This window comes from Ciconia boyciana, chromosome 5, assembly GCF_034638445.1.
Source record: "Ciconia boyciana chromosome 5, ASM3463844v1, whole genome shotgun sequence".
Taxonomy (NCBI): Eukaryota; Metazoa; Chordata; class Aves; order Ciconiiformes; family Ciconiidae; genus Ciconia; species Ciconia boyciana.
Window position 1 is genome coordinate 56,009,443 of NC_132938.1, and position 104,722 is coordinate 56,114,164.

Genomic DNA, 104,722 nt, shown 5'->3' on the forward strand with positions numbered 1-104,722 from the left:
TGTACAGCTTGCTTTTTCAAATTGTTTTCCAGAAAGGGAGAAAGAACACCTTTTGCTCTCAACGCTGAGAAACAGAGGTCCAGCACAAGCAGACACACTATTCCTAGGAAGAACTGCAAGTGAGAAAGTGCTATGGAAACAAGAGACTGTCCTGCCTTCACACTCTATCGGAAGTCTCACCTGTGCCACAGCCACCCCCAAACAACAGATATCCCCTTTCCAGTGGAGGCTGCCCTATTCAGAGCCACTGAAGTGTCTCCCACTCACCTTCACATACAGAAATATGTAATCTTAGCACTTATATTATAAAGATACCTGTTCAGACTCCCTGTTAAAATAGTTTTAAGCTCAATATATTTAGTCCTCAAGCAATTCAACCAAACCATGCTGCACAGGTACATGAGAAGTGAGCTAAATGAAAAAAAGGATGGAGGCAACACTTTTTGGCATCAGATTCATCTTTTTGCATGACTCAGCCAGGCCTGCACAAAGAAAGAGCTCTTGTGTGCAGACTTGACTCTACAGTTACAGACATACTGGGGTAAGAAGAGGGGCACACACACATTATCTGCAAAGATGCATGTCAAGCCCAAGGCACTGGGGAAAAAAAAGACCCTGGATTTTCAAAATCTGGCCTGCAGAGTGACTGCAGATGTCTGCCTCACAGCAAGCTAGAATTTGCTTCCATGTGTCTTAGGTGTAAACACTACAAAGTCAGCTGGAAACCAAACTGGAAACCAAGTGAACTGGCAACCAGACAGCAGGGTTGAGTGACCACACACTGACTGAGCTGTGGTAATGACTCATTGAATGGGCCGGATACTTAACCAAATGCTTTTGGGCCATACCGAGATTGCCTTAATTCCATATAAATCTCTGTCCTGAGTGTTTTTTATCAGCTGTCTCTCAGCATCATGCTGCATTAGCTGAGCCTGAAAAACTTAATTATGTCTCAGAGGCCTCAGAGGCTCACTACTGAACAGAATCAAAATGAAAGCAACCACATTAACAGTCTTTCAACAGCATGGTTACATTTCCTCCATGAAGCTGACAGGTATTGAGCAAACATGTTAGAGCCAGAAGGGCAATAGTTTGCAAGGATAGTTACAATCAATTGCATCTTCTCAGTCATTTCCCTTCTCAAAGCATCTGTTACTGTATTTGCTAGATGTCTGAAAACAAAGCTCCCTCAAGGGCACTTCACCCATCCTAGCAGTAAAGGACAAAAAGGTTATGTTCAATGTGTGAATCTCAAGATCAGAATTAAAGTCATTTATGTTGCGAAGTGTCTCAGGTAGTAACCTGTCGATCCAGCCTGAACTTTGCCATTCCCCAATACAAATGTTGCCCAGTCAAGTTTTCATCCTAAGCTTCAGTTGTGCTGTGTCCTCCAACGCCTTCCTTGATCCCACCTGCTGGCTTTATCAGTGACCTGGATTCTCTAGCAGGAGAAGCTGAAGCAGATTCTCAGAATCACATCAGGGTGCAGCAGGGATGGAGAAACTCTTAAGACTACTCTGGTGAGGCAGCTGCATTTCTATGTCCTCTAATAAAATCAGATGCCCCATCTTCTGAACTATCACTTGTTGCTACCCCCAACAGCTGGGAGTCTGTAGTCTTTAGGATCTGTCTGCTGTTACTGAGAAGGTTCAGATAGTACACCAATTTAAATGGTCATGCATCCATGTCAAGTATTTCTAAATGCTTCGTGAAGTGCTCAGGTTGCAAACCAATATCCCTCTGCAAGTATTTATTTCTATCCTTCTTCAGAGAGGTTATCCTGTCACTGCAGATCTGCCCATTCAATAAATATGTAAAATCTTTGCATTGTGCAGTGAATACAGAAATATGAGTTATACGCTTTATCATGATAACTAAATATGGGCAAGTTTTCAGAGCTTTCAGAAAAAAACAAAGAGCTGAGCTCAAGTAGCTGTGCTGCTATTTAGAACAATTTCATTAAGCAGTTAAGAAAAAGAATAAAATGTATTAGAATAACATTGACTATTATCAACTTTGTAACTTATTCACTGTAGGTAAGTAAAGTAACACTTTAGTTCTATCTGACAATGGCAGGAAGCCAGGATAAACACACTAATAGCATCCTCCAAAGAAAATAAATCATGTCACACACCCAGACTGCACAATTTAATCAGGGTGAACTGTCTTCCCCAACCCACCCCCCACCAGTTTTATATTAAACAACAGGAAAAAAAAATACATAACAGATACTCCCTGCATCGAGATACAAGATTAAAAATACTGAAAAGCCGAATGCCAGATGCAGGATGCCTAGAGGCCCCTCACTACAATTAAATGAACTTGAAAGCCACACTCAGACTCCCATGATTTCTCACAAATCCCACAGTACAGGTTTCTGGTCACTTGACTGTTTTCAAACAGTTGCCCATTGCTGCAGAGGTAGGAGGTACTACTTGGGAATTCCATGCCCTTCTTCACACAGACAGCCAGGGGCTAAAAAAAAAAAAAGGACACAGCATGTGAAATACATCAGAGTATGTATTTCAGGATCAGAGTGAAATACAGCAGACCACCAAGACTGCTCGGGATGCTTTTCCCAGGGACGTCAGCAAATGGCCATCCTACCAGCCTCCATTTCCACACTGCAAAAAGACACTGGAAAGACAGGAGGACTACCTTCCTGGTCTGTCATGAGGAGTTGTGGCATCATGGCAGGGACTGGAGGTGTCACAAATAGCACAAGCCGCCTTGCTTTTACAAGCTACTCTCCCAGACTCTCTCACAAACAGGTTTCAGTTTCTCGCACTTGATCTGACGCTGGGGTGATTTTCATGTGCTCCACCCAATTCAGCTGTTTTCATCAATAACTTTACATTGAAATCATTGCAAGAATGGCCCTTTGGGGCTTCTTGAACCATCACTTCTCCCTGAGGACTTCTGCATAGCTGCAGCCTGAAAGCGAATCACGACTTTACTCTAGTATGTTCGTGCCTAGTGCTGGTGATTCCACCAATGAACAGCCAAGCATCTAAAGCATTTAGAAATGGGTTAGAAATCTCATCGGTGCGAGTCCAGGTTTGCCAAGAACAGCCTTTTCTAGACGGCTGCAGAACCATCTAGAAAGGCTGAGGATGGCAGCAGTAGTCAGAGGGCTGTTCCCATCGAAATCCCAGTCGACTCTTGCTTACTGCTCCATCTCACCAGTTAACACATCCCAAGGTCAGCATCCTGTAGAGACAGCTCATGACAACAGGCATGAACTTCAGCCTAGTATGACCCAATTAGGTTAGCACAAACAGAGAAAAGGTAAACAACAGCAATGGCAATTACTGGCTAAGGCACCAGTGAGGACAGGAAGACCAGGTGATCGAGACAAGCAATGCACATGAACAGGCAACAGCTAATCACCAAGCTGCTGTGACGTTGCGGAGTTAGCACTAGGAGCCTTCCAAGAGCAGCATGCCAGACCATCTTTTTCTTCTGTCTATTTCTCCATAGACAGGTAAGCTTCAGATTTGCAACCGCTTGATTTAAAAACACGTGCATGTACATGGGAGTGTGTGTTTATCTAATTTCACTGGTGAAGATGTAAGACAGGCTGTGTTTTAAGCCACACACTTCCTTCACACCCAAAAAATGCTTTGTCAGTAAAGTAATTCCATAAGACGCTTTTGGACCCTTTCAAACTGTCTCCAAAGTCCCCGGTTTGTCTATGCAACCTGCTCTTGCACTCTCAAGCCTGAGTGAATAAGGCATGTGTATGAAATGGTCTTAAGAAAACCTTAGAGAGACTGAAGAGTCTTAGATCAGGTTTAATAGGTGCTATGTGCATTAACATGCAGAACCTCAGGTGTAAAGATGTAACTCCTTGTAATTTTACTGCTTTACACACATTTGTATCAGAGAATCAGTGTAATACACAGTGGGTATACTTATGCTGCACTTCTTGTTACAGAAATAAAAAGAGCAATGCTTTTATGAAAAAGCTGATTTCGTTTCTGGAACAAAAGCAACCCCATCTTTGTAAAGCCTAACAAAAAACCCCGCATTACTTGAGCAACAAACCACAATCCATACTTTTAACAGAAGAAACTTTTCTATGGTTATTTAAAAAGTATAGAGAAGTGCACTGAGTGTATAAAGTCATAACTAGTTGGTTGTCAACCGTTTACAGACCATAGGGACTAGTCACCATTTGAAAGCAGTAATAACAGAGGGAGGAATACAAATGGATACAAGCTAAGTCATACTTGGATCAGGCCTCTGATTCCAGCTCAGCAAAGATGAACAGTTATGATGACGTGTTCTCACACTCTTCAGCCGACCTATGTGAAAGCTGCACTGTTCAGAAGCTGCAGCTACCAGTCCCTATAGAAGAAAGGGATGGGGCAGGCTCACAGGTGAAGTGAAGCCACATTTCCAAGGTGTCCATTTCAGTACTCTGCAAAAGCACTTAAGTCAGTTAGAAATAAGCTGAATCAGAACTTCCAGTCAAGACTGAGACTACAACTTTTTTTTTTTTTTTAAGGAAAAATATTTGACAAACAATACGATGCATACAGGATCATGTGATAAAACAGGTATACTGAAACTGAGTGTCTTGTAAGAAAGAGTTCCTGTCTCCTGGTATTGTTCTGAGACCATGTGATAAATTTTGCTAAGAGGATCAAGAAGTAATCAAAAGTGATTGTGTCACCTCAACTCAATGTGCACCACGTACCAACCAAGGCACACAATTTGCACTTGTGCAGACATCCATCCAACTCAAACTGAAGTATAAAGCACTGGCTTAACCCAACACTCTTACTTCATCTACTCACCCCAGCTAACTAAACACGGTATATAAATCAGTGTGGCTCAGCTGATAAAGGTAGTTCAGTTGCTTGTGATTGTCTGTTGAGATGCTCAGGAAAATTAGAATTTTTGTTTGTTTGTTTTGAGTGTTCATGCACACTTTGCAACAGGCACTACTGGTACAGGTTTTGAGGTCACAGGAACGCTTGTCATTCACTGCTTTTAAGAACACAGAGCACAAATGGAGAAAAATGCATACATTAAAATAGTAACTACTAATGGTCTTGGGTAATACACCCAACTTGGTATGTATAAAAAAATAATATTTAAAAAAAAAAATTAAATAGCTTCCTTGGGAAACAAAAAATACTGCATTTGCCATTAATTTATTTTTTTCTAAAAAGCTATTAATATGGAAGTTTCAGGGTAAAAAACGGCATTTATCTTTACCCTTCATGTCCAGAAACAGCTCTGGGCCAACTGTGGAGCTACCAAGCATTGAGACAATTCAGTATCACAAGGGCAGCAGATGGTCTTTGCAGTGTAACTACTTCGCGTCCCAGTTTTATCCCATGAACTGCATGTCTCATCTTTCCCACCATCTCATTCTGAAGCCTAGTTGCCATCCGAGTCACTGTCTTCATCTTCTTTTCCAGATGGAGCATGTTTGGATGAATCATTGGCTTCTCCCAAAGGAACGGCCCCTTTCCGCTGTGGCAAGACACTGAAAAAGGCCTCCTTCCAGTCTCTCTTCTCCAGGTATGCAAGGATGATCTCAAACACTGCAATGTGAAGAAAGACCATCAGCTCTTTTACAGGGAGATAAGTGAACTGCTGATGGGAACACATTCCCAAATCCCTTTTTACAGAGGTTTACATGCATTCGGTTGTGGCGTCTTCAGAGTAAAGCTGATGAAGTACAGGCAGAAGCAGACAAGGCAATTCTGCTACTGCTGCAGTCTAAAGCCAAGCACACTTTGAGTTTCCAGTTGTAAGACAGTTACTACAGCAGTGCTTTTCTGCAGCGGCTCCAGTTTGAATTAATTTCTCTCGGGGACAGAGAGAAATGTCCCCTCAGTACTCCAGGTCTCACCTGTGCCTTCTATACAGGCACTAATGCTTTCTCATGTTTGACAGGAGTACTGCTGTGGATGCACTTGAACAATGACTTTGTCCCCTCCCTAGCATATGGACAGCCCAAAGTCTTCCTAAAACCTGCTATAATTAGCTTTCTCTTTCATTTACATCTGAGCTTATGGCAAAATTCCTTATTAGTCTCCAGTTCTGTGACCCTTTATTGCTGTTTCTATTATGCTAACCATACAGTCACCCTACTCCTCCTGTTTCACCTCCCAAAACTTTCCCTGATTGACAATAGCTCCAAATTGCATTATATGCAAAATTCTTTGGCAAATTCTTATTTAGAAAAACTCCAGGCTATCCAAAAAACCTCTCAACACAGATTGTGGCTTGGCAGCAGCAGGTCCTATGGCTGGTGAGTAAGCCAGACTTGGATGACAAATCTGGGACAGAGAGGTGGCTCCTCAAGCTTGGGGCTACAGGAATAGTGCTAACACAGCCGGAGAATGCTGACTTCAAAGAATGCACCCCAGCACAAGCGTTCTCGATGCCAAGCGACAGCATATGAGAAGGGATCAAAGGAGCTGTGGAGGGAAAAAAAAACTTACAGAGAGTTAGGCAGGCGTTCAAAAAGGGAGGAGCAGCATGGATCTCATACTCATTGAGAGTCAAGTTACAGAGTAGTGTCACATTTACTAGAGGTTTCCTGGATCCAGGTTTACTGGACAGCCAGCTGCTCCCTGTGACACCGATACTGAAGAGCTGGCCATTTTACTAAGCAGGTTATTCACCTGAAATGTACTGTGAAAGTATGAGCTCTCAAAGGACTATATTAATATCACTATAAGTTACTGCAGAAAGCACCTGTGCAAAAATGCTGGCTTAAGAGACAAGAAGAGTATAAGGAGCACGTTTCTTCTCCTTTGTTTTGGAACTTCCTTTATCTGCACAGTAAAACAGCACTGATGGAAAAAAGAGTGGCTTTCACAGGAGAACAGAGGCTTCTATGATGGGCTGCAATAGCAACAAAAATATTATGCAAGGACAGAAAAAGGCAGTGGGAACAGTTGGTAGACATCATTGTAGAGTGGAATAGAGCAATATGGTCCCTGTAATATACATTACAAAGTATTAGCCTTGTGATACAAACCTGTGATACAAACAGAAGAAAGCAAACTCTCTCAGCTACACTTGCAATTGTGTTTTGCAATACAGTGTCTTACACAGATCTCAAATCCTTCAAGTTTTAAAATTCCAGATCGAGTTAAAAAAAATAAGTCACATCTTACACCTTGTCTGTTTTCTAGCATCAAATATTTCACACATACGTGTGTTCCTCATGCCATTTTAACATGGCGATGCAGGCACTGAACTGCCTGTGGAAATATATGGAGACTCATTCCCAAGAGAGAAAGATTATAAATAAATAAATAAGCAAAAAGCAACAAGCGAACTCTGCTGTTAACGACGCCTTCAATCTCCCACCACCAGAGGGCCCATTTAATTAATGTGCTTCAAAGACTGACAAGGCAGTTCAGAAAGAGTTTCTTCTTCTACAGGACTTTCCAAATTCACACCTATCAAAAGTAGTTCCACAAGGACCAGGCAGGTCCCACAGTCTCATCTGGCAAGCCCTGTACTGTACTCTGCTAGCTTCAGCTTCTGCACCGAGGGTGGGGACCCAGAGGCCCGAATAGCCAAATCAAAACAGAAAGGGTGAGCAATTACACAGTTACACAAAGCAGTGAGGTGGATGTATTCACAGCAAAATACAAAAACCTCAGTGCAAATATCCTTCTCACCTACACAAAATTTATAATATGAGATTTGAGAGGCAGCTTGATTCTGTCTACCTTACTCATGCCAAGTAGCATCTCCCATGAAAGCCGTCTTTTTGGATTTAGGTTGTAAGCTATTAGGGTTAGAATATACACCAGAGCCTTAATTATAGCTGTTAAAGGTACCTCTACTTTTGGTGGTGGTGGAGTTGTGTTTATTTTCCTTCCCAAAAACCTTAAGCAAAATACTGCTATAGTATAATCTTTACCTTAAAAAGGGTCTGTGTGTTAAGAGCCTTTCAGCTGCAATTTGAAAACGTTTTAGAAGGGCAAGGGAAGACAAGCTCACGCAAAATGAAATCTCGGCAACTAAATTGCAGTGAAATCAGTGCCTGAAAGCCTGGCACAAGAAACATGCACAAGACCATAAAGCAGATAAATGAAAGCCTCAATGTAAGTGATCCAATTTATACACAGTGCTCAAACATGTAGAAGACAGCCTCCAGAAATGTTGGCACTAGAGGTCAGTATAAGATTATTGCAGAAAAACTCCAGCAGAAAGTTACAGCTATCATAACTTTTGATGAATAACACATAAAGTCCTATTCTTGTCTATATAAAGCAACATTTAAAGATCAAGTTTTAGAAGCATGTAAAAATCTTACAAATACATGTGGTTTGATAATTTTTAATTCCAGTGATATACTATATTCTCCTCCACATTTAAATAATCTTTATTATCATGCAAACACACACCTCATAAATCAATGGCATTTTAAGAAAATAACTTTCTCATCGAGTAATGTGTTACAGAATAAAATAAACTTGAAATAAAGCAAGGTAAGATAAAATAAAAGAACCTGAAGCGGGGCAAAATAAAAACTTGGACACCAACTCAAAAATTTCCATAAAGGTCTGACTAGGCTCCATTTTGCATGTATTTTTGTTTAATGACACTGAAAGATAATCTAATAATAAAACTGAAAGTTTAAAAGGAGTGAGATTTAAGACTTTGTTAAGCAATTGTATACTTCAATCAGAACCAGGAAACGAGGTAAAAATACAGTTATGAAAGCTCAGCAGATGGAGTACTGCTGATACCAAATGAGGTAAGTCTACAGGTACCTAAGCAGTTACTGCTGAACAAAGCTGTCCAAAGAGGTGAAAACATCATACATTTATCCTCCCCTGGGATAAAATACATCGGATAGTTTCCAACATTTTACTCACTTATGCATTAAGCCTGGAAATAAGACCAGGATGGTAAGAATGCCAAAATTACCCATGGGACAAGTCATTAGAATAGGAGGTGCACTTCTAAGTGGCTAAGACACCATCCTTTACATTTAACCATAAAATATTTAAAGGTCAGGGCAATTACTGTATCCCAAAGGCAACTAGATTCAATAAATATCAACATAATAAAATAAGAATTGGGTATCTGCACTACAATGCACATTTTGAGGGTTCAAATTCTGAATATTGCAGGTGTATTCTATAATAATGTCATTATTTTGTGATTTTAAACTTACCATGATTGACGGCTAACACTTTCCGACTGTTCATCTTGACAAAGTTTCCAAGCGGGAGCTGTGCATGACCAATTCCCTGCTCTACAGCTTTTTTGTAAGTAACTCCCTGTGGGAAAGACACCAAAGCAACGGGACTGAGAATCACCATTTCAGATCAGCCCATACAGATTACTACAAGTACAATTTTCTGGCAAGAGTTTTGCCAGTGCTGCCATGATCTTGCTTTAGAAGATAGTTACAAAAAGAAACTTACCCTGGTTAGACAGTACCTGCTTTAAGGGCTACCTTTGGAAAACTTACTACTTTGAATATATGTCACACTGTGATATATGGTCAAAAGGACTGTAAATAAAACTTGCTCATGCAGCTGCAGCTCTAGAATGTGTCAGTCATAGCCTGTTTTAAAGGCGAGTTTATGCTTGAGTACAAAGTTACTCAGATTGCAGTAACTGGGTATTTTTTGAGAGGAAGAGTAAAGAAAGATAAAGAAATTTTGTTTGCTTTTTTAAACCTGGCAACTCCTGTGCCCAAGATGGGCAAAAAAACCCTTTAAAATTGTGTAAACGCTTTATACCATAATGACTATATAAAGGATCTGCTTTAGCTCCCTCCTAGCCTTTAACTGTGGACTAACTGCTGAAGTATCATTTGGTAAGGCTTAAGACCCATCCCTTTTTTTAGCATCACATTGAAATATTAAGCATGTCACCAGAAATTACATAGGAGTGTCTTTGAAGAAAAGCAGTAACAGTGCTTTAATTTCCCAGCTGAATTCTCTATGACATTCCAGGTCCACACAGCACGATCCCACATACAGGTATGGAACCAGATCCCTGAGGCATATATGTTACTTAGCCAAGTTTTCCTGACAAGCAAACTTTTTAAAAAAGGACATCCAAGATTCAAGTGCTGTTCTTCATCTATATTTGGGCACGTGCACATACAAGCGCGCGCACACACACACAAGTGCATGAACAGAAACCAAACCCTTCTGTCTGAAAATACAGCCCACAGTAAACTGAGCAGTGTTATTAATTCCATTCCTATATTTAAAATGAAAAGATAAAATCCTAAAAAGCTTAGCATGTCTGCACTCTGGAACACAAGCCACTGCTACTGCCACAAGTTTTTTTTCCCCTTTTCTTCAAAATTTTTTTGAAGTAAGTCTTTTTTGAAGTTTTCTTGTTATTTGTTAGTTTACATATGAACAGCATTAATGTCAAATAAAGTGCCCCACCCCACCCCCACCCCGGAAAAAAAAAAAAAAAAAAAGAGCTGTAAAGAAATGGACCCACAGTTTACCTTGTGGTGATTGTGATCCACCAGTCCTCCAATCACATAGGCTTTCTTCTCATCAAGCTCACTGAGAACGTCTGGAGAATCTGAGGTAAGATATACTAGGTCTTCTTTCTTTATTAGCTCACTATAGTGCTCTGTTCTAATTTGGATATCCTCAAAAAAAGGTAGTTAAAAGAAGTTACATTCAACTGATGAATTGCTGGGCAAACTTTACAGACCCAAGGTGGAACCAGCAAAAATAAACCCAATAGTATGCAGTCATTCCACATCCCTCATTCATGTTTAAGTACGTAGCAGAGTACAGACTGACTTCTGCATAAATAATCCACAGTCCCTACAGCACTGACTCATAAAAATCATCAGGAAATTTTCTGAAACCCTAGAAGAACTTTACAAATCCTTAAGTTCTTATGATTCCCTTCAAATGTCACCATATTTCTCCTAGGGATCCAAATAATTTTCAAGTCCACCTTTCTAAACAAAGCAAAACCAGAAGTAAATGCTTCGTTAACGTTACTTGTTTGATGAGAGGTTTATGCTATGGTTTTGCAAAGCAGCTGTTGCACAAGACATGCTGAAAGTAGAACTGTTTTTATTTACGCAAAGTGGTCTTCATTTGAAGTTGTTGGAATATTGGTTTAACAGAGAGTTGCAAGGAAAATCACGAGTTTGACCACAAGACAAGCTACTTCTCTAGAGAACACTTCAGTGTTGAGAGGAAGCATAATGGAAGTGAAGATTCACACAAGAGAATCACATCATGACTTTAAAGTCTTGTTTTTTGCCAAGGAAAAAAAAGCACTGTCAAGACAGACGACTGTCAGAACTGTCTAAATCAAGTAGTCTTGCTTAGTGTATCAGAGAATGGAATCTGTTCAATAAAAACAGGTGAAAACAGATATGTGTGGAGTTTTTCAAGCAAAAATCAAATCTAGATTCAAGACAAGCAGTCTTTCGTTTATTTAAGTTAAATTCATTAAAAGCACAAAAAGCTACACTATTTCTAATATGCTATTGCTCTGATGTCTTAGAAATATCCATGTGGAAAAAGCACAGGTCCTTCACAACTAACAACCTAGTTAGCAATTATAATCAAGCTTTCTTTTTACAGAAATAGTCAATTATTCACCTTCCAGTTCACCCATCCTTTGTCATTTTCATTCATGTTGCTCTTCAACTGTCCCCCATGGCTGGTCAAGTAAAACTTCAAAAAGAACAAACAAGAGGTACAAAATACTGAAATGTTAATATGCCTATCTGTTTCCTCTCTGTACAAGACTTCTTCTATCCTTAACTATTAGCTAAAACTCTTAATTAGTTTTTAGCTGAAAGTGGCACTAAGACCATATTCATACAGTTGGTGAGACATTTAAAAGATAAATAGGCACTTACAGTCACTTTTTTTTTTTCCCAGTCTGTCACAGATAAAACTGACTACCAACAGTATTTTAGTGGCACGCCAGTATCTGGCACTCTTCATCTGCATGCACATATTTTTTCATATATATGGGCATTTTTATAACATGTGGGTTGAAAATTAATCTATTACAATAGAAGTAATTTTCTTATTAAAAAGAGGCAGCGTAAATATTTTTTTTCTACTACAGTTCTCACCACTTGGGTCACAGCTGCCTTTCTCATATGCTTTTGTAATGGCAATAGTCAGCACTCAGTTTGTTTAAACATACCTGCACAGGATGAAATGCTTTGCGGTTTTCTGCATAACATCTCTGAATTTGCTTGTGAAGCTTCTTAACATCCTGTATACAACACAATTTGTTTTTACATAGTCCTTCAGACAGACCATCACAAAATGCTTTACCATGAGCCAGTGAGAAGCTAAAGAGAGAAAAAGGAAGCTTTTAACTGGCAAAAGTGACTACTGAGAGTGTGGACACCAGACCCTGAGAGAAAAAACAGCCACCGTGAAGGGATTATGCGAACAAGGAAACGCGCATCTTCCACAAAAGTGTATTTAGATACATCTATGCATGTGCTTGCTTTGCATTATTCTAGGAAACAAACAAAACAAACAAAAATCACTGAGATTTAATTATATGTAATAACATATGCAAAATTAATCTGAGGAATCAAGCAGATTTATCACTGTGACAATACTCAGTCTTTCACCCATGGGAAAATCCTGAGAATATACAGTTTATATTTTAAAAAATTAAATATGCATAATTAACCTGAAGAACCCCAGAACAATGCAAATAATTTAGGGGTTGGCTCCAGCATTTTGACCTGACAATTTGGACAACAGTTAACTCGTAGTACTTAAAATGCAGCTGACTTGATGTTTAGCCAATTATGTTTTTTCTAAGGTACATTACATAGCTTTATTCTCAGTGCCCCAAAAGCAGTGTTTTGTAAATATAACTGTTCCCATTTTAAAATGAACATCATTATATTGCTTTGATTCATGTGGTGCTTTGACAATGTTTTGATATCTCCAAAGGATTTCAAGTAAACTAGACTTTATCACTACAATATTGCAATGCAAGTTTTTACAGACACTAGAGAAAGTGTCTAATTAACCCCATTGCTAAAGGCCACAACCATCTTCACTTACAACGCTTCACCCTTCCTAAACACCTGCAGAAGTGCCAGGTTTTATACCAGGCCTAACAGGGGCTCTGCCTGACCAAGGAAGGAAACGTGTTTTACAAAGGATGAAGCTCAGCAGGAAACGCCCAGCCAGCATCTCTGAAACTATCAAGGAGGTCCTCTGGTCTCTTCTAGGGTACTGCTGAAGGGCTCCTCAGGGAACCAAGTTCCAAAATGCCAACTGGAGCTTCCCCAAAATTTTGTGGTGAGCGGCACCAGCTTCTATTAGTGCTATACATGCTTTGCATTACACTCAACAAGCAGCCAGATGGGCTTTGCGAAAGCTTGAATTCAAGGAGTCTGGCAGAGGCAGAACAGCTCAGGGTAACAGGGAGGGGAGAGGTCTGCCTCAGAAACCAAAGGCTGCACTCTTACAGGAGGCTGCAGACTAACTTACTTTCCTCGTAGAATTAAAGCTGTTTTGCTCTCAAAACACCACACAAAGCATCTTGACCAGTGGTTGGGTATCATGCTGATCTTTCTCATATCACCCGTTCTTTCATCCATTCTAAAATTTTAGAGACGGACTGAACAGTGTCCTCCTGTCCCAACTGCCTCTCGTGTGACTGAGAGAAAAAGCTCAGTATCCTTATAATGCTCAAAATTCTCATTTCCACAAATACTTACTAGCATGGTTGGGAGCCTCAGGTCCACTTTGAAAGAGAAAGTAACTGGATGTGGCATTTGCAGCCCCTCTAGCAAAACCATTTTGAGGCAGAACTGCATCTAACTTCATGGTGAACACGAGGCACAAACTCTTTCTATATTCCTGGTTTTGGAATCAAACCAACTTACCACATCTCCATGAAGGCAAACAAAATCTTTGGCAAGCCTATATAAAGGTACATTCCAAACCCCCAAAAATTCAGCAACTGACATAAGCAGGTCTGGGAGTCATCACAATCTTAAACACGCTAACTCTCCTCTGAAAGCTGCTCTCCAGTTTTTGTGCTCTGACATTGCATCAATGCTGTCACTGGGGAACCTTTTGACATTTGTATGTGATGCGTAAGTTTCTTTTACCTTTAGCACCATCAAGTCATCAAAGCTGCAGTCCACAATGAGGCGAAGCGTACTAGGAACAACTTCCCTTCGCATACGCTTTCTGTCATTCCCTTCATTATTGGAGTCCAATTTTGACTGACGTTCTAGTTTTCTTTTCTGGCGCTTTTCTTTTCGTTTCTGCCTAAATAAACAAACAAACAAATAAATCTTCAAAAAGCGCTGCCAAATCTGCTGAGGTACACATTATGCACATAAATGCATACTTCTATGATCAAGGTGGTTGTCCCATGACTGTGGTAGTTTAAACTTAGCCTGTTGCTTGCATTTGTGCTAGGCTGACACCAGCATGAAACACATACCCCGTCTTTGTGAAGTTCTGTATATACCTACAAAGACAGACATCTGACACAAATGCAATGAAGTCAGTAGTGGGAGTCTCATGGATTTAAGGGTGCTCCGAGTCAGGTCTCATAACAGAAACAACCAAAAAGATTGCCAAAATTGCAGTATCAGAATGTGGAAGGCAATTTACCTTCTGTTTCACTGAACAGTTTTTCAAAAGGCTTCTGAAGCAATTGTTTCTTCCCCCTGTTCCCCCGATGGGAGCAGGCAGTTGGGAGATCAAATTTCAGAGGCAGCAACTTTAACAGCCACTGTCTCAGGCAGGAACACTTCGCATTCAGCACAACAAAGATAAACCATGATCAACCCATTTGCAGATATGCTTTCTCTCAACAACAGAATAATACAGAAGCCCATCATCTTCCAAAACTATTTTAACAGATCATAAGTCAACATAACTTATAGCACAGCACTTCAAGTGTCAAAAAATTTTTTTTCATTCACTGTCTTTGTAAGATTCACCAAGTCTGACAGCACCAGGGAAAGAGGGCACAGCCCATTCAGAAAGGAACAAGGCCACGCATTATTTCTCTCTTCTGACAAACCAAAAACATGCAAGTTTGAATCCCTCCAGATATCCTCTTCACGTTGAGGAACACTTCTAGTATGGAGAGAGGATGCTTACCTTTATAGCTTCTTCATATGCAAACGGAGTAGCCTGTGACTACTGCTTTAAACCTGTCATAGGAGAAAACTGGTTCAACTGCCTTGATTTGCTAAAGCAATCTACACACAAATTCTGATGACACATTATTATTATTAGCACTAAATAGTACACATGATCCCAGGAAAGCTATTTTGCAAACCATACCTCCGTAGATCTTTCTGTTCTTCCCACTGTTTCTGCTTCAGTAGCTTCTTCCTTTGCCTCTTGGACATAAGCTCAAGGCATTCTTCCTTGTCTGAGCCTGCCTCCTGTCTCTCTACTTGATTGCCACTTGACTTCACCTTTCCTTCCACATCAGGAACTTCAGGGGACATGGTATTTTCCGTTGGCACCTCTGGACTTTCTGTTGGCGTTTCTGACGACATTAGCTTTTGGCCGGGTTTACTGACTTGTTTCTCAACACGTGATAAGTATTTCATTAAAAGCAAGCTTTTCCCTCACCAATTCTGTAAGAAACAGAACAATAGTATGAGTGTTATTAACAAGAAGTTCAATTAGAACAAATATCACTTTACACCTACCATAAACCTGAATAAAATAAATAAGAGATGGCATTTTTTTGTTTAAAGCTAGGTTAGTGCCTCTGCAAACAGTAACATAAAATACTAGAGAGATTATAACCTCTATTCAGATCATGTCTAACACTCTGCCTGCTACATCTGCAGCTATTCAACAGTTTCCAATTAAAAACTTCATGAAAACACAACTGCTTCAAAGTAGGGAATCATACTGGATTAAATGTAAAAGAAAAAAACATTAGCAGTACTATTATGTGTACACAAACTATTCTCAAATACACAAACAGAAATAATTAAAGAGGTATCTTGCGACAGAACTATGGCAGCATGTTAGAGAAATGTAACTTTAAAGAGACTAAAGCCATTTTGGGGGGAAAAAAAGGCGTGAACAAGATGTACCCTTTCAAAATTAATTTTTATTTCTTCTGAGAACCAAAGACACTGGCCAACCACTGACACTGGCCACTGTCAGTGGACAAAACACAGAAAGGGGGTGAAAAGACTAAATTGTTACTCAGCAAAACGTTCTGCGTTCAAATAAATTACAACTATACACTCTCCTTTTCAATGGCAAGTATTATTTTTTCATACTAGTAGCTCCCCTGTGCTCAACTGCCGCATAGTTTTCCAAAGATAACTAATTCACAGGAGAACACTGCATTTACAGAGCCAACATGCAGAAAAAATAACCTCCTGGCTTATTCAGGAACAGAAGAGCGAGAAAACACACAAAACACCAGAAAACCAGAAGTGTTTTAGCTAACACCGATTTCCCTGTCTGGGGGCATTAAGACACAAGACCCAGGGAGTCAAGATGCTCGTGGGTGCCAAACGACACGGCCTTGCGCGGCACAGGTGCGTCTGCAAGCACCACAGCGCGCACGCCCCGCAGATACCGAGTTCTATACATACATCTCTGTATGTATATATAGACACATATACATATACACACATACATCTATAGATATGCACGTATCTATGTATACACACGTTATATATATAGAAACACAGGCGTTATTTCTGCTCACGCGCCGAAGTACCTCATAACTCAATAGGACCGGCCACTCCCGCCCACAAGGGCCCGGGGCGGCTGTGAACCCCCCCAGGCGGCAGCGACAGCCGGGCGTTTTGGGCTGCGGCGTGGACAGGGGGGTCACGCTCCCCAGGCTGTTGGGAGGCGGCCATTTTCCCTTCCTTCCCCCTGAGGAAACCCGAGCCTGAACCCCAGCTCTCCCCCCACACACACCCCAAGGGATAACGGACACGGCGGGGGAGGGGGTGGGGGGGGCTGCAACGTACCCGCGAGCCGCCCCACGCGCAAGGCCAGGGGTGGGGAGGGGGCGGGTGCTGGGAGGAGGAGGAACAACTGCCCCCCCCGCGCGCACGCGCGCGCACCTCCCCGCCCGCCACGACTACAAATCCCGGCGAGCAACGGGCGGCGGTCACGTGCCGCTAACGGACACCGCGCCGGCGCTGAGGCAAGGCGCTAGGACGCGTAAATGTTGAGTGGCCGTGTTACGGCGCGGTACTTCTCCCCTGCCCAAAGACCAGCCGGTAGCCAGGGCGGGACCCGTCCCTGCCGGTTGTGCAGGCCGGCGGGGAGCCGCTCTCGCCCCGGTCCCGGTAGGCACTGGGGGTTTACACTGATTGCTGTGTTCTGAGTCAGGTCTCGTCACACCTGGAACAGCTTCCAGTCAAATAACAAAAGAAAAAGCTGCAACTATAGCACATGCACTTGAAGATGGGTAATGGTTTGGGTGGGTTTCTCATTTTTGCATCGTTGCTTATAACAGACGCTGGCAAGCCGAGGTTGGCTGTGAATGGCTGCTGCTGAGCGTGGCGGCAGAGCGAGTGCGGGTGGACATGGGTGCGTGGCCAGGCTTTAGGGGCCTTTAGGGCCCGACCTTGCAGGCAGGTACACGGATGAGCCGATCGCTTTGAAATTAGACGAGTACCACCGGCAGGCAAATGCCCGTGCTGCGAATCATGAGGAAAGCTGTGCTTCTTGCTTATGACTGCGGTGGCTCCATGGGATTAAGAGGAGCGAAAAGTAAGAAAACTTTATTTTTATCTGATGGTTTTGATGACACTACTGAGTTCACACAGGGGCCAGTGAAGTATTTTTAAGTGGTGACATTCCTCAGAGCAGATTTCTAGCTCCAAAGGTCCCCCAGCAATGCTGTGCTCCCTCTGCCCCCTAAAAAGGGGTACACGCCTTCACGCTTCAGATTTTTAAAAGCCACCGCCAATTAGCTTTTTAAACTCTAGTGTCAATACTCAACAAAGGGTGACGTTCTTTCACCTTCAGATAACTTCATGAAAGAATGCTGCCCTGGTATAGGAGTCAGTTCTGGAGATCGGGATTATAATATAAGAAAAATATATTTTGGGCAGCCTAAGTATGTAGCTATCTGTTCGCCCCTGGCTAATGAGGCACACGAAGTTAGCAAACATATGAGTGTGTGCTACCATAATACCCTTTTCATGTGCATCGGTGTTTATCTCAAGTTTCAGTGGTTCCAGATATACACACTCTTTCAGTTTTAGCGCTGGTTTCAGGTTTACTACGGCTATGTTAAAGTCAAAAAACTGTATGGTGTCACTATAGTAGGACACTGACCTTTAACTGCTGTTCGTATTTAATATTTGCCATAATATTTGATTTCATTTGTGATTCCTATTCCCTGCGTTACTTTAAAAATAGCTAGATTTGCATTTGCTTTTGCTGGTGTCTATTTAAAACCTCACTCATGTTATTATTAATATCTAGCTTTACACACCAGCATCACACAAGTCCAAATGTGCCACTGTCCTGTGAAGAATCCTTCATTTTCCTTTGGTCATTAGAAGGCTGCAGATCAGTTACTGATAGAAACCCATTTGCTTGCTTGCTTTTTTAAAAAAAGCAAAAAGGCATCTAACACATTCATATGATATTGAGATGTGCTTTTTCTTAGAATGAAGAAACTGCTTATGCATTTTGATTTATAAATCTGTTTTCTCATATTGCACTTTCCAAAGCGGCAGTATTGCTAATCCAGACCCCTACATCCTCAGACACTGATACAGGCTAATGCAATGTTTTCTGAAGTCTGCCAAGTGCCAAGTGGTGACAAAGCAAAATGAAGACCTGAGCAGTTGCAAATATTGAGAAAGAGCTGTCTAACTGAATTTCATTATTTTGATAGAGCCATAACATGACTTTTCAAGATGCTCATTCAAATGGTGAGTTCTCCCCAGCAACAGAATAAACTAAACACCCCATAGTTCAAAACTGCGTATCGAAGCCTTTTATAGAAACAGCACTGCGGATGAAGAGGCAGAGTATGAGAGAGCAACAAAGATACTCTGTGGAGGCTCAGGTGTGGACACAGACATCACTCTCTGTGGGCCAGGTCCGATTGCAGCACTCTTGAGGCGAAGGTTAGGATGCGAGTGATGCGCACAACTCTTTAGCCAGTGGCTTGGCTACCTCTCCCTGCCCCCCATGGCAGAAGTGCGGAGTGTCTTATTCACCGAAACAGCAGGAGCTGGGGCACACAGGCACCAGCTGAAGGGCAAAGATGGACCTGGGTATTTTGATGCACATAGCTGAAAGTTTGAGTTGAACACCAAGATCTTCAGACTGTCGCTTGTGAAGAGAAGACAAAAACGTTTCGTTGACCTCAGAAGAAGTGAGGAAATCTCATTAGTTTTATTAGGTCATATAAAGATATGAGACTTATAGTTTGGACTCTGGAAAAGGCACAGCAACAGTAATACTTTGACCCCAGCCATATGCCAGCATGGCGTGAAGCGTACATGAGGGGCTGATGCTGCAACCTCTGCGTGTAATGGACTTTGGTGGGTGCAACACTTCTTTCATTGGTGTAATTTGATTTCAAGGAAATCACTGCTGATTTACTCCGGGCATAACTGAGGTGACGCTCAGGCCTTCTGTTTTTAAGACATTTGAAGAATATACCAAGTATGCGTTACAGGAATATATATGTATATGCACGTGGAAATATATGTAAACTATTTCTCTACATCATGGCTACATCCTTAGTCCTATAATTGGCACGACTACACTGGTGTCCAAAGAGATACACCGATTTAACTCAGCAGAGGATCTGGCCTCTGATATTCTGGTGTCTACGAGAGGCCTTTTTTTAAATAACTTTATTTCAAGGAAGAAATACATTTCCTGTGTCCCAAGAGCATAAGAAGAGGACAATTGCTCTTCTCCAGGTTTCAGACCAACATCAACTCCTCCCCGTGAGTGAAGTGTGAATGTTGCATTTCCAAAGCAGGATCCATACTTCTGGTCTCTCTCTAGCCAAAGTTGGTTTTGCACACAGATCCTTATTTTTTACAAAAAAGCACAGAAAGCCTGGCAAGGTCCTTGTTTACCAAACACAGCGAAAGGATCAGCTGGAGTCCTCTGCCTCAGTCCCTTGAATTCAGAAGCATGTCACAACCTGCGCTGGGGAAGCAGCATAAATAACAACAAACTGGGGAGAAGCAGTAGCAGTCCTCAGGATTTCTTACTAATCTCCTCCCTCCCACGTGCGTGCACACGCACACACAACACATGAAGAGCTCTGGGGGGACTTCCACAAGGTGCAGAGAGATGAGGGTGAGAGAGGGGTGTTGGCATGGACCTGTTGTTTCCCACCACGGGGCGACGTTTGACATCCACGGTGCTTGGCTTCTCTTTTACCACAAGGCAACGAAGGAGGCATTTATACCGCCCAAGGCGAAGGCTGTTCTCAACTTACGATCCCTTATTAATACAGAGGAGCTGGTGGCAGAAATGGCCTGTTGGGAGCAGCTAAACACAGGCTGGGGCGGCATTGGTTCAGTCGGGGTGCTTGTAGCTCGCAGTCTTGTTAAAGCAACCTCTGGAAGTGGAGTGAAAGAGCGTGCTGATGGCTCATGGGTGTGCCTCCTCTACATGCAGGACCAGATCCTCCCTCCCCGCAGAGCCAGGGAGGCTTCATATGCTGGGGGAGAGGGTGCCCCCTCGCAGGCTGTGACACCCAGGGGGTGCCGAGGAACGTAGGGGATGACCTACTGCCCCACTGTCACCTGAGGGACAAGCAGGTCCTTTAGCGAGCCCTGTGGCCTAGAGGCTTAGTGCGAGATGGCCTGGGATTTACTCTCAGAGGAAACAGGGAAGCACGTGGGTTACTCAGCCGGGGGCTTATCAGGGGAGGTGGTGAAGTGAGCACCAGAAAAGGGGAAAATAGGGGTGAAAAGGAGGGCTTGGTTTGCCCTGCTCCCAGACCTAGCCAAGCAGGTACTCTTCACCGAGGTGGGACAGAATGGCTGGTTTATCTCATCTTTTCAGTCTCTAACCTCTGCCACTGCAATGATGTGATATGTGGGCTGGGGCTGCTGAAAGAAAGATAATTTATTTGGTACGATACAATATAGCAGGAACTGAGATTGCATCTGAGTCTCTGTAACAAAGTAGCATCACTTTTTGGGATGGCACTGACAAATCCCACATACTTCTGCTTCCAGGAAGATGGTTAAAAAGGATCTGCCTCTGGGGTTGCTCACAGAGTTGATACAAGACAGTGGACGTAGTGGTTAGGGTCTGGCCCCTGGCAGCAACAGACCCGAATGCCCTTTTGTTCAGACAGAGGAGGAGTGGCTCCTGTTTCTGCCGGGGCTGGAGGTGGGTTCCCCAGCTCAGAAATGTGTCTGTGTGGGCTCAGTATTAAAAAATGAAAGCTGAGGTGATCGATAAAATGGGGTAGAAACCACCAGTTACCTTAGTTCTTAATAATTAACTCTAAGTCCTTTGATGAACTTAGTACCTGAGTGCGGAATTTGGAATCTGACCTTTACTATATCTAGATAAACAGTGTGGCCGACCCGGCAGGTCTCTCTGCAAGCACCCCTCCACTCTCAGCAGCTCACTTCTTGGAGGCTCTCACACTTCATGCTGCAGTCGGGAACTCAGGGCAGTCCAGCATGATTCTTCTTACCGTGCTGTTCCTTTGCATCATTTCCACCTACTCAGCCTCTGTTAAAGGTAGGTCTGTACCGGGCTTGGTTCAGCTTTTGTCTCAGCAAAGGCATAACCAGTGTGTATATGCAGATCTGTTTTGCATCAAAACCGATCATCTTTACTCGTCTGTCCTTGAGTAATGCAAAATGCATTTAGTAATTACAAAGGCTTAAGTGCTTGTAGCATTCCTGTCAGCAGAGAGGATGGAGGAGGCAATGTTTTCAGGTGCACAGGGCCAGTGGTGTAAGCCAGGAGACTGGGGATCTTGACCTTGCTTAGTCAGGACATGCTGTGGGGGCACCTACTTGAAAGGGACTATTCACACTCTCAAAAGTTAAACACACAGAAGTGCTCTGGTGGAGCAGAGTCAGGAAGTGCTCAGGGCTCTCCAGGTTTCAGCTTCTGAGCAGTTGACTCAGCTACCACTAAAGTCGGTAACAAGCATCCCATTAATTTCATGGGGAGCTTGCTCTGCAATAAGTCATGAAAACCTGGATGTCTGCACAAGCCCTGGGAGCAGGGCTTTACTCAGGTGTCCTGACAAAGGTCAAGGGTATGAAATCTGGAGACTGCCCGCTTCAGCAGTGCCAGTGTATGATGCAAGGAAAGGTGTCTTTAGTAGTGGCCCTTCACGTACAACCTGACATTAAATTTAGAGGAGCAGCAACCTTAACACATGAGCCAACACCTAGTTTTTAATGAGGATGCCCTCATCATGATCAGGAGCAGGGGGGCATGCCATCCTAGGTTAAACTGTTAAAAAGGTTGTAGAGGTGCTCTCATGGGTGCTCTCCTGCTCCCTGCAGGGGATCCGGGACACCGTATGTGTGTAAGCACAGAGCAGCAACCTTCCTCCCTACCTCCATACCCCCTTACGACCGGAGTTATAAAGCAGAGAAGTTTGCAGGCAGTTCCTCTATCTGTGAGTGTATTTCACGAGACTACCAAGTAACGTTTATGGCTAGATACTGACGTGCCACATTTCTGGTGTCTGCTCTTCCCAGCTTCTTCTTAATATCAATTAAGCAAAGCTCCTTCTTGATGTGAAGTAATATTTGCTTGTCACTTTACATCCCCAGGGTACTGGGCAAGCATTTTCTCATTAGTTAGTCCTCCCTTCAGCTCTGCCAGGTCTCATCTCTCTCTTGTGCAGAGAGATTGAGAGCTAAATTACTGGCCCAAAGGCCACTTAGTGCCTCAGTGACAGAGCTGGGATTAGGGTGAATGTTTTACCTTTCCACCAGGCCATGCTGCCTTTTGGAAACGTTGAAGGAATATCCTTTTCATAAGTCAGCTAGATCAGCACATGTGAAAGTTTCCTACTGCAGTTCCACTTGAAAAATGTTTTCAAAGAAGCGGATGGGTTTTGCTTTTTAAAGCTATCCAGTATCAGAAACAGTGGCAAATATAATTTATGAAGGTAGAGCCAGCAAGTAGTTAGAGACGCACATGCTGTGCATGCCATATGTATTAATAAAAGGCACAGGACTTGACAGCTGTCTCTACTCATGCAGTGTAACCTTCTGTATTATACAGTATCATGATTTAATTATAGACTTGGCATGTTACCATTTATGTGTTATGCACTCCACCTTGAAAGCAGGCACTTCTGACCCCAAGAGAGCATGGCCGATTGCAGTCTTTATGTCCATCTCTTCTCCCTTCTCAGTCAGTGGGACAGTTGCCGTCAGCTGAAATGGCAATGGCTATACGGGCAGCAAGGATCCCAGTGCTGTGCTGAATACAAAGGAAAGAGCTTCTAAAGGCAGGGGTTTTTTTTAAGAAAAGTTTCTAACAGAAAGGTGTAGGAATATTCCTTTTTAAATAGTACTGGTGTTTTCTTCATGAAAGATGGCATGAACATTTAGTTATGCTGTTTTGAATACTGGTTCTGGGCAGTGACACTGTGTCTCTGTCCTTCGGCCACCAATATCCCCCTTGCCTCTCAAACTGACCATGTTATCCAATTCTCTCTCTTGGCTTCCCCATTTCCAGCGGGGTAAGTGCTAACTCCTTGGGACTACCTTCAGTACTCCCTCCTCCTTCTCTTATTGTGATCCACTGCTGGCTCACCCTTTCCCATTAGTGACACCAGTCTTGCAACTAAAGGCGTCTTCTGCCCTGGCTACTGCACTGTTTTCCACGTATGAAATAGTGAAAGCTTTCAGAACCTAATATTATTCTAGCTCCCAGAAATACTTTGGAATTATTCATCTCTTCCATGACACTTGCAAGAAGCTGCTGCGTCATTTGCTCATCTGTTTCCTTCAGGAGGGAAGAGCTCTTTCCTATGTGGGGTCAAGCAAATGGTAAAAGGGAGGAAGAGGGAAGGAACTCTTGCAAAAAAAGTTCTGTGGGTTGAGCTGTGGGAAAAGGAAGAGGACAGATGAAAGGTGCTTTTAACTCAAAAGAGAGAGAGAGCAAAACCACAAACATCCACCTTAACTACTAAGACACACATCTGTCAGCACCCAGATAATTTTTCTTGGTCATGCTTTTCCCGCACCTTTTATCTTTAGATGGGACTGTGTCACCTTCTGTGTTTAGAAAGCACCTAGTGGGTGGCATTCGTAAAATCTTAGCCAATACTAAATCATTAGCACTGCTGTTTCTGCTGCAAATGAAGGACATTTCGAACCAGGAAGCAATGAGCTCTGAGGTACTGCAAGGAACGAGGAGTGTCCCTGAAAGGTGCAGCCATCTCTGGGCAGGCACTGAGCACGCTCTGCTCTCAAGGGCAATGTAGTTTCAAAGCTGATAGGAGCAAGGGAAATTGGGGAACTGGCTAGGAAATTCACAGTAAACCTGAAAGAAGGGTTCTGCACCTCTTGGTGACTTTGTTTTGAAGCAGACACACAAGACATACAAAACCAGAAGAGCCCTGTCTTGCCAACATTAATGCTTCAGTCTCCCTGCAAAAAGATCCATAGTCACAGCTTTGAGCTCTCATATACAAACAGGCTGCTCCCCCTGGGATTACCAAACCTGCTGTGCCACATCTCCAGCTGGCATAAAGCATAAGTCAGTTTAGTTCTGTGTAGGTGTGCCAATTTACGCAACTTGCAGACCGAACTTGTTGGGGTCGCTGTTTCCTCAGGGAAACGTTCTTTGAAGCTGACCTTAACCTACTGCTATGACACCTGAGTGAATAGAGGAAGGAAGTGAGCAAAACTTTAAAAAAAGGAGATTTTGGACTCTTTGAGCACTGCAGAATATATCCATACAGCTATGTTGGAACTACACTGTGCACCTACCTAACTGGGATTTAAAATATGAGAGTGAAGTAAGAAAAGACTTTGGTTTTCCTTTTTATCAATGCAGTGATTTGAAATTTATTTAGCAGAGTCAAACAAAACACTGAGGGACATGACATAAATCAAGATAGCCTGTTGATTGTCTGCAAGAGACTTTGAACACACTGATTACATTACAGCATGCTTAAGAATTTGCCTGAGATGTTTTGATAGATTTTTCTTCTCCCCCCCCCCCCCCCTGCACTTTTCATAAGACTGAGATGCATCTCCCTGAGGACAGCACTTTGCTTTTCTTAGATTAACTCTGTTGTGAAGTTTTTGTTTCTGCTCTGTGCCTCCTGAACTCCATGAAGAAATTCCCAATGGATTCAGTGGTGCAGCATTTAGGTCTGAGAGGCTAGTGCTGCGCTGCTCACAGATAGCACCTAAGGTCACTGTATGTGTATTTACTTTGCAGATGTAACAGCACTTTGTGCACAGCCAGCTTCCCTTCCCTTCCCCTTCCCCTTCCCCTTCCCCTTCCCCTTCCCTTTCCCCTTCCCCTTCCCCTTCCCCTTCCCCTTCCCCTTCCCTTCCCCTTCCCCTTCCCTTCCCCTTCCCCTTCCCCTTCCCCTTCCCCTTCCCTTTCCCCTTCCCCTTCCCCTTCCCCTTCCCCTTCCCCTTCTCCTTCCCCTTCCTTTCCCCTTCCCCTTCCCCTTCCCCTTCCCCTTCCTCTTCCCTCTACAAACTGACTTCATCAATTTTTCTTGTGTGGAAGAGATCTTTGTAGCCATCTGCACCAGAGGAGGGAAGCCCTTGAAAGCAGTGAAAAGGGGTATTATGTATACCCTTAATGACAAAATATTTAAAGGATATTCAAGAAGAAATTGATTTTCCTTAGCCACAGATTTTAGGGGCACGGTCTTAATTCCTGTGCCTGAGGCTGGGTAGAGAGTTGTGACACTGGTGCCACACATTGCCCACATGGCTGTGCATGAGAGCAGAGAAAGAGAAGATGAGAAAGGATGAGGTAGTAAGTAGTTTTATAAAGGAAAAATGAAAGTCATTTGTATACTACAGATTTAATTTACACTAACAAGAGTGCAACTGAATCCCTAGGGAACAGTCTATCTGAGTTGTTAATGCAGATGGAAATGGCACCATAAATTGGGTATGCAAGTTGTATTTATGCTAGAATTTGGCTTTTATATCCCTTAAAATACATCAATTAACAGCAGAGGCACAGCTACGGGGACAATTATTTAGTTTAAAGAACAATGGCTTAATTATTTAATCTAAAAAATATTTTCCCAATGTCTTCATTACATTCATGTCACCCCTGGGCAAGGCTTTCAATGGAAAGATTCCCGATAAACGTGCAAGAGATGCAGAGAACAATTTCTGTTGGCTCCCACAAATTACATCAGTGCATTTCAAATTGCTAAGCACACAAATTGCATGATTAATTACAGTATTTTGAGTTGCAAATAATTTTGGATTAATTACTAATGCTAACATATCCAAAGTAAAGAATTTGACTGTCTTTTATTTATTTAAGTGTAGAGCTAGAACAAAAGATCTTGTGGGCATTCTTATCTTAAATATATGAGATTAGTGTCAACTTAATCACAAAAAAACCCCATCTGCTCCAGTGGGACAGACTCTGTAATCAAGGGTAGCAGGATCATTCCCATAAATCTTTTGTTGGCAATTAAATTTTTAATTTTTCTAAAGGTGTTTTTTAGAGAAAATGACAGATTATGTGAGTTAGTCAATTCTAAACCACTGTTTTTGCTTTCCAAACAGGGCACACTACTGGACCAAGCTTAAATAATGACAAGCTATATCAATTTGCTTACTCAGCTGAAGTGTATGTTGATCGGGTAAAAGCATCACTGCAGAAAAGTGCAGGCTACCGGCTTTCTTCTGGTGTGGATGTCAACCTCTTATGGAGAAATCCTGACAATGATGATGACCAGTTGATCAAAATTACGGTAATGAATGCCATCAGACAACTTAAAATGTGCCCAAACTTTTCTGCATTTATCTAACTGCTAATCTAATCTTGAAGAACTTGGTTTCAGAAGATGAGTTAAATTTTTATTCTTCTCTAGTCTTGTCAACTAAAACCAGCTGCTTCGATAAACTGATTCCTATAGAATAAGACTTCACAAGAATATATCTAACATCATAAGCCAGAACTTCAGAATATCTCCTATATTTTGAAAATGCTTCATACAGCTTCTAAGGCTTCAAACAACGGGGGTGCAAGCACCTACCTGAGGGGCAATAGGTTGTCTGAAGCCTCGGTTCTAGCTGCAAATCATGACATTTGCTAAATACAAACTGGGTTTGGTACTTAGCTTTACGGTGAGTTTTTCTTCCACTTATTTCCCCAGTGGTGAGTGCTGGGTTCTTTTGAAAACATAGACATAGTAATCAGAAGATTAATGATCATAACCGAAAATGAAGAAATAAAAAAGATGTATTAGGTGATTTAGTCTCTTCAGCCTACCACAGGCCAATGCTAGACATGAATATTCTCTGCTTTTACTTTGCTAGATAAGAGATGTTCAAGTTGAAAATGTGAATGAACGTCCAGCTGCTAAAAACATCTTCAAAGGAAAAAGCACAGAGAAGATCATCGGGAAAGAATATCTGGAAGCTTTACAGAGGCCCATAGTTCTTGAGCTAGTCCGTGGAAAAGTAAGACCCTATCTTTTAAAATTCAACCCCTGAGGAAACCCGAGACAAATATTTTCTTACAGGCTTGGAGAATTTACCAATTCACTATCCTCTCAGTGTTCTTAATATGCTATCATGCCCTATCTTTCTATACGAAGTACAATAATTTAGAATGGACTGTAATTTACCTATACAAGGGGCCCTTCCAGCCCAAGCCTCTTGTGCGTTGAGAACACCATACAGCATGGAACTAAACAGCAGATTGGCCACAAATATATGGGTACACATGTAGATATATGCATAACTGCTGTATAAGATTTGTGCTGTTGACTTCAGTGAGACCAGGATTTTATCCAAGGTCTGAAGGCAGAAAAGGAGATACAGTTTGTCATAAGAGAGGTTATACCGAGTCTGTGAGGAACAGTGTTAATCACTTTAAACCCTTAGCAAATACTTTAGTGTGACTGCTTTTCCCACCTCTCTGGCTTGCTTATTTACTTCAGTGTCACCTGCAGTTTCAGTGGTCCCAAGTTAATGAGCTTGATACTGAAACAGCCTTTCATGTTGTTCCTCTACTGGGAACTGTCTCCAAAAATCAGAAGAGAAGGGACAGTGAGCAGATGTGTCTCAGTGTTTACCTGGGTTTTATAGCTTGCCCTGAGAGAGCAACAAAGCACTGTCCCACCACAGGAGCACCCGTGTCCACTTGTACCTCTCAGGGTCCCAGTCTTGCTCAGGAAGGGAATCAAGTAAATCCATCTCCCTCTCTTTTTCCCTGCAGAGCTGCTCACTTGTCCCCTTGTGCTCAGCCTACTGCTCTGGCCAAGGAGCGACAAGGCTTGAGCTGTGGCTGCTCCTGCCTCCTCTCCACACTTCTTCATTCTCTCGTTGCTTGTGGCCGGGAGCATTAGGCCAAGAGCCTCGCTCTCCCCTCTGCAGCCCGAGCAAGTGGGCAGGTGGGACGTGGGCAGTGGGGCAGTGAAAAAGGAGGAAGGTTGAAGGTCACACTCCCTTTTCTCTTCTGCAGAGCGGAGTGAGGGCTGTGACACCCTATCCCGGCAGGATCTTTACCTCCTGCTGTAAATAGGCACTGAGCACATACCCTGGCCGCCAGCTCAGCCTACTGAATTGCAGCTGCTATCAGGCCTGCTCAGTAACTTTCAGACTCAGCCTTGTCATCAGTTTTACACAACATAAAAAGAAACAGGACAGCACTCCCTTCCAACTGTACAAATCCCTAAATGAGGACAGAGGTATCAGAAGAACACAGTCAAAATACATCTGCTCCCAGTACATTAAGCAGTTCACACACTAAGATTGAGATGTAGTATTAAAAACTTGAGCTTTTTCTCAGGTAATAGGGTCTGTACGCTCCTTTTATGATTTCTCTGTGGTGTGATACTTTCATCCCTGGCACAGTGATACCACTTTCCAGGGTTGCCCTGAGATAACACACTGATTGTACTTACAGTTCCTGAAAAAAGTGCGCTTTTAAAGCACCTTGAATACAAAGTGGAGGTGCAAAGTCTTGTTACCAGAGGAGAGGCTCAAGCATAACAGTTGACCCAGGAAGTACAAAGGTTGTGATGGGTTTGACACATAATTTAATCATTCTAACTGTGATTTACCTATGATTCATTCCGTGTTTTTGTAATCTGTGATTAAAGTGCAACAGATACTATGTGCGTGTGGGGAGGGATTATCTGAGGATTATGCACAAAAATGAGTGACTTGTGAAATTATGTAGTTTCCCGTTTCCCTTCTAAATTATTTCTAATTAATAGGCAGGAAAAATGCTCACTGCACTGAAGCAGTATTTAGATACAGCTAAAGCCTGAAACATGTTTGTAGTGTTATTGGCAGGCCCTGCAGACTCTGGAGTTTGCTTAAATAAGGACAACAGGTCCAAATTCAGTTTTCCAATCAGAAAAAAAAAAAGGGAGTTTTTCTAGAGGGGTTCTTCACTATTCCTTTCTCACTTAACCAGATTTGTTATATACTTGTTTTTTATTTCTACAGGTCCAAAACTTCTACTCGTATCAAAATGAACCTGGTTTTACTCAGAACATTAAAAGAGGTCTGGCTAGCCTTTTCCAGCTACAGCTGCACTCTGGTACTGCCCGTGAGGTATGGTGCTCTACTGGCAAGATAATCATCATCAGAGAAACAGGCAGAGCCTGGTCTGCCCTGAAAGGTAGACCTGTGGCTCCTGCTGACTTCAGAAGGAATGAAGTGTGACAGAAATCAGCCCTTTGATCACATTTGCGGTTGGGAACGTAAAGACAGCCTTCTGAATATTTGGTGACACAAGTTAAGTTGCTGCAATTAACATAAAGAATTGGTAAAATCCATTTGATTTAAAATGCTCTTACCAATTTAGCAGAATTTGGTAATATACCAACTTAAACCAGGTCACTATAAAAGAGATGATACTGATGTTTAAAGTCGGTTGATTCCTAAACTCAATTCAATGGATTAGGCCATTTAAAATCAAACAGAGTATCCACACAAAGTTAGCAATGGTTTAGCTGCATCCATTTAATCTGCGTTACACTGTTAAATTTTTACATCTGTCCACATGAGCAAAGCTGGAATTTAACTCAAATTCATAAGTATAGTGCCAACTGCCAGGTGTTTCCTAACCTTTTTGTGTAAACAAACATTGTTACTTTCCTTCATAGCCATCTAATGAAAAGTACCCCTGGCTATCCAGAGCAGGTTGTTAGAAACATTGATATCTTCAAAACCGGTAAATAAACCCAAACAGCGCAGCATCTCATGTAAAAGATTCCAACAGGGAAGAAAATGATTCATCTTTGGAAGGTGTTCCAGGGTCACAAAGATAAATTCAAGCGATTATCCTAATCTAACTCTTTTTTTCAAGGTGGACATATCTGGCAAATGCAACACGACTTACCATGTGCGGCAAGATCAAGTGACTAAAATAAAAGCGCTGGACTCCTGTGAAATAGAAAAACAAGGATTTACCAGCCACAACCGGGTATGATTTCTTCAACAAAATAAAATCTGTTCTGCCTATTTAAAAATATATCCTTAATAGCTATTACTCATTTTCTCAAAAGTCCTTTCTTGCATTACAGAAAGCAAATTCTACATGTACATTTTGTAGTATTACAAGTAGAAATTTCATATGTAGTACCCATGGGGAGAAGAGGGAATGGATTCTCCAACCACCTTGGCTCAGCTGACATTAAGTGCAGCACAGCAATTCTCATCATTTTTGAATCTCATCCATAATATATTTTAGTTTCTATGCAGATTTACAGCACTTTTGTCCTGACTGTACTGAATTTTTAATCAATGTGAGGCTTCTTTTTCTTTGGAGGAAAACACTATATACAGTCACAGTCATAGTGAAAATTGTAACCTTTTTCCCAGCTGCTGAGTCACAGCATTTAGCGTACACAATAAATGCTGGGCAAGATGCTAACTCCTGAGTGGAGCCCTGTCAGGCTTGCCTGGAAGGTCAAAGGCTTCCCTAATGCACAGGTGTAACTGAAGGTTAGAGGTAACTGAAGTCCTTAGTGGTCCCTCACTACTAGTAAATGCCTTTGTAAGTGGTTACTGCTGAGTGCAAGCTGGACATATGCTGAAGGCACGGGGATTGTCTGTGTCAGAAACTGACCTTTCTCAGCTCAGAGAAATAGAACGGTAGCACATGCTCTGTTAATAAACCGCCTCAACACTATGACTGAGTTCCTGATTTTCACACTTGCCACAAAGACTTCATCCTGTTTACAAACAGAACAAGGAAGGTGGCTGGCTTTGCTTCCCAGGTGTGAACATGACAATCTTATTTACAAAACATTTCCCTGGAAAAGCTTCTCATCTTATTTAAAGAGTATTTTTAACTAAATGTAGTACCGAGCGTTTTCTCGGTTACAGCCTGCTCATAACTTCGTCCCATCCTCCCCCCTCTTTTTTTTTCTGGTATGTATTGAATTTGAAACACATGGTGCAGAACTGAGTGACTTCTTGTTGCAGAAGGAATTCTTGAGAACCTGGAAGATCCTGGTTTGTAGGCTTAGCTTGAGATGTTGTCAACCCACAGGCACCTTCCTCATTGAGCTCTATTTCATTATGAGTTTTGCCCCGATGTGGAACTGTGAGCTCTTTTCCTATTCTGTTGTTTATTGATCAGCCCTTTTTCTGGTTTATTTTTTAATTATTTTCAGATTTTAGATGTCAGTACAAAAGCCACATCTGCCACAACTTATGTGCTGGAAGACAGTTTCATTAAATCCATTAAAGCGGAAGAAAATTATGTTTTGCTTCTGAATTACCGACAAAAAACAGGTGCCAAAATAGTTTCAAAGTAAGTTGGGCAATTTGACTGTCTTTGATAGTACGCAGAATTAGTGGTTCAAATCAGGTTATATGTGTATGTCTTATAGCATCAAGATCTAAGGCTCTAAACTCTCAAGGTCAGGATTTGGGTCTCTTTTGTATCCGTATGGTACCTAGTCCAACTTTGATTAAGGGCTCTACCATACTGCAAATAATAAATAATGACATTTATAAGAAATTAAATGGAAACAGCTAGAATTGGCCAAAACATTTTAAGCAACACGTTACTTCTGTAGGTGTTCCATTTCTGTGTCCTCTCATTTCTTAAGAAATACTTCAAATGGATCTCCATTTCTAGTATGTCAAAGTTCAGAAGTATAGAAAGCAAAATGTGCTGCATAGAAAGGAAACAACAGTGAAACCTAGATCTGTGTTAGACTCCAGACTCCAAAACACTGAAAGTTTGGAAATACTCATACAAGATAAATGATTTGGGTATCTACTTAGTATTATGATATTAAAAAAATGTACTTTCAAAATCTCACTTTCTAGATCTTCTTATGAACAAATATATGAAACATTTCAGAATGTATATGGTTACTGAAGGCTGTTTACCAGGTGCTATAAATCCATACTTTAGAAAGTCTATTATTTAGGTATTTTATGCCATATACCTGTAGCAGTAATTCTGCTGGTATCAGATACTTCTGTTACCTTAAAAAAGCCATAGACTTGCCACGTTCTGAACATTTTAAAATGAGACTTCAGTAAGTCTGTGTTCTGTATTTTTGGTCTGTGGAGGGTTTTTTTGTTTCCTCTTGCTGTGATTTCTGCATTTCTGCTCTAACGGTTGAGCTCTAACGGTGTCTTCACTGTATGGATGCACAGGCAGAGACTGGAACTGAAGTCAGTACAAGCTGGCCCTGGACTGATCGCTGGGAAGCAAGTCGCCAGTGTTATCAAGACCTTGGACTCCAGTTACGTTGCTGTGCCACTAGTAGCAGAGCCAGTCAAATCCGAATGCAAAAAGCGTCCTTCAGTAAGTAAACACAGGCTCGTTGGATGTCCGGTTGGTTAGCTGAGCGGAAGAAGTGTGAAAGAAGTTTCTGTCCAAGCAGCCCACTAGGAGCGGTCTAACGTAGCAATGAATAACGTAGCAATGAACGTTTTACGTGCCCCAGACTGGGGAGCACAGCAGTGATGCAATGGTGCTCCACCACACGAGGGTGTTTTAAGATCTACCTTTAAAAGTACCAACCTTTTTGCTCTCTTTCAAAGATTGAGTGCAGTATTTCTCAAGACCACTAGAAAATACAACACCCTTTTGGTTTCTCTCATCTTTGCCGACCTTGAGTTGGCAGGAGCTTATTTCCTCTGGGTAATGGAGTGGGAAATGACTTTTAAGATGGTTGGCCAGTGTTTATAAACAATTCTGTCATGGAGGAGCTGAACTGCTCCTAGAAATTAAAGGTGGTTAGCCATTCCTTAGGCAGGCTAAACATTTGTTGGTAATATATCTAGCCTCTTCTTACTGCCTGACCCTGAAGGAAGTCTACTATTTAAAAGACTTTGTATGTATTTTATAAGTATAAAATGGGGCTTTAGTATTCTTGGCAAGTCCAATACTGTTCTCATTTTGCCCCTGGAAAAGAAAAATCTTTTTTTAATATATTGAAGTAATCTAAAGACTACTAAGAGTGTGGTACTGTAAATACATCATCTTTTGTTTTACTGATGCTATTCATCATAAACTAATATCAATTGCTACAGTGATTGTTAGCAAACAGTTTTAATGCTGTTACTATTGTGGAATGAATTTAGCAGTGAATGGGAACATTAATTTAAGAATTATTATTCTCTGTCAGTTTTTGATAAGCAAGATAAGGCTTCTATTCAGCACACATAATTTTAATCCTCCAGAGATACTCCTTATGAGCACAAATACCTTACTATATTGGAACTTGTGCTAGTTATTTGGAAGTAGCATTGCACTGTAATAATTTATCTTGTCTAATGCTTGTTGAGCCGCAGAGAAGATAAAAAAACATGTTGGGGGAAATGAAATAATGATGTTGCATGTGTGCTGGAGCAGTTCTGAGCAGGGAACATCAAGGGATCTTAAACAGAGCAGGGACAGGTGCTTTTTCCCTGACTCTGCCCATCGGGGTTTGTGCTGACCAATTTGTCACTTGGAACCGAGTTTGTCATAATAGTTATAATTTCCAGACCAAGATAACAAACATAGGATATAATTCCAGAGCAGTGCCTGGGGACTGAGCTATGTCATTATAAACCTAATGGAACGATGAGAATGAAGTCCTGCTTTCTCACTGTGTTTTACAGTAACTGCTATGAAAAGATGGGGTCTATAAACAGAACACTGTATCCAAAGCAGCAACATAACATTTGGTACTTATATATCATAGTATACATTAATTCCATACTGACATGGTATGCCCCACAGTTTTACATTTTCAAAATCCTTTTTAAATCATAACAGGTCTTATCTGTATCTTTATGAATTTGGTAAAATAACCATTACTATCCCTACTTCACAGATGGCAGCACTAGCTTCTGTGAGGTTATGGCCAACATTTACATTTAAATTTAGGCCTAGATTTCAGTGTTTAGACATTATAAAGCATGCTTTTTTCAGAAGAGCTCATGGCTCTTACATTTTTTTTATGCTCATGGTTCCTACAGGAACGGATGCTTGTCCCTTCTGAAACTGAGATGGTTTTTCTCTGTCTTGTGCAGCCAATCTTTGTAGGTTGGTGAAGCAGCTGACATTCAAAACCAACTCCTGCTCAGTTTAGGACCTCTTGGTTTGGCTTGAATTTTCCTAGAGTGCCCACAAGATCTCTGGTCTGATCTCTCTGTCAGAAAGACAGACATTTGTGTCCAAGCTTGGCTGAGTTGCCATGTGGAAGTGCGTGCATCTGCACCTGAATCCTTGGGGTATTCAATCCAAACTGCCTGACATTCACATCAGGAGAACGAGGCTCCTCGCAAATGTCAACTGTCAATGCTGTTTTTTAAAGCCATGGTCACTGCAGGAGACAGCAGCTGCTCCTTGTAGCAGTTGAATTGTTAGAGCATCCCCGCAAAGAGGAAGACTTGGTCTCCACTCTCTTTTGCTTGAGATGGCTCCAGCTCGCATGTCCCACCTTGCTTGTCTCTAAGGTATGGGCTAAGCTGACTAAGAGCAGCCCACACAGCTGGGCTCTGCACAGAAGAAAATAGAGGATTAATGAGGTTAGAGATTTTTTGCCAGGTTATGGTGCAACTTCAACAGGGGGAATAGAAAGTGCCCCATATGTTTATCCAATTTCAGCTTATAATAGCCATACTGACCTTGGTGCTAAGCACTAATCACCAGTTGAGGTTAACAGACCCATCTGTGCCTCAGAACATGAGCTCCTCCCAGCTGGTCATTAATCCCCAGGAAATATCCTATGTCTCAATCATTGTTGCCTAATTATTGTTTATTACAGTTGATGGAAGTTGCACTCTGCACTGCTGGATGACACTTCTATTTGCTGGCAGGTTCAAGTGTTATTGCCTAATACAAAACCCATGAAGAGGGGAAGTATTTTAGTAAAGGTCAAATGGGTGCTGGTGTTATTTCCCACTCCGGAAAACTGCAGTAAACACTGCTGTGAAGAACAGATGAGTTTTCACCAAAGAATGTTCTCGATAATTTGAGATAACAGAGGCAAAGGCAAGTGAGAGACGAAAGGTCAAAATACCTGCACCAGTTTCTTGTGGGAGTGTATCTGGAAGGACAGATATAGGTGCTTTGGTACCATGTTGGCTCATTCAGGTCAAAAATGTGGTGTGTGGAATAAGTACAGCAACAACATATGAAGAAGCTGATACCTGTTCTAATACCATGTTACCTATCATTTTGTACAATAAACACAAATCCCTCCCCATCTTATGCAGGTTTATGAATAAGAAATGGGAATTACTTATGGGACATTTACTCCTGTTCCACACAAGCCACTTATAAAATTACCATCTTCTAAGAAAATATTGTTAACTTGTGAACTGGGGATTGCGCATCTTTTACTTAAAAAAAAATTACTTAGAAGAAAATGAGAACAGAAGGCAAACACTGCATTCACCAGAAAGTGCAGTAAATTTGCAAGAGAGAGAATTCACCTTATTCCAGTTACAGTCTAAATAATGATGTTTTGTTCCAAAATAGATTGCATTTAAGACAATGTACATTATTAGGAAAATACTAAAGTGCTGGAAGAGAGAGAGCTATAGAAAGGTTCCAAAGATATTTGTTCTGGGTTATCGTAAACTAAATAATACTTAGCTAAAGAATCAGCAATCCATTGGATTTCAGCTAATTTGAGCAATAACTGGCCCACATATCTGCATTTAGTAAGTCTGATTTTGAGAAATGAAACTATGATCTGAGAGATTTGACATAATGTGAATTACTTTACAGCTTTCTGAACACTGGCAGAGCATCAGAGAACATATGTATCCTGAAAAACTTTCCAAAGCTGAAGCAGCAAGAAGCTTTTTGTCCTTCATTCAGAACATCAGAAAAGCTACAAAAGAGGAGATACTGCAGATCATTAGAAGTGAAAATAAAGAACTTCTGTAAGTCATAATGAACAAGCTTTCAAAAGGTTTAAGTTACTTAAAACTGCAGGAGGGCAAATTGCATGCAAAGAGTTTCATTCAGTTCTACTGGTGATGTCCTAGCATTGCAAAACCAGTATTCAGTACTATCTACAGGAAAAGGATTTTTTTTTTGGTAAAGTTGTGTTTGTTTTTGTAGTATAATATATTTGTAGCACACTGTTCAGCCACCAAGATTGTATCTACAATGCAAGGCAAACATGCTTTGTAACTTACCCAAAGCTTCTCATCCTGATTGCTTCTTTTGAAACACTCTATAACTTGTTCTTGACTTGCCCGTTTTCCTTCAAATGGAAGCATTTCCTTCAAATGGAAGCTATTGCGCAAAGAAGGGGATGGTTCATCCCTGGATATTGTCCTAATATTAGAGTTTGGGTATGAACAGTGTGTGCACCTAGACTTGGGAGCTGGAAAGCATTTCTGAGTCCTACCATACAGTCAGGATCTTTCAAACAAATTATAGCAGTTGATAACAATAGAGATAAACCTGAGGGTAACTCAGGTAGAGTTGAAGCCTGTTCTGTAGTTGCTATTCTGTGTGTAGAAATAAAACACTTTTTTCCATTTACTACCTTGTCCTGTAAACTTTAAGACACTCTGGATAGTTTTGGTTTTTTAATACTTTTTTGATCCTATATTTGAATAAATTCAAATATTATTATCTATGGATATGAATAATTTCTGGAGTTCATCTACCATTTTGAGGTGGAAGAATTCAAGGACATGGTTTTTTCCAATGAGAGTAAAAAAATCTGTATCTTACCTGCAATGAAGAGATCTTTCGGCACATTAGCTTCTTTTTTCTGTATGCAGCAAAGTCTTTTCAGTATTTTCTAGTTCATTACAATGATACGTTAATTTCCACTTCTTTGTAGTCCGCAGGTAGTGGATGCCGTAACCTCTGCTCAAACCCCAGCATCACTGGAGGCCATACTGGAGTTTCTTGACTTTAAGGATGCAAGCACTTCCACCCTGCAGGAGCGATTCCTGTATGCCTGTGGATTTGCTTCTCACCCCAGTGAAATGCTCCTGAAATCTTTAACTGTAAGTCAAAGGACAATACAAATACAATGGAGTTAATATTCTTCAGCCTCATCCCTGTCAAAGGGGAAGGGAAGAAGAAACGGCTGTTGCTGTTTCCAGTTTTCCTTTCTTTATCCCTTCCAGGGTTTCCTTTAAGTGTGCCAGTAGCATATAGCCTGGAAACAACAAAAATTAGTAGGTCCAGACTGGAATTCTATTTATTTTGTAAAATGTTATCAATATCTACTACTTGGAAAACAAACATAAGTCTGAATGTTAGCAAAACGATTTGAGGGTTATTTGATTGTTGCCTTATCAAAGTCCTGTAATGATTTAATACGTCTTTTTTTTTTTTAAACATAGCTTCAAAATTAATCTACTATTTGAGACACTGAATGTAACTCAAGGGGTAAATGGCAGTCAGTTACTATATGTAATGATAGAGCAGTGCTCTGCTTAGCCTGAGCCCAGGCCGTTGTGGTCATCACTGCCTTTGCATTGCACTAATGTTCACAGGAAATGAGGGAGGGTATTCAGCCCACTACAGACTGTGGTTCATCATATTTATAGAGAGACTAACAGCATTGGTTTTGCATAACAGGCTAAGTTTAAGGGTGATATTGCAAATGAAGAAATCAGAGAAACTCTTGTCATTGTCATGGGAGCGCTCATCAGAAAGCTGTGCGACAGAGAAGGCTGCAAGCTTCCAGTGAGTATCTGCTGTTCACTGCTGGCCAAATTCTGGTCTGCAACACATGTGAATGATCCCTGCTGATGTTACTGGGAGAGCAAGAGAGACATGGGAAGCATATTCCCCCCGTTTTAAAATAAGCCCATAAACTCCTATGTTTGATAGAGAGAAGACTTTTCTTTTTTTAATAATGACATCTACTTTGTCAGCTTTAGGCTTTAATCTGTTCTCTTCCCGTTTCTGTGGATTTCTCCCAGTTTGCCCTTGTTTGACAGAACTTTTTCTCACTGCCTAGTCTGTCAGCAGAAGCAGTACTTTTGCTCACTTGTCCAAAAGCATGAGCCATGTCCTCAGAGAAACACTGGCAAACTCAGGATCTATTTACTCTCTGCAATCACCTCAGGTTATTTCAGCTCTTTGAAGACAATTCATTGGTTCAAGTACTCAGCTCTGCCCCAAACATGCACAGAACAACCCAGGAGGAAGGCTATCACCTTGGCCATGGACTGAGTAGGTGCTGGTGATGGAGGATGAGGATGATCAGACAAGGCACTGCAGCCTGCTGGATCTGTGCTGTTAGGGATTGCAGCACACTGCTGAAAAGACACAGAGCACCTGAATGGCCCTTAGGAATCCCTTTTTCCTTCCCTTGTAATTGCTGAGCACTCTTCCAACGTTATGTTATGAAGCACTAAAGAACATTTCCCTTGTCTTTTTTTGTGGGGACATGTTGACCACACAAGTAAGACCTGTGAGGTCCCTGGCTTGGGGACTAGCAAATGAATCAGCAGCTAGCAAATGATAAATCTATGGACCAGCTGTCACTGTAGCTATAGCCACATTGGTTATGCTTGAAGGAAGCCATCAACATACAGTTTACAAATGACACCTTTGCTAACCCGGCGCAATGATGCTTTGAAACAAAAACATGCTAGAACCCAGCCCTGCCCCTCCTGCTTCTGTGAGGGAAAAAGGTAGGTTTATGATCACCATTTAAACATGCTGTTGATTTTCTTTAGGCTGTTGTGGAAGCCAAAAGGCTGATTCTAAGTAGACTGGAGAAGGCTAAGAAAGATGACAATGTGAGGATGTACCTGCTGGCACTGAAGAATGCACTCCTTCCCGAAGCAATTCCACTGCTTCTGAAGTACGCCGAGTCAGAAGAAGGGCCCATCAGCAATGTTGCTGCCACTGCCTTACAGAGATATGATCCTTCTTTTCTCACCAAAGAGGTAAGAAAACATACTGCTCAAGAAAAGAAGTGCAAGAGATTGTATTAAACTATAAATTAACAGAGTTCATTTGTCAGTCCCACTCTTTTTAAAGATGCCCCACGTATGGTTTTTTTACCTCCAGGGAATTATTATACACATTTCAGTTCCACCCAGAAAACTCTGTACATTCCTGCTTGCCAAATCCCAGCTCCCAGCCTGCGTGCGCTAGTCAAACTTTGGCTCCAGAGTCACACACAGCCATGGAAGGTGGCAGGCAGTCTGCAGGGAAAACTGGGCTCCCTTCACGAGACCACTGCCTTCTCTGTGATGTACAGGAGACATTAGGAACACTTGGGCACCTACATAACCCCTGTCCTTTCTTGTGCTTTCATATAGCCAGGGAGAATGCGTGAAGTAAGAGAAGGGTAAAATAGCTGCATCTTACCTTGCAGCCTCCAAGAGTAAGAGAAGACATACAAAATGGTGGAACATGAGGTCCTGCCTCTGCTGCATTACCCTGCATCCCATTTCATACCTACTGCTGGCAGCTGTGACTGAGGTTGTCAGGGTGCTGCTCTGCAGTGAACATGCCAGAGGCCGTTCTGTCGGTGGGGCTACATGGCTCTCCATGGACTTATGTGTAAGAAAGATGTGTCACAACCTTCTCAGGGACATGAGGCCACCACAGGCACTATCTAGAAAATTAAAATTGCAAGATTCTGGATTTTTTTAAAAGTACCTATTCCCTTAACAGTCAAGGAAATCTCTCTCTTGATCTTACCGCTGCCACAGTATTTTGATCTTAGTGCTCCTACTTACTTACAGCTCCACTATGAAAATCAGTGTGGAAGGCTGTATTTGGACTGTGGCTGAGAGAACATAACAGATGCCCCACTTGCCCATGTGGTCACTGAGCTATACATGTCTCATACATTCCAAAAGGACCATGAAAAACAGGGTGCTGAAAATATATCCTTATGTATTAGCCCTAGGTATGGAGCTAGCTTAAGCTGATAATATAAACAAGATTCCAATCTGTACTTTGCTCAGTCATCTGTGTGAGCACTGACTGAATAACTGGTTTCCTGACCAGGTGAAGGAAACAATGAACAGGATATACCACCAGAATCGTAAAGTCCATGAAAAGACAGTGCGAACCACTGCAGCTGCTATCATCTTAAACAGTAATCCATCCTACATGGAAGTGAAAAACATCCTGCTCTCCATTGGTGAACTGCCTCTGGAAATGAACAAGTACATGCTCTCCATGATCCAAGATATACTCAACTTTGAAATGCCTTCAAGGTACTTTAAGTTCAGTATAAATAAATACAGCTCATCCTTACTTCTTTGCAGAAAGCCAAAGAACACACAGGTTGTCATGAATTACTACTGTAAAACTGAAGGAGAGTATAAAAGGATGCCTGATTTTTGTGTCACTTTTAAGTATTGATATTTCAGAATAAATCTCTGCTTTTCAATGACATTCATTTAATAGCTATTCACATTTTCAGAGGTACAAATAAGAATTAGGCATCTAACTTGCATTACTGTAAGAAATGTCATCTGTTGGTCTTAATTCTCTCAGTGGGGCCCTTGCTTTTATATTTTAAGAACCAGTGAACCAGAAAAATTTTAAAGATCACAGCACTAAATGAAAATAATAAAAATATCTCTTCTTCTCAACACCATTAATTTTCAAGCAAGACCTTTACTTGCCTTTCTATGGCTGCAGGGAGTAGCTGAAATTGGAAAAGGAACTCTGGGTTAGGGCAGATTTCTAGTGGGAAAACGTGAGGGTTTTGAAGACCCTCTTTCCTACTGGGAAATCCACCCTCTCTCAAATTTGATATTTCTACAGAACAGTAATACATTTGTTACCGTAACATTTTTGTGTCTCTGTGTTTTTGTTTGTTTGTTTGTTTTGAAATACCACAGCAAAACAGTTCGGCAAGTTCTGAAGGACATGCGTGCTCATAACTATGATCGCTTTTCCAAGATGGGCTCTTCCTCTGCCTACTCTGGCTATATTACACGTATGTAACCATGAAACTGACTTTTAACCCTGTTTGTATTCCCAAACATTTGATTAATCCACTAGTTTAGTCACAGGTGCCTTCTTTCTTTTTTAATTAAGGTGGTCCTGATGTATCATCCACATACAGCCTTGACATCCTTTATTCAGGCTCTGGCATTTTAAGGAGAAGTAACATGAACATCCGTATTTTCGATAGAAATGCTGAACTTCATGCCAGCCAGGTAACTGCCACACTGCACATAAAAACTAAGCCAGTATGTGGTTCTCCTCATATAGCTTCTAGTCAACTCAGCTAATGCTTAAGACCATGAGGTCTGCTGCACTGGGCAGAGAACAAGCCAGTAACAGAAACCCATGACAGCCAATGAGGCACATGTTTGCCCTAACCAAAAGACAGGTGTTTTGTTCTGTATCATATATCAAGTTCTGCCTCTGGTTAAAGCCTATACTGTTTATCTGATGTAATCAGTAAAAGCTTTATGAGTTTGTAAAATCAAGTCCTGTGTTTTGGGTATAACACAGGATGGAAATACAAGGAGTAGATCAAATGTACGAATCAAAGAGATTTAAATGAGATGCCTCTGTTTTGGCCTTTTCTTAATGTTGGCAACTACCTTCAATATTATAATCCTCCTAAATTTCTGCAGGACAAAATTGTGCAGTGGAACATCTTTGGGTTTTCTTCTCAAATGTCTGTGGAAAATAGTTATATGAATAAAGGAAAATTTGTTTGAAAGAAAAGTAGGCTTGGGATCGTGAGCTGCATGTGGGCAAATTCTGCCTGCATCTTAAGGGGAAAAAACATGCTGTGAGATTATTTTATTTTCCATTTTTCTAGCTGCTATACCTAGTTCCCTTAAGTCTTAGCCTCATACTTTTTCATCTACAACTGCATAAATTAGAGTTAGGCTCTTAGACATTAAGAATATGTGTAGGTTGTTAACAGCCTGAGTCAGGCAGAGTTTTTTAATTGATTCTGTATCACTGTTGCTTCTTAGGTGGTGATTGAAGCTCAAGGTCTAGAGTCCATAATAGCTGCAACTCCTGATGAAGGCGAGGAAAACCTGGACTCCTTTGCTGGCATGTCAGCCATTCTGTTCGATGTCCAACTCAGGCCAGTTACATTTTTCCAAGGGTACGGTGATTTAATGTCTAAAATGTTCTCAGCAACTGGAGATCCCATTAACGTGGTGAAAGGACTTATCCTCCTGACAGATTACTCACAGGTACTAATAGCACACTGCTTCTTTTTCTGTCTCTTAAGCACAGATGCTCCCTCCCCCACACCATTACTGTAGGACATCTTATTTTCTTTCATTTCAATGCTGATAAACCTGACCAATGTTACAGAGGCTTCTCTTACTATGGGAGCAATAGAAAAGTCACAGGTATTAAACAACAGAATGAAACTACATGAAAAGCAATTTAGAACAAAGGTGAGAACACATATCATTCTAGGAAACAAAGTAACACTGAATAAAAGCAAATCCAACTGTGTTTCCTGTAGAAAACTCATACTGCTATCAGCTATGGCCTCCTGTCCCACAGTTTCTTGTAATACAGTATTGTCCCATGTGACCACTTAAGTTTTCCTCTTCACAAGTTGTCCAGAGACCTTATGTCCAATTAGGCAATAACTGTCAGGTACCGAATGAATGAATCACTGGCATTCAAACTTTTCCAGGTAACTAACCTTCAATGCTAAGAGGTCCAAATTTCGAATGCTTATTGCTAGGCAAAACCAGGAATTAAAATGAGGATTACACAGTTTTTATGCAACTGTCACCCCAAATGGTCTGTTAATTTTATGCTTAAATATAGACTCATATACAAATATAATCAGCTACATAATGTATTATTGCAGGACTAAAAATCTAGGCATCTCTCTGAAAGTGCAGGGCCAGCATTTGGTTTGATATTTTTGTTCTTCCCAAGCAGGGATCTCCTTAGAACTTGTGGATTTAACAGCAGCACTCAGCTCATGAAACATCTGCAGGCCCAAACTTTACTTTTTACTTTTCCCCTTTAATTCTTGGCAAAAGAAAATGCCAAAAGCAGATGATGAGAAAATCCACTCTGATCAAAATTACACAGAAACACCCTCTGCACATGACAGCTGTCCCCATCCTGAACCCAGCTCAGCCCTTTTATAACAGTATTATAAGTCTAGAGGGCTTCCCAACGAAAGCTCATGCCAACAATGCTTTACAGTTCACACGCAGATTATGGGCAAAAACTTTACCATGACCTATTTAACAAACAGACTGCAGAGGTGAGAAAGATAATCATGTCCAGTGCTGAACATACAAGCATGGTGTTTACAGAACTAAATATTTCCAACTGCTGTGCATGCACCAAGCTCCATACATATCCTGTCTGAATCAGCTGGCCGGGCACCCCAAGAGCTCTGCCAGCCAGCAGATTCTCCACTCCTTGTCTTTGGAGAGCCTCACAAAAGTCTGGGGCACACCAGGGCTGGGATATTTTTAACAATATCAGGGTGTAACATTTTTGGTCAGCCACTGACTCTCTGGAAGCCTGGGCAGCAGTGTGATGAGATGGGATCCCACCCTGCTTTCTCTCTTAGGTTGCCACTAGCACAGTTGCTGCCTAAGCTCTTTGGGACTCAAGCAGTGGGCACAACCAAAAGTGCGTGTTCACAACCAGAAAGAATGGTTTTACAGCTATGTCCAGGTCAACAGCAATATCAACACAGTTTGGGCACTTCCACATAACCCAGTTAAGCTTCATTAGAAATGCTTTCGCCTATCAAGTTCTTGAACTGTGATTACAACCGTACCAGAAAACACTGTCAGAATGGAAGTGTGAATGACATAACACTGGAACTGAGGAAAAACAGTGCAAGAGAGCCATAATGAATCTAGCTGCCTGATAGTTGAGTACTGCCTCCACGTTCCCTGGCCAGCATGGACAGAGCTTGCCCAGAACATAAGCCCCTTTACAAAATCGTACTGTAGACAACCAAGACAAATGTGGATTTATTTTCTTTCAAAGAAGAAAACCAGGCATGGGAAACAGTGCTCATTCTATGATACCAAAACTCAGTGTGCCACAGCTGGCCGCAGTGTGATTTCAGGGCAGGTGAAAAACAAACATAAGATACAGACAGCACAGTTGAGATCAAACATCAAAAGGATGGCTTAGAAGCCAAGACTGAAACTTAAAAATGGGGCAACTGAATTGTCAGAAAAGAACTTATGTAATATTTGGATTGCAATTTTTGCCTTGCTGCAGCCTGATTTTGAGAAAAGTGATTTTTAAATATTAGAAAAGTTCTGCTTCCTATTACTGTTTATAAGGATCATTTTGCACAGAAAGACAAAAACTGAGTTGTACTCAAAGTGCTGTCAAATCTACCAAATAACCCCCTCCCCCTGGAAAATAGCTTCCTTTCAGTAACTTTACAACTGCAGTAATCACAATAGGCACATTTTGGAGACGTGATTTCCAAGTTAATAATATTGCTTCTAAAGCTTACACTCCTGCCCACCATTTGTAACATCTTTTCTCACATAACTCCTCAAACTGAAATCAGAGTATATTTTACAGCCATTGCAAATTCTCACAGTGTTGTTTGAGGGCTAAGAATAACTGACCAGAAGTTATAATTCCCCCTATAAAATAAACAGCTCTCATAAAACTGTTTTTGAGACTCCTAAGTCACCTGCATTAAAGTTCAGTAGTATTAATATTTCTCCTAGGCAACACACCTGCCAGAAGCACAGAGAAATTAAACACTATATTAATAGTTCAGAGAAACCATTTGAAAGCCAGACCCCAGTGGAAGATAGCCAGTTCCCAAAGAAGTGCCTCTTTCAGCCGTCTCTGTGTTGCATTACAGTAGCATGGTCAGCGCAGTACATAAAGAAACTTGTTTTTATTGAAACATAGCACGTTTCGGCATTTTAAACAGTAGCAAACTACCAATTCTGATCTTTCGGATCGCATTTTCCACTGCAAATGACATACAAAGCTTAAAATAGAAAGGGAAAGGAAAATACTGCTCCTGAGGAGGCTGGGTCCCTGTGATTTACACCTCCCATCAACCTGGATTGGGTTTGCACAAGAGGTGAAGGACAGGACTGAGCTCTAAATAAGGAAATAGATGAGCTAGTAAAACACAAGACAAGTGCTCCTTAGCTTCTCTGCTGGTTTCAGTGACAAACCTGACTTAATTCTAGGTAGCCTTTAAAGCCTTAAACTGTGCAGCCATTGCAAACCAAGCCTACCCTAGTATTATTAGGTGCAATTTGACAATGCATCTAAAAATATCTACTCCTCTGGTTGTGTGTACATGTCTCTGCCAGAATGTATACTGTTACCTCCTCGCTCATTAACAGCTACCCATGAATTCAGTCCCAATTAAAAGCAAAGTAAAATAAAGTAGAAAAAGCTTTATCTCCACACCTAAACAGACCGACAAGGAAAGTATTCTTTGCCCCATTGCAGTCAGTAGAAAAACTCCCTTTGATTTCAGAAAGACCACAATTCCAACCCATGATTTTTACTTGGGTGAAAATAAGAAATCAGAGCACAATGTGACCACACTTGCTGGGGGCGTGCTGGATTTATAAGCCACAGCCAGCCCACTGCATTCTTACATTAAATCTCAAGCCCACTTCAGCAGCAACCGACTGCCAAGTTGGTTCTGCCAAGAAGATTGTTTCAGAGATTGTTTATTTACCCTAGAAGGTAAAGTAACTATATATAGCAATCATAATTATCCAAGTCCTCGATTACGACAGGAAAACTTTAATGCTCTGAATAAAAACCTCCTAAATGTTGCTCCTTGCTATAGGGATTAGGAAGCCAGACTGTCCCTGTTTACTTCTTTCTTAAATCTTGGGACAGCATTAGCTGGAAGCACTGGGCTACTGAATAGCTAAGAAGAAAAGAGAGACTTTTAAGGTGCCTGGACATCAAAAAGGGGGAGGAAATTGGGTATTCACATATCCTACAAATGCCCGTAGCATTACAGGTGCTGAGAATACCACAGGCACAGAAACCTGGGAGGAGGGAGAAAACCATCTGGCAGAGAGGAGGAAGTGTCCTGTACGTGAGGGACATGATCAAAATAAACTTTTCTCAAATTAATGGTTCTTTTAAAACAGTGAATTAATCCACTAGTTCTTAGGGAAGTAGGACAACTATATAAAGTGAGTTAGATTGCCAAGCTGAGCGAACCTTAAAATCTTGGCTGCATGTCAAAACTTAAAAGTAATGAGCTGCCATGACCCTGAGCTATATTATCACTTCCGAAACGTACTCCACGTGATGCGTTTCCAGTCCAGCCGTAGAGGTTTCAAGAAGCCATGAGCACACTTGAGGGTTGATGGAAAATGCATGAAATGCAAATTCACAGTGACAATTAAGGTGTGTTAGCTTATGGGTTTGGCCACCCAGCCACTGAAGAGGTAATTCCTGCCATACGGTGGGTTAGGAGCCACTACACACTGCACGACTGCTTGCAGCACTTTGCATCCTACTGCCAGTACAGGGCTGCCTTCGGGTGTGCTGAAGAAGTCACAGCTCACTGCACCATTGCTGGGGCTCCTGCGAGGAGTTTAATCTGACTTAGCTGGACTGCCAGCAGAGCCTCCATGAGGCTTGCCTGGTAGCTCTTGGAAGCAGAGGCCATGATATTCCTGGCAGTGATACTCCTTGCAGAAATTATGCCAACTGGCACACAGGGGAGAGGGAAAGGATGCAAGGCACCTCGCCTTAGCTTCATCCCGTTTTCTAGGGAGCAAGGTATATCAGGGTTGTTTTGTCCACCCTTTCAGAAAAGCCCTCTATTCCTTTTTTTTCCTGCAAAATGACAATTGGTGTGATTGCAGTACAAAAGGGAGTAAGGAAACCACTGAAGTCTGCAGTCAGTAACAGGGGGGTTACCTGTGCTTTCTGATGGCTCTAGGAGATTCAGCTGCAGTCCGGGCCGACGGCCAGCATGGAGTTCCTGGGCGGCCTGGCCATCGACATCTCGGGAGGGATGGAGTTCAGCCTGTGGTACAGGGAATCCAAAACCAACGTCAAGAACCGGTGAGATACTCCCAGCATGCGCTACAGCTGTAGAGAGCTCAGGCTCCTGAGCACCGGTAGTCCCAATGAGAAGAATTTAAATGTAAAAGACCTTGCAGATGAGTTAAAATTAAATAACAGTTACATGCATGGGAGAACATTTGTTCTTCTCTTTTCCTTTCCACCTGGGTAATACCAGTTCCCACTGGTCTCGCCTGAATTTATATATCTTTACCTGAAGAACAGGCTCCTTTGAGGGCAGTTTTTATGTATGGGTGGTAGGACTGTTTGCAATTTAATTTCCTCTTTCTTAATGTGTTTTGAATTAATTGTAATGCCTGACTTTATTTGCAGGGTAGCCATGTTTATAGCTGGTAACACTGAGGTGGATTCCTTCTTTGTAAAAACTGGTATGGAAACCACTTTGGAAGTAGAAACGACATTGGACTTCATCTCCACGGTGCAGTTTTCACAGTACCCATTTTTAGTCTGTATGCAGATGGACAAAGTTGAGTCTCCGTTCAGGTAAGAACTAAGATCACACAATTTCTGAGGCGTCCTTCCAGCCAGCTGCTGAATCTGGAACTTCTGGTGTTCACAGCCATGAGAGATTAACAACAGAGGCCAAATTTCAGCCTAACACAATGAGGTACAGCGTAGGCCGTTACACACACCAACCTCTCTGCTAACCCATTCTTCCCTGTCCCTCACCCCGAGATTCAGAAAGGACCTTTTTGAAGATCACAACTTGCTCCAAACGTGCACTTTAGTCCAATTTTCTAATTTGGTTTTGCAATTAAACTAACTGCAGTGGCAGGACACTGGTCGCCTCGCATAGGATCAGTTCTAATGGTGACCTGAAACTTTGCTGGCAGTAGTTCTCTATTGGACTGTTGAGAGGGGAAGTGCATAGCCATAAACTAGCTGAAGTGGAAAGTTTTCTTCATCATCTGCTATTTACTAGCACCAACAAAAGTACCTGGTGCGTTAAGCTCTTGCAACCATCGTGTTCTATCATATTTTATTAAGGCACCAGCTTTCCTGAAAGCTAAACCACTGCGCAATAAGGTAAAAAAGATGCTTTCCAGTGGCCAAAGAGTAGTAATTGCATTGCCATGTGAGAAGCTGGGTTTACTACTCCCTCCTAATCCCTATTTGCTAAGACATAAGGGCGATAACATTTGCAGAGCCTGGGCCAGATTTCCATTCAGGCTTTTCTGATCCAAAAGATGCTAAGCTTGAGAGGAATTACAGAACTCGAGGATCTCCAGGAAATCCTAAGAAAACAGTATCTGTTATTCTGCAGATACTAAAACATCTGCTGATTATACCTACACATTGTGGAAGTGTAATCTCATCTGTATGTAAAGTTTTTCTCTCTAGCCTCACCTACAGGGTATGGATTTTGCATAAATTTGCTAATGCCAGACCACCATGTTGTGTCTTTACAGGCGTTACGTGACTAAGTATGAAAGTCTACCATCTGGCAGACGGTACACTGCAAGGAGAGGGAAAGCAGAACTGTTGGCAGGTAATGAATACCCTCTCCATCAAGAAAACTCCAACATGTGCAGGAAGGTTTTCGGCGCAAAGTCTGATTCCTCCAGCAACTGGTTTTGAAACGAGCACCCGAGCTTTTGCTTTCCTGAATCCATGGCTCCCTCAATGACTTACTTAGGCTTGTACGTACCGTACTAACTTGGAGCTTGATCTTGCACTACTGCAGTTAATGGGAAATTTGCCATTGATTTCAACAGGCCAGGATCAAACTCTCAGTGCGTGCATAGTGTTTACATATTAACCTGTATTTAAGACTTTTGTAAAAAAAAAAAAAGCTAAGGCAAATAAAGACCAATTTGGTAGTATTCCATGCACTCCCTTAAGGGTGGTGCTAGTTCTTTATTTTTACTTTTTTGTGCCAAAAGCAAAAATAATCCCTCATTTTTTTTTCTTGGGGAATACAGAAGTCCATGTTTTTGACATGCAGTAAGAACAATTATGATGTATAAAGAATGATTATTTATGAATATATTTTAACATATTTAGGTGGTTTAGGCCTATGACCAATCCTCATTCAAATATTCAAGTACGATTAACATCTAAATGGGACCATGAATTCCTGCTTACTCAGTATTGCCTGTTTACAAAAAAAGCAGGTTTTATTTTACATGATTTTAAAGGATTTTCCCTTTTTTTAAGCTGTCAGAGCTTGATTATTATTATTATTATTTATCTTTTTGGGTTTTTTATTAACTGCTATAGTTAAATACAATTGATTAAAAATGTGGGGTAACGTTTCCAGAAGTACTTAGTTGCCTTAGTTCTGTTCTCATTGAAATCAATGGTATAATTTCTGTAATTATCACCAGGAGCAGAGTTAAGCCAACACTGGTTGCTCTTCAAGGTTGCCTCCTGAAAATTTTTGTCCCTGTGTGTAATCAAAGCAGGTGTATTCCAAAAAATGAGCACCCACTAAGGCAATTCTGAACTATGATGAAGGAAAAGGTCCTGAAAAAAATCCGTTTTGAATATACAGTCTAGCAAAGCCTGGGCAGAGCCAGAACATTTTCTTCTAGGTAAGTTAGGCTCATCTTTCAATGCAAAAAAAAAATCACTACTCATAGAAGTCCTCTGATTAAAATGACTGCTATCTTTTTGCTTGTTCAAGCAGTGTCTTCATAAGAACTCTGTAAAAAAAAAAAGTTTTATATTTACAACAGCATTGCAGATTAAGAAAAAATATACCTCATCCCAGCTCAGCTGATCTCTGACATGATCCATCTGATTTAATTTTTATAGGACAAGGTGGGTGAGTGCTGGTCACAAAAAAAGTAAAATAAAAAGCCAGGAACAATTGTTTTTCAAAAAAAACAAAAACAGGCAGGAAAAACTCATAGATTGTCCTGAAAAACAATGTATTACAAGAATAAAAAAAAATTCCAAATTCTTTTGTGTTGTAAAAAAACAGAGTGCAGAAATCTGCAAAAATCAAACTGTCAATGGGATGAAACAGTCTGCTTGTTGTCTTTCCTGAAAATGCTGACACACTTCTAGTCAAAGCATAAATAAAACAGGTAAAAATACAGTGTGAAAAAATTGTTTTGTTTTCAGTCTTGGGTTTTGTCTGTTATCTTCTGGGTTGGGAAAGCCTCTCATTGGGGAAGGAATGGTGTTGATAGGGGCAAGAGGAAGCATTTAATTCACCACCACATGGGAACCAATAACGTAAGTTGGACACCCACTTGTCCTGGGCTCCCTCTCTAGTCAGGAGATGAAGCTATCTCCAGATGGTGGTGTAGACCCCAAGCGGGATGCACCACGTGCTGGAGGTGCCTGCCCAAATCCCCTGCCCGGAGGAGAGGTAAGACCTATGTGCCCCTCTTCAGTGTCAACACTTATCAGAAATGAGTTAAGGCCAAAGGGATACCAACACTGCTGGCAGTGACACCACCCTGTAAAATAACATGGCCAGCACTGCCAGCAAACCTGCTCCTGCTCCTCAGCCTTAAATGCCCTCTTTCGCTCCTCTCCTGAAGAATTTACACAATACCCCATCCCCAGGCATTCCTCCTCCCTCAACGAGCAGCAGTTTCTCCTTCCTCCCTTCCAAACCTCCCCTCCTTCTCCCCAAACACAGTCTTCCTTCTTTCAGCAAGGCTCCCACAAAGCTGTCTCTTCCCCTTAATATCCATACTCAAAGTCTGCACCCTCTATTTTGTAGACACTGTTTGATACCTCCACTACTGTTTTAGGAACTGAAACTGAAGACAAGCTTTTACTTTTGTTACTACTACTTGCTATTTGTGTCACATAAAACAAAATTAAGATCAGAGCTAAGTATTCACACACCTAGAAAGAGGCAGTCTCCTCCTGCAGTGATCTGACACCCGAAATATAGAAGGTGGACAAAGAGTGGCACAAAGAAATAGCTATCATCACTATTTCACTTGTAAAGAATTGACATATTGACAGATGATGACCTCAACCCCACATCCTAATTTGCATCAACAGTCTGCCAGGCTCGCCCATGACTTCACAACCAAAATCAGAATAAAAAGGTTCTAGATAATGCAATTCATATCTGTATGATCTGTGTCTGATATCAGCAATCCCACTGCAAGGCTTACCCCCTCTTAAATTTATCAAATCTAAGATCCTTCTGAATGTGTGCCCTTTGGCACATAAAAATAATGCAACATCGGTGCTCACTTTTAAAAAAGCATAATGTAAAATATTTTCCAATTATGAAAGATAATCTGGCTATTGCCAAGTATCTGTCCAACGACACCAGGTTTGCTTCTCTTTCACGTGAAATGAACAGGTCTGTTTAACACAAATACACCAGGTCTCCCAGAGATACTGACCTGTGTGTTTTGCTTTTTTATTCACTCAGCCCAGGCTCAGTAAATTTTATTACTGAGCCCTGACTCGGCTGGTTGAGGAAAATCATATGCCCACCTGCACTATTGAAAACCAGTCTTTCAGAATGGGACAACCATTCCGTAAGGGCAATTTTGGGGCTTCCACAGCTTTGACAACATCCCTTGAAACTAAATCAAACAGAGCCTTTGAGGCCCACGTTGCTCCGTCAGAAGTGATACATGTCCTCGTGGATACCCCCTGGTATCGCAGCAATACACTTGCTTCTGAAGCTATCTGACCCTAACAGCTGGACATAATGGGGATGCCAGAAGGGGTTTAGTCCAACAGCTGGGTAATGAAAGGCCACGGCTTCCTTATGTGGGCTCCATAGCTACGGAAACAACAAAACTGACAATCTTCTAAAAATAAGGTGAAATTAATACATTGCTTAAGCCTGCATTTGAAGTGAAAACACACTTAGGGTTACAACCAAAGCAAACACTATGAGCGTTTATCAAATCAGTGGGGGTTAATTACAAATAGGCAACATACATCTTTAATAAGGGCTGTTATGCGTACTTTTAAATAATCAGCAATGGTAGCAATTAAACTATTTCATACGTGAAGTTTAGAGAAGCAAGCAAATGCTCAGTCCTTTCTAATCAGAAGCCACAGAAAGAACAGTGCAATGATAATCCATCTAAGTCCAAAAAGCAACCCACTTGCAAAAGAGATTTTGAAACTTTCCCCTTAAACTTTCAAGGAGTGCTAATTTTTAAAGAGTATTTTTCATATTCTCTTCAAAAAATATTCAAATTCCAGGACTCAGTTTCTCACTCCACTCCTAAACATATTCTGGTGCAGAAAGCACAGGGGAATATAAAGATCAATGGTTTGGAAGGCAGACCTCCTCATGAGGCTATGAATTAAGCCATCAGTGCAGTACAGGTTAGCAGATATGGGGACTAAACATCATTTTTTTTGTAACACCTGACCATAAATAACTGCTGGTAAAATACATTCCTAGCAATAATGGTTACCAACCAGAGCTGCATGGGTGTAAATCAGCATGATCTCAGAACAACCTGCAGTCATGCTGACAGCATCTTCCTTTTCCTTTGTTAGTGGGAACAAGATCATAATTTTAATTATTTTAATAAAATTAATTGATACTTGGTAAAAGATGCTAGGGTTAACACACATGCAACAACTTGTAAAATACTTATCCCAGATTTCCAATGAATACATGTTACTTATAAAGTCAACTTTAACTTATTGAGAGCATCTGGTAGAGAATTTGCCTGGTTACACAGTGTAGAAGGAACTGCAGTCCTTACGTATGGATACGTTTTACAAGTTACAAGCCCACATAATGCATGCTGCAATTTTACCTTAGAACACAGGGGGATTTGTTAAAAATAGCAAAATAAACAGAAGTCCTGGTTGAGCAAGGTTTTTAACCATGTTTTCAACTTGAACTGTGTGCCTTGTCTGGCCGAGGTCAATGGAAAGCAGGGCAGAGCTGGGCTGGCAGGCAGTATTCTGCAGTGTCAGGTTCAAATTTGGTAACTAGATGATAGGTACCTCAAAAATGAAACAGCTGGATAGACAAGGGATACAGTTTGGGTTTGGCAAGCAAATTACTTGTTCTCAATACTGACAATCCAAGATGATAATAATTGTAAAATAGATGCTTGAAGAAGAAGAAGAAGAAGAAGAAGAAGAAGAAGAAGAAGAAGAAGAAAAGAAGGAAGAAGAAGAAAAGAAGGAAGAATAAAAAGAAGGAGAAGAAGAAGAAAGAAGAAGAACCACCTTGTTTTATCCTGGATAGCTTGCTTAGATCTGATATCAGGGAGTTATCTGCTTCTCATTTTGCATTGTTCCTGCTCCTCCTGGCAAAAAGTGCTGCATTTCTACCTTTTGGTCTCATCATTCCTACCAGTGATGTTTTAAAGACTATTTAGAACCTGGTACGATTTTCTCCACCAATCCTTGAGAATCCCAGAAATGACTTTTTGGGACAATCCCAGAAAATTGACTTTTCAGATTACTTTAAGGTGTCATAGGAAACTCTCTCACTTTAGTTTCAGTGGAGTTTTGTTAGTGTAAGGCACGTTGCTGTTGGACAAACACTGGCTGCAAGACTGGGCCCCTTAGGGAAAGGTTAGAGTTCATGTCTCTCAGCATATTTACTTTTGACCGCTCTTTTGCAGAGGTTTCAGCTTAAAGTGTCCATCTATCGTGAGAAACCAGCAGTGCTGTGAAGAGCTCGTTACAGAGGTCCACTGAAATCAGGCTCCAGGGGCTCTTCTTGGAGAAAAGTAAAGGAGCGGTTCCCAAATTTTCCTGTTGACAACCCCAGCTCCCTTTGCAATTTCAGACTACTCTAGTTTGAACAAAGTGATCTAAGGTGTCTCTCTCTGCTCTACACACCCACTATTAATTTGGTTCTGTTTTGGTCATCTTTTGACCTCCTGCGGTCACCCAGCTTGCTCCTGTTGAGCTAAGCCTGTACGGCTGTGCTCTCCCCAGTTCATTCCCCTCTTTTCCCAATTCTTCCTTTCAACATCTATTCTCATTCCTCTCTTAAGTCTTTTGGGTCTGCCAGTTAACCCAGTTGTATCTCTGTACAGGAATCACTAACTATACATTGGCAGGCATCTATCCTAAATGCAATGCTAAGGTACAAATTTCAAAGAATCGAGAAAGAGAGAGAGGGAGAATGAGACAAATACCAAACCACTGTTTTACCAGTAAATTTGTGCTGCCAGCAAGGTAGGAAGACCATGTAGCCATGCCTTGGAATGATACAGCAAATTCACAGCAGATGTGTTCATACTGTATTACTTGCAGATAAATAATGAGGTGAGAATCTCTTGTCCTTTAAGCATCTAGGGCACGTGATTAAAAGGAAGATCATTATAATGTGCCCCTTACATACTGAAAACTGAGAAGTGAAAGTGTTCTTTTAAACTGCAAAACTAATCTTTTAGTTTTCAAGTCCATTTTGTGATTTTTCAGTGTTTGACTCGTGCTTTTTTAAACATTTGGACTTGACTTAACATCAGAAAGCTACTCAATCTCCATTAGGGTAGAAGGAATATGTGAAAGCAGCAAAAGGTTTTTCCTAGCAATAATTCAAGCAATGCTGCTATCCACTAATAAAGTGATCCTATTTTTGATCGTATCACAATATTAGACAATGAAAATAACATAGAGAATGAGGAGAAAAAAGTTATTCACCCCAACAATTGCTCTGTCTGAACACATTACAAGAGATAAAGATGCAGTTCTTTGGATACCCAAACCCATATACCAGTCAAAGTGAGTCCACTGAAACTGGGGAGTTCTTTTTTCATTTTAGTTATATCTGGGGAAAAAAAATAATCAAAGAGAGTCAAACGAAGCAATGCGCCCAACTTCCCTTTGTCCTAAGAGGGCAAAATAAACAGTGAGATGAGGTCAGAAGGAGTCTTACAACACTGGCACAAACTCAGGGAGACTCTGAGTGCGGGGTTTTGGATCTGCTCTCTGGTGAAATCTTTTCTTCTGTTACTGTTTACATGTTGAACCACATAATGCCTCTGTTATCACTTGTTCTGCACAACAGTGAAGGTAACTTTGCAAAAATACGACCAAGCAGGGAACTGCAGGCTTACTTGCAGTGTGTCTTTTACTGAAAAATACATTTTATTTATCATAACATTCAAAAAAACCCCAACATAAGACAAATGCTAACTCATTCAGTTACAAACTTTGGTACTCAGCGGTTTCAGACAGTCCGTTCTCGCGTGGTCGTGACGTACTGAAGCGTTCCCAACGTGCAACACGCTGCTAGTGCAATTCTCAGAGCAACTCCGCTGTCCTTCAATCCCAGGCTCCCGGCATCCTGCAGCGGGATCACTTCGGGCTTCGGCTACGCACTTGCCACAGTGTCGTCTACATTGAGAGCAGCTCAAAGAGTCCATTTTTCTCCAGTTATATATCTTTTTTTTATTTTTTTCCCCCACAGGCAACAATCATCAACACAATGCGTTCACAGCATTTTCACCTTTGCCTTATAGCCCACTGCTCTCTCATCAGACATATCACCCACATCCTCTTAACGGTCATTATACTTACTTCACATTTGCACTTTTAAATATCTTTACACTGATAACCCACCCCCTTAAAAAAGGGAGGAAAAAGAAAAGAGAAAAAAAAGAAAAAAAAACACAGAAAAAGGGGAAAAAAACACAAGCATTTTTAAAGTAGTATATGTGTTCTCAGGTAGCCACAAGTTAATGGTAATTTATAAGCATAAGGAATGACACTTTGGCCATCAACACTAGAGAGTAAAGGCAGCTTTGAATGCAGACAACGGGGGAAAAAAAAACCCACACAACCCATAAATACATTTTAAATCATTCATCAAGTGATTCACCAAGGATTAAATTTAACTGAGTGAAACTGACCCTGCTGCAAAAGACCAGAACAACATTCGTGCACCACTCCAGTCCCGCTCAAACTTTCAATTGGATCCTGACCTAAAACACGCAGAAGTGGCCGGCCGGCTGTTGCAGACCCCGAACCCTGATGGCAGGACTGGGAGGGAACTCAAGTGGTGCACAGGATTTTGCCCTGCTTTGCACACGGGGTGAATTTCAGCTGTAATGTACTATGACTGCACTGTGAAACATATAATACTAGCAGCTTGTGAACCCTGACACAGAGGGCTTGACTCTAATCCAAGATATGTGGTTACACATCACCCCATCAGCTGGAGAAATTCACCACTGGGTATACATGGAGGAGCACCATATTACCGGATTTTTTTCTGGCGACCTTTTCATGGCACTATCTGCTGGGTCTGGCTAGACTCAAGCCCAGAGCTCCGGTTTTATACGTAAAAGTGAAGAACCCGACACTCGGGTCTGGAAGGCACTCAGCGCTCTGGGCCAAGTTCAGCAAAGCGTTGTGTTGATGGGTAAAAAATAAAGAGACTGGGCTTCCACTGAAGTCCCCAGGAATCTGCTTAGATATTTGAAGTTAGAGATGCATCTGAAGGCTTTGCTGGACTGGGTCTGTGAAGCGAAGCTCCTTGCAAAACTGACCCCTTGATGCAAACATGGAGTCTCTTTAGTAATAGACAAAATTAAGCAAACACTTTTTGACATTAGAATTGACACATTCCACTGAAGAAATCTCCCCTGAGAAAATAAAGAGCTGTTGGTATTGCCTCATTTCATTGCTTTCGTCTCCACAGGCAATTAAAAAAAACCCTATAAAATTTTCCTCCAACAAATACATGTTGAAATCCTGGGCACTTTGTTTTCTACGCATTTTTTTCCTTTCAAGTACACCGGGTGAAACTGTAAACCCTGAGTTTGTGTGTGCAAACCTATATCTTGTAAACTGCAATGTGAAACTTTGCTCCAAGCACCGATATAGGAAAAGATAGGACAAAACATTTTTAAACACGGATGCTAGTATTATAATGTACGTACCATACACGTGTATGTCACAGTGGACGATCTACTCTGGTACCTGCACTGTCCTGCAGTCCGAAGTACTGTTTTAACACCGATACTCTAGTCGTAACGTCTACGGTCTTATCAGTCATGAAAACGGTGAAGAAGCATTCATTTTCTTTAAGAGGCATTCAGCCCGAATCCTGGTAGGAAGTTAAAGCTTGTAACTGTAGACCGTACAACCGAAGAGCACGGGGATTAAGCTTACACGCTATATGCTCTAGCTGGGCATGCCAAGCTCTTTAAAAAGGGTGAGAATAGTATTTTTTCATGGGATTTCCAGAACGATGAAGATAAATGAGAAGATATATGTTAAATCACTCACTATGTGTATACTTGCAGTGCATTTCATCCTGAGGGCAATTTCAATTTGTGCCTGTAAACAAATAAATTGCATTGAAATACAATCTCACATGTATGGTTAAAGACAGTTGTAGCTGAGTTCTCTGTATCTTGAGAGTTACTCATGGAAATGAAAACCTGGGGCTTTCTTTAAGAATGGGAAACCCTGAAACTTCCTTAGCAGCAGGAAACCTTGAGAACAGGTGCAGGAAAATCCTGCCTATGGGTAAATGCTTAAGTACAGACTTTTGGGGTTTGCATTTAGATTTTAGATTTCCAACCTGTTACCTCAAGAAAGCTTTACGCTAAATAATTTAGGCTTGACCTTACATTTATTGGCTTCCCAAAGCACTTCACTGAACTGAAATATTGGGCAGGGAACACACTATCGTAACTTAGTTTTACTATCATGATAACAATTCTCTTTTACTGAGACAAATAGGTTGCTGGCAACAAAATCATCAGTTTAAGCAAAGTTTGACATACGGACGTACATATCACTGCATTTTGGGTAATCTTATTTTATATTTTCTTGTTCAAAGGAGAAATATTTTCTTAGCAAATACAGATAGCATAGATGTAGCCCTCAGATAAACCTGTCAAACAACAGCTAAGGAAATGACTATATATTATTGGGGCTGTAACATTAAAAAACTCCTCTCACAGGGGAATCGCTAGGATTGTGTTTTCAGCAATGTTGCAATTTAAGGAAGAAAAGACTGTAGTCTTAAAGAAAAATAAATTATGTCCTCTCCTTTAGAACTGGGGTCTAAAAATATTACATTCAATTTCTGGCTTTCCAGTGTTTAAACACTGTCATAATTAAGGCAACTTGTGATGTTTAACACAGTACAGAGGAGCAAACGAAAAACGAAAGCAATCAAATGTGTTTTCTGAAATTTACACAATGCATTTTGAACCATGCCAAAAAATAAACACTAAAGATAATCTAAATTCTACAGATATCTCCGTTTGCAATTCCAAGTGCAGAAGTACGGAGTACAAAACAGACATCTGACCACGATTCGTCACCAAAACCTATGGCGAAGACCCTCATTTCCTGCAACGGGAGGGAGCTGAGGGCTTTATTTTTTTTAAAGAGTTGCAGGGCTGCACCAGATCATCACTACACGTTCCAGGGACCTGGACGAAGCTGTGCATCGATCCACACTGGAACACTGCTGCATTTACACCCTGTGTTTTACAAACAGCTGTAATGGCACTACTACTGCTAGCCACCAGCACAGAGGCAATGCCTAAAGCCTGCACATTGGCTTCAATATAAAAACAACTTTGCAGAAAATAATGCAGTAATTTAGTGTTGCTCAGAAAATTAAATGTATGCATACTCCAAAACTGGAGGGTATTTAGGAGAAAACAAGAAACTTACACACTTGTTTTGTATGATGAAGCAAAAAAATGAGAAAACTGTAGAAGCAGTTTTTAGGATGCATGTTTAGAGTTACCAAGTGTATTTCAGATTAAAGGAGCGTGATTCTTCTTCCTTATCCCTGTAAAAAAAAACAAACATAAAAGCATCATTAATAAACAGTAGATTCTTAGAGAGCTGCCACAACCATTTCTTAGAGAGCAGTATTTAATACTCCAGGGAAGCACATAGTATCTCCTTCGTTGTCACACTATTCTTGCTATTAATTTCTTAAGCTACTGCCAAGAATCAGATGATAGCACCCGACTTTTTAAACGGAGTCAGTGGTCGGGCAGCCTTATTTTTTGAGCAGAACTGGCCCTTGCTGCTCGAGGTGTGAAACATGCGCTGCCTTATGACCCCACGGTTCCCCATGGACTGGTCCTGCGGAACCCCATGCACATAGGTAGAAAGAGGGCAAAGCGATCCATCCAGGATTTAAGCGATCCATCCACTTATGTTAAAGGTGTGAGCACTTTACTTACAAACACAGCATCCAGCATGGTGTAAGCAAAAGTGAAACAACCCGTAATCATGTGCTCCACGATTTGGGGAGTTAAGACTTAAATACTGGCCCAGGAAAGCATCCTGGGCAAGAAGAGTCATTAAGCTCATGCTTAACTTTCATTGGTATCAAGGCTATAAGCACTATTTAAACATTTCCTCAGTAGCTACAAATATGAACACAAGCTCATGCTTATTTCCATTCATAGACTGATGTACTAGATCAAATGCTGAAGCCCTTTTAGTTCTTGGACTATTCCTGTATTTCCCACTAAAATCGGACGGGTGCTTTACTAAATTCTTGGCGAAGGCATCAGCATAAGTAAATCCTACGTACTGCATATTTCACTGTAAGTTAACTTTTTGACTTAATCATGTAGAATATACATTTTGCTGAATAGGGCACAACTAAAACAGAGTTTAAAAATATCAATTTATGAGCCTTTAGAAAACTAATTCATATATGCTCTCTACACAAAATTACTTTCTAAAGGCAGGCATAGATTGTCTGACAGCAAGTAGGAAGAAACACTTAAACTACTAAGTGTATTTGCGTACTTTCGTGACAGAACTGCTCACATTTGACTTAGCCTACTTTCACCACAAAAATACATGTCCCATGTATTCCTGAAGGTGGTTTCAGTTTAGACACACATTTGAACAGAGCAAGGAAAAATATCCTTCTAATATCGGCAGTACAATTTACTACAGTTACTTTCTACTTTGCTACATGTTATTTTCTCATTTATTTACCTAACACAAGGCAGAAACTCCCCAAAGTATAATGTGGGAATAGATACAAAAATTAAAAACACATTTTCAGTCATTCAGGCTGGGAACAAGCTCCCTTCAGGCAGTCCACTCACTACAGGTCGGCGCTGTCTAGGTTCAGATGCAGGCAGATATGGCAAATTTACTAGAACTGAAAATTAGCATCATTTTTTTTCTGTATGAAGGAAGAAGTGCAGCAGGCAAGAACTATGTTGCTAAAAGCTCACCAACTACTGTGAGCAAAGAAGAGGAGGGAGAAAAGTGACCTCATGATACCTCTCAGAAACACGCACATATTCTCTAATATTCGCTGTATATCAAAAAAGTAAGAATTGTTCAGAAATGGCATCTTGGATTTTGCCAGAATCCAAATTGATAGGATCCATTTTATCCCATTGATTATGCAGAAAAGAGCACCAGCCACAGAAAGAAGTGCCGGAAGAGCAGCAGACGTGCCGAGGATCTGGTGCCAACAGTGCCACAGGCATCACACCGCCACCAAAGCTTCGAGTCAGCTCTATCACGCTGGCCTCCAACAGGTGACAGGGACCAAGATGGAACAGTCCTTGACACGGCGACGCAGTTTGTGAATGAAGATGTGAAAAAAATAGAGTAAAGAAGGGAGGAAGATATTACGCGCAGGGCAGGAAGGGGAAGAGGAGCATTCCAGGAAGGGGAAAGAAAGAGCATTCATTCAGCTTATTTTGGCTAGTGAAAAAAAGGGACCTGAAAGGACAGTATTTTATTCAAGCCCCATAATCATGTGATGAAATCTGTCCGTTTTAAAATCCATCTTAGGATCTACACAACATTGCTGCAATCAAAAAAACCCTTGATCTGATGTGAAAGCAATCAGAATGAAAAAATGATCAACAGTTCACCCTCTGATTCATATGAAGTTAGACTCCTGTTCTTTTTAGAGGAAAAACACTACCCCAAGCAAACGCACGCATTTAATTAGGCAGAGAAAGACAAAAGAGATACAGGAAAAGAAGGGGAAACAAAAAAGAAAGCAGGTAATAAAATAGAGAAGAAGAGAAAAAATTATCCACAGGGACATGAAAGTTATGTAGGTGAATTAAAATGCTGAGTAGGTACAAGGACAGAATAGAATAACGGGAACGAAGGCGGTGACTATAGATGCGATTCCCCTCTGGCATATACCTTATTTTCCACTGAGAGCTATACGAATAACCAAAGTCTGATGACAAGCTAAATGCATCTTGCAGCACGCAGTTAAAATTATTTGTTTCACTGACTTTCAGAACAGGTCAAAAAGAAAAAACAACAACCCACACCGCATCCATTATATGCCAGGAGGACACCTACCTCAGCAGGTCTGCGATGGCAGGGAGGGGCATCCCTGGCTGTATTAGACAACATGCACCTTAGCATCATTAATGGTAAAAGATGAAGTCTTCAAACTGCTGAATGACCTTCTGTAATGAGTACGCAAGTTTCTGCATCGCCAATCTTTTGGGGCAGCTTTCACACCTTCCTCACAACGGTAGAGCTCCGACATAATGTGAAAAAGCAGACCGTCGATGCAGTTATTAATGTCACCAATAAGAAAGAGCAATTTGCCAACAGCATCATCCACGGCAGTGATACACCAGGCATTGTAGGCAAGCTAGCTGCATGACATGGCAGGAGGGGGGTTCCCTGGGAAACAAGGGGCGAATCACGCCAGGAAATATGATGGGTTTCACTTTTAAAGAGTGAAAGAAGATTGAGAAGCTAGGGCTTTTCGTTTAAATAGTTGCTGTAAGATAGAAACATTCTTTTCAAAAACAGTGAGTTTCTAAACTGAAGTCTCACAAACCAACTGATTCCTTGTGCTAGCGGTCCGAATCTGGCCTATAGACCAAACGGAAAAATAAAATAGCTTTTGCCATTTTATCTAGATACTCTATAAAGACTTTACTGACAAGATTGATTCAAGTAGCATGGCAGAGGGCAACTTAAATTGTTACTTTGCCTGTCCTGAGTGACCCCGTAAGGGGCAATGAAAACAACTTAATTTACATCCAGGATAAAAAAATGGTATTTCGGAGAGAAAATATTTACAAGCAGGTAAGAAGTAAGCATATAAAGCATTTCAGTAAGGTTTCATTCAACAAATAATCTACTATGTTGTAGTAGATGATGCAAATTAAAAGAACTATGGAAGCAAAAAAAAGATAACCCAAACACTGAAAGAGAAAATTTACCCTCTAGCACGCGACCGAACAAAACTCAGTGCAAACTGGTGACAAACCCAAACCTCTGACTGTCAAGGCTGTTTCTCTTTGCCTCTTGATATACACCAAGAACAGACTCCATGAGTCTTCAGTAAGCCAGGAAAACCTTTGGTAGCTCTGCCCAATACTGCACTTGATAAAAATGAGCTGTGTGTTTTAATGCAAGAGGCAAAAGGAGGCGTGACACCCATCGTGAAGACACTTTCTTAGTATTTCAGGTATTTTAAAATGAAATTTCATCATTCCTTGGTTATTTTGCACAAGACATCCTGCACCCTGGTTTCGACACGTGCCTTAGGCCCAGCCCCGTGCCCTCATCCTTGCCCCAGACCAGACACTCAATGCTCCTGCACGCGCATCCCCGAATTTGGAGGCCGGCCCTGGGTTACAGCCCTAGGTAACCGGACACTGGTGGGACTGCGGCAGGCCAAGCTCGGAGTAGCCGTGCGAAATCGTGATTTGCAGCAGTGCCCGTGGGCTCTGCTGGAACCCTCCTGCAGTGCAGGCAGCTGCAGGCACCCCTGCCCCTGCCAGCAGCCCCATGGCACTGGGTGAGCACACCGGGGTCTACCCCACATATCCCGCTGCCTCGTCCCACTTGTTAGTGAGGAAGAGGAAGAGGCGAGAGGTGAGGAATCGGGGATGCGCTGCCAAGGCAGAGGGGTCGTTTCATGGCTCTCAAGGTGGGTCCAGAGGAGGTGCTCAGCAGCACTCTCCTCACCGGGAGCAAAGGGACCCCACTGAGATGGGGCCCCCCAGCCATGGGACTGCACAAATAGGCTGCGTGACGAGCAACTATGGTGTGCTTCTACTGAAACTGCCTCCGGGCCAAAAAACCAGGGAGTATTTACCTGCTCCGAGGGATACCAAACTGCACCCACAGGCATGCGTAACCTTTGCGCTTCTACCTTATGCCTATATTTTAAGTCCTGGTGAGGGCCTGCCTGCGGACCCCCGGGCCTGTTACTTACCCCCCTCGAGGAGAAGCTGTGGCACAGCTCTCATTTGGCGGGTAACCGGGTCGGCCCTTAACCGTCACTGGCGACCGCCATGCCTAACGGCCTGCACCCACTCACCCGCGCTCTTCACCGGTGCTCCACCACGAAGCGCATGGTGGTGCCGTCGAAGGAGGGCGGCGCGACGATCCGTGGGCCGGTGGCTGGCGCTGTGATGCTGATGACCGGCTTCGCATCGGCTGCCCCACGCCGCGGCGGCGGCGGGCCCTTGCCGGTAGCCACGTAGTAGGGGCTCTCGGCGAAAGCCGCCTCTGCCGCCGCCGGGCTGCCGGGCTCGGCCGGGGCGCTGGCATCGCTGCCCGGGTGGGACAGCGGGCGCGGCAGGGTGCCGGCGGGCAGCACGGTGGCGGCAGGCAGGAGGCCGGGGTAGAGCATGTACGTGGCGCCGTAGGCCCCGGCGTTGAGGGCCAGGGGCGAGAGGGGCAGCGGGACGGGGGCGACGGCCGGCTGCTGGGGCACCGGCACCTCCACGTACTGCCCGGTCTCGGGGTCGAAGAGGCGCCGCTTGAGGGGCTGCTGCACCGGCGTGTCCACCAGGTAGTACTGCCCGGTGCTCACGTCCAGCAGCACCTTGCGCTGCGTCTGCGGGAAGGGCTCGGCCGCTGTCGCCGCGGCGGGCACGGAGGGCGAGAAGCAGAGCAGCGGCGGCGGCGCGGCGCCGGGCAGGGCGGCGAAGGGCAGCGGCGGGCGGTAGAGGGCGGCGGGCGGACCCTCGGCGGGCGGCGGGGCGGCGGCGGGGGGCTCCTCGGCGGGCGGGGGCCCGGGCGGGGGCCCGGGGCTGCCGGGGCGCTTGGCGGTGCCGAAGGGCTGCAGGCTGCACAGCGCCGCCGCCGCCGCCGCCGCTGCCGCCGGGCTGGGGCGGACGCCGCCGCCCGCCCCCGGCACCGGCACCGGCACCGGCGAGGGGGGGGAGCCGGGCTCGGCGGCCGCCTTCAGCGGCAGGGCCAGGTAGTTCCCGCAGTCCGGGCCGCGCTCCGCATCGCCGCCGCCCGCGGGCAGCCGGGGGGAGCGCGGCGCCGCCTGGCCCCGCAGGCCGCCCTCGGAGGGGGGCTTGCCGGGCGCGGGGGCTCCAGCTCCGGCTCCGGCTCCGGCTCCTCCGGCTCCGCGGAGGGTGAGGAGGGCGCGGGGGGGCGGCGGGCCGCGCTGCCGCTGCCGGGCCAGGCTCTCGAAGGCGGCCGCCTTGGCCGAGACGTTGTCGGCGGCGTTGTTGGAGGGGCGGCGGGGCAGCCGCTCGCCGCCCGGCCCCTTGCCCGACGGCTCCTCCGCCTTATCGGCCGGCGGCGGCGGGGGGGGAGCGGCGGCGGCGGGGGTCGGCCGGGGCCCGGCGCCCCGCTCCTGGCTGGCGATGAGGGAGAGGACGTGGCTGTCGGTGATGGGCAGCGGGTCGCTCTTGCGCTTCCACTCGCGCTTGTTGAAGCTGTACAGCTCCTCCATGCTCCGCACCGCCGCCGTCAGCTTCTCCAGCGCGTTTTGCACCGGCGCCGCCTTGCCCTCCTCCGGCCCCCGGTCCTCCTCCGGCCCCCGGCCCCTCTCGGCGGGCGGCGGCGCGGGCTGGTGCCGCCAGGGCGCGGCGGATTTGGAGACGATCTTCAGCACGGCCGGCTGGCGCGGGTCGCTCTTGTTGGGGGCGATGGTGGCCACCGGCAGCCTCCCCGAGGTGCGGTGCACCAGGACGGTGCCCTCCGGGGGGCAGGCGGGCGCCCTGCCCGCCGCCTTGGCCCCCGCCTCGGTGGGCTTGGTGCTGGCGTGGCCGACCGTCTGGCAGGTGATGACCACGGGGGAGAGGGACCTGGGGACGCCGGCGATGACCAGCTGCTGCCGGGGCTTCTGCTCCGAGCCGCCCTGGTCGGAGGCGACGCTGCCCTTGTCGCTGCTGTTATCCCCCGAGTCGCAGCTGTAGGAGCTTTTGATGAGCTTCCGCACGTCCCGCACCTGGTGGAGGGGCCCCTGGGCTCTGTGCTTGCCGTCCCTCACGTCGCGCACCAGGAACTGGGGCACCTTGTCCGGGCCGTCGCCGGCCTTGGGCGGCTTGGGCTGCTGGCCCCTGCCCTCCTCCGGCGGCCGGCCCGCGATCTGCGGCGTCAGCAGCTGGGCGATGCTGAAGGCGGCGTCGCGGGGCTGCTGCAGGCTGCCCAGGCTGATCTTGATCTCGGGGGCTTTGGGCTTGGCGGCGAGGGGCGAGGAGGAGAAGGAGGCGGCGGCGGCGGAGCACTTGGTCGCCCGCTTGCCGGAGTCCTTCTCCCGGGGGGTGTGCTGGATGGCGGGGACGAACAGGCGGGACATCTTGGTGGACTTGCCGGCGGAGATCTCGCCCAGGTCGGCCCGCCAGTCGTGCCTGGGGCCGAGCTTCAGCTTACCGACGGGCGCCCTCTCCTCCTTCCTTTCCGCCTCCCGCTCCTTCCAGGACCTGAAGGCGCTGTTCTGGCTGCGGAGGAAGGTGGCCTTGATGGCCTCCGAGGCGCTGCGCTTCACCTCGCACAGCTCCTCCGGCAGCGCTCGGTCCAGGCTGCGGCTCCCCTCGCGGGGCGTCGACGCCTTGGAGGCCGGCGACCGGCCGCCGCCCTCGCCCGCTTCCTCCGCCGTGGCCGCGGTGCAGTCCGAGCCGCCCTCCGAGTGCCGGGAGCTCTGCCGCTGCACCCCGCCTTCCCGCTGCCGCTCCCGGCCGCCGCCGCCGCCGGCGGGCTCCAGCTCCCGGCCGGCGCCCAGCCCGGTGTAGGAGGTGTCGGTGATCTCGCCCCGCTCCATCTTGAACTCGTGCTCCAGCTGCATCTTCTTGGAGATGACGTTTTTGAGGAGGCTGGAGGCGAACTTGGACTTCTTGCTGGACCCCCCCCCGCCGCCCTCCGCCGCCGGCGGCTCCCCGCCGCCCGCCTCGGGGGGCGGCCCGGCCTCGGGGGGCGGCCCGGCCTCGGGGGCATCGCCGAGGTCCAGCAGGGTCACCACCCGGGAGCCCGCCCGCAGCCGCCGCGGCGCCTCGACGTGGGCGATCTCCCCGTCGAGCTTGCTGACCACGAACTCGAGGGCTTTGGTCTGCGACCGGCCGGCGCGCAGCAGGCTGGGCTCGGCTCTCGGCCCCAGGCTGCCGCACTTGAGGTCCAGGTAGGTGGACCAGCGGTTAATGCCCAGGGCATTGTCGGGCAGGGAGGCGGAGGAGGCGCGGGAGCCGGGGCGCAGGGTGTCGAAGTAGGGGTACGCCAGGCTGCGGAAAGCCCTGGCCGTCAGGTTTCGCACTTCTTTGTCGGCATCGTCCAGCTCGCTGACGGCGCTGGAGGCGCCGCTCGAGTGCTCCCCCGCCCTGCCGGCCCCGCAGCGGGTCTGCAGCCGCGCGGGGACCGCGATGAATTTTTTCGCGTGGTCGCGGACCGCGTCCGGTTTTAAACTCGCATTGCGTTCGGGAGCCGCGGGGACACGGAGGCTCATGTCGCCTTCATGCTTGGCAGCGTAAATAATGTTTTGCTTTCCGCGCACGTTGCTAGACTCATTTATAGCCCGGGAAGCGGCTTTGATTGATAGGAGAAGCTGGGCGGCCGAGCTCCCGCCGGGGCGGCCGGGCTGCTTGGACCGGCTCTCCGCCGAGCTGGCGCGCTTGTCCCCGCCGGGGGTGTCGTTTTCGGAGGTAAGGCTGACGATCTCGGTGCTGCTGGTGTTGTCGATGCTGTCCGTCTGGTTGTTGGGGTCGCTGGTGGTCGTGCTGAGGTAGCAGCTATTCTCCTCCTCCTCCTCCTCCGTCGGCGTGTCCCCCGGGGTCTCGTCGCTCCCGAAGGAGGCGTAGTCCACGAAGGAGTAGATCACGTTGTTGTCCTCGAAGTCCCAGCGGGCGGCCAGCCCCGCGTCGAAGTCCATGTCGTGGTCCACCTCGCTCAGCTGGATCTCCTGCGTGCTGATATAGTGCGCCTCGTCGCGGCCGCCGCCGGAGGGGATGCCCGGGGGGGCGCCGGGGGGGGCCGCCTTGCGCCCGGCGTCCTCGTCCTCCTCGCTTTCGTAGCCGAAGGAGGACGAGGAGGTTTTGCCCTCCGTCGACACCGGGTCGCCCATTGCGGGAAAGCCGCCCGCCTTGGTCACAGGCGACGGGCAGGAGGAGGAGGAGGACTCCGGGCAGCCCCTCGCCGCCGGCGGCCCGCCGCTCCCTGCCGCCCCCCCGGAGCCGGAGCCGGAGCCGGAGCCGGAGCCGGAGCCGGACTCAGCGCCGCATCCCGCCGCAGCTGCCGCGCCCGGGGAAGGCGGGCGATCCCGCCCGCGGCCCGGGGATGCTGGCCCCGCGGCCCCGCCCGGCGGCCCGCCGCTCGCCGGGCCGCCGACATCCCCGCTCCCGCCGGCTCCGCTTTCCGGTGCGGGACCGGCCGCTCGCTCCGCGCCGCCGGCCGGGGCCAGCGCGGGGGGCTGGCGGCTCTGCTCCGGCCCCCGCGGCGAGCCGCGGATCTCCACGTACGCCGCCGCCGCCGCCTCCTCCTCCTCGATGGCCGCCGCCGCGCCCTCGGGGGCGGCTGGGGGTCCGGCGGGCGGCTGGCCGGGCGCGTCCATGCCGGGGCCGTCGGGGCGCGGCAGTGGCCCGAGGGGGCGGGCAGGCACGTGCCGGCAGGGACGGGCAGCGCTGCGGGGACGGGGGGGCAGCGGGCCGCCCGTCCCCCGCCCTCCCCTTCCCTCCCCTCCTCCGCCCGGCGCGCCGGCTCCCGGCCCGGGCGGGCATCACCGCCGGGGGGCGGAGGGGTCGGGCCGGGCCGGGTCGGGCTCCCACCGCACCGCACCGCACCGCACCGCAGCCAGCCGCGGGACAGCGGAGGCCCGCCTGGTCACCGGGGGGAGGTGGCTGGTCGCCCTGCGGGGCATCCCGGGACGGGCTCGGGTCGCCCCGGGTTTTTCCGAGATGGGCGTCACTTGGCCGGTCCCAGGCGCGGACTATACATAGAGCCGGCGTCACTTACGCCGGTTGAACAAAATCCTATTTTAAACGTCTGTGTTTGCCGGAATAAAGGCGCCCGGACACCCCTTGGAAAGCGAGAGCCGCCCCTGCCTGCAAAGATGCTGCTGCTGCCCGGCTCCCCGGGGAGCCGGTGGCACCGGCTGGAAGAGGCAGCTCCCAGGGCACCGGCTGAGCACGCAGGCTCGCCTACACCAAGTGCACACTCGTCCCACATGCAGCGGTGCCTAAACAGCTTTTTTCTTCCTTAAACCACCCCCCTGAACCCTGTGTCCCCACTCGCAGGAGGTGCGTTGCAGAGGGGCGCCCTATGGATGCTGGCCTGGCCCCGTGCCTTCGCAGCGGTCCAGAGAGCCACCAGCCAGAGGACCCGAGCTGCCTTTTTCCAGGAAATGCCATTTTAGACATAACCAGCACCTAAGACCTATTAATACGCATTTCTGTGGCACGCCTGACCTTTGGTAGCTGGAGGGCTTTACTGAGCGGTCCCCAAGATGACACACCCAAAATCACTCCAGAGCCCTGAAAGGAAAACTCGAGCTGTTAAACACCAAGGAGGGAAATGGAGGAAAGCGAGCGACGTTGAGGAGCAGCCCTCAGGTATACAATGCAGATAACGGCCTAAATTTAAAGCTTAACAAACAAATAAGCACCCACACGCTTGAGTGAGCAAGCCGGCGTTGGGCTGGTAACATCGGACATTAGGTAGGGGAGGGTTGCGGAAACCCTCAAAGCAAGTAACAGGATCCGTGCCCCTACAGCTGCGTGCACTGGCATGAGGGGCACGGTGTGTGGCTCTGCCAGGGATGCCGCAGGGATGCAGGGACCAAGAGGCAAAGCAGACGCTATTCCAGACCTCTCCCCAGCACCGTCCACATTAAAACAAGGGTTTCCCCGTGCTCCCAGCTCCTCACCCCACCCCACAGTAAGGCTGCTCTGCTGCCATCCTCCCCATGGGGTTGCAGTGTTCCCACTAACCTCCAGGCAAAGTGTCCTTCCTCCTTTACTGAACCCAAGTGGCGGCTTGTGAGGGTCCCTGCAGCAATGGCAGGTTTCATATCCTGTTTTGGATAAGGGTCTCTTTGCTGCCTGGACAAAAACAAGTGAGGTGGCTCCAGCTCTTAGTACCCTACATAGATAGATGGTAGTTTCTTAGGTTGCAGACTGACAGCATGAAAACTATTGCTGAAGCACCAGGTGATACTTCAACAGAAAGACACATCCTCCAAACTCAGAGGGTGTGGAGCAAGTCAGGTCACACACGGTGAGGCTCTCCCCATGCAGCAGGGATAACTGGTTCCCATCCCTGCTGAGGCTGTCCTGCCTCTCGTGTGCTTTTAATGAGAAGCTGGGCACCAGCTCTCAGGAGTGCTAAGCTTACCCAGCCTTCATCTTTCCTTAGCCCAGGTTCACGTAGCTTCAACTCCCCTTGTAGATGCAACGACTGTGCAGTCCTCCACAGAGCTGTGGTAAATGGCATCAGCATACAACTTCACCAGGTTTTGTGTGTCTCCCCTTCCCATTTTAGACTTGCTGCTCTGTCCCAAGCATCAGTAACAAAAACATGACAGTGCTAGAGAAAGACAATATTTTTAGCACCTTATTAAAGAGACATCTTGGTTTCAACTGGCAGTGGGACAAGACTAGATCCTCAAATACAGTCCTTTCCAAACGCTTGGGATGCAGAGGGATATTAGGTTTTAAACCCTGGTCATTCATTGTACTTAGGCAGAGCACTGGCAGCAGTAGTATCCCTGCCTCCTGCTCTGCCTCTCTTCTACCAGATACCTCCCCTCAGTCAAGGTCTCCACCCCACGCTCTCACTGCCCCCACCCTCTGATCCCCCAAACCAGGGTCTCGGGTGTCAGTCTCTCACACCTTACTCTCCTCTCTAGTATTTGGTTTTCCTGCATTAAGAATACACAATACATCAGATCTTTGCTCCCGAAACCTGCACAATTAAAAGTGTTGGTTTTTTAAAGTTGTAACAGTTGTTTATATAGTCCTGCCAAGATCCCCAGACAAGTTCCCCACCAAAATGAGCATCGAAACTTGACTCTTTATTTTTCTGTTTCCATGGTCTATTTTCCAGCTATGGTCCAGAGATGGTTTTTCTGCTATTTTCCTTTGGTAGTATCTTGAACTGAATCTACCTAATCTTACAAAACCAGGCCATGACTCTCACAGCTGAGGCTGAGACCATAATGGAGCATTCATACATGTATGTTTATAACATATCTATGTCTCCACCACAGGGAATTTAGCCTCCACATGACAAAAATACATACATAAAACCCACACCTGTTCGTCCCCACTTTCAGTTATGGCTAGCCCTGGAGGCCTGCATGCCTTAGGCAGTCAGATCAGTGTACTTCCCGTGGCACTAAGAGGTTGCTAAGTGTATGGAGCCACCCAAATCCTAATGCCCTTTGAAAAAAGTGAATCTGTAACATCCAGCTTAAGCGCTCTAATCACTGTATGCGTGTTACAGGAGGGGGAAAAAATAAGGATTTCCTCCTCTTTTTTTTGTATCAGAAATTTCTGCACTGACGCGGTGCCAGCCCCTCAGAGATGCTTTACTGCGAGTCTGGCCTTGAGCAAAGTGTAAAATTCCACGGGGGTTTAGGCTTAATTCCTTCTCCTTAGCCTTTCCTCTTAGCTACCTTAGTGTCGGCTTTTATAGAGCCTGTTTTGGAGGTACCTAATAACCCCCATGCATAGTATCCAAAGCTTGGGCGCACAGCTTGAACCCAGGGACTGACTCCCCAGGACTGCTCCCCTGTAGGGCTGCCTTACAAAGGATCAAAGTTCTTCAACAGCTTTGCAAAGTTGTGGAGGTTTTTTTTCTCAAGTTTTTCTGTATCTATTACTGTTGCCAGACAAACCCTACAGCAAGCAAAAGTAAAGTGATAGACTTGTTTGCTCCCAGTCAAAAGTACAGGAAAACTGTGGCTCCATCACACCTTCTTGCAAATAGCAATTTCTCGGTCTACGATGGCAAGACAGCTCCATTGATTAATAATCAGATCAATGTGATTTTACTTAATAATGTTGCATATCAGTAACTAGCACGCCATCCCTATCAACCCAGCAATACTCAGCTGAGGCATTCATTAACATCAATTACTCTTTTGTGTTTTCCACCTTTAAATCTCTCTCACCCACTAAAGCTACCAATGTCTAAGATTTCTGCATCCAAATCTGTCATGAAGTGTTACTGAAGCTGTCCTGACAACTGCACAAAACCTGTATGTTTAATGCCTTTCGTAACATAATAGGTACTCTACTTCTAAGCTCTTACTGTTAAAAATAACAACACACACTGTTTAGCCACACTCTGCCCTTTGCTATTATAAGCTTAGATCAGACAGGTAAAGGTGATGGGAAAAATTCAGATAGGCTTAAATATCTGGGTACCTTAAAATACATCACTCATGGAAGTAACAGGGAAGTGGGATTTAAAAGGGATTTGAGAAGAGGCACTTAGAAGCACAATAAAGACATTAAGGATGAGGTTAGGGAGACTGTAACTAAACTCTGCATAGGAGACCATGCAGAAGGAGGCACAGGGTTTTTTTCCTTTAACTGAGACATGGACAGAAAAGTGAACAACTGGTGGAGGAATAGCAGGAGGGGAAGGATTTAGTTAAGCCTTCTCTGTCTAGGGAAAGGGAAAATATTAATTTGTTAATTAACATTAAGAAATGTTAATACTGCGTTACACATTTTAGTTCTTACAGTGTTGAGTCACAGTTTTAAAAACTGAAGTAGGAAGAAAAATGACAAAGTTAATAAAATCAGGCCGATACAGAAGGAAAAACAAAATATTATTTGCACAGAGAAGACAGAGGTGGTTCCAGTAACTAAGATGGCCTGCAGGAGAGGTTACGCTTCTCGCATGGAAAGAAATGATGGCTTTCACAGAAAATAAGGAAACAGCAGAAGGATTCTGCTGCATTCTGTGCACACAGCAAAAGACTGTTTTGCCATAGGTTCAGAGAGAGATGAAGAATGATACAGTCATAGGAAGAAGCTTTAATTTTGGATGATTAATCTCTTTTGAATAGCATTTGAATACTGCTGGATTCAATTTTTCTCTCAGTAGTTTTTTGATAACATTGCACATTGTCAAAGTGAGCTTTGTGGTAGACATCGTCTTTGAAATCAAAGCAAATGAATACTTGGCTAGAGTTTAGATGTGTGTGTTAAGGAGAAAGGAAAATTGAAAACAGCACCCTGATTTGCCCTCAGGACCCGAGAAGGAGGGAGTGAAAGCTACTTTGGGAAAGGAGAAGGGGACTTGTGGTTTAGCTATAACAGTGAAGCCCAGCACACATTATAAATCTCCAAGTGCTACCAGATATATTGAAAGGAAATACAATACCCACACATGTGCTTTGGTATGGAAACTTTCTAACAAGCCCAAGTGGAAGTAAAATTAGATTTTTGTAACTTGCACTAAAATGGTGTCTCTTCTGGGATTTAGCAAGAGCCTGGCTGACAAAGTACTGAGTCCTAAGTAAAAACCGACACCTGGATAGGTCAATCCCTTCTCACACAGAGATGACTACGCCAGCTGAGGGGATCTTTCCTTTTCCATCCTGAGCCTGTTGGAGAGCTTGAGGGGCTCTTCTAAACTCTCAACCTGCAAATGTAAACCATATGTGGGCTCCTTCCTGGCAGACCTCTCCCTTTTAGTGAAAGTCAGACCTTTCAAAGGAAAGAAACTCTGGAGCTGGGTGGATTTCAAGATCCTAACCTGAGCGCTTGAGCTTGCAGGATTCAAAGGCCTTGGCGTGGCCCTCCAAATGGGAGGCCACTTTTCCTTCCAGGATGAGACGGGATCGTGTTCTGGCCATTGCCTTATGCTCCGCAGTGTGCTCCCATGTAACTGAGCCCCTGTGAGAATTGGTGGCTGAAGTGCTTGTTAAACAACAACCCCCCCGCCCACAGCTCTCTCCGGCCCTTGCTATAAGCAGCTCCCGCTGGATGCCTTACAAGGTCTGCAGAAGATGCATATATTTTTAAAACAGATCCTCCCCCTCGCTACCCATCCTTCTCTTCCAGACCCCAAAATCTCATGCCAAAACAAACAGGCAGGAACGTAATCCCAGAACGAGCTTAGATTTCTTCGGTACTTTTCAGTCGTGCTGCAAATACAGTCTAAATATGAGTTCATGTATTTGTATGGGAAGTCTGCTACTCAGACGAAATAAATTAAATACTTGCTGCATTTTGCATATGTCAGGTTAAACAGCGTCTACAATGCCATTGATGCCAGAGAATATTCTGGTGCTATTACACAGAGACAGCAATGGCACATGCAAACCGCAGGAACGTGTTGAATAAGATTATTTATAAACACTTTATTGCCTTAATGAACATCCTGACAGGTGCCTGTCCAGCCTGTCCTGACAAATTTCTGCTTGCAGAGACTTCACAGCTTCCCCAGGCCATCTCCCCTGGTACCTGATTATCCATATACCATCAGAAACATGGTCCTCAGGTCTATCTGACTCCTCCTTGCTGTAAAGCCATTATTTCTGCCATGGATGGAAGAAGAGATGATTCCCACTGTCTATCTGCAGCCTTTGCATATCTAAGGGTGACCAGTGCGTTTCCTTCACTCTCCACCTTTTCAGTAGGCCTAACAACCCTAATTCACTTAACCTTTACCCGTGGGGACATACCTGCTAGATCTCCCATCACTGCTCTTTGGACTTTCTTTAGCACATCTGTATGTGCAGTGCAAAGGAGTGGCCACAAGATGCAAGGTGGAGCCTCACCCCTGGTGAGGAGAGGGGAGGGATGACTTTGTGTCCTCCTCATACACCCCTGAGTAACATCTGCCGTTTTCATGTTGGCATGACCGTGTCCTTCAGCTCAGGCCCTACTGTGAGCACGTTTTCCACTCATCCTCCAGTTACTAATGAAAATACTGAACAAATGCAACCGTGTTGACCCTCATAAGTTCACTACTAATACAAATGATGCAGTATTTGTAACTGACCTTCAAGCACAAGCCAAGCAGTCATTTTTCACCTCATAATTTCACCTGCACAGTGCTTCCCTAGCTGGCTAAAAGAAGACTATCATGCCATACCAAAGCCAAATGCCATTTCTGCTCTCTCTGCAAAGCCCATTGCCCTATTTTAGAAGGAAGCTAGAGGGACTCATCAAGAACAAACCCTATCAAACTCACGTTGGCTGTTATTTATCTGTTCGTTACCTTTTAAGGGCCTACAGTGTGCCCATTTATGCTAGTATTTCTCCAGGAACTGAAGTTACACTGACTGATCTCAACTTTGCTGCTCCTTCCCCCAGGTCTCTCGAGGTCCCTCTTCCACAGGACCACCTCTCCCAGGTTGCTGGGTCCACTCAAGTCTCCCATCACGGGCCTGCCTTTGGAAATGAACTTTCCGCAGTGACCCTATTCTTTGTACAGTATTATCGGGTAACCCGAGAACTGCAGATGTATCTGATTATTGGAACTGTGGAGACGATTGCCACAAAACCCGAAACCGTGACCTTTCCTTGAGGTGTTATCAGCCAAGCTGGTGGGAGGACAAGAGAGCTGATTTATGGCCATTCATTAAAATTACATGAAATTGATTATTTATAGAGGTAGACTTGAGCTGAAAGGTTCAGGCTCAAAACCTGTCTTCTTCATAGTTCAGGGTGTTTGGACATGGGAAAACAAGGAATGATCTCTTGAGGCAATGTGAATGTAACCAGATTATATTTTATTATATTTTTATTATGTTTTGTATTGTAGGTTAAAATATATTTTATTACTTATATTTAATATTTTTATTAATTGCCTCATAGTTAATTAGTTTATTAATTTTATTAATAGATCTTATGAAACATATTTTTATTATTTTAACCTATTTTTAAAAAAAAATCTATTTTTAACTGGCCAGGGGCCATCACATGAAAACATAAAGCAGTACTATTGTTTTTCACTTACGTTAGCATTAGAAATGCAAACAGCCGGGCTGGATTTTATATTGGATAATACCATCCCTTTATGCAATCAACTGCTTTGCAGAGGGGTTTTGAATTCTGGCAACAATTTGTTGACGTAGGAGAGCTCCTACAGACGAACGCGCGCCCAAGCAGTAAATTGCGAATCTGGTATCGTGAGACTGTAACATGAAATTGCCATGCTTTGGAGAGCAGCCAGCATCGGATTGGGATTAATTTGCTCACGGCGCTCAATAAATAATGTTCGGAGGGCCACGTGAAAAGCGATCCCTGGTCGTTATGCACACCTCCCTGCCATGGGGCCTATGTTTGGTCACTGAGCTGAAGATCGTGCAGCAAACGTCTTGGGGGTATTTCTCACCGGGCTTACAGTAAAAGCCAGCTAAAGTGCCTCCCACTGCCTGGCGATGAAAAGGAGGATCAAGCAGCCCTCGGAGTGAAGCCTCACTCGGGCTGGAGTTTCTATATATAGGGGAGCTCAATAAACACCATTATGAACTGCATGCGATCCGCCTGCCCGGAATTAAGGTCACATACATACTGTTGTATATGTTTCTCCACTGGTTCACTTAGCTTACAAATTAAAGAATTACAGGTGAGAAGCTGGCTATATAATGAGGAGTTATAAATCCAACCAGCTCCCATCCGACAAACCCCTTTAGTCAGTACACGAGGCAACTGCGGGGGAAAGTAAGAATGAGATTTTTAAACCCAGGTGTAAAATCCATTGTAAAGGTCAGGTTTATAAGGAGACCATCCCAAACGCTAATGACATGACAGTTTTATGAGGCTGGAAAATGATAGCTTGGCTGAAGCTGAGTAATACTAGAGCAAGGGATTTATTTGAATTGGACTACTTTTTTTTTATTTTGAATTTTGTCCTTGATCCTGCCAAATCTCACTGAGATGAGAAATCCTTACTTGTGTAAGTAGCCCCCCACATTCAGCTGAAAACTGAGGTAAGAAAAGGTTATTTATGTGAGGCATTATTCTGTAATCTTATCTTCCAAAATTTCTACATATTTTTCTGCAGCATATAGAATTGAAAGTTATACAAATTTTAATGTCTATACTTCGCAAAAATATATATAAAACATCAGTTCTTAATAGCTAGCCTCAGAAACAGAAATAGTAAGAGCTGTTACACAAACTTTAACACAGTTTTAACTTAGAGAAATTGCATTTCTCTGTTGTAGTACAGGACGACAACCTGTCCAGAAGAGCTTATAGTCAGATGTACACTTTTAACAGAGATGCATAAAAGCATAGCCTGTGCAACCTTAGCTGTGCACCCTAAGAATAGGCACTTGTGTATCTAACCAGAGCACAAGTACTTTTTCATTTGCAATGTAAAAATCTCTCTCATCTTAATACTGTTTCTTCAAAAAGCAGTGTCAACATGCAGTCTGGTTTTTTTTACTGTGTCCTAATCCTTGTGCAATGAGTCAATTCACCCCCTACAAGACTGCAAGCCCCTGGACACATCCTTCATCAACTGGGAAGTTCTTGTCATCCTGAAGCATAATGCAATTTTCATTTAAATTGCAGTTTCAAGCTTTGGCCTCAAAACATACAGTATCTATCTATAGCTATGGAAAACACATAGGTAAAACATGTAAAACATAGCTATAGATATGCTATCACATAATATCTATCTATAGTTATATAAAACATACAATATCTATCTATAGCTATGCTAGGTTTTTGCTTATATAGTTCCGCGTTTCCACAGTTCCTTTAGTCAACAGTGATTTAGGAAAAATAGGAATATTTTAAACATAAAATTTGTCTATTCTCTTTTCTCCAAGCAGTCCAAGTTTCTCTGACTAGGTCTACTATTTCTCTTTACCGTGGTATTTTGAAAACACAGGTGGTGTTTCAGCACCCGGGAACGTGGGGTTTAGTAGGGCTCCCTGCACCGAGCATGCAGGTCTGATCCTGCGAGGTGTTGAGCACTTCCCGGGAAGCGATGAGCTCTCGGAAATCCCTGTGATTCAGACCTCCGGGCCAGGCAGACACTGACCACATCTCCCCCGACACCGTCCTGTGAATCCTCCCCTCCGCAGCATGCGCCAACCTCGTCCTCCAGTGTTGCCTTCATGGAGGTTCTCAATTAATAAATTGCTCGTTCCAGTAATGAGGCAGGGTTAATTTGGGGCAAATACCAGCTGCTTTGGAGACCACTCTGCCAAAATGCTCATGTATTTGTCCACTTTCTGACTAGAGCACGTTTGCACGTAGCTCCTCAGCAAAGAGGGCTGGCATGCAAACCTGCTGGGGTGATGAGCTCCCTGTAACAGCCCAGCTGGACGCTGCAGGGTGTTTCCCTTCCCTCAGCCGCAGAGCCCTGGGCCAAACCGACCCCATAGGGCAACGCTCTTCCTCCAAACAAGACTCTTCTGCTCAGAGGCTCTTGCAGTCGCCAGGCGGCTTCCTATCCCTCCGCCTGCACCGGCACACCATGGCTGGGGAATCATGCAACTGAGCATGGATCATCTTCTGCTTTGGGTAAGTCTCTAGGTTGAGAGAAATCAGAGGGAAAGACTTCCCCCTCCTGTCCAATGGTTTCCAAGCCTCCCCATGAATGGAGATTGAGAAAACAAAACACACCACGCGCACCCCCCCCCCGTTTCAAAAAATTTAAACACTAACAACTCTTTCTCCTCCTCTTTTTCCAACTTAAACTATTTGCTGAACTTAACGCAAGTTAACAAATAGGTCTGAAGTGTTCAGTAAATAAGTGACCAGCTGGGAATTTTATTTGGCCACACTCTAGTAATTGTTTTCTTTCCTATGCTATTAGTGCAAGCCTAGATGACACAAAAGATTGATATGCAGTGACACTAGTAACAACTATATTAGCTTGTGGCTGCAGGATAGCATGTAGCACAGAGATACTTGAGCTAGCTTTAAATTAGCTAGCTGGGATGCTGGCCATTCGTTCATCTGCAAAAGCAGAAAGGTTTAAGTTGGGCTGGGATATCTCACCTTTAGGTATCCTTGTGTGGGCATTTTTTGTCTCATCACCACGTCACAGTCCCCTCTGCAACAGTGAAGACCCTCAAGGGCCAAACCTGAGAACGTGCTCCTCGTCAGAGAGATTTTATTTGATTGTTTTAGCATTTGCGATGTGAAAGAGATTAATAAAAAAAAAGTCTAGATTTTTCACAAAAGCTGTTTCTCACCTGATGCTCTATGCTTTAGAAGATTGGAAAACTGAAACTTTATCTGAGTTTTATCCCTTTACAATTACTTTACGTATTTTCATTCCTGTTTCCTGACCCCTCCAGGACTAGGCACAGATGGGAGAAAATGCTTCTAGAATAAGACTCTTCCCCAAACCTTAAAGAGCAGAAAACAAAACCAAAACCAACAGCAACCTCTCCAACCCCCTAAATCCAAAATTATCTGATACAAAACAAACCAGCAACATGCCCTTAGAAATCTCCCAGCCTAATTTTCAAGTCTGAAAAGACTCCAGGGAGACTCCTTCACTTTAATGCCTCTCTGGCCAAATGTTGAGGTTCACTGATCTGTAATTAATCCCACTTTGTGCCAGGAACTTGGTTGAGCTGCTCAGACTGGGAGCGCAGGCTCCTTGTATAGCCAGCAAAGGGGGAATCCAACCCACCTAAAGTCCCAGTTGCTCTGTCATTAGCCTATGGTAATTAGCTTCTTTCTTCAGATGAGTCACTTTGGTGCATAAAGGCATGTAGCACAAACCTCCCCATCTGGCCATAACATAACTGCCTTGCTTCCCATCTATGAGGAAAAGCAAGTGGGGTTTCCAGAGGGACTGCTGCCCTGAGTCTTTTTTAGGGGCTCAGAGAGGTACATGGTGTACTAGAAACCCACTGCCGGGTTTCAGTAAAAAGATCTGCCAGATGGGTAGCTGCATCTGAACTGGGATCAGTGGTCTCGCTGAGCCTATGTAGTTAAAGGGAAAGCAAATGAAAACCAGTTTGTGCTTTGGGCTGGTTTTCTGAATGGTGTCAAACCATTCAAGTGGGCTTGTATGGGGAAAAAAGTAGTCCTATATAAGCTTAGTGCCTGACACCTTGAACAGCACTACAATGATATATTTAGCTTGAATGAACTCCTGAGCCCTGGTTCAAATGTGTTCAACTAGTGCATGTTCATCTCCATGCTGGAAAAAGATGAGTCCACAAAGTTCTTATTCTGGTCCACCAGCAGTCCAAGCCAGTTGACTTTCCATGCAGTAAGTCATATGAAGTGAATATAAAGCAGGCAGAGAACACAGAATAACTATGTTCTATCACTGGCTGATAAAAGGAAGCACACGCTGATCTTTTTGGACAAATCACTGCTCTCAGCTGAAACCTCCATACCTCCTCCTGTAAATACATTGAAGACTGTGAGCACTTAAAGTGATCCAGGCTAAAGTCAAGCACCACTTGACGATAAAGCCCTAGTTAACACATATCCTGTTTGGGCTGCACAGTTGTTTTTAGTGATCAGATATAGCAAAAAGCAGTTATGGGGATATGATGGCAACCTGAGAAGAGCTGTGCAGCGACGGAGAGAGTATAGACCATAGATTGAGCTGAGCAGACCAATGCCAATCTCTAATGTATGCAGCCAGGCTCTCAAGTTACACAATTTATTCCATTGCTTACCAGGAGCGATATAACTAATCACATATATTTAGGGGAAAGGCACGATTTATCAGATCCTAACCCGGAGGTTCATGTTCTCTCTCTTTACCTAGAAAAGATGGTCATCCAAGGTTACGGGAGAAGTAGCTGAGAGATCAGCATGCAAAAACTTTCATGGCAGCTGCCTTCGTCTGTTAGGCAGGCTTTTCTACCCCAGAGCAGATGGCTTTGAAGTTGGCACAAAAGCCAAACAGACAAGACATAGATGCACGTACAAAAGCTTTCTCGCCCCCACATGCATTAATACTCTCTGAAGACAAGTCACACTGGGCTTTTGCAGAGACGTCTCTGGGTATGAGTGTGGAGGAAGTTCATTACATTCTCCTTTTTAACAAATTAGTTTGGTTCCCAAACTTTGTTACTCAGGAAATGGTTAGGTAGCTGAAAATTCAATACTGTCACAGTACACTGCTGCAAGAGATGAAGACATCTTTGTCCCCTGCTACACTCTGCACAGGTTTTATTTTCAGATATCATGTTTATAAATTTAAGTATTAGAAGTAGTGAGAAAATACTTAGTAAGAACATATTAAAAATGCACCTGTGTTAAAAGAACATGTCAAAAAGGAAAACACTGAAAATTCAAGAAATAGCTTTTTCTTTTGTGCTTATCAGAGGATGATACAGTATATGACTTAAATCTAATACCGTGTCTTTGTTTTAGGGGGAAACCCCCCCACCATTAGCAATAAGAAAAGTCAGCAGAGCTATTAATATTCCTGATAATGCTTTACAAAGTTTTCTGCAATTGTATAACCTTGCTGCTGTTCCTGTGCAGAGTGTTTCCCTGGATATGAATATCAATAACACCTGAGAGAATAAGGCTATAATTTCCTGACCGATCAGCTGACCTACCAGAATACGGATTATATCATCTTTAATGCAAAGTGGTTGTCAGTACTTTATGGCTGTAATGGCCGGTCAGCACGGCAGAACAAAAGAGCAGACTAGTTAATAAAAATTAACATTTAAAATAACATACAATTGGCTGCGTACAGAAGTAAAACACAGAGAGAGAAGGTAACGTCCTTTTAACAAAAAGCTTGTCTGATTTTTTATTTGCAAAACTAGAGAAATAAAACTAGGTCCTGGGCTCATATCTGGGTCCGTGCCCCTGACATCAGTTCAATGCGAACCTTCTCCCATTTTGACCAGAGGAGCGACTGGCCTGTTGCCTTTACAGCATATCCCCAGATTTACACCAGCATGAAAGCAGAATCAAAGGCTCACTCCACCTGCTGAACAACCTGCAGCCCTGCTCCAGCATTTTCACCAGGCACAAGATGGAGATTTCCTCCCAGCTGGACATTATCTCACCTCCCTAAAGCAGAACAGGATTTCAAGTTTCTAAACAAAAGTGTATGGCAACATACCAGCCTGGATTTGTATTGATCAGGCAGCATTTTAACAGCTCTCCTCAGCCTAATTTTAAGTGCAGGGTACCATAGCAATAATTCTCATTATCCCTTGTCAGCTGGACAGGACTAAAATACGTCTCAGTAGAAGATAGAAAGGTGAAGAAGTGAGACATCTGAATTTTTTTGCCTTAAGAACCTGGTATCTTCCACAGACACTATTTTTTTTTGGTCACATTAATGCTGACATAAGCGTTAAGATGAGGATGCAATAGCTGCACTGGCTATTTATAGAGGCACTGTATAAAGATCAACAGATGTTTTCAGAACAACCATGTACTTCAATGGTTACTTGCAAAAATTTCCATTAGAGAAGTTGGAGCATTAGAAAAAACTATAATACAGAAACTCAAAAATAAAAGCCCTGAATTGTTGAAGTTTTCTAGAGGATCCACCAGTCATTAGGCTAATTGCTGTTCTAGTCCAACTGTTGCAGGCTGCTTCCATCTTTGATCAATATTGATTTAAAACATGGAAGCATGGAACAAGCAAGCCAAAGGTTGTGATGCTGCCAATAATTCACAACAACACCTCAGACAAGGTACATGTTAAATTCTTGGCACTAGATTAAAAGTTAATTGTATTGCCAATCCCAAACATTTAAAATTCAAAATTAATCAGATTTTTAAAAACAGTGTAGATAGATGTACTGGTTTGGAGCCTCCATTGGTTACTCTCAAATTAAATCACAGGCAATTTTTTAATAAAAGCTGACACTGAAAACTAACCCACATACCAAAACACAGCACCAATTCCATCGCTGTCATGGCAAAATTACAATGCAGCTGTGGGGTTTTGCTAAAATGCACAGTAAGTACAAAGTACAAATACAAAATATCCCTTTCAAAATAAGGCACATTTTGGTGAGACTCTGACTGCAAAATATTCCCAAGGCAAGTTTCAGCTAAGTCAGTATAAAAGCATAATTATTGGTTTTATCTTTGAAGTTGGGTTTATTTTAGCCAGCCCTGTTTAGTGCCTACAGGTGCTAAAGACACTTGCCTAATGATCAGGGTGAACTGTCTAAGCAGTAAGTCATTTCAGAGTGCTTTAATCCGCAGGATAAGTATATGCACCATGTTTGCACAAAAGCGTAAGTAGTACAGGCTGAGCAGTCATCAGGCAACTACAGGGTCAAGGCTTTTTTGTAGTGACTGGGAGCAAAGAGTGAAAATGAACATCATTATCGCTGCTAATGAAGGATGAAGAGCTCAAGCTAGCCATGCGGTAGAGCCATCAGGAAGGATGTCAAAAATTGGCTAATAAAATCTAGTAAGTATGAAGTTCATGTGACCTTTCTATATGGAAAGCGAGCTCTCCATAGAGAGCGTGCTCTCAGAGCTGCCAGATGGGAGGAAATATCTGGTACAATACCTTCACCGCTCTCAGTTTAGCATGTGGAGCAGAACAGAGCCTGTGCTTTGACTAATCTCTCATTACATCTGATGAGCAGCACAGATAACCATCAGGGAGAATATTCTGACCTTCATTAGACATTCACAGAGCCCTGAGCTAGAAGCAGCTAATTTTACCAGCATCCTGATAAAATTTACCTCCTGCACTTGAAGACAGCCTAGAACAAGATACCCAATTTCAGAATTTCAAGATTTAATTTGAAACACCCCCTGGGACCCAGATCAGGAGTGGAATTTGAGAAGCGTTTTACTGCCAAACTAAAGGCATCCAACTAAAATCCTGGCTCCAAATAGCTCTGAGTTTTGTGATGCCCGAAATGCAGACTTGGCATTTTGCAAAACACCACATAGGATTTTCTGTTCCTTTTTGTCTACACCTATTACAGGTTATTAACCTGAATGGCAGCACATCAAACTCATGTAGTATCTCTGCACATCAGATGAGCTATTGGCAAGTTAGCAGACCTCCAAAATTAAGCACCTTAGCTGTTTTAAGCAGAACAGGTGCCCTGCTGGGCTAGGTGCTATAAAATCAGAGTCCAAACCTCACAGAAGAGCTCCAGCAAAAGCTTTGAGGGGCTGGAATGGAGGCAGCAAGGAGAGAAAGTGAAGTGATGGGAGTAAACCTGGCACACGTCCTGCTAGACTGCAGGCATCAAACAGGCAGCTCTGAGGACATTTCATTTAAATTTGGCTTTAATCTATCTGACCCAGTTCCTCCCTTTGTAATTTTCAATTAAGCCACAGTTTTGTTTGAACCAGTTGAAGAAAATAAGCCTTTTCTGCTGGTTTGAGCAGCAGATGCTGCTCAATACACAATAGCCTATGTTGTGTTCAGGCAAAATACAATTTTCTCAGATTGTGAAGCTTCCTGCACATTTCCACGATCAAGAATTTCATCCAGAAAAACCCATCTGCATCTATAAACAGGAGCAGGACCTGTTCCGATTTGAACACCAGCAAGCACAGGAGCAGGGGAGTTGCCTGTGCACCCCCAGCAGTGGGGCACTCGGCACAATTACCCCTGGTTGTGGATTTCGATGAAGACTGTGAGCGTGGCTGGTCTTGTTCTCTCACCTGAACGTGGCCAGGCTGTGCTTGGGTCCTTCATGTGGTCTGCTTGTGCAGTGGCACAGAGGGGGGGCATTTCTAGCTAGAAGGTCCCAGCGAGGCTTCAGTAGCCTTCTTCAACCGGTCACTATCCTTCTGCTGTGCTGGTCCTAAATTAGAGTCCTTTGCTCGGTTGCTTTAAAACTTTCCATGTGGTACAAAGAGACAGAAGGCACCGTTTCCCACTGAGGGATTAGAAGTGACCTCTGCCCAAAAGCTTGGCTACTTTTGCCTACAATGAGGCAAAGCTGGGCTCCTTTTGCTTTTGCTGGGTAAGGATGGCAACTTGCTTTATTTGAACTTTTTCAAACTGGTCCGATAGCCCCATGGGAACTCCCAGAGAAATTCAGGTTGTTACACATTTCTCCAACACCTTCTTGTCTCCCAGCTGTAATTTAGGGCTTACATTCAGTTTAGGTGTTTGCCTTTTACAGGCAAGTTCTTGCAATACTGCATGCTGTAAGCACATTTCAAACAAGCTAATGCTTAACCGCACAGTTTTAGCAGTTCTCTGAGATGGGGCCAGTGTCTGCAGGGACCTTGCAGAGTTCCTTGCTAAATGGCAAGAAGGGAGATGCACTTAGGGGCACCTAAGGGGCAGATTGGCACCTGTGGGACAGAAGAGACATCTGTTGTGCCCATATTTTAGCAGCACTAATCCATGTCAGGGAGAGCAGGTTTGAAGCCCTCAGGGTTTAAGTCAATCATATTTAAATGCCATGCACAAGAGGATCGGGGGCGGTAGACGTCTAATCGAGGTCTAGATGGGTCACGTTCATTCAAGGCAGAAGACATTTGGGAATTTTAAGGAGAGCTAAACCCTTGCCAGCCATGCCTTGCTGCTGTAGGTGGCAAAGGGGAAGAGAGACGAGTTGCAGCTGTCTTGTCTCAGTACAGGAGCACAGGGTGCATGTACAGCTCTCAGGGAGCTATTTGAGAGGCTCTGGCTTTGGACACGGGAACAGCGTGCATAACGAGAGGTACGCAAGGGCAGCCAGAACATGCCCACTCTGTGCAAGGCAGTGCAGGATGAGACCCCCTTGATCCTTACAGATACCTACACCTCATGACCTTGCTGAACAGCAGCACAGACCCCAGAGGCAAGGACCGTATCCGACTGTAACCACATACATCTCAGCCAAGGCAGTTACCTCCAGCACAGTGCTTCGCTGCAGTGGCTACATTGCTTCTGACTCCAGAGCTAGCTTATCTGGTGTTAACGTTAGTATCTTGACACCTTGCTCCCTTGCACATGTGCTTTTCACTCATAGGAAACCCTGAATTTACTGCCAATGCAAACAGCCACAGACAGGCACACAAACACATGGAATTTGTGCAGCTTTTCTCCCTACAGCCTGGGAAACCATGTCACATCATGACTTGCCTTCCACTGTATTTCTTAACATGCCCCTTGTTGTTCAACAGGCCAGTCTAGCTGAGTAAATGCTACTATAATAACATTTAGTGCCTACTGTACAGTGTTGTTCACATCCAAGGGCATTTAGAAGTATTGAGCTTCTGCAGCTCTGAGGTAGAGACATTTCTGATCCTTATAGCTCTATGTTGTAACTAATTTTTGAATATGGTGAAATGCATGCAGAAAGAATTAAAGACGAGATTATGGCTGCAAAGCCACTGGCACTTTGGGGAATAATGTAACACATACATTATTGTCCTCTGAAAGTAACAGGACAGACCAGCTTTCACCATGTTTTTGATGAGAAAAGCTTGTATGTCTTTGTACAGACATATACTTTCACTGCTCTTTTAGATCATGGATGTGATCATGTTTCATTCATTTCCTTTACAGACCACAGGGTGGCAAAGATTGCTTGGTGCTTGGCTTCAACACAGCGAGATGACAAGCTGGAAAGCTAGGTCCTCAGCACCTAGATGGGTAGAGCCGTATGAAGCACCCACTGCCCTTGAGTGTACAGAAACCGCAACCACAGCAGCATGCACTCCATCGTTTGGATATGTAGGTTATATTCCATGGGAGGGACATAGGGTGAGGAACAAAACCAAGATTCAGATGCTACAGCAGAAGATGGGCTTCCAGGTAGAGTCCATAAAAGGCCAGATCTTCGTGCATTCCAGGTCTCCAGAGCCTAACATGGACTGATGGCACTTCAAGGCCCCGCTGATGATTCATGCTGCAAATAAACTTCAGAAGGCAGCAGGTGCCGGTGCTCGTCAGAGGACGAAGTGCAATTGTTTTCTAGCGAACAGAGTAATTTGAAAAGTATCTGTGCCATCTTGCCAAAAACACAAACTGTGCCACGTTTATTTTTAGATGCAGATATCCCTCCGGGAAGAAACCACAACTGGTTATGTCACACATAAATCAGAGCTACCTGCTGATACCATCACAGAGCTTACTACAGTGCTTTTTTAAATGGCTAGCTACCCAAATCCAAGGCTACATTTTTCCTTGCCACATGGCGAGCTATGATGCACTATTAGGTATCCAAACTTTAATTTAAAGCTCAAACTAGCTGCTTTCTTAAGGAGCAAAATACTCACTGGGATAGAGGTGTTGGGCAGGGAAGAGAGAATATGGGGGAGTGGGGCTGCAGCCCTCTCCTCCTCGGCACATTTCTATCCCACACTTTCGGCTCCCCGGGGAGTACTTTGTGCTCCCTGCTAGAGTGTGATTGTTTTTTTTTTTTTAACATTTCTCCTGTCGGGTGAATAGCACTGTGCAGAACGGAAGGGAACTGATGTGCTGGCCTCAGGGCTATCAAAGCATGTAATGCAGGGGCCGTATTAGGGATTTAAGTGGATGGATGCTCAATCCTGCTGCGACAGTTCTGGGTAGTTGTGCAGCAGGCAAGCAGGCATCTCTCATTAACCTCTGCAGTGGATTAGCCACTGGAGGCACAAAGGTCTGCACTGGACTCATCTGAATTACATCTGGTTGTTGCTCAGGTTATTTTTTCTGAGGCTTTTTTTTTTTGCAATCTGCTTTCAGTGCCGTGCCGTGCTGAGCCCTCTTCTGCTCCAGCCGCTGGTCTCCAGCTGCTCACCGCACTAACATCTGCATTAAACCGTGTGACATTATTCACCCCTGGATCCTGCACAGCCCTGCTGCTCTACACACAAAGGCAACGTGCTCCTTCAGGTATCAGCATCCCAGTCAGATTAATAGGATTCATGACGGACAATGGAGTACAAATCATAAAAAGTACACAAACATTTCCTATATCAGCAACAAAGCTTGTACTACACAGCAAACACGAGTCTTAGAAAAGGATGTGTGAATATACGTGTATACAAACAGAGAAGGGTTATGTCAAAAGAAAGACGTTTCTGCAAGACTTCCTTAATAATATTTTCTTGTTCTTCTTGTGTCATATGCTATGGACAGTACTGGTTATCTGTTGTCTCACATTTCCTGTCATAAAAGGCTGTTATTTCCAAAAATAATCCTATTATTCACAGTGCAAGGTTCTGCAATTATGCTTTCACTATTCCCACAAAAAAAAAAAGCATTTTTCCACATCCTCTTCACTATTTGGAAAATAAGGTCTGCAAATCCAGTGTGAACAAGCACTATTTAACTCATTAAGAAAGTATGCTTTCTGACTACATAACTAATTTTGAATACATAACATATTTTGAATACTTAACCAAAAGATTAGATGCAAACCCGCACATTTCAGTGGGTAACATTAGGGATTCAAAGTTCTGGTTTAATTCAAATGTTGCTGGGGATTCAGAGTTAAGAGCTCTGATGTCATTTTTTCTTCTTGTTCCTCACAATTTTTATCATCATCCTTGCTGTTTATGGCTACGTAATGAGATAATTATGATGCAGTTACTGCACTGACAAAAACTGTTTTGAAAAACTCCCAGAAGAGCCCTCGATAGCTGCACAGATGATGGGCAACAGCCTTATGGATGGAGGTTGGACTAGATGATCTCCAAAGGTCCCTTCCGACTTTAATTTTCCTACGATGTTTTAACATGTATGCTTACATGTATGCCAACACTTAATATTACCCTTCTGTACGCCAGTTCATCCAAACAGAAATACCCCCACAGGGCAGACAGGCTTTGGAGGCTGAAATTCCTCTGCTAGATCACCTCCTGTGCCTTGCCAGACCGAGCTCTGAGGAAAGGTGATACGCTGCTCTCTAAATATCACACGAGCCCCATCCTGGGGAGCTCGGCAGCAGTGGCACCTGGGAGGATGGACGCACAGACCTGGCAGCTATTGGGTTGAAATGACCTGCAGAGATAGATGGTTCCTCCAAACACCGACTCTCGCTTTCTCTTGCAGGGCAAGGACCGCAGCTGAGGTGCTGCTGTGCATCGCGATGAAATTCTCCAGCATGCGTGGATGCTCAGGGTCACGAGCACCAAGCAGTGTCTTGCCAGCTTGCTTTGCCCCCTGCCATCGTACACCTCTTGTGTTCACCCTCTGCCTCCCCCACACAAGGGCTGTCAGTGGCCTCCAGGTCACGCTTCTGATAGACCCTGAGTACCTCCGGCCCCTTCACGTGTCTGAAATCCTTCATCCTTTCACTCCGGCCCATAAAACAACAGAGATAAGCCATTCGCGCTTCGGCTATTGAGAAAAGCAAGAGGGTTGCATCCGTCTGTTAAAAGTGACTGTTCCTCCCAGATCAGCCCTTCTGCAGCACGACGTGGAGAATGATGGGCACCGTTTTCACGTTGTGTTAAGCTAACGCCATCCCTGTCCTGCTTCCCAACCGTGCAAGCAATAAAGCTTTGTGGAGTCCCTGTGTTTTCCAAGGCACAGTCCATTTTGGACACATAAACTTTAAAAATAGCAAATTCTCATGTTCCAAATATCCACTAGCTTACTACCTGCCCAACACCCAGGCAGTACCTTGCAGACAGGCCGGTATGCCTGTACCTACCTCAAACAGCTTCCCACAGCCCCTGCCTACTGGTGTTTTCCTCCTCTCGGATACACGTACATGTACGCACCCACATGGGGACTTCTTTGTTATACAACATCATTTTGTAAGCTACAAATTTGCAGTGGAGGCCCAGTTTCTCTACCACAGATTGTATACTGCTCCAGAGATGTTTAGTGTTAAGATTAAAGAGCTCTATCACTTTAAGTAAGCCTAAGACTAAGATTTTTATTCTCACTCTAATGAAAATATATATTCCCTACAGCCATTCTGGAAATGGTAATACTAATCCCTACTCAAAACCAGAAGCAAATCTATCTGATATTCTTAACATATGGGTTGCATTAGGAACCCCCAGATTGACACGTGTTTACAAATTCCCATTTTGTTTTTCTCTTCAATGACATTAGCCTTGAGGAGGAGCAGCTGTTTATACCATGACCCACAGATACTGAAAGCTATTTAAATACAGTCTGGATAAAGTACTTGCTAGGACTACAACTAGGCTCTGAGCTTTCTTTTTTGCTATCTGCCTCTTACCTCTCCACTCCAGGTTTTTTCTTTCTTCCATCATTCCTTCTTCAGTACTTTTAGTTCCTATCATCTACCCTGTAATTATTCTTTCGCTAGCTTGTCTGGCTCCTGCCCATTTGCTTGCAAATTTGACAGTGTATGTCCTATGCTGAAAGAAAACACCTGAGCCTTCTTTTGCCCTCACGTGCCCCCCCAGCTCAAAACCTGCTTCCAGCACCCGATTCCCCTGAGCGAGCTGGTGCGTTGCTTCAGTACCTGGGGCTGCTCTCATCCTTTGCTCTGCTGGTGTTACGGAAACACATCTCCAGAGCATCATTTCTGCCCCTCACCTCAGAAAGCTTCAGTGACCTAAAGGCTCTTTCCCCATGTGGTATCTCAAAAGCTTTTTTCCCCCAGTGGTATGTCAAAGCACAAATCAATCACAGATGATTTTGCTATCCAACAGTTTCAGAATTGGATATATTTTATCTACTCTAAAGTAACGAGGAACAAAATACTTTTCTGATGCTTAGTTTAAAAAAAAAGTATGCCATTGCCTGCATTTTTCTTTCAGTAACAATTTTTCTCCTTTGCTACTGCTTCGAGTGGAAGTGGTAAAAGCATTTAAAATACAGTGAAATAGTTGGTTAAGAAGTTAAAAATGTAAGAAAAAGGAGTGTGTTTGGAAGAGTATTTTCTGCCCTCACCTCCTTCACTTCCTCTCATGCTACAATTATTTTCTTAGTGCCACAGAAATGCTCAAAGGCTTTGGTTTTGTTGTTTTATGCTGTGTATCCACACAAGCTTAGGAGAACACCTTACTTTTGGTTTCAAAAGGCCTGGACTCTGCTAACAGTTCAAAATGTGGTTGGTTTTTATGGTAGTGGCACCACCTGCAAGCCAGCAAGGCTGCAGATGTTTGCAGGGTCTTGATGAAGTGTGAGCCCGCTGGGCAAGCAACAGAACCAGTGGGAAGACATTTGGAAGAAAATATTTCCATGCGAAAAAAATGTCTTCATGTTTTTCAGCTAGGGGAAAAGACTGATTTTTAAAGCTAAAATTAGAAGCTAGAAGAGGTAAAAATGTTACCACCTTTTTTAAAAATCAAAAGATGTATTCTACTGTAAAACTGCGACTGAGCTGAAAAGTCTTTTTGATTCCAGTTCCTCCTGCTCTTTCTCTCCAAGCACACGCCCCTTCAGCCAACTCGACTCCGCAGGGCTGCGGGAGGAAAAACCCCTGGGCTCTCTCTGTAGATGCCAACCCGTGCAACCTTTACTGGGGAGCAAGGGAAAGAGAGAGACTCCTGCAAGCCCCGCTGACCGTCGGGAAGCAATGTGGAGAATCCCACACTGGCACCTGCTCGCTGCTCTTTCCTGGACACCCTCTTGAAACGCCTGTCTGGTAGTTTCTTCTAAGAAAATTTATGTGCAAGAGCAAGAGAGTAATGCACTTCCCTCTCCTCGGCAAAGCTGGTGCTTGCGCTGTTTTCAATGAATGACTTACAGTGGCTTGACTCGAAAGGTACGTTTTATCCTGCCTTCAGGGAGAAGGTAGGAGCGCAGCCCAGTGCAAACGGGGCTGCTCACCCTTCATTAAAAAGGCAAACCAGAAGTCCTTGACTAATCCCCAAGACATGGATGTGACCCTCCGAACCTCTCATTCCTTCCCCTCATCTTCCACAGCCCGAAGCAAGGCAGCTCGGAGATCTGGATGCAAAGTCAAGAACAGCATCAACCACATTACGTATGTTTGGTCTGCAGTATGCATCCTTTGTTTTCTCTTCCTGCTCACAAGATGCCGGGATGAGGTGAGGATGCTGCAATATGACAACTGCACAAAGAGCACAACTGCTAGCTGAAACCCCATCTGTGTTTCTCTCCTCGTTAAAAAATGAAACAAAAAAAATCCAGACTAGGTGATGAGAAAAACTGGGCAACTATAGCTGTCGGACAAAGCCCTGCCAAGAAGGACAATTCCATTTTTCCACTCCTCTGGCTTCAGATATCATGTGCTAACCCCAGCTGTAGAAATTTAAATCTGGTCTTGAAACTTAGGTGACAGGCCACCTTCATGGCTCATCTGGACAGCTGGAAGGTTATCCCAAGTGGAAGGGAGGGGGTTCAGAGCAATTGCTTAGTATATGAGCTTTTAGGTATTGCCTGGAAGAGTTTCAGGACTTTTTCATACCCTCCACAGAAATTACAAACTGTCACTACTACCTCTACTCTCTGTCCACTCCCTTTAGACTTATTTTACTCCATAAAACTATATTAAAATTATATTCAGGATTACTCACAAAGCAGTAAGTGCCCTCATTTGTGCATATAGTATTTGCCCTTCTCATTAACCTCCCCCAAAAAAGGAGCTCAGAGAGCAGAAATTAAAATAGCATTCTCCAACTTGCCCATGCAGACATCACAGTGCAAAAACAAATGGATGACTGACTCCTGAAATTTTGGATTTGGCTTCATAATTGAAAGACCAGAAGAAATTTTAGCTTTTTCAACAAATAATTAGCTTCACTGAAAATAGTTGCTGTTCCTTTCCTGCACTGTGTAGTTGCTCAACTGAATTAACAGAAACAACCAAACAAATTTAGTGATGTGGGAGGGGAGAGTGTCAGACTTTTAGTTGATAAAAGAAGAATCAGCTTCCTGAATTCTCATGTTTGACAGCTCTGATGTTGAAAATTTTCCCCAAAATAAAACCACAGTGTTTTATACTCATCTCCCTCGGGGACATTCCTGGAGGCTTAAAGCAGAACCCTGTATTATTTCTTCTCCTCAATTCTGTTATAAGTTTTACACGTGTTTTCCTATGTAGAGACACCTAAAGTAGTCCGAGCATTTCAAAAAAGCTATTCCAAGTCCCACACATATATCATAATGGAAAAAGATGCTGGGGTTTTTTTCTGGAAAAAGAAACAAAATAAGATGAGAAGCTCAGCAGACGTGTACCATGCACCTTACTTGTTTAAACTTTCCCATGCTACTAATCTCTCCATACCCTGAACCTGCCAAGTGTGAAAACCAGTGTCCATGTGGCTAAAAGCAGGGTACCCCCTGCTTAAGCCCCCCACCCTGATCATGACCACCGCCATCACCCCTCCAGCAGCCCATGACCTCCCTCCTGGGCTGACTGCAAGTGGTTTCCCTGCTCAAGCCCAGGCATGTGCTTGCAGAAGCAGAGGTGGATGAAGCAGGACTGCCTCAAGCCTGCACTCTGCACCATCTGGAGGGGAGTCGGTTTTGGCTCGAAAACTAAATAGCTGTGTTATCAGGCCTGTGAAGCCCTGTGCTCTCCTTCAATGCAAAGATGTTATAGGAGCAGCAAGCCTTACAGTTCATGTCTATTGTGGCTCAGCTCTAAATGACGCTGTCATTAAGGAAAGAGGATTGCCCCAGGTTTATCCCAACTTCCCTCAACCTATATGCAGGCACAAAGTCCCAAGGTGGGAGTTCAGTGATGGAAGAAGTCATGGTGTCACAAAGCAGCCCAAAACACTCCCTTCCACGAGGGAGACCCATTGCTAAATCATATTTGTACCATATTCAGCCCTCTCAGCAACAAGAGTGATATATAGCTGTCTAGCAGTATTTATACCTCAGCGACCACTGCAGTATCTGGGGAGTGCGGTATAAATACAGACCGAGCAATAGCCAGGGAAGCCCAAAGAGTGGGCGAGGAGGGCGAGTGGCCAAAGCAGCTGAGAGACATGCTGATTCAGTGCATCTCCTTCAGCTGTCCTCAGCAGTGGGTTGCCACAGAGTTGAGGTCAGGAAGGTTAAAAGAATGAATTTTTCTTTTTCCCCCCCCTTTAACAGCCTATTTCTCATGCTTTTCTTGAGCCTATGAGGTTCTTCATTTGAGTATTCGACCACAGCACTTTGCGTTATTACATAAAGTATAATAAACACATAACTATTTTTTCTAAAGTGATGATTTGGCTCATGCCTGCCAGCCTGCAGCACTCAGTAGATGAGGTTGGAGTTGTCATCCCTGTCTTACAGATGGGGAAATCCATGCAAAGGGAAACGGCCTTGCCCCAGCAGGCCTGTGGCTGTGCCAGAAGTAGAGGAGAGGTTCATGTTCTCACCCAAAAATCCAGCCACAGAGCTTTTAAGATGGCAGCTCAAAATATATTCCCGTTTAAATGTGAGGGAAATGGTTGTTTAAGAAAAACTCCTGGATGTGCATCTCTCAGTCATATGCTTAGTTTCTTCCCAACACACATTAAAGGCAAGTATTTTCAGGTGACTCTGAATAGGTCCTTTCAGCAGTGAAATCAGTGAGAATTTGAAATATGAGCTTTGCATATTGACTTCTTTCTTCTCTATAAATAAATTACAATCTTCTATTCCCAAATGAAACCTTTGAAATAAAATATAAGCAGGGGAGAATCCCGCATAGAAACAGAGGATTTCCCACAGGGATTTGCAAGCACATAGCTGGCTTAGGGGAGCTTCTTCCTATCTGGTCTGGCAATGCTTGAGTACCCCTCCTTGCTAGAGAAGGAAGGGGCACTTTGTTCTACTTTTTCCACTTAGGATACTGTATTTTTTCTGAAGAAATGTGACAGATACAGCAGCCTACCTACTTGCTACGATTTCCACAAGAACAGTTTATTTTTTGACTCCACCACTCTGCAGGGAGCTGAACTTCTCAGCAGCACCCCAGCACGCAGATTAAATACTCTGCAACTACTTTTCATCACGCCTTCAGAGCCCTTCGCAAGGCTGGAAAGACTAGAGTGAACTGTTCTGGAGGGTGAGATCAGATTTGGGAACTCCTTTTCACCTGCAGCAGTGGAAATCAAGGAGTGCATGGGAATGCACTTAACAGCGCAAAACTTGTCTATGGTTTATGGAATTATTACCATTTGACTAATTTGGGCTATTTCTGCTCTTACAAAAGAAACATTCAACTTGGGTATTGCTGCAAAGCACTATAATGACTACTCATCTCTTTCCACGGCCACTCATTCAGGAGGGCATATGGACACTACTTCTTTTGAACTGCATTTTTCAAGCTGTGCCTCCTGGCTTGATTCACTTAACAGCCTGGCTAAGGACCCTCTCTCCCCGCTAATTTGGCACTCCAAGCTCTTTAGCAGATCACCAAGGTAAGCAAAATCAAGCCCAGCTTTATGTGAGGCCCTTGCTTCTCAGCGTACAAACAGTGGGAGAGCTTTTGGGAAGAGCTCTCTGACGGATTCCTTCTTAGCCCACTTCTCTCAGTAACCTGCCACAGCACCAGCTTCCTTTGCTTTGCTTTGGTTTGATCGCAATGCATACTCAATAATATTCTGCAAGTACAGGATATCTTTCCAAAATATCTCAGCCCTAGTCACCTTCTCCCCATTTTTGCAGCAGGCTTCAAAAGCAATTTTCACAGCAACTTTGCTGTGGACGCTACTTCTTCGTAAGGAAAAAATCTGTAATAAGAAAAATCTATTTATCAGCCTGGCAATACAAGGGCTCCCTGAAGCCATGGGTTTCGATCATGAAAGATCTGATGCAGCCTTTATTTTCCTTGCAGTTTTTCTTGTGTACACTCCTGGAGATAAGGATCTGCTCTGTATCAGTCTGAAGGACCTGACAGTACCCACTGTAACAGGAATGTGCCAGCTCCTCCTGGACAAGATTTCCTCTTTCCTCCCCTGCTGCTGTTATTCACCAGCGGCATATGTGTTTGTGCTTGGACATCCCTGAGACAGCTCTGCTTCAATGTATTGTATTTCTGTACATTTCTAATGTTAAAGAAAATCGGAATTTAAGAGCAGGACAGAAAAATTAAACAGCAGGCTGTTTAATTAGCAAGGATGATAGTTTACACTCCCTGTACTTTAGATCCTAAAGGAAACTCTTAATACTTAACTATGTGCTGGTAGCACAGAGCAGTCAGTCGAGCCTGCTCCCTACAGTACAAAGCAGCATAAAAATGTGAGCTCATAACCTCCAAATCCAGTTTTCACCTTGAATCCCAGACAAGCAAAAGCTTGTTTTTCAAAGTGCTAAGAGGGGCTGCTGCTGCCTAGGTTATTTTTTGTAACCATGATAGGAGACAAAGAATCAAAGTGACATTTTCCTTCTTGGCATCAACTAAACTGCCCTCCCACCCCCGCATCTGACTCCACAGGTTTTTTTCTGGAGATGCTGAGTGTGATCCCTATTTGTACGCTAGTGAGACATCTCCAAGGTATGCTGGATGTGCAGCTCTCCTTTGCCGAATGTGATTATGAACATGCATCTGTTATTAAAATGGATTTTTATCACTTGCAAAATACGCCACAGATTAAATGCTGTCCAGCTTCTCGGGGCTATACTTTTTGTTACATCCACATTGAATTGCTATAAATTCTTTGTCTGCAGCTTTGCCAGAAACACTCTGACATGACTTGCAACCAATACAGAAGTCAAAATAATTCTCACTACCTGAAGCAGATAAACATTTTGCTCTGTTCTGAGATCTCTACACCAATTCTGCATTTTTTATTCAGAGTGGTTTTGTTCTATGGAGTTGTCATTTACAGAGCTTCAATTTATTTCTGTCAGCCTCAGGACTGCTATTAAACCTGCACTAAAACAACTATGAACTTCAGCAGCATTTCCTAAACAACTGAGCTTGATTTTAGCAGTTTAAAAATAGCTTCAATCTCATTAATACTTTTTATTGCCATACCATTTCCTTCCCAGAAGCCAGTGCTTTGCAGACTCTCATTAGTGAACACAGAAAGGGATTCGCTTGTGAAAGCATGTGGGTTCTGCTCCCAGCTGTGGTACAGGTTGCTTGGCCTTACCAAACCATGCAGCTCATCTGGACTTCTGACTATGTATCTCCAATATTTGGTATGATTTTGTGTGCAGTTTTTAACCATGCCACAAGCATGAAAGCTCACAGATCTCTGTCTGACACTGGCACACCCTGTAAAACCCTCGGGTGGCACGTTTCTGGGTCTATCAAGCAAAACAGCACCATTTATGTGGCGAAGTGCTATGGGCCCCTGCAGCTCTGGAGTGAGCCTCTTCTCTGCTGCATACGCTTGTTGCTTATATTAGAGCGTGACTTGAATTTGGGTCTCGGGACTGCGAGGATAACTCCCATGGGCAGGATCCTATGGTCCCTACAGAAATATGGCAGGGAAATCTTCTGCTTAGTATATGAAGCTCTCATACTTTTTGTAGTAACTTATATGTGTGCAATATATAATTTTTACACCAGTTAGTAAAATGCTTTCTGTGGGTATAGCATATTTACTTTGGCCAGCACTGGCTGAAGTAACAATCTGTGTGGTTTTAAGGCTCCAAAGATTTGGGTTATTATAGACAAGAAATGTAGTTTAAATAACTAAAATTTCCTGGATATAAGTGGAATTTTTTTGCCTTTATCCATGATTACACTTCCCAATAGATTACAGACCATGGGTTTTTGTTTTTATTCCACCTCTGGCAAACAGACTCCTGGACTGTCAAATGCTTTCAAAGCGAGGAAGAAGTTCATTAAATTTTAATGTTCTTAAAAATAATGATGTTGAGAGCTAGCACCTCATGAACTTCTTGTTTCAAACTTAGGATTTCCTGGGAGCCCACACATAACCCACTCCCTCTCCAACCCATGTCTTGCATTAAATGTAAAAATTGGAGAAATGCCAAGAAATAAAGGTGGCCAACAATTCTGATTTCAGGTATTACATCTTAAAGTCTGTCAGGACTGGGAAAGAAAGCAGACTCATTGACTGAATACAAATGCAAATGGAATTTCTGAGTTCAAAGAGGAGATTCTTAACTTCCTAAAATCAAACCAGGCCATAATAACAATACAACTCCCGTGTTTCTAAAGGTCTCCTCCATTTTCTTTACAGTATCAGGTTTGCTTCTCAAATCTCAATTTCATTAATTCTTCCCCTTCAACCAGAAAAATCCTCACTGGTTTATTCTCGGGTCATTGGCAAATTCTCTCTTTGTTCAATTACAGCCTATATTTCAGTCATCTGTATTGCGGGATACAACTGTCTTTTCATTAGTTTTGCCTATCTGCAATGAAATTAGATCAGTGGCTATACTTGGAGCACATCCACAGCGTTGACAAGGTCTGACCTATACCAACTTTGCAAAGGATAAACATGAGTGAAGCCTGCTCTGCTGTAAGGTAATGTAACCAAAGACAACGACCACTACTCTGCAAATACGCCACGTGATATTCCTTTCTTGCACAGCTAGTTGTCTTCAGTTTAGCCAAGGGGAAAACATTTCTTTGCTGCAAAGTGAAACCACTACATGAAAGCTGTATTTTGTTCAAAACAGAGCTGGACCACTACGCCAAAGACATGCTGGCAAGGACACATCAAAACCAAACTCCCCAGCCCCTCGCTACCTTACTTGTTTATGTCAGTCAGTTTGGAGATTTTTAACATTTGAGTTATGTTTATCTGAACTGGTTTTCAAGGTCTAATTATAACATGTGAAGCGGAGTGAGATTGCTGCTATGAAAGTCGCAACATAAATAAGAGGACTTGACGGGCTGACTGATATGTTGGCACAGACCAGACATGTATGTCACGTGGAAGCCCAGTGCAGCTGTTGTAGTCCACGGTACAATAAATAGCTGTGGGGAAGCGGCGCGGTCATGCGGGATTTTTTAATACCACCTACTGTGCTACTTGGCTGAATGCACTCGCCTTGCAAAAAAAAGGGCAATATCTGCAGTTTAAACGCAGAAAAGCGACAGTCCTGGCAGAACAAGGCTGGTGCATTTCAAAGGCTCTGGAGGAGAACATAGCATGGTTGCCTGCCTCCCCTGCCCCGTCCTCCTTTCACACAGTCTTCCAAAGATGACCCAAGCACGACTTTCCGCTTAACAAAACCAACAGAGCACGTGCTCCCACCTCTTTCAGCTGGGAGAGCACACTGTGCACAGTAACATGTGCAACATCTCTTCCCTGCTCTTTGCAGGAGAGATCCACTGCAACCGCTCATGCAAGGATCACGCCTGGCAGCACTCGCAAATGGATGTCTCAGGTAAGACTAGGCTTCTGGAGAGGATCTCTATTTATAACCCGGACCCAGATAGGTGGCTGGTCTTGGGTGTTAATGTGACAAAGTATTGGTTTTTAGAGTCACTGAAATGCCTCAACAAAGAATGGAAGATGAAACCACTGCTGGCTTGCAAATGGTCATTCATGCCATGTTCTGGTAAGAGAAGAAGCCATCAATACCGGGCATTTGCAGCGCATTGAACACCAATTAAACCGATTAGGGTCCATGTAATATTAATCATAAAGCACCTACAGCCTGTCTAAGGTTAGGTTCTTATCCATTTTAGAAAAAAATTGTACTACCATGGGGCATATATATCTTTAAATTAGCAACTGGCAACAAACTGAGCTTTTGACAAGGCTCTGGAAAATGCCTGGCATCCATAATTCCAGCAAGATGCCTTCTGGGTTTCTATTACACAGATATGAGCAGCATATTAACCCACATTTCCCCAGCAAGGAAAAGGCACTACAATTGCAATCATTGTCCTCAGAAAGTAACTTACATACCCTTTTTGACCCAGATTCTCAGTATCCTGCTTATGCAGCAACAGTGCCATAAAATGCAAAATGATGCAACATTCAAATGTTTTCAGAGCTACTGATGTAACATAATTTTATTTGGGTAAAATAATTTTTCTCCCTAGCTCCTTTCTACTCAGCTCTCAGTGTTACTCATAAAGTTTGTCCCTGTATCCATAAATAGTTGCATAAAGTGACAGGGCTATCAAGTTTGATAGTGCATGCATATATTTCACATGTTATTTGAACCTAGACTTTGAAGCTGCAAAAAGCCAAAGTGGCAAATTTCAAAATGAAAAAAAAACCCTAAAAACCAAAAAAACCCCTTATGTAAATGAGCTGTAATAAGATCACGCAAGAAACCGAGTTTTCACAAAACAGCAAGTAAAACTATTGTCTGCTTTTTTTCATAACCTCCCTTCTAGTTTAAACAGTTTCATTCTGTATTTTAAGATAATTTTACCTAAGCCTAAAAGCATATGCTGTATCTCCATCAATTTTGTCACATATTGTTGGACACCGGTGTCTGTGTTCAGTTATGCTCTGGATGCACTAGCAGTTTCTAGTTTAAGCACCTCAGATAGGTACTGTAATCCCAAGTGTGACCGGAACCCGCGTCTGTGGTCAGGTGGGAGCCATAACTCATTACACATGTGGAGCTGAGACCCTGGGCTCTGCTGCAGGACAGAGCTATGGGCTGGCTTCATAAGCAAGTGGGAGAGGAGCAGGAATCCCTGGTGGGACTCCAGGTGTGAAGATGTTCAGGTCTCCAACTCTGACGTTGCTCCCTACCCCAGATTGCTACAGCACAGACCCAGATTTGAGGGAGTCCGGAGAGCCTCCTCCTCTCTACATCTTTAATTACTGGGTATTCACAGTGCACAGACTTGCCAGCCAAGCATGATGCCTCTTGGACAGAGACCTGACCACTGGCAGGTCACTTGGCTCAAGGCACCACGTGGCCCACAAGAAGAGCTGCCTGGCTCCATCCACACCCCTCACCCTGGCCTTTGGCAACAAGACCCTCCTCCACCTCCTCCACCTCCCCATGCATGCTGCCACTAACAGCCACTGAAACTCACATTTTGTCATTTAAAGATAATTCCTAGATGTTCGTGTTTATTTCTTGAGATTATCTTGGGGTTTGGCTGGAGAGAAAAAGCATTTGCAACACACACTGTCTATACAGAGAAAACGACATTGGTCTAAGGTAGGAAGTTTTAAAGAGACTTTGGCTGTGTCTGAGGAGACCTGAAAAACATGTTGAAGGCTTCAAGCACACGTGTGAGTTAAACAGTGGATTGAGAAAATTCCTAGAAAGTTTTCCTTGTAGAACTGAAACTGGGAACACGTAATCTTCACGTCATTATCCACGTTATTAAATCTGTGAAAACCAAACCATGTGCAGTAACACAGCTGTTCTAACTAGAAGCGTTAAATCTCCCACTATCATCTCAAAATATACATGCTCCAGCTCTTGGTTATGTACACAGCAAGCAAGGACTAGAAAAAATTAACAAGCATCAAGGGAAACTTCCTGTACTGATTTCCATGTCCCTGTTTAAGTTCATAAATCAGAAAAAAATCCTCCTTTACTTACCCCTAAAGGGGTAGCTGAATTTCCTACAGCTGAACAAACAAGAGGAGAAAGTGTTACATGGTTGGAAATGCTAACTATATTTGGTCCCAAAAGTCACATCTTTAAGAGTATGGGGAATGAGAGTTTTTTTACTAAGGGCAGAGTTAAGAGACTTAAAAAGCTGAATTATTAAATAAATATATCTGGGATCCCATACGTAATCATATTCACACGTGACATGGCTGTGCCCATCCTACTTGGGAGGAAACTCTACAAAGGCTTGGGAGGACATGGCTGTTGCATCTCTTGCCGTACCTAGGTGGAGATGTGGTCCTAATCCAAGTCTGGGGAATGAGCCTTCACAGCAACACAACTACTGCGATCTTCAGGTACAGAGGGTCTGCCCAGCCTGAACTGTAGGAGAAAATGCGGAAGGAACTACCCTTCCTTTTGCCCAATTTGTCTTCAAGCTCCTTTTCCCTAAGAACCTGGGTAATTTCACATCCCTCTTTTCATCTCTGTTCTGTGATTCCTGTCTGAATAGATTGCAGACAATGTAGGGTTAGCTGGCACATTTTGAAAATGTGTTGACCATAGAAAATGGGAACATGTTAAATAAACATGCCTCAAGCGCCTCAAAATCTGCAAAGAAAACTTATCACTATGCTGATATACAGCATTTCAAGTGTTTTCCAACAAAAAAATTGTTTTCAATAAACACTCCAAGACAATCTGTGACACAATCAGAAGGGAAGAATCAGGCTAATTGCAAAAGATGATATTAGTGTGTATACCATGTGTGAACACAGTGGAAGGATTTCTGTAGTTGTTTTAGTGGGTTTCATGGTATCCCCTGGGATCATACCCGAGTGTAACAGGGATTAGATGTCTTGGACCCTGCAAAATTGTCAGATGCAATTACCTTAAAAGGAATAAATTGGCAACTCTGTGTTGTACAGGAAACCTGCACTCTGCAGGTGACCACTCCACTCTAGGGGGGCTGACCTTTCCTGCTGACCACAGAGTGAAGCTGTAGGAGCTGCTGAGGGCTCTCCATCACAGCATGCCTGCAGTTGCCTCGCACCTGCTGCTGCTCAATGCAGTGACAAACCCCATTCTGCAGCTCCAAACCCCATCCCACAGCTCCAAACCCACAATGAGCTACAGCTCTGTCCCAACCTGGCCCTCATCCCAATAGTGTTAATGATGGCTTTGTGATATTTCTGTTCCTTTCAGTTTCATTTGGATGAAATCACTCCCTTTAGGGTTTGTTTGGGTGGTTCACAGCTATCTATAATCTATTCAGATTATTAGAAGGTGAGGTGAAATGGTAAAAGGAAAGAAATTAAACTTTCAATTCCTTCCTGCCAAGTTCTGCCAAGTAACTGGAGTTATTTAATTACACTTTTGCAGCAATCATGTCTCTTTACCAGCTTTATTAGTCGCACGGCTACCTAAGCCAAATTCTCCTTTATTACATTAATGTATCTTGAAACTCAAGTACAAAATTACACCTATCTGAAAAAATTAAAACTTTCAAATAGTTTTAAGCAATTGCTCTGTAAAAACTTGAAAACCTGGAAGAACCATCATGATCCTGGGACCTGACCACTTGCAGGGCACATGCGATATAACCTCACCTAGCGATCCCACAATTTCTGCCCAAACACAGGCACATCATTTCCAAATGTGCTGTCCTAGAAGAAAGCACCTGCTAGGCTGAGAGACCTGACAGCTGCAATGTAAAGCACTTAGTGGAGTTTAAGTCTGCTGGTAATTACAGCATTCTGTACTAACCTAGCGTGACAAAGAAGACAAGGGATAATTACATATGTATCGATCATTATTGGCCTTCCCCTCCCCATTTTGATGGCCTTAGTTTTCTGTTTATTCTGTTTATTCATGACCTGAAGTTAAAACAACAGGGTTTGGTGGTTTTTTATTTGTTTTGTTTTGGTTTTTTTTCCCCATGAGATGGGGCAGTTATTCAAGCAGGACTTCAAGACTTTTTTTTTTTTAATTAAATCACACTTTGCTTTATGATGACTGACAGATGTGAGGAGATGAGAAGAAAACCCAACTCTCCACCGATTTTCAAAAAGGCACCTTATTCTGCTCTTTCTTTCGGGGGTGCTTTGTGCTCAGCAGTGCTCCGGGCTGAGCAGCAAGCGCTAGAACACTGCTGCTATCTACAGGTCTGCTCTGCTCAGTGCTCAAACCGGACACGAAACCAAGTCCTGCGATGTGGATGCTCACGCTTGGGAAAGGGACCAAAACCCCAACACTAAAGTATGTTGGCTTTTGGGAAATGAAAGCTGGCAATCTGTAGCCTTTCTGTCCTGTGGCTAACGTATGTTAAAAACTCAAATTCAGGCGGACTTCCTTAAAGGGAAGGCTGATCCGTGCTGCACGGGAGCACAGTTTCTGCTTTTATTTTTTTTCTACGAACGAAGAGGAAACGTTGCACTCTCAGGTGCAGAGTAAGAGGAAGCATCTGCTCCCAGATGGGAACCCTCTCCCACCACAACACACTGGTGCTCAAAACACGATGGGGTACAGAAGGGCTGGAAACCACCTTTGAGCCTGCAATGCTGAACTCTTAAGACAATTTGTGATGTAATTAGAATTCACTGAAATTTAGTTGTGGCTCTTCATTGTTTGGAATTTACTTAATTTTTCTTTCTCTGCTTTTTCATCTGTAACCCAGAAATTTTGATAACCACTTTTCTGCCTCTTTCAATAACACAAACAAGATAACCTGGAATGGATTCAGCACTGCTGAAAACAAACAAAGCAGCTTTCACAACAGGAGAACAGTAATAAATAAATCTATCCAGCAAATACAAGCAAGCCTTGGAGACATCAAAAAGCACCTATTTAACCAAAGGTTGTGGATTTTAGGATCAGGTTACCAAAGACAGTATCAGATCACAAGCTTTCAATAAGCGATAGAGGAAGGGGCAAACTCAGAAAGAGGAAAAAAAAATTTTTTCCCCTAATTAAAAAAAAAATTTTTTTTTCCTAATAAGGAAAAAAAACCCCAGCTTATTTGTGAAATCTGTATCTGCAACTGAATGTTTGGCTGCCGAGATGAACAGTCAAGTACAGAATCAGAGCCCCTTGCAGCCAGGGAAAGCACAATTAGAAGCTCAAACAGCAGGACAGTCTGATCTGACATATGGAAACTCTGTGAAGCTTTTCCCATTTGGGAGGCTAGAAAAGCTCTTCCAAAACTGATTCCCTGAGACCAGCAGGAGCAGCAGGCTTTTAACGAGCGTGTTCCAAATGACTCTTAGCTCCACACTGAGTGTGCTGTTTGTATGACTGCTTGTGAGAAAATAAGTAGCTGTTCCGGCCTCTTTAAATATGAGTTTTTCTGGAAACAACTTATTTTCAGTACTGGATACCTTCAGTGTGTGTGACCAAAAAATAGCATTCTGCCATTTATTTCTTTTTTTACGTTGGAGCCCTGTCTTTTTGTCAAGGAAGTTTAGTAAAGAATTTGCCAGACCTATAATAATTACTGCCCATGAAGTATTGGGGAACACAAATAACCTCTAGTATGCAGCAAATCATTTAAGCATTTGGAAGGACAGGCACCGGCTAACGCTCAGAAATTTCTCATCCACAGAGCTCAGTCCTCTGATACAACTTCATTCCCTGTTTGGTAGTATCTTTTCAGCAATCGTTTACATTATGTTCATATTACTGTTTCTGAGAGACAGTATGATCTCTTTAAAGTCTGCACGGAGAAGGATGATGATGGCCATAGAAAACAGTTAGTCAGGGTGCCATGGCGAGGCAGGCCCTGGGCAGGCAGTATCCTGCTTCCAAAGCAAGCCCTCCCCAGCAGCAGTACCACACCCCAGAGGGCAAGCTTGGAGCTCGGAGGGGCAAGCTACAAACCCCACGGGACTCTCAGGGTTGGG

General features: G+C 43.8%; 3 protein-coding genes across 8 annotated transcripts; 1 reads left to right on the forward strand and 2 right to left on the reverse strand.

Moving 5' to 3' along the window:
• Positions 1-2,281: 2,281 nt before the first annotated feature.
• Positions 2,282-17,069, reverse strand: TRMT10A (tRNA methyltransferase 10A). 3 transcript variants are annotated; one of them, XR_012042740.1, is made up of 9 exons: positions 16,967-17,069; positions 15,294-15,595; positions 14,099-14,261; positions 12,154-12,225; positions 11,595-11,669; positions 10,469-10,618; positions 9,167-9,272; positions 5,227-5,558; positions 2,282-2,475 (listed from the first exon to the last, which is right to left on the reverse strand). XR_012042740.1 is itself a non-coding variant. In XM_072862980.1 (8 exons), the coding sequence occupies exons 2-8, from the start codon at positions 15,566-15,568 to the stop codon at positions 5,392-5,394; spliced, it is 1,008 nt and encodes a 335-aa protein (XP_072719081.1). In that variant the 5' UTR covers positions 15,569-15,595; positions 16,967-17,069; the 3' UTR covers positions 3,776-5,391. The 3 variants fall into 3 exon arrangements, 2 of the variants coding, with proteins under 2 accessions (XP_072719081.1, XP_072719082.1); XM_072862980.1 differs by lacking the exon at positions 2,282-2,475 and having other exon boundaries at positions 3,776-5,558; XM_072862981.1 differs by lacking the exons at positions 2,282-2,475; positions 16,967-17,069 and adding an exon at positions 16,708-16,917 and having other exon boundaries at positions 3,776-5,558.
• A 98-nt stretch (positions 17,070-17,167) lies between these two features.
• MTTP (microsomal triglyceride transfer protein) lies at positions 17,168-50,626 on the forward strand. 4 transcript variants are annotated; one of them, XM_072861721.1, is made up of 19 exons: positions 17,168-17,717; positions 21,515-21,692; positions 26,708-26,895; positions 27,464-27,607; positions 29,606-29,713; positions 30,471-30,587; positions 31,783-31,922; positions 32,783-32,933; positions 36,357-36,514; positions 37,432-37,600; positions 38,181-38,288; positions 39,290-39,502; positions 40,578-40,789; positions 41,423-41,520; positions 41,622-41,743; positions 42,521-42,748; positions 47,458-47,582; positions 47,916-48,086; positions 49,013-50,626. In XM_072861721.1, the coding sequence occupies exons 2-19, from the start codon at positions 21,632-21,634 to the stop codon at positions 49,179-49,181; spliced, it is 2,682 nt and encodes an 893-aa protein (XP_072717822.1). In that variant the 5' UTR covers positions 17,168-17,717; positions 21,515-21,631; the 3' UTR covers positions 49,182-50,626. The 4 variants fall into 4 exon arrangements, with proteins under 4 accessions (XP_072717822.1, XP_072717823.1, XP_072717821.1 ...); XM_072861722.1 differs by having other exon boundaries at positions 17,168-17,412; XM_072861719.1 differs by lacking the exon at positions 17,168-17,717 and adding an exon at positions 20,249-20,285.
• Positions 50,627-62,092: 11,466 nt separating this feature from the next.
• C5H4orf54 (chromosome 5 C4orf54 homolog) lies at positions 62,093-68,256 on the reverse strand. The gene is made up of 3 exons (XM_072863401.1): positions 64,621-68,256; positions 63,796-64,470; positions 62,093-62,141 (listed from the first exon to the last, which is right to left on the reverse strand). Exons 1-2 carry the CDS (start codon positions 68,254-68,256, stop codon positions 63,805-63,807), a joined length of 4,302 nt encoding a protein of 1,433 aa, XP_072719502.1. The 3' UTR covers positions 62,093-62,141; positions 63,796-63,804.
• Between the last annotated feature and the right edge of the window lie 36,466 nt (positions 68,257-104,722).

Bases quoted from the DNA above. Each gene is read 5' to 3' on its own strand.
- MTTP (XM_072861719.1), top strand. The intron at 21,693-26,707 runs GTAGGTCTGTAC...CTTTCCAAACAG, and splicing joins CTACTCAGCCTCTGTTAAAG to GGCACACTACTGGACCAAGC. The intron at 41,744-42,520 runs GTAACTGCCACA...GTTGCTTCTTAG, and splicing joins CTGAACTTCATGCCAGCCAG to GTGGTGATTGAAGCTCAAGG.
- TRMT10A (XM_072862980.1), bottom strand. From the start codon at position 15,568: ATGAAATACTTATCACGTGTTGAGAAACAAGTCAGTAAACCCGGCCAA. The intron at 10,619-11,594 runs GTGAATAATTGA...CCTTTTTTTGAG, and splicing joins AAGGATGGGTGAACTGGAAG to GATATCCAAATTAGAACAGA. The intron at 9,273-10,468 runs GTAAACTGTGGG...TCTTTCCCACAG, and splicing joins TGGATCACAATCACCACAAG to GGAGTTACTTACAAAAAAGC.
- C5H4orf54 (XM_072863401.1), bottom strand. From the start codon at position 68,256: ATGGACGCGCCCGGCCAGCCGCCCGCCGGACCCCCAGCCGCCCCCGAG. The intron at 64,471-64,620 runs GTGCCGGGGGCG...GAGGAGCCCCCC, and splicing joins CCTCGCCGGTGCCGGTGCCG to GCCGCCGCCCCGCCGCCCGC.